This window comes from Lissotriton vulgaris, chromosome 2_1 (genome assembly GCF_964263255.1).
Source record: "Lissotriton vulgaris chromosome 2_1, aLisVul1.2, whole genome shotgun sequence".
Taxonomy (NCBI): domain Eukaryota; kingdom Metazoa; phylum Chordata; class Amphibia; order Caudata; family Salamandridae; genus Lissotriton; species Lissotriton vulgaris.
Genome location: NC_141687.1, coordinates 215,854,748 through 215,998,926, shown reverse-complemented (window position 1 = coordinate 215,998,926; position 144,179 = coordinate 215,854,748). Strand labels below are relative to the sequence as shown.

Sequence of the window (144,179 nt, the reverse complement as noted above, 5' to 3'; positions counted from 1 at the left end):
CGGACTTCAAGCGTCTTCAGGTAAAGCCGCTCTAAACTCTTCGGCCGCCCGTGCGGTCAGCTGATTACTGCCTGAACGGATTGTTAAGGGAGGTTCTGTCACTGTTTTCTAACAGAATTCTACCTTTGATGAATTCCTGTTTGGTTGAATTGTGTGTGGCGGAGCACAGTGGCGGTCTATACCACGTGTTAGCGTTCACATCGGGGATCGTTTTTGTACTATTAAAACGGAGCGCGGTAGTAAGGACAACTACGCGTCTCCGTTGTATAACTGTGTATTTCAAAGGAAATCCATAACTGGGCATGTAGTGAGGTAACTACAGGCTACCCCAGTTCTCTTTGTGTAGTGCACCGTGGGGTGTGTTGTTGGCAGAATTCAGTGGTGGTCGCAACTACGTTTTTCTGTTTGACCTTCACCAAAGATTCTCTACTGGGTCATTACTTAGAGAGCGCAGTGTTGTAGTTCTTGCTTCCTACACACTACCGTTTCCCTCTTCCTTTTTGTTGGACCATACATCTTTGCTTTGACTATTTGGAACCCCCTTTGTACATTGAGTCCTCTACCATGTTTGTGGTATGTTGTGAGTAGTGGGTTTGATGTCTTAGTATAACGCGAGTGTGTTTGGTGCGACAGGAGTGTGTTCGTTAACTATATGTTTATGTGTTTCTTAGGCCTTCCTCACAGATTGTGGCAGAAGGGCTATAGTATTTCCTATCCAAGGTCATGTTTTCTTGGTGCTCAGGTACTTGTCTACTTCCTTGGTTATTTAGTGAGACTATATGAGAGTACCCTTGTATGTTAGGACAGCACTTCACTGATGCCTGTCTTGTCTTCTGTTACAGGTATCCTTTCCCTGCTGACCCTACCTTTACCCATCCCACATTTTTTATTTTAGTTTGTTATTTTTCTCCCCCGCCTAATGGCTCGAACACCCTGTGTTTACACATCTGGGTGTTGGTGACATTTGGAGGTGGAACCATATTTGCATCGACTGGATCACGGGGAGTAAACCTGACACCTTCCAGACCAACCCCATTGAGTGTTGTTGTGAATGGATTTATAGTGACCAGCAAGGCTCTCGGGTATCTGGCTACAGAGACCTTATGTTGAATATCGTTATCAATAATTCCACACAGGCCCTGTACTGTCGCATTCTTTCTTTCCACAGTTGTCGAATGTACTACTTACTTTTCACTGACATGCATGCAGTAGTGCATGCACTTTCAAAGATTGATGGATAGGTTTGTACCCAAAGATTTGTTTATGTTCACAATAGTTTGTCTATGCTGTGCTATTTTTTCTTGTCTCCCAAAACCTTTCCCAAAAACCCCCGTACCCATCCATTTTTCAAACCCTAACCCTCTTCCCCCGGGCTGTGTGGTTTTGATTGATGTGTGACTAAATTATTATGACAGCAATAAATCCACACACTTGCTGGGGAGGATAAGGTGATAGCAACAGGCTGGTGAAGAAATCCGAGGGTAGTGCGGCGCAGGCGTGCCTTCACTGCCTTGCAGGTGCAATGCCTGTGAGAGGCAGCTGTTGGCCTTGCTGCTCGGCGGTGGCGTTTGCCTTTGGCAGCCCGGCTCAGTCTGGGTGGACCACTGTGCTGGGTGGCAGCCCGTGGGGCCACGGAGGCCGATGCAGACGACGTTGTTGTTGTTGTCGACTGCACACTTTCCTCGTCCTCCAGGGCCACCAGCCGCCGATATTCCGCAACAGTGGCCTCGATCCTCCGTTGCCGGGCCGCTCTAGCCAGCTCCTTCCTCCTTGTTCGTTTGGAAGGAGAACCTATATGAAGAAAGAAAGACATAGTCTGTAACCAATGCTCTTTAAGATTAACTCAATCATTCAGCAGAAATTTGTGTTGCACTACAACTAGCAACTTGCAAGCGCATTACATAACTATTGAGGCCAGTATCTATCTAACCTCACACTTCTTCATCCTTGCTCTAACATTAGTGGGAGTTTAAGGAACAAATTCTACGAGCACTGTGGACTTCCATTGGAGTCGACTATGAAAGTACACCAGTCTTATTCTTCTTCTTATCTCTTGTTTTGGAAAATTGGTACGTTATTTTCTGCAAGCCGGCATAATGCCAGCGCACTAAACTTGCACCCGAGAAAAAGAGACGCACGCCATGAGGAGTGACCTAGACTTGCGTTGCCGTTGCGTTACTGTACCCATCCAGTACATGCAGGTGGTGAAGCTCTTACTTTTCTATTACGGGTGGCACTGAGAATACTCTGTTACAACTCAAGGGCTACTGCTTAATTAATGTAACTTTCACCCTACAGTGGAAATGAGTACTAGAAATGGAAAATTGAAGAAGATAAATAATCTGATTATCTATCACTTCACATGGGATGTTTTTGCTTATATATGGGATGACTTTAGGTGCTTTGCTTTTTATTGAGTGACCAGTGATACATCCACACATGAATGACTGAGTACTACTAAACTTATTAAGAGAGGTAGGGAGTGGCCACCATAATAACCGGATCTATGCAGTGCTTGCAATACAAACTACTGCTACTATTTATGGTAGTATTTGGACAAAATTAAAAGTTCTTTTCCTTGCCTTTCCTACACTGGAACGGACGTGCGGGTGCAGCAGTGTTACATGCTCTTCAAAGTTACACTTAGTTCATCCACTGACCGTCTACTCTCTCTAGATCATGGGTACTCACAAACTTTCTCTCAGGGGCTACATTTACAGTGTAGTTTGGGGCCGAGGGCGGCACTGGTGGGGGCGGAGTCAGAGGGGGCGGGGCTAAAGCAAAACGATAACTTGTGACCATGAGGTTGCATACAGGTCCCTGCAGCAGATGCCCTCATCCACTGAGCCACCAGACCCAGCATTTACATACATCTCTCTCCCTCCTGCTCTCCCTCCTGCCCTCCCTCCATCTCTCTCTCCCTCCTGCCCTCCCTCTCCCTCCCCCTCTGTCATCTCACTGTGTGAGTGTCTATCTGTGTCAGCCTTCAGCCCGGGTTGAGACCGCTTCCTCAACACACACACACAGACAACAACACCAAAGTACTTAACAGGTCTTTAAAAGACCATTAACATATTATTGAGGCTTTGTTTGTTGTAGCGCCCCTGCTTCTCCACCCTGACAATTACTGCTTGCCCGGCCCCACAGAGCAGAGGCTTCGTTCTATTTCACCTCTTTGTGGCCTTGCATCTCCACTCTGCTCTGTGGGGGCTGGGGGAGCAGTGATTGTCAGAGTGGAGATGCAGGGGCGCTAACAGGTGAAATACAAAAAAGCCTCTGCTCTGTGGGGGCCGGGGGAGCAGTGATTGTCTGCAAGGTCTGCGCACCGCCAAGGAAGGCTTCCCGGGCCACCACCGGCCCGCGGGCCGTACTAGGAGTACCCCTGCTCTAGATACACATATGCTATCTAAGAGTCAGATAGTAGCATGATCCAGGTATATGGACACATACAGTTTCTGTGTCACCCACCCAGGCTGTTGTCCTTCCACCCATCATTGCTTCATCATTCACCCAGCCATGCATCTCATATTCTTGCCTTCCCAGCTAGTCTTCAATCTCAATAAGTAAGGAATATATAAGAGCTTACCTCTGGCCGCCACCACCACCGTCTCAACTCTCACAGCCGCCGCCGCCGCCTCCTCCCCTGAAGAATCGCCCTCCGCCTCCGTGTCGAGCACCACCACCTCCACACTGGCCCCGCCACCAGATGTTCCACCTACAAAGTACATTTAAGAATGTTAGAATAAAGCACTCACTAGTCACTAGTCTTTGGTCTAGGAATGAAGACATGTGAAAACAATGTAATTTGTGACTGTCTACGTGAAAGTTAAAAAAAATGTCCCTTTTTCCAGGGAAGGTTGTCTTGCTGCACTTTTTGGCACAACTGATGAAGGCTGTTTTTTTAACACGCACCATTTTTCTCCACACAGACAGAAAATGGACTTCTAACAACAAGATCAAGTTGAAACCAGGTGAGAGCTCGGCTCGACCACAAGAAATGTCTTCAATTAATCGTCAGCACTAACCACTTTTCCATTATCAGTTAAATGTTTAGTTTTATTATGACTTCATTTTAATAAATGTGTTTACTTTTAATAAAGCTTTTAAACTTAAATACAATCTGTGTTTTTTGGTCCAGACTAGAGTGACTGAGCGAAAGGTTTTGCAATTTTTGCAAGCATGAGTCCAGATAGAACACTTCAAAAGACATTATGGACAATCCCAGAGGACTGCACTAAGTTGATAGAGCTATTGCTGACTAGAATCATGGGAGTTTCGCCAACCGTGCAATCTTAGTTAGCTACACAGACAGACTAATAAGAATAATCTAGTAATACCACAGGGAGTCATAGTAGAGGCAGGATAAGAATTTAGATACAGTCTACAAGAAGAGCAAAGACAATTTTGAAAAAAGTCAAATGAGGAACGCTAGGAAAAATAGGTACTAGTCTAAAATGAAAACTTACTGGGGCCAGCAGAGGAGCCCTCGCCTGCCCGATCCTGGCCCTGTTGATGAACAGCATCCGCCGCCTGCTGCTCCTGTGTCCTCCTCTCGCCCCTGGGGGGAGCTGACGTACAACATGAAAGAAAGAACAGAAAACATGGATGATTGTTGCTTGTCAATGTCAACCAAATCAAACATTTCAAAAGAACAATAACAAAATATTTCTGCGAAATTATATTGATTATGGTTACTTTTCATTTATTTGCGGACCTGTGACTTCGAAAGTCACGTAACTCACTAAACAAAGTACTGAAACGTTCACCTAGGACTGGCAGGCAGCAGTCCGCAGGCAAGACGCAAAGTGACAGACAAACTCCATTGTGATTTCAGTCAGATCAGTGACAAAACTAACAGTTGCCTGCTACATTACCAGTCATTTAAATAGTCAAACTATCAATCCACCGCCACTATTTTTCTTATTGTCAGGGGTACAAAGGAAGGGGCAGATTTAAGCCCTTGCGGCTCTTTTGCGCCGTTCTTGCGTGACTTTTGTGACGCAGCAGCTAAACAAAAAAGGGCGCCATGGTGCGGCGTATAATATTATAACAACGTGACGCATTTGGGAGATGCATCCCGTTATAAAGCCCTGCGCCATCAGGGGGCGTTCCCGGCGCAAGGGAGGGCATTCCTGCGCTGGAACACATCCTAATAGTGGCTGAGGGAAATCTACAAAATATCAATCAGTCACCTTTAGGACAATGATGCGTCACACAAACCCTGCACCTGCTTGAAGCAGACGTACGGCTTGACCCAGCATTGGGGAGATAGGGTACCCCAGAGCATTGATGGAGCTGCGCCATCGTTGCGACGCAACTCCAGCAGTAAAGCTTCGGTGACGTTTTGGGCCCATGGTGCGCCGCATTGCAAATACGGCGCACCATGTTTGGTGGTGGTAGCGGGCCGCACAATTAATGGCGCATCCCTGCTACTTTGCAGGGATGCGACGGTAATTGCAATTCTGCCCCTTAGGGGCATACTTACTTACGCGTTCTGGCGCATCTCCAGAGATGCGCCAGATCAAATGCGTCACGCAAAACTACCCTTGCGACACGGCAGATGTGCCTCATTTACAATGCGGCGCGCCCTGGCGCAAGGGTAGGCACTTGCGTGAGGCATCTCGTCACGTAAGAGCGGCGCATCGCTGGAGTCACGTCGCCAACGCAATGCAACTCCAGTAATGCTCAGGGCCACCCAATACTTAACATGCTGTGTCAGTCCTTTCGCCTGCTTCGAGCAGACATAAGGAATTGAATTGACGTAGCAGCGTCGCAGAAGTGCCTGCGTTAAATCTTGTACATTTCACGCAGGCAATTTTGCGAGGCGCACAGCCGCTGGACCGCCCACCCTGCGTACTAGGAACGCACCCATTGTGGTGCAGGCCCATGGCTTCATAACGTGACGCATCTCCCTAGATGCGTCATGCTGTAAATGACTCGCAGGGATGCGGCACGTTTACGCCGCTGTTGCGTCACGCAAGGCAACGTAAACGTGGCGCAAGGGGCTTGTAAATGTAATCTGCCCCCTAGTGTCTAGCATTACGCAGTTCTGTAAAGTACACTTATACATAATAGTTACTCAGGCCAATGAGACCACGAAATAGAAAACAAATAAGCATAGTAGCAACGCCACTGAGAAGGAGAGCAGTGCACCTGAAATGCACAGAAGATTTTGAAATATAATTTAACTACAATGTAATCGTCATCAGCGGCATTATTGGCTTGCTCCATGTAAAAAACAAATATTTGCAATACAACAACACAGAGCAGGAGAAAACATCATAGTAGTGAGTGATTAAATGGCTACTACTACTCACCAAGCCCGGGGATCTCCAAGCCGAGCTGGTCCAGCAGGTCGCGCTCGCGGTCCAGGAGGTCCGTCCAGCGATGGGTGACCTGGCTGTAGGTACGCTGGACCCCGTAGAGGTGGGATATGGCCCAGCACACCTTCTCCCACCGCTTCCGGCGCTCCCGCATGTTGTAGCCGCCGGCCGCGATCCTGCCGCCTCCCGCGATGGTCCTGGGCAGGCGGCGCTGGACGAAGTAGACCAGCGCGCCCACTTCCTCCGGGCTGAATATCTCCCGTCGCGTCACCTGCTCCCCCCTCAATCTCCCGCATGCTGTCCTGCCACTGGGTCCAGCACTACTCCCCGCCGCCGCTGCGGCCCTCAAGTGCCTGGGCAGCTTCACGGCGCCTGGCTTGACCATGGTCTGGGCAGGTAAGGTAGGAAGAAGTACAAAATTAAGAAAGAATAGGATAGGGAAGAAGAAAAGAAAAGAGTTTAAAAAAGTAGTTTAAAAGTAAAGAAAAATAGCAGAAAAGACAAAAATATACAGCTAGGAAAAGAGAGGGATAGATAAGAAGCAAAATCGTAAAAAAAAAACTGAAAACAAGCAAAGGATGGCAAAGATACCAAGAGGATTAAACACCATGCCCAGACACAGGAAATGAATGAAAAACAAGATGGCCGGCGCCCGTTCACGAGCGCAAAAGTAAGTTCGCGCGAGATTTTCCTTGCGATCTCGTGCGAACCTCTAGATTTCCCGCGCGATCTCGTGCGAACCTCTACTCGCAATGCGCTTACTACGCGAGATTATACATAGCGGGCGGAAACGGAAATACGTCACGCAAACAAAATGGCCACGCCCGTACTCGACCTTGGGGTAAATTCGCGTGTTGCGCTGCAAGCGGCTCGCGAATACTGCAAAAAAACTCGCGAAACAACAAGCCGCAAAAAAATAAAATGCTCATTCGCACGAATTGGCGGCTTCCGCGGTCGGTTTCGCACGACGCCGCGCCCCGCGAATAGCGCGAAAAAAACCGAAAAACGATTTCAGCAAAAGCAAAAGCAATGAGCAGGTGCAAAAGGTCAACCTCATGATTTGTAACGATTCTTTGTAGTGCTTCCTGAGGGGGCCCTCCAGAATTCGGTTGCCTGCTTGCAACTATTGTGTGACCCTGCTCTGACCTTAACTGTATGCCACAAAGGTCCTGATTTACAGCTAAAGGAGCAGACAAGCAGGTGCCAGGCTGGAACTTTAAATTCTTTCAGTGACACATTAATTAGCCCCTAATTCATTATTGTCAGTTGGGGCAGGGCAGGTGTTGTTAATAAACTAACCCCAAATTAATTCATGTCAGTTCAAGCAGGGCAGGTGGGCTTGCTTTTCCCCCCCATCTTCTACAGTGATGATGAACCAGAGGGTGGCATTGATGTAACAGAGGGTGGCATGGGTCAAAGAGAGGGTGCCAGTGGTAAAACAGAGGGTGCTGGGAGGCTGTGATGATGAACCAGACGTAGAAACAACATAGTCGCGACCGTTGCGAGCCGTCAAGTAAGTTCGCAATTGCGAACTAGTACCAAATCCTCGCGAACTGGCAGAAACAATTGCGAACACAAAAAAAAAAAAATCCGCAAATTCGCGGGAATTCGCGGATTTTGCGGATTGCGAATCCGCAAATCCGCAAAATTCGCGAACGCGAGATCCGCAAAATTCGCCCATGCTTATGGTCATTGCAAAAGCGAGTCTCACCGGAAACTGTAAACGTTCAGTATTGGAAAGATTATGAGGGCCCTGGGGGTCAGGGGCTGATATTTAGCATATACTTATTTATTTATTTATTTATTTGCCAGAAACCTTCGCAGGAGTGTACTCAACAACTTCCCAAAGTTTCATGCCTATCGGATGAATGGTGTAGTAATGCATAAAGGACAAACAGACAGACAGACATACATTTGTTTTTTTTATATATAGAGATTATCGTCGCGCGGGTGCACAATCTCACAGCGCGAGGATGGCTATGGGAAAAGTGAAGACTGTACTAAGATCTGCAAGGCTATTTATACATGTTGAACGGGCTGTGGATGTGCAAAACATTTACTGATGAAGCGATCCCTGATTAGACTGCAAGGACATTGCTTGTTCCCTCCCATACATTGAATGACAATCGAACAAACAAGTACAAACATTACAATTGAATCATGGAAAAGCCTAGGATGGACAAGGAGCAGGTATGTCAACAGCAGGTGTGCAAAGACACCAGCAAAACAAGTCTCATTTATGCTCACCGGAAACAAACAGAAAGGCACCAAAGTTCATGATTCAACATGTCAGAAAAATAGAAAATGGAAGAACTGGTGCTCAAAATAATAAAGGGAAATTCGTTTTTCACATTACGACTAGAACTGTAAACTACAGAAACCCACCTGATACACATCTGTTCTGTATTTCTTGGCCAGTGACTGCTTTCCTCTCCTCCTAGTGCCACTTTTTTTCTATTAGACTGAAATGATTCAGAGGTATAACTTTGGAAAGTCAGACCTCTTGGTCAGCAAGATTTGGGGGGGGTGAGCTTTAGATTTTCTAACAATCGCGATGGCACATCTTGTTAAAATACAACATATGAGAAGCTGGGGCATCTTTGTACCTTGACATTTGAAATTCACAATAAAGAAATGTAAACAAAAAAAATGAGAAGCAGGGAATGGGGTGGGTGGATGATGCACAGTGGAAGGGAGAAGAGTGCAGTTTGTCAAGAGTACTTTAAACTCAATATTTTGTAAACAAAATCCAAGTGAAAACTGATAAACACCTCACCATACCCGACTTTAAGCACATGTACCCAACTATTTATTAGAGAATACATTTATTAAGGAAGTGTAATGCCCAAAACACCTCCCAAAGCTATTTCCCTGTCTATGGAGCTTTATAGGGTAGTAGTGTTGAAAGAACATAATATTGTCTGTAATCACAGGAGGAATGGGGAAGTGAAGGCTGTCCACATAAAAGCCTTTACCACAAAAAGAATAAAGGTACAACAAATATTTTTGGAAATATCCCAATATTCCCAATCCTGCAGATTAATGCAAGTGCATCATGAGTCAAAAGTAGACTTAGGTAGAGGCACTGCTTCCACCCAGATCTAATTACTGCCACCGTCTCACCACTGGTGGCTTAAGTACCACCATGCTTCTGTCCATGCACAAGCATCCTCCCAGAGAAAGGATGATTCCGAGCATCCATGTACTCGGGGAGCACACTCCATGGAAGGCAATCTTAGACATTATGAGAATGCCCTTTGCTATTGTCTCAAAAGGACCCCTGTCTCCGTCACCTGATTCCACTGAGCTCAAGGGAAGGGGACCCCTCGGCTTCGCACATATAAATCAGACCCGTAGAGAAAACAAGGAGACTACTTGAACTCCAGAGTGGGGAATACAGGGATCACCCCACACAGTCCCATCCTTTCTTGCTGCCAAGCAAAAGTTGGGACTGGACTAAGCATGGGCGGAAAATCCGTTTCGCTCGCGGATTTTGCAGATTTTCGGTAAATTCACAATCCACGAGATTCGCGAATCTCCCGCAAAATCCGCAAATCCGCGAGCAGCGGATTTCATGGCTTGCTCGCACTGTTCGCGTGAGTTCGCGGCTTCCCAGTACAACTTCGCGCCCCGCGAATAAGCGCAAAATTGCAGAAATACGATCTTAGCAAAACTGAAACTACTTACCAGGTTCAAAAGTTCAGGCTCATCATTAGTAGCCATTTCCTGTAGTGCTTCCTGAGGGGCCCCTCCAGAGTTCAGTTGCCAGTTGCAACTATTATGTGACCCTGCTCTGAACCTCAGAATAGTTACACATATGCCACAAAGGTCCTGAATTACAGCTAAGGGAGACAAGCAGGAGCCAGGCTGGAAGTTCAAATCCATTAATCAGCCCCTAATTCATTATTGTCAGTTGGGGCAGGGCAGGTGTTGTAACTAATTTTGCAACAATGAAAGCACTTAGCAAGTGCAAAAGATCACTAATCAGGAAGCACTAAGGAAGCAGGTGCCAGCTAAAAAAATATTCTGTGACACATTAATCAGCCCCAAATTAATTCAGGTCACTTGAGGCAGGGAAGGTGTGCTTGCGTTGCCACAATATTGTACACTGACTGGACAACCAGAGGGTGCTGTGATGAAACAGAGGGTGGCATGGGTGGGCCAGAGGGTGGCATGAGTAGTCAGAGAGTGGCAGTGGTGACAGAGAGTGGCAGTGATGAAGAAGAGTGTCCCAAACAGGCTGGACACGTAGAAACAACAAGTTCGCGAAACTTGCGACCCGACAGGTAAGTTCGCGTTTTGCGAAATTGTACAAAACCCTCGCGAACTGGCAGAAACCCGCGCGAACACACAAAAAAAAAATCCGCTAATTCGCGAGAATTCGCGGATTTTGCGGATTGCGAGTTCGCAAATCCGCAAAATTCACGAACGCGAGATTCGCAAAATTCGCCCATGCTTAGACTGGACGACGACGGCCATCACCCAATTCTAACATGGCATGCACACAGCGTACTGTTGATGGCGGTGGGGGTTCAGCGACCCAGTTGGTGGAATCTTTGTCTTCACCATACCTCTTAAATAGCGACTGAGTAGCTGATGACGGGTCCGTAGTGGAGAAAGCCTTCTGCCTTCTTCTCTCTAGGCCTACATAGAAACTTAGTGTGGGACAGTGTGCCAATGTTTGTTTTTATTGGAAAATGGCGGAAGGAAAGACCTACTATGGAAAAACATTGTCAAATCAATTCAAAATTATTTATTCGGATGAAATGAACATCCATAAAAGTTGCAAAGCAGGCCAAACAATTAAAAAGACATAAAATATGTAACAGTGCAGTTAAAAAACTGTTGGGGGTGTATTCTGATTCAACATAGGATTAGGGATTTAAGTGGGCTGGGTCTCACTGGTGCTGAGCACCTGCAGTTTTTTAAAGGGGACCTAAAAACACGGGTCTCTAGTTTGTGACCTGGCAGAAGCGGTCTGTTTTTTCGGGACTGCCATGAAAGCAGACCCATCAATGCGCATGTGCTCACACTGCTCACTGGTGGAGAAGTTACTTTTTGACGACATGCCAGGTGAGCATTGTTGAGGAAGGGAAATCCTTTAAAGAGAGTCATTTTCTGTCTGAATCTCCCTTCTCTTTTAAGAAACTCAGGGGCAGCAAAAATGTTGTGGTGTCACCAGGGCTTTAAGTGAAAGCTTTTACAATATTATATACAAGCCATAGTTGCTGCTTATTTATCTTATGCAACTAACGACCATCAACAAAGCCAATCGTACTGACTTGTAGGTATGATATTACTTGTTGTATCATATTTCTGGATGCAATGACTGAAAAAACAAAATACAAGTCGGGCGCACACTATGCTAAGCACGGATTTTTAGCTTACGTGTTTTTAAGCCACGCCCTTAATTACATTGACCACGCCCCTTTGACAGACCCCCCAGTTTTTTCATCCGACTAAAAGCCCTGCATGAAATAGCCATGGAATGTGCAGCCCATCATCACATGTAAGACAATCCGAAATGATATCTCAGGATGAGCTGGCCTCCTAATTTTTCCAGATAGCAAGCCCCAGAAGTGCAGGTCGGGATCTAATACAGTCTTCTACATATGGTGGGCCCAACTCTTCATGCCAGATTAAGGTAGGGGGGGATATAAGAACGAAAGAAGTCTCCTACAGAAATGATTTTCTACCCGTTGGATGGGCTCACATTTCGAAACGCGCCATACCTCAGCCCCATGCATTGCAATAGAGACACATTGGGACTTATAGATATGCAGTAAAGGGGTGAGCGAGCCTCCACCCTATGGTGGCAGGAGACTACATAAAGTGCCAGTTTATCCCTGCACTGCTTGGTGTTAGGTAACCAGGACCCTGTAGCAGCAAAGGTGATCCCCAAATTGAGGAAGGTGCTCGTGTTACTCAGGCAATTAGTGCCAAATGTAAGGTTTGCAGCTGTTGGGACTTTGGGCAGCAAGCCATCGTTTGCGCTTTGCAAAAATGTTTTCGTAAATATAAAGTGGCCATAAAATCCTAAAAGGCATTAATCGAGCGCCACAGGGCTTTAGGCATGTGTGCATGAGCACTGCGTCATCGGCATAGATGAGTGTGGGACCAGCATGCCTTTAATTTTAGGTACACCAGGAGTGTCAGTGGTTGAAACAAGATGAAGTTCATTAATATATAAAATAAATAAAAGTTGGGTTAGGACATCGTGTGGAAGGAAGTCTCCCTGAGTCTTTACTCAGTTTCTTCTCTACTTCAGTATGTCTGACAAAAAGGCTTTATTTAAACCTTGCAGAACATGTCAAAAGAATAGGGTCCATGTTGATGACCACCCTAAGGACTGCATTTATTGCCATTATCCAAAACATGAGGCAAAAAATTGTAAGATCTGCCACACCTTCCCTTCCAAGACCTTAAGGGATACCCCAAAACAGTTTTCAAATTTGAGGGACTTACCTGAGAGAGTGTAGTGTTTTTATCTAGGAACCTGAATCAATATTACCCTTTTATGCCCTTACACGGCTATAATCAATAAATATCCCTATAATGGCATAAGAAACAGATTCATATTTCAGTAAATCGCCCTTGCAGCCCAAGGCATGGCAAAAGCTACTTCCTTAGATTCCTAGAAAGCACAACGTGTTCTTTCTTTCAACACACCAAACCTCCAGCAACCTGGGAAATCCCCGCTTGCTTTGTTTTGATTTGTAATAGAACTCCTGCTAGCACTGTAAGAACGGCCAGTTCTTAGTGACATCTTTATTGACGTCTTATGTCCAAACCTTATGTCAAACTCGGCACCTTTCAGGTATAAATATACCAACGTTGCCTTAAGCAAACACACAGTGGTGGTTCTGGAGCAGAGCAGCTATCTACTTGCCGACGGCCCAGCAGATGCGGAGAGCCCACGGATGCTGCCCCTCCTCTTTGACGCGCTGAGAAAGACGCTGTCTTTTCTCCTGCCGAGAAAATCCAGCTCCGGCGTTTCCAGCCTACCCTTGCGGGTGACTGGGATATCGAGTACTGAGAGAGAGATACAAGACCTCCTACATTCTATTCCCAAGGTACAGTGCTGACTAAACCCTTAGAGAGAATTCTTGAGTCAGATTCTTAGAAAAAACCAACTTAACTCAAACTGCTACTCACTCCTTCCCACGTATTAGGCTTAGGTTAGGTACACTGGGGTAGGGGTATTTTGGAAGCACCAGTTGAGCACGTTACCCTATGTATATATGTATATATATTTTATCCATTTTAAAGTGTCTTATGGCTAAGAAACCATATCAATGCTTTTACAGTATTATTTCATAATACTACTTTTACTGTACGTACTTTACTTTACATTAAGTATTGCAATTGTGGCAATTCATTTCTCCTGCATGAGAAGGAAGACTGCTCAATAAATAATACCTTTTATTGAAAACGCCCGTCCCTCTATTCTCTGCACTCTGCTGAAACTAAGAATGCACATCTGACTGAGTGAAATAGCTGTCTATTGTTTTCACACGACTCTAGAGATTGACTCTTATTCTGGGGGAGCAAAGTTGTCATGTTTATGCGGTTGTCGGAAGCTGAATCCCTTCTTGTCTGAGCCAGGGAAGCTGATCCCTTCCTATTCAGTCAAGAAAGTTTCCAGTGACCTCTGAGCTAGCTGGCGCAAACCTAAATGAAGTCTAACATAGTCAGTAGAGACATAGAAGACCTCAGTCCTATGTCTACACTGCTGTTTATGTTATTCCACTGCGCATGGCCTATAGGGAAAATAGGAACTACACTACAAGAGTAGAAATGAGATACGATTCAAATACACCAGTGATAGGAACCAGACTTACTGGGACTCCTTTGCAAGGTAACGACATTCAAAAGGGTGTAGCACGAGTGAGAAGACAAATTGAAGAGCAACAAAGTACTTCTGAGTATATACGTTCCACAAATGAATTGACTGAAAAGATACAAGAACATAGAAGCTGTGACAGTTCCTGTAACTATAGGTCCTGTAATTCCAGTGTTCGAAAATCCACTAGGTAGACCAGGAGCAACGTGGCCGGTTCTAGCCAGCTACACACCACATCCTGACATTGACAAAATGTCAGACAAGGAACTTTTAGCCCAGCTAAAATTACTAATTAAAATTCACAGACAGTTAGTCCAATATGTAATGCGGAAAGCAACAGTCCAACCAGCTATTAACATTCCACAGCTGACCCCTCATCAGGGGAACGCAAATAAAATTGCACCACAGAACATACAATCATGTCTTGGTAAAACACCTGCAAAACGGGAACAAATTCCATTCTGGCTAGCACAGAAAATAACTCAAATAGAGGCAGTATTCCCAAACACTACCCCTATTGAAAAACACAGAATTCTGACTATCTACCTTCCAATGGGGGTCGCACCACATGTGGAGGACTGTGACACTTGGGGTACAGTCTTTGCTTTCATTTACACAAAAAAACATGGTGTTCCGTCTCTGGCGGTAATACCAGATGTGCTAAGACAGATTCAAAAAGAATACGGTCCAGAACCTGCTTTAACTCTTGGTATGAAATTACTGAAAGACTTCAAGCAGGTCTCGGCTATATTATTAGCCAACATAAAAGGAGAAGCAGCATCTGTGGCGATCCGCCAAAAATTGAAAGAAACAGGTATAACAGACCAACCAATTGAACTTGCCAGAATCATAAAAAAATCCTATGAAGAACTAGGTAGAGATAGTTTGGGTGGGAAACCGGTAAAACCCCAACTACTTCAAAATCCTGAAAAGATATTCATTAAGAATAATCTGGGGGGGCGTGGCTAGCAGCCGATCATGGCGGCAGCATAAGAGACGAGCTCCGCAGCTGAAGCGGCCTCTTCGAATATCCGACTAATAATCCGCCACAATTTTCAAGCCCTGCAGGAGGGTACCGGAGCCCAGGACCGGGCGGAACAAGTAGCGAGAAGCGACGTTCAAATCCGACGCCTAGGGATCGAGTTCCGTCGCGGCTGCGGCTTGGCCTACTTCAATCGCTTGAACCGGGACCTTCTCTGATCGAGTGGCCCGGCAGGAAGTGCAGTTGATCCGGGGGACCAGGACCGGAAGTGCCCGCAAGCCGCATAGGACGGCCGAACACCCGAAAGTTACGCAGCCAAACTGGGCGCCGCCTGCGGTCCAAGGAAGTGTGACTGCAATATTGCACTGTGACCGCTACCCCCACCCTGCTTGAAGACAGACCGGCGACCACATGAGAGGGGGAGCCTAGGAAGGTGAAGGGCAACCGTCATTTTCTAGGCCGAGGAAGTCATTGCGCACTTATTGACTGTTGGCATACTTCGCCCCGCGGAACACCCTACAAGTGCCCGACTGATGGGCCTGAGCATAGCGAAAGAATACACCCGGTTCAGAAGCCCAATACGGCCCCCCGGAGGCCCGGGGAGGGACAGCTAGTTGATATCGGCGGCCACTTGAGAGGCTCCCTGGCAGGGCTCACGCGTGGACGAGACCACTAACATTCTGTGGCCGAGGTGGGTGCGCCATTCCGGACAAACTGGAGCGGAGAGGCCCGAAAAGCACGAAACCTAAAGGCATGGCAGGGAAAGGACCTAAGGGCGGCGCCACACAGACCCGCATTGAACGATATACGTCCGACAAACCAGCTACCTCCCCAGTGACGGGGAAGGATACGGGGGGCAAGACTGCAGATACCCCGGGAGGAAAGAAGGCAACGTTGGAGGACATGATGCATGCATTGGCTCAGCTACAGACGACGGTGGGCTCGATCTCCACGGATGTCACTTTGCTTAGAGCCGACCTCCACAAGATGTCGGAGAAGGTCAAAGACATGGAGGTGGTCACAAAATCCCTAGTTGAGGATGTCTCCGAACTTCAACAGGCAATGGGGAAGATGGCGCAGGACAATAAACTGCTGCGTGAGAAGCTTGATGATCAAGAAGGACGTTCTAGGCGGAACAACATCTGTATTATTGGAGTGCCGGAGTCAGAAGGCACAAGAGCCATGGACTTGTTTGTGGAGAGCTTAATCACAGACGAACTTAAACCGAAGGGCCTGTCCACCTTCTTCTCCGTGGAAAGGGCCCACCGTGTGCGGGGAGGTCAACCAAAGCCGGGGGCGGCCCCGCGGCCCATAGTGGCCCGCCTGTTCAATTTCCGTGACCGAGACGCCATCTTACAGGCGGCCAGGACATCCCCTCCTATTAAACTTCAGAACTCCACCATTGCCTTCTTCCCCGACTATACGCCAGACGTCGCACGCAGGTGGAGAACCTTCTTTGAGGTCAAAAAAGAACTGAGGACACGGGAACTACCGTACTCCATGCTCTTCCCTGCGAGGCTTAGGGTAGTAGCAGAAAACAAAACTTGGTTCTTTGACAACCCAGAGGCGGTGCAGGACTGGCTGGAGGGGTGGAGACCGGGACACCACCCTCGACGAACCAACCGACCCCCAAAGGGCCGCAATGCAGGAAAACATCCGGACTCTCAGGCGTCGGGAGGGGGCCCAGAGAGCAGCGCATCCTTGGGAGCAGAAGGCGGACAGGAGGAAAATGAGGAACAGTAATCTCCAGTACTCTATATTTTATTAGACTTATTGTGCTGCACACGCGCTACCCGCCATTGGACACTGGGTGATGGACCTCCGAGGGTGTGAATGAGAGACCGCTAGCAGCGGAGAGTCCCTCACCCCAACGCGCAAGTACACTGTTTTGGGGTAGGGGTATGCACTCTGCTCAGTTGGGGGGGTGGGCAGTTTGGAGTCTGTATAGCAGGGGGGCAGGGAGGGGGGTGGCTAGGGGCAAAAGAATGGTTAAAGTTTGGGACCACTTGGTCCTGCGAGTTCTGGTTTTGCACACACACATGTTTATTGGTATGACTCAGCATTTGAGAAGCATCGTATGTCACTGGGACAGCCAGATGGCGGGAGGTGGGGAAGAGTCACACCTGCCTTACACTCGTCTCCGCACACCACCTCACTCATGGCGAGAAGGCCTCGCGGCCTATAGTGATCCCTCCGTTACAATGGAGAGGGACTGCATCCAACGGGCTCCTCCGGGCCCGCCCACCGACTATTCCTATGGCCAGGATAGATAATCACACCACACCAGCCCTGCTGCAAATCATGTCATGGAACGTTAGGGGCCTGGGCAACAAGATCAAGAGGGGCCTGGTACTGCAAGGCATCAAGAGACAGGGACCCACCCTAGTTCTTTTACAGGAAACACACTTATTGGGGGCGGCCACATGGGTTCTGGATAGGAGGGGATACCGTATGATAGCACACGCTGAATTCACCTCAGAGTCACGTGGCACAGGTATATTGCTAAGAAAATCCTCCCAATACATAGTGAAATCCACAAAAATAGATGATCAAGGCCGCTTTGCGGCAGTACATGGCCAGTGGGAGGGTAGACTGCTAAATGTGGTCTCCGTTTATATCCCGCCAGCGTTACAATCAGTAGCACTGCCGGACCTCGGCAAATTCCTGCTGGAACTCCTTGAAGGGGATTTGCTTGTAGGTGGGGACTTTAACATGACACTCACGGACACCCTCGATCGGTTCCCCACACGAACACAAACAGATGGCCCTAGCAAGCTCCAGAACTTCCTAGAAGCGCAGGGTTTGGTGGATGTGTGGCGTACACTGCACCCAGATCAGCAACAATACTCCTATTACTCAGCGACCCACAATAGTCTTTCAAGGATAGATTACTTTTTCACACTGGGTAACGGTCTCCTCAACATTAGCGAGGCAAAGATACAGCCGAGAGGCATCTCGGATCACTCGCCGGTCACTCTGACCGTAGCCAGCACAGGCACCAAACGTAGGAGGGTGTATCCGATCTTTCCAGGGTATCTGAAAGCCCCACAGATTAGTAAAGACCTGAAGAAAGCGACCCGGCTCTATTTTGAGGAGAACCAAGCATCGGTGGACTCCCCCTCAATACTGTGGGAAGCCTACAAAACGGTGTTCAGGGGTCAGGCTATTGCTGCGATAACGAATCACAAAAGGGCACACAGGAAGGAAGCATTGGAATTGGAGTTGGGCCTTGAGAGGGCCAACACTGCCCATATGGCAAACCCATCGGAAGACACACTTCATGACCTACAGATACACCAGCGTCGCCTCAAAGACCACTTGAGGCGTGTGACCATGGCGGACATTGCCGCGACTAAACACAGGGTTTATGACATAGGGGATAAAGCTAGTAAACTCCTGGCATGGCTAGACAAGAAACAAGGGGGGGGTAGGAACATACTACAAATTACGGACTCTTGTGGCACTGTACACACCCAACCGGAGGACATAGTAGAAGCCCTGGCTGATCACTTCCATGATGTATACACTCCGACGATAGTGGTGACAGAAGATGAGGCCCGGGACGCCCTCGAATGTGTGCCTCTGCCAACACTGACGGAAGAGGCGGCGAAGGATATCGACGCCCCCTTAACAATTGACGAAATTCAATCGGCCATTAACTCCCTCCACTCGGGTAAGGCTCTGGGCCCCAACGGGGTGCCCATTGAGTGGTTTAAAACCATGTCTGAATCCCTGAGTAAGCCCCTTCTTCAAATGTATGAGGAGAGTAGGTTGAAGGGAACATTGCCCCCAGATCAAAGGCTGGCAACTATAGACACTATCCCGAAACCGGGTAAACCGCCCAGCGACTGTAAATAATACAGGCCTATTTCCCTCCCGAACCCGATGCCAAAATAATAGCAAAAGTGCTGGCAAACAGACTTATGCCATGCTTAAGTCAGCTGATTCACCCAGACCAGTCCGGCTTCATGCTGCATAGAAGCACGGCCCTAAACCTTCGCAGAGTACACGGAGTTGTGGCAAGACTCTCAATGTTGAGAGAACCAGCAGCGATATTATCATTAGACGCCAAAATGGCATTCGATTTGGTGGAGTGGAACTACCTCTTCGCAGTGCTCACCCGCATGGGCTTTGGTCCAGTCTTTATTTCCTGGATAAGGATGCTTTATAAGGATCCCATGGCCAGGATAGTAGCGAATGGCCACATGTCTCGGGCCATACGTTTAGGACGTGGTACGCGACAGGGATGCCCACTCTCGCCCCTCCTTTTTGCTCTGGTCTTACAACCGCTGGCAGTCACTATCCGTACTACACAACTTCTGAAGGGGATACGATGGGATCCACAGTGGGAAGACAGAGTGTCCCTTTACGCCGACGACATGTTACTATACCTCACAGACCTAGAGAACAGCCTTCCCAACCTCCTAGCAATTTGCAACTCACATGGGCGAGTATCAGGCTATACCATCAATTGGGCGAAGTCAATACTTTTTGAGCTCAAGGGGCCAATCCCGCCCCTGCCAGACTCCTGTCCGCTGGAGATAGCTCCCTCTTCCTTTAAATATCTGGGAATCCACATCAGTCGAGATGTAACAGAGTTCTCACTGCTCAACTTGCAACCTCCCTTGCTCCGGCTCCGTAACGATGTGCAACACTGGAAAGAACTCCCACTGACATTGCTGGGCAGGGCAGCATTATTTAAAATGATGGCCCTGCCGCGCTTTCTGTACGTCCTTGAAAACGCCCCACGCTTGATACCTGCCAGTTTCCTACAGAGAGTAACAGCACAGATCTCGAGTCTGCTTTGGGGAAACCGGCCAGCTCGGATTTCGCACACAAAGCTAAATAGGAGCTGGTATGATGGAGGAATTGCACTGCCTAATATGCAATTATATTATTGGGCGGCCCAACTCAAGATCCTCAATCAGTGGGTGCACGCCCCGCAGGATGATCCAGCATTTAAAGCGGACAGGGTACAACTAGGTACGAATAGCTTACTGGCACCTCTGTACCATCGGGGCACTGCAGCGAAACTCATAGGACCCACTAAACACACCGTTCAACTGTGGTACAAGGCACAAGCGAAGTTGCAATGGGATGGGACCATCAGAAAGCTCACGCCTCTGTGGGACCCCAAGGCGCTGGGTCATTTACGGCGCACTAAGGGCTTCACTCAGTGGGACAACATTGGGATATCGACCGTGGGAGACATATGGACTAGGGAGGGAGTGATTTCATTCGCGACCCTTCAAGAACAGTACGAACTGGGAGATAGCGAGCTGTATAGATACATACAGATTAGACACGCCCTACAAGCGGCAATCCCACCTGACACGTCTCCACCAGAGTCCTCCCCGCTGGAGGACCGTCTGCTCACAGATTTCATGCAGGAAGGCGCAACCTCATTAACATATCGTAAGCTAATCAACAATTTACCTGACCCGCTGGAGAAGCTAAAAGACAAATGGGTGACCGACGTCGGAGACCTAGACGAGTCCGACTGGAACGCAGCCATGGCATCTCCACGTGAGGCGGGCATATCATCTAAATTCCGCTTGGTACAACTCAAAATTTTACATAGGATTTATTACACCCGAACAACACTACACAAACTGCAGAGAGCAGACCATCCGTATTGTCTCAGGGGCTACGGGGAAGAGGGCACGTTCATACGCACGCTTTGGGGGTGCCCACGTATTGTTAGTTATTGGCAGCGGATACTACGCACTATCGCTCAAACACTCCACACCTCACTCACATTGGACCCAAGGGTATGTTTGCTGAATGTGTGGGGGCCTACAGATCTTACTTTCTATGAAAGGGTGTGGACTACGATAGGGCTTGTCACAGCCAAACGAGATATCGCACAGAAATGGGGAACGGCGGATCTCCCCACACTGGCACAGTGGAGCAGGAACATGGATATGCTTATGTTGACAGAAAGGGCAGTTTACAAACTGAGAGATAACCCGCGCAAATGGAATGGGGTTTGGCAGCCGTGGAACTCCTACAGGGGGGATATTTGTGAGCCTTTGACGGAAGAGGATCTTGAAGGTTCTGAAGACGAGGAAGACACTGAATAGGGGTCGAGGCCAACGGTGGGCTATCTACATGCAGGGGACGGGGCTGGTCACATAGCAGTGGGATTTGACGAAGGGGGGGTGCGCGGGCGGGATGTGGTCTTGGGAGAATTGCACAACTGGTCCCTCACAGGGCAACTTCGATGCTAGATAACACGCCAAGAGTAACTTATTGTCGTACTGATTCATGTGTGCAGTTTTTTAATTTAAGTTTAAAATGAAAACAAAAAAACACAAAACGCAAATTGTATTTTCATTGTAAATTTCATTTGTTCCACATGATTGCTTATCTTGGTAATTGATACTATCTCTACAACTGGACAAGGCTACAAGATCTTTGCTCTGATCATCTTTACCCCATACTGCAAGCCGGCCTCAGGGTTGTAGGCGTATATTTGTACAGTGATGATAATGCTATATAACTTTGCAATAAAAATAAATTAAAAAAAAAAAGAAGAATCTGAACACTCCAAAAAAGAGCTCGGATGGAAATAAACAATCCACAACCAAAGAAAAAAGTTTCCAGTACAGAGGAAGGTCTCTTCAGCGGAGAGAAAAAGCTCCGAGCCGAGAACACCAGTCTCCCCAAAGGGAGCCCTCTGAAAAAAGATACAACCTTAGAAATAGGGATAATTTGAAAAAACCTGATAGATATCAAGATATTGATACACGTCCCTCTCGATCTTTTTCGCAGAAATCGGAAAGAAGAGGACGGTCAGAACACAGGGAAGAGCACGTCAAGTCCAAAGACAAGGAACCTGCTCAAAGTAAAAAATTACAATTTCCAAGAAAGAAGGTAGCCAGTATTAAAATAATCGAACATGCCGAAAATACTGCTGAAAAACGGAGAGTGGGCACAGACAATGCTAGACAGCGCAGCAGAAATCCCCATAGCTCGCAAGATCCTGATGAATCATCTGGAGACAGTGGACACGAATGAATACATTCAGGTGGAAACTGCAGATACCAGAGTTAGCGAACCTCATAAAATATACGAAATAACATTGCGTATAGAGGGAGATAAGACTAGGAAGGTAAGGGGTCTGTTTTGGGATAACCTCTCAAAAGGCTATGACATCCTATTAGCTGAGAAAGACTGGCCACCAGAGTTTGTCAGGGAGTGCCCTCATGGCAAAGAAATGATTATGCCTGCCTTCTCAAATCATATTCCAATACATAGAAAATATATATATGCCAGAAAATGGGCAGTAGCTCAAGCTCCTGCATTATATAAGAATCATGTAGGATGGGATGAGGACTCTCCTCCTCACAAAATCCAGTTAAAATGTCAACCAACTGCACAAAGGCAGTACCCAATTAAGCAAGATGCTAAAAAACAGGTCAGGGAGATCTTAGATCAACTTGAATACCAAGGGGTGATTGAAACATGCACCTCTCAAATGAGCAACCCTTTGTTTCCTGTCTCCAAACCAGACGACTCATATCGTCTAGTCTTGGACTGCAGACACCTTAACTCGTGTTGCAAAACATTTGCGGTACAGAATTCGCACAGTGCGGCACTAATTAATAACATAGTTCTCAAAAAATACAAAACAACATTAGACATCTCTAATGGATTCTTTTGTCAGAATATTGCACCAGAAAGCAGGTATTTAACCACTTTCTCAATAATGAGGTCACAGAAAAATTTCTGCTGACTCCCACAGGGATTCAAGAATAGGCCAGGATTATTCTCTGCCAGAATAACAGAGTTACTACAAATGTATGATGATGAGGCATTATCTTATGTCAATGACATCTATCTCACAGACGAAGGCTTGGATACTCACTTGAAAAGAGTGAACACCATAATACTTGGGTTTGCAGCAGAGGGTTACAAATTCAACTTTAAAAATTCACAAATTGCCCAGCTAACGGTCCTGTTTCTAGGATACGAATTATCAAGTGAAGGCAAAAGCCTAGCAGACAACTTCTTAGAGAAGTGTGTTGTACTCCAAGCACCAAAAACGCTGAAGAACTTACAATCGATACTAGGCTTCCTGAATTTCGGAAGAACTTACATTCTAAATTATGCAGAGAGTTTTAAACCTCTCTACGAATTATTAAAACCTGATTTCAAATCAATAAATTGGACTCAAAACACACAGAAATTTTGAGATCACTGCAAACAGACATGTAAGCTAAAACAAAATTGGAAACACGCGACAATACACGCAATCTTGTAATTCGAGTCATCCCAGGAAGATCCAGATTCACGTACTTGACCTCTAATGAGGGAGAAACGGTACCAATAGCTTACAAATCACATTTGTACACACAAGCAGAAAAAACATTCAGTCTTACAGGAAATACTGTAAAGGCGGTTCAGACGGCTATTGCAAAAGAAAGAGCCCTAGCCCAAGGCAAAAGAATAACTGCTTTTACAGCAGAATCAGCCTTTGAGGCGTTATTCAGCCCGGTTAATCTAAAAACGGTGGCACTGGAGCGTTATTCAGCCCGGTTAATCTAAAAACGGTGGCACTGGATCCAAAATGGATACAGTGGGAAAATTCTCTTGCTGCAGAAGACGTGACATACTATTTTGTCCTGAACGTGAAAAAACTGAATGATTTGAACTATGAAGAAGAATATCCTCTGCCAATCGAAATTCTGCCTCTCCAACAATACTCTTGTATAATCTATATGGACAGATTTGTACAGCATTACAATGTGGATAAGAAATCCTACAATGAAGCATGCGCGATTGTTAAAGGTCGCTGGTTCTGTGGTAAATTCAGACCAAAAATAACAAAAACTGAATCACTGAGAAACTGTTCGGCTCAGCGAGCTGAAATTAGATCTTTAAACATGGCGCTTGAAAATGCCGATCGTGAATTCCCGACACTAATAATGTGCGATTCGCATTTCTGCGTCAAATCGTACAATAATGACTTGCAGAACTGTGTTCAAAACGATTACAAAGATGACACAGGTGCCACAATCAAGCATAAAATGCTTTGGAAACAGGTAGTTCTTTTACAGAAAGAACTACAAAAGACTCACGTGATACACACTCTGAGTCATCAACGCGATGGCGTTCACGTTGCAGGGAATTCATTGGCTACTACAGCCACAGCGGAAGCAATTAAACCGGCTTCCGTAGCCACAAAAAAGCGTTCAGAAAAATACATAGACGGGGAAACCATGCTCGCGGTAAAAACGTCTTCAATAGGTAACTGTGCAGCACTACCCGTGAACTATCCACTAAATTATACATACGTAATTGACGCAAACTCTGTTCCTTTTGCTCAAATCCCTGGAGTGGGGGATAAGGTAATTCCAAACATGAACAGGAGAGTCCTATTAATAGCACACGCACACATGGGTGAAGGTCCGAGGCACAAACAGGTGAAGGAATCTCTGACAGAATTACAATCTGAATACTGGTGGCCGGGGATGAGCCTGCAACATTATAAATTTGCAAAAAGCTGCCCAGACTGCAACAGAGATCGCAGTAACGAGCCAACCGGAGTATTGCCATGGCCATTTCTGTAATTAGCAAGAGGCTATCTATACTTAAAATCCAGCGTCCTATTAATTTCTTTTAAGACTAAATTCACTTAAAAATGGGGCCCCAGCGCTCGGCTGATGCCAGAACTGTTATAAAAGATTTGCGAGTCTTTATCGGCACATACGCAATAGCCATGCTTCATTCTGACCAGGGTCCTGCTTTAAGCTCTCGAGCCTATAAGGAGGCCATGACCAGCATGGGCATTGGGTTGCGGTACTCTTGTCCCTTCCATCCTGAGGAAAACGGGATTGTGGAAAGAAAAAACCGAGACATAAAGCAATCTATAACGGCAAAGGTACTAGGTTCCGGTGATGGGTGGGTCCAGCATTTAATAAGTGTCCAACGTAGTCTTAACAATCTGCCAAGAAATTCTCTAAAAGGTTTCAGCCCGTACGAACTATTGTTCGGAACTAGAATGTATGTTCAGGATTTAGGTAGTCTAACTTCAGTGGTAGAAGATAAGAAAAAATGCTTTGACATCAAAGATCGTTTGGCTGTTTTACAGGACTTAAATGAAACAAGAAAAGCCCTGAGCAACATAAAGTTAAAACAGCAGTCAACAACCACTGAAGACACACCACCTGTCCCAGCAAGACCTGTCTGGATTCCAAAGATTGGGGATCTGGTCAGAGAGAAAATAGCGGTGAAGAAGGAATTTGGGCCTTCTTACAGAAAAGCAGTACCTGTTCTAGCTGTCAACGGAACGAGATCAGTTGTACTACCACCCCTTGCTTGTAAAAAGGAGAACCGAGTTGTATCCATCGACCTGGTAAAACCACAATCATGTGGCCAATAATAAGTAGAAGGCCCAGTGGACTCCCAAGAAATAGCAGAATACCAAAATTTGCTACAATCCAAGAGGTTCAAACTGAGAGACTAATCACATTTGACAAACCTGCAGTGAATACAAAAGGACTATGCAAAAATGCCATGGAACTTGTGCCTCTTGAAACCCAAATTGAAACAGTTTGTCAAGAAACAACAGTCTACAACGATGCAGGCTCAGACTGTGCTAATGAAAGACAAATTGAAAAAGCAATTCCAACAATTGACAGAACTGCATCTGGCTACTTCATCAATTTCGATAACTTTTCTGAAGATCAAAGTGACCCTCAAGTAAAGCCAGCAACAAAAAGTTTTAAAGACAAAGCAACAGAACTCTTTCATCAATTGAAAGAAACCTATCTTATTTCTCCATGGATAGAATTTTGGATTGTGTTAGGTGTACTTTTCCTCCTGCTTTGGCTCATAATGGTACTTTGTTTGGGAAAATTCATTGAAGGAAAATACAGTACAATGGACACAGCAAGTCAGAACATCAACTTGGTCCTAAAGCCACACAAGTCATCTCACATCGAGAAAAGAGAACTATCATGAGTGAATGTCACAGCCATTTCAATACCCGGCGGGGTAGTTTGGGACAAAGCGGATTACGAAATCTATGGCCCGGTCGAACTTCTGAAATATCCACATCAGTTCAAGGTTTCATTAAGTGACTTTGCAAAACCAAGTACATTCTCTGATGGTTGGGACTTTGAAAGCATAAATAATATGATGTCAGATTTAGTAATGTCAGCAAAATTTACAGAACATGATTATTTACAAGGTTCATCGAACTATGAACAGATGTATTGCTATAACCACTATGCACATCACTAATTGCATAAATCTTCTCAACCTAGAAATGTTTTTAAATATAATCAATGGGAACATTGTGCAACTCCACTTAAAAGCAGTTCAAAAACATTCTATGAGAAATTCCCATACTTCTCAGGGTTTAACACAAGTGATGCAGAAACATTTTATTACAAACTGTTAGCTAAAACAGGGACAAAAACCATGCTGACAAATACTAAATTGATTTATTCGGAAACATTTTATGAAAAAATGATTACATTTGGTTTTGATTTCTGTAAAAATAACATTGAAACAAAAACCATCTGGGGTACAAAAGAATGGCAAGTACAAGGCCTAGAAGCATTATTTCGAGCATGAATGATCCCAGAACAAATAATGTTCTTGAATGACACCAATCAACAAACTACCTGTCTTGGCCTGGCCAAGATCAAAGACTTAAACAAACCGTCTAATCCAAAGCCAATACCTGATAACACAACCACAGATATTGAGATAGACGTATCCCAAATTTTACATCAAAACAGAACAAATCCTGATTGGAAAAAATGGTTAATCTGGCCAACAGACACAAATAAATGTCAAGATAGATTCCTGAACAAAATACAGGGGTTAAAAATGACCAGACCAGACCCTAGATACTCCCAGAGACAACATCCAGGGATAGTAACAACATACGGTGTAGGGAAACTCTAGCCTTGAATGGCTACAAACATCCACACTGGCAGAAATTAAGCAACACTTGACTTTACTTAAAGACGGTGCTGACTTGCGCGATTTCATAATGGGACCACGCTAACAGCGTCAAAAACGTTTCATAGCGGCCAGTATATACGCTGCATACAACGAGGCATGGAAAGTGACTCAAATTGAGACAGCAGAGAAAATACGAGAAATTGATCGCATTAATTTGGAAAAATCACTTTCTGTTGTGGACAATGGGTTAATGACTCTGTCCTCCAGAATATATTCACTGGACAGTATTGTATCATCTGCTATAGATATAATAGATCAGGACTTACTAATGTTACAACATGGTTAGTCCCAATTACGTTCTATTGTACAGCTAGGCTGGACGTTGCAAATTCTGCATTCAGGCTATGTGCCTTGGCGTTTAATCAACACAACGTCATTGTTCTCTATCTTTAACCTTACTGATAAACAAATCAGTTTGGCACAGAAAGGAGCAGACTATACGATTCTGAGCATTGAAAAACTTGAGAGATTACCATTGACAATGTCAGAAAGACCTGTCATTGAATGGATAATACATGGAATAATCACAATTCCGATAACAACTTTCCAATTTAAAAAATGCCAAGAGTATATACCAGCAGGCCAGTATGAAAGGTTGGGTAAAGGGTACATTAAGTCATCATGGAAATTACCTTATACACATACATGTTATAGTGACAAAAACCAGAATGTATTTCTTAGTGGTAATAATTGTAAACGATCACTAAGCAGTATACTTCTGTGCCAAGGTATTAATTTACATGGGGCCTGTGAGGGGACTTCAAATAACCTTTCATGCCACCACCACGGCACACCTGCAACACAAATAGAGCCATTCTTTAGACAACTTTCTAACGGGAGTTACGTTCTAATAACGGATCACAGCTGTTGTGGCACGGTGCCAGGGAAAGCTTATCTCGTAAGCGTTAGTTTCATGGTCACTTGCTGTATGCAAGCATTGTATCCAACCGTCCCTACTGATACAGAGGTGACGATTTGGTCTCCGTTGAATATCTCTTCTATACGAATTGATACTTTAAGCAGAATGAAGTCTGTGCTTTTACAGACAACAGTGCCTATTTCGTCATCAAAAGAAACGTATGATCTTCAAGTTGCAAGGACAACGCCAGAGATACATACACTTTTATCAACAAATTGCCCCGTGCATTTCGTAGAAATGCTAAGCCAAATTCTAAATATGTCAGATGCCAGTGGTATCGCACATGTATTTAAGACAATTTTTTCGGGACTGTTAACACCCTTTGAAGCAGTCCTGGGCATCTTTCCCAATTTTGTCCATTCGGTCTTTGGCGGCATACCACTATTTTTGGGACTCGTAGCTGGAATTTTATTTTTGACCCTTCTGCTCCGATATGGCAAGCCAAAACGCAGACATGACTCCAGCAACAATGGAAGAAACGATCCTAGCAATACTCTACCGGAACCGCATAACTAAAGTCCTTGGATTAGCCCGTCTAAGAGATCTGAATATGACCTGGTTTCTTTCATTTAGACCTATATGGCAGAACTGCATCTTACCTGTGCTTCGATGTATGCTATGCAGAGAAAAATGCGTGTTGGACACCTATCTTACACTACAAACAGCAGTACCAATGGATATCAATACTTTGCTAAGTCCAGTAACGGATCATGCATCGTGTTGTCCCCAGCGGTTACCAATCCTGATGATGGCATTCGTTGAGACTTCTCCACTACGATTAGGTGGTGGCAGTGAAGCAAGAAATGAAAGCAACATCACCCAGGTACGACCTTCTGTGAGCATTGCTGATCCAGACACCGATGATAGCAATCATTCTCACGACTGCCCAGTTACAGCATTTTCAACCATGGTCGAACTTTCATCTGAAGCTGTAGACTGTTTTTTTGCGCATCTATCTAAAGTCATGTTCTCCCCTGAACCGAAAGAATAACTTTTAAGCAAACCGGCACACAGCATTCCCCTGAACTCTGAATTCGGCCTTCAGCTTTGAAAAACAAAAGCTACTGAAAACATTTTTCCCCTGAAAACGAAATTATTTTTTTCCAAATTCCAAAATATTTACCTTTTTTTGGCACATGAACTCTGCTTACAGTGGAACTATTCATAAAGAACAGAGCTTCTATTTTTAGTCATTCTAGAGACAATATATTACCTCAGCCTCTAGCACACTCACAAGCAATTTCATTTACATGTGATGAAATAGTCTCGACCTTCTTTTCTGTAATTAAGAGACATTTCATGTGTAATTTTCGCAAATCGTTCAGCTAAAGATATATGCAATTTTTTTAATGATTACACTGCTTAATAACGTACAGTATCTATATCCTTCCGTGTATTTCGCATACACCATTTCAAATGCAAAATGTATTTTGGGGTGGGTTGGAATACACATGCATCTTTATTGATTAGTTTTTAGTAATTGGTGGACTTAAAATTGTGGAGTGGGTGTAGGGTTTTTATCTAGGAACCTGAATCAATATTACACTTTTATGCCCTTACACGGCTATAATCAATAAATATCCCTATAATGGCATAAGAAACAGATCCATATTTCAGTAAATCGCCCTTCCAGCCCAAGGCATGGCAAAAGCTACTTCCTTAGATTCCTAGAAAGCACAACAAGTTCTTTCAACACACCAAACCTCCAGCAACCTGGGAAATCCCCGCTTGCTTTGTTTTGATTTGTAATAGAAGTCCTGCGAGAACTGTAAGAACGGACAGTTCTTAGTGACATCTTTATTGACGTCTTATGTCCAAACCTTACGTCAAACTCAGAACCTTTCAGGTATAAATATACCAACGTTGCCTTAAGCAAACACACGGTGGTGGTTCTGGAGCAGATCAGCTATCTACTTGCCGAGAGCCCAGCAGACGTGGAGAGCCCACGGACGCTGCCCCTCCTCTTTGTCTTTTCTTCTGCCGAGAAAATCCAGCTCTGGCGTTTCCAGCCTACCCTTACGGATGACTGGGATATCGAGTCCTGAGAGAGAGATACCAGACCTCCTACATTCTATTCCCAAGGTACAGTGCTGACTTAACCCTTAGAGAGAATTCTTGAGTCAGATTCTTGGAAAAAACCTACTTAACTCAAACTGCTACTTACTTACTCCTTAGGCTTAGGTCAGGTACACCGGGGTAGGCATACTTTAGAAGAACCTGTTGAGCATGTTAGCCTATGTATATATGTATATATATTTTATCCATTTTAAAGTGTCTTATGGCTAAGAAACCATATCAATGCTTTTACAGTATTATTTCATAATACTCCTTTTACTGTACGTACTTTACTTTACATTAAGTATTGCAATTGTGGCAATTCATTTCTCTTGCATGAGAAGGAAGACTGCTCAATAAATAATACCTTTTATTGAAAACCCCCGTCTCTCTATTCTCTGCACTCTGGTGAAACTAAGAATGCACATCTGACTGAGTGAAATAGCTGTCTATTGTTTTCACACGACTCTAGAGATTGACTCTCATTCTGGGGGAGCTAAGTTGTCATGTTTATGCGGTTGTCGGAAGCTGAATCCCTTCTTGTCTGAGCCAGGGAAGCTGATCCCTTCCTATTCAGTCAAGAAAGTTTCCAGTGACCTCTGAGCTAGCTGGCGCAAACCTAACTTAAGTCTAACATAGTCAGTAGAGACCTAGAAGACCTCAGTCCTACGTCTACACTGCTGTTTATGTTATTCCAATGCGCAGGGCCTATAGGGAAAATAAGAACTACACTACAAGAGTAGAAATGAGATACGATTCAAATACACCAGTGATAGGAACCAGACTTACTGGGACTTCTTTGCAAGGTAACGACATTCAAAAGGGTGTAGCACGACTGGAGAGACAAATTCAAGAGCAACAAAGTACTTCTGAGTATATATGTTCCACAAATGAATTGACTGAAAAGATACAAGAACTTAGAAGCTGTGACAGTTCCTGTAACTATAGGTCCTGCAATTCCAGTGTTCGAAAATCAGAAAATAAAAGAACCAACTTTGACTATACCTTTAAATCAGAGTTTGCAAAAAGTAAAAGAAAAGATTTATCCAGATTTATCTGAAATTAAGAGAATGAGTAACTTAATACCGCCAGATTTAACTTTCAATCAAAGTTTACCATATAAAATTCCAATTGGAGCAGAATCTGACTCTGCGACACCGGAGAGAAGTGTAGATAAAATAGACTTGACACAAACCCCAATTGGTCTGTCAGAAAAAGAGTTAAGTGATTGGCTTAAAACCTTAAAAGTAGAAGATAATGAACCCAAATTATTAGATGTCGCCAGACTAAAAGGAATTAATTATTGGGACCATTGGAACTGACAGACTGAAAGCATATCAGGATTATGAATTAATGTTCATGTGCAAAAGCATTACCTGGTATCTATACATGACCAGCTAGAAGGATTAGCTAGTGAATTAGAAGTGGATTTTTCAAAACAGAAAACATTGCAGAAATCGTACATAGTAGATTTTATAGGGAAAACATCGAAAACATGAATTTAGATGGATTATCAATCAATCAATCAAAGCATTTATAAAGTGCACTACTCACCCGTGAGGGTCTCAAGGTGCTGGGGGGTGGGGGGGGGGGGGGGGGTGGGGGTGCTGCTACTGCTCGAAGAGTCAGGTCTTGAGGTGCTTCCTGAAACTGAGATTGTCACGGGTCAGTCGTAGGTGAGTGGGCAGGGAGTTCCAGGTCTTCGCTGCCAGGTAGGATCTTCCTCCAGAGGCGGTTCTGCGTATTCGTGGGACGATGGCGAGGGCGAGGCTGGTGGAGCTGAGCTGGCGGGTGGGGCTGTAGAACAAGAGTCGGCTGTTGAGGTAGTCGGGGCCCATGTTGTGGAGCGCTTTGTGTGCGTGGGTTAGCATTCTGAACGTGATCCTTTTGTTGACGAGGAGCCAGTGGAGGTTTCTCAGGTGGGTGGTTATGTGGTTGTGGCAAGGGATGTTGAGGATGAGTCGTGCTGCGGCGTTTTGTATGCGCTGGAGCCTCGTCTAAAGTTTGGCGGTGGTTCCTGCGTATAGGGCGTTCCCGTAGTCCAGTCAGCTGATGACTAGGGCCTGGGTGACTGTTCTTCTGGTTTCTGTGGGGATCCACCGGAAGATCTTTTGGAGCATTCTCAGGGTGTTGAAGCATGAGGATGAGACAGCGTTGACTTGTTTGGTCATCGTGAGGGAGGAGTCCAGGATAAAGCCCAGGTTGCGTGCGTGGCCCGTGGGTGTCGGTGCGGTTCCCAGCGCTAATGGCCACCAGGAGTTGTCCCAGGCAGATGGGGACTGTCCGAGGATGAGGACTTCCGTCTAGTCCGAGTTGAGCTTGAGACGGCTGTGCTTCATCCAGTCTGCTATTTCTTTCATCCCTTCCTGGAAGTTGGTTCTGGCGGTGGCTGGGTCCTGGGGAGGGATAGTATCAGCTGGGAGTCGTCGGCGTAGGAGATGATGTTGATGTTGTGTTTTCGTGCGATGGTGGCGAGGGGGCTCATGTAGATATTGAAGAGTGTTGGGCTGAGTGAGGATCCTTGAGGGACGCCGCAGATGATCTCGGTGGCCGCGGAAGGGGGGGGGGCGAACTCTCTGGGTTCTTCCGGAGAGGAACGAGATGATCCACTCCAGGGCCTTTCCTTGGATTCCGGTGTTGCTGAGGCAGTGTATTAGAGTGTGGTGGCATACGGTGTCAAAGGCTGCTGAGAGGTCCAGGAGGATGAGGGCAGCTGTTTCCCCGTTGTCTATTAGGGTTCTGATGTCGTCTGTGGCTGCGATGAGGGCGGTCTCGGTGCTGTGGTTGGCTCAGAATCCAGACTGAGAGGGGTCGAGTGAGTTGCTGGCCTCGAGGAATGCAGTCAGCTGTTTGTTGACGGTCTTCTCGATGACTTTAGCCGGGAAGGGGAGGAGCGATATGGGTCTGAAATTCTTGAGGTCCTTGTGGTCAGCTGAGGGTTTCTTCAGGAGGGCGTTGATCTCTGCGTGTTTCCAGCTTTCAGGGAAGGTCGCTGATGTGAAGGAGCTGTTTAAGACATTCCGCAGGTGGGGTGGGATGGTGGTGCCGGCTTTGTTGAAGATGTGGTGGGGGTATTTGACATAGTTGTACCTGCAGATTTGTGGACTGAGTGCAAGAAAACTGTAAGTTGGCCAAGAGAGGAATACCCTTGTGATAAAATGACGGGTGCCCCATCACCTGAAGTGATATGAGCAAGTAATAGTGTTTTTGAAGAATAAAATTCCACCAAAAGAATCGGATTGGGTTAAACTAGACAGAACTACACAGGAATCAAAAGAATCAGTTCATGCATTTTATGAAAGACTGTTACTAGTGTTTAAACAATACAGTGGGTACGAAGAACTGAGCGAAAAGGACATGAGTCATTTTGTGTATCAATTTATGTATGACATGAGTCATTTTGTGTATCAATTTATGTATGGATTAAGACCAGAAATTGGAGACATGATTAGACATAGTTTAATAGGATGGCAGTCAAGTACCGCAGATGGAGTGTTGAGGAAAGCCAAATACTGTAGTGAGGAAATTGAGGCTAAACAAAAGAAGCTAAAAGAAAAAGCTATGTGGGCACAAGTAAAAGTAGCAGAACAACAGATAGCACAATTGGAGAATAAAAATGCTGATACAAGTCCAGTAAAATCAAAAGGAAATTTTAATAAGACAAAAATGGTAGGCAATACAGAAAAACTCAAGAAAAAGTTCCCATGTCATAATTGCGGCAGGATAGGGCATTGGAGGAAAGAGTGTAAGTATCCACCAAGAGTTAATCCCGAAAATACATAATTGAATTCACAGATGCAGAATGAGATAATTCAGCAACCACTGCTACAGCAACAGGTAGTTACGCAGCAAAGTCAGGTGCCACAACCGCCACTTCCACACAGTGTAAATCTACAGAGATACAGTGCAGAAACAGGATTCAGCGGAGGCGAACAGGTAAACCAATCGCCCAGAATGAATGTGAGCTCTCAGTATTGGTTGCAAGAGGAAAATGGGAGTGAGTCGGATGATAATTTCTGATGGTGCCTGAGGGAGGAAGAAGATTGTGTGCTTGGAGCCACGCTTGAGGTAGATCAATCTGGTCCGTTTGTGAGTGGAAAGGTAAATGATGTAGAAATAACTTTCCTAGTGGAAACGGGTGCTACCCGTTCTTCCGTTAGGTCAGTAGAAGTCAAAAATCTTCCTCTCTCAGGAGATCACATCCAAGTTGTAGGTGTAGCGAATAAACAAATTAAAACCTCCTTAACAAAGCCAGTTGAAGTAGAAATTGGAAATTTTAAAGACATGCACCGATTTGTGGTGTGTGACAGCAGTCCTGTAAACTTGTTAGGCCGAGACATTTTGTGTAAGATGAACTGCGCCATATACTGCTCACCTGATGGTATAGAACTTCAAACTCCAGATGAAGACAGCCTGTATAAAATGACCATGTCAATGGTAGAAGCTGAGAGAAGTGCATTATTTCCAGTATTTGATAAAGAAAAGATACCGGCAGAATTAAAGAGACAGTGAAAGAGCAAGTGTGGGATTTTACAGGAGAAGATATTGGCTTGATGAAAGGTGTAGATCCTGTAAAAGTTTCTGCAAAAAAAGGAGTTAGTTACCCAAACATCTCACAATACAAAATGACAGCAGAAATAATTGAAGGAGTAACGCCAATAATTAACAAAATGATTGAACAAGGTATCTTGAGAGAAATAGAAAGCAGCCCTTGTAATTCACCGATAATGGGATTGAAAAAGCCAAACCGAACATTTAGAATTGTACAGGATCTTAGAAAGGTAAATAAATAAAATTGTTGTCCCATGCTGTCCAGTCGTGCCAAACCCAGGAGTGATTCTATACCAGATTCCACATGTTGCAGAATGGTATACTGTTATTGACCTGTGCAATGCATTCTTTACGGTTCCATTACACCCAGAAAGCCATCCAATATTTGCGTTCCGGTACGGGGATCGTATTTTGACATGGTGTCGAATTCCACAAGGGTATACTGAGAGTCCATCGATTTTCAATCAGTTGTTAAAAAAATCATTAGAAGGTCTGAGCATGCCTGGAGAATCGGTATTGGTCCAATATATCGATGATCTGTTAGTAGCATCAAAAACAAAAGATGAATGCATTATAGATACTGTAGCTTTATTGAATCATTTGGCCGAAGAGGGACATAAAGTGTCTCCATCAAAATTACAGTTCTGTCAGAAAGAAGTGCAATTCCTAGGTCAGGAGATTGCAAAGGGAACTAGACAGGTCACTGCAGAAAGAATAAAAATGATACAAGGAATGCAACCACCAAAAACACAGAGGCAAGTCAGAATGTTTCTGGGAATGGTATGGTATTGCAGACAATGGATAAGTGGATTTTTATTGATTGCAAAGCCTTTACAGAGACTGACAAAAGCAGACATAAGAGACCCTATTGTGTTGAACAAAACTAAGATGGAAGCGTTTGAACAGTTAAGGACAAGTCTTTGCGAAGCTCCAGCATTAGGGATGCCTGACTATGAAAAAGAGTTTGAACTGTATTGAAATGAACGAGAAGGATGTGAATTGTCACTTACTAATTCACAGACATGGAAAACTGAGAAAGCCAATTGCATACTTCTCAGCTGTCTTAGACCCAGTTGCAAAAGCCTTACCAGGTTGTTTGAAAGCAGTAGCAGTGTAAACTTAGAACAGAGCGAAGGAATAGTGATGGGATTTCCTGTGAGGGTATATGTGCCTCACTCTGTGGAAATTCTCCTCACTAGAACCAAGACACAGTACCTTGCATGTGTTTGTATTTATATAGCGCCTTCTACCCAGAGGTCTCGTAGCGCTGTATTCATACCGGTGTGGAACCCTTCCTGGCTTTCCTGTGAGATGTCCACTCCTGGGCACCCCCAAGGTGAAGCCAGGCATCCAAGCGCTGCTGGGGCCGTTGTGGAGATTAAGTAAGCTATTGCCCAGAGTCACAGAGTGGGACCCATGATTAGACTAGGCACGGAGGCGAGAATCATCAGGTCTGGGGAGATTGAGTCCAAGAGCTGCCGAGGCGGGATTTGAACCCTGGTCCCAGGCCAGACCTCTGCATCAGGGTCTGCCGCTCTAACCATTGAGCCACGGTCCCTCACTAACCTTACCAATAACAGAATGACGAAATACGAGAAAGTCATTCTGGGAGCAGACAATGTGACAATTTCCCAGTGTGTAAATGTAAATCCTTTCACATTACTACCTGATACTCTGGAAGCTGAAGTAAGAAATTAAGTGGATCACAAGTGTTTGGATGTTCTTGAATATTGCACCAAACCAAGGCCTGACAAAAGAGATGAACCATTGCCTGAATCTGACTATGTGAAGTTTGTTGACGGTTCATGTCTAAGAACGGAAGAAGGCATTTTGAGTGCTGCCTATGCAGTGTACACAGTTGCAGATGTTTTGGAAGCATCTTGTCGGAAAGGAATTCATTCTGCTCAAATAGCAGAATTGATTGCTTTGATTCGAGCATGTGAATTGGGAAGGGAAATCAGAGTTACCATAGTGACTGATAGTCAGTATGGATTTGGGGTTGTTCATGATTCTGGGCAACTGGTCGCAAAGAGGTTATTTAACTTCAGCAGGATCCCCCATCAGTAATGCAGAGTTTGTGAGAATGTTGATTTATGCTATTCAGCTGCCTGAAAAGATTGCTGTGGTTAAGTGTGCAGCACACAAAAGAGGAGATGACTATATAACTAATGGAAATAAATATGTTGATTCAATTGCAAAATACAGTGCTAGAAATGTTGCATCCATAAATCTTGACAGGGAAAAAGAACATGTTTCAAGTCCTTTGATGCTAACCACAGTAGTTGAAACTTGGCAGGAGGTGAGGCAAATGCAGGAAGAAGCTAGTGAAGAGGAGAAAAACACTTGGTTAAAAGCAGTATGAAGACAAAGAGAGGAAGATGAAATCTGGGTTTACAAAGATGAAAGACCAGTAATGCCAGACAGCATGATCTCTAATATGGCTCGAATGTACCATGGTCAAGCCCATTTTGGGAGGGATGAATGATTAGGTTGTTCAGACAAACTTGGTACAATCCTACGTTTAGAATGATTGCTGAGAGTTTGTGCCAGAGATGTTTGATCTGCCAACAGTTTAATCCAAACAGAAAAACTGTTGTAAGTTTGGGAACCATAGGATGGGAGGGAGGTCCATTCACAAGAATGCAATTGGATTTCATTGAGTTGCCACCTTGCAATAGACTCAGATATGTACTAGTAATCATCTGTTTGTTCTCTCGGTGGGTTGAGGCCTACCCTACCAGGAGAAATGATGGAGTAACTGTTGCAAAATTGCTTTTACAAGAGATTATTCCACAATACGGGTTTCCAGTAACAATTGAAACAGATCGTGGACCCCATTTTCAGAATGAGTTGCTATAGATGATATGTGAAGCACTGGACATTCGTCAGAAATTATATTGTGCTTACAGACCAGAAGCTTCCGGGGTAGTTGAGTAGGTGAATGGAACAATCAAAAACAGGATTGCGAAAATGTGTTTGGCCACAGGACTGAAATGGCCGGACGCTTACCCCTTGTTTTAATGACCCTAAGAAGCAAACCAAACAAAAAGACTGGATTGAGTCCACATGAGATTTTGATAGGCAGGGTCATGAGACAGGTATTTGTACCAGTTGATAAACTGTTAACTATTAGTGATGACATCATACTGGAGTACTGCAAAAAATCTGTCTGACGTAGTAACTTCTGTGTTCCATCAGGTGGGAACTGAATCAAACACGAAAGAAACACAACATAACATAACATAACATGTGTATTTGTAAAGTGCACGTTCACCCATAGGTCTCTTGGCGCTGAATAACAGAAGTTCATTGTTACCCAACTCAATGGTACTCATGATCTAGTTCCAGGTGACTGGGTAAGGATTAAAGTACACCGAAGAAGAAACTGTTTGGTACCTCGTTGGCAGAGGCCAAGACAAGTTATTCTGGTCAGCACAACTGCAGTCAAATGTGCTGTAGTCAAAAGATGGGTGCACTCAAGCCACACCATCCCTGTGCCTGAACCTGAATATCCACACGAAGGTGAAAGCACAACTGACTCTGATTCAGAAGGAGAACCAGAGAAGAATCCAGATACTGAAGCTCGACAAGAACGTCGACATCTGGAAGTATCAGATGCTAGTTCTGCATCAGAAGGAGAAGGTGAAGTTGTTGAAGTACCAAATTCTGAAGATTGACCTGAATGTCGAGATTTGGTAAGAACTGAGACCAGTGAATGTATTGAACAAAGTACAGATAAAACTGATAATCAAGAAAGTATTGAAAAGCAGTCAGAAAACAGGGACCAAAGTCCTGATACTGGAAAAGCGGAAATAACTCACGACAAGGATGAGATTCCAAGTACCAGTTATGGAGATGTTCCTAACAGAGTAAAACTGCAGAGTAAAGAAAAACTTGATTTTGAAAAAGATACAGATATTGTAAAGGTCATCATAAATGAAACTGCTGAAAATACAGAAAGTGAAACTGATGACAGCGATGATGAAGTACAATTGAGGAGAAGTTCTAGGAAAAGAGCTTGGAGAGTGGAACATAATACTACAGAACCAAAGACAAAGAAAGTTCCAAAAGGAGACAATTAGCCTAAAGAAAATGATGGATTAAGATTCAAACTGGTTAACAAAGCAAGAAAACCAGAAGATCAACTGAATGAGATAACAAGTCAGAAAGAATCATTTGGAAGGAAAATCAAAGTAGTTCAAAGGCCAAAGAGAGTAAAAAGACCAAATCAGAAATACAAATCACCTGAATGGACATATATAATTTTGCCTCTTATAGAAGAAGTAGGAAGCAGCCAAGAGAAATTAAATGTTATAGATCTGGAAAAAGAAAGTGAGTAAAAGAACTGGGACTAAAGAGTAATGAAATACTGATTGCAAAGGCTGGAAAAACGAGTTAGACTCGTAAAAAGTGATACTGAAGAAGCATTGTAAAAACATACTGAAATATTAGCGGAAAGAAAAGAAGAGTAAAGAAAAATTGTTAGAAAAAAATGGCTACTAATGAACAAGTTACTAAGTGTTCAATTTTTAGAAAATAATGCAAAATGTCAATGATATGCACTGTATTGATAATTTTAGTGTGGTTGATTTTAGCAGTTATTATTCCTTTTAGACATGATTTTAAGAAGCTACAAACTAATGTGACTAAGAATGAATTCAAAACTGATAAACCACCTGTATATAGACCAGAAATTCACCAGGGTAAATCGATCATTGAATTCTCTAGAAATACTTTTTCAAGATTGCTATCTGAATAAGTTAGAACTATGGATGCTAGCGATTGCTATGTGTGCGTGAAATTACCAGCATCAGTTTTAGAGGGTGTCCCTTACCATCATCTTCCACTTACATATGGTGTAACGTTTAGTGTAATAGCAAGTTTGTTTTATAACACAGGGAAATTAGAGTACTATTATTCCAATTCTGATGATATTTTTGCAAAGCTGAAAATTGATAATGCATTAAATAAGGTCATGCCAGCTAAAGTAATGGGAGAATTTTTCTTAGTTACGCAGGAATTGACACACGAATATGCCTTCAGACATAATTTGACTTGTAAGATGAGGAATTAAGAAAAAGTATTTTTGAATATGGTTGAACAAAGGAGGGCCATGTATAAAAGAAATGAAAGGAGGAAACATACTAAATCAATTTTCTGGCAAGCTGAGGATGAAAAATTGAATGGACAAGATATGAATGGTACTATAAATATAGATACTCCATCCTTAGGGAAATTTTCTATTCGCAGGGATAATACTTTGTATGATAATTACTTTGTGGGAGCAAATCAATGTGAAGATATATATTGTATAATAGGGGGATGGGGGTTTAAAGGTGGTAAAGATCCAATTTTTCCTGGGTTATACTTTATTTGTGGAAATAAGGCTTATTACAAATTGCCAGATCATTGGTACGGGACATGTTATGTTGGTTTGGTCTGTCCAAAAATCTTTCATGTAGATAGAAGCACTAGAGGAACACATGAGATAGGCAAACATTTAAGTCGTAGAAAAAGAGAGAGTGTAGCTGAAATAATTGGTGACATATTTGGAGCACTGATACCAATGGTGGGGATATCTTTTAATGCAAACAAAATATGAAAATTATCAACGATAGTAGATCGATTGTCAACAGATACTGCAAGGAGGATTTTTAATGGTAGATACTGAATTAGTTGCTATGAGAGCTATGGTGATGCAGAATCGTCTTGCTCTTGACATAATATTAGCAAAAGAAGAAGGAATGTACAGCACTGTTGCACGTACATACCTGATAAAAGTTAAAACATTGAGAAGTATAGTAGAAATATTACAGAGGGGGGCATGGCTTGGCGCTGTAGCGAGATGGCGGACCCTTTGTGAGCTCCGCGTATCGGCGGAACTCATTCTTCTTCTGGAGCCGCTTCCAGGCTATATTTCATGCCTTAAGACACTGCCTTTGCCGTCGGAAGATGTACGGCACACTTTGAAGGCGGTTGAAGTGCATTCCTTCAAAGGACGCCGACGCTGGTGCTCCTGTGCTGGTCTCCTCAGATAAATCGCGGGCGGCCGCCATCGTTTTTTCTACTCTGTTGAACTGTTTTGTCACTCCTGGCTCAATTTGGCCTGCTGCTCATTACTTTTTCTGATAATGCATCGTTTTTGCATCCAATTTGTGGTTTTTGACACTTTTTTAACACAACAGAAGCCATGTATGGAAGATAGTTCACATGTTGCTCCTGTTTTACTTTGATGCTGTACTACTTTCCTGCTATAATTTTTTTATGACTTTCTCTAGCACCAATCCCTAGACTACTTTCCATCTGAAGAGCGAATTGGGATATTTGTTTTGCTTGACTATCCTTGCTATTTTTACAGTTGAGAGGTATTATTATTACTTGTGGATTAAATACTTTATCCTAATGGTCCTTTGCAACAAGTTAGGTTTGCATGGACTTACATTTTTTATCAGAAGCTAACCCTGCTTTTTGTGGTACCTTTTGCAGATGTGAGCGGCCGCTATTTTATAGCCGCAGAGCTCATGTTCTTCATATTTTCCTTAGTGCCACACAAAAACAAAAGGAAAAACTTTACTTTTCTTTGACTTCTCCTTGAGGAATATTTGATGTGCACTCTTTGAGCCAATCTTTTTACGCTTGCACTCCTCTCAAATTCCAATCTAACTGGGTCTGCCACTTGTGTTATCCATAGAGCTCTCCTGCTACTCTGGCTAACATGTCTAATGAATCTCATGCTGCAAGATCCTCTATCACGGGCACAAAGCCTAAGTGTCATAAAAATGATCCACCGTCTCCTATTCACTCCTCTCAAAACCCTATTCTGCACTCTATCCTAGATGAAGTTCGCGGCCTTCAGCCTTTCATGACTGAAACTAACGAAAAATTGCAACAAATTGAAGAGAGGTAGATTATCATGGAAAGTAAGGTATTGGACTTGGAACAGCGGATTAGTGGCCTACATGATATCTCCACGAAGATTCCAATGCTGGAGCAGGAAATTCATAAATTGAAAATACATACAGAGGATTTGGAAAATCGCAATCGTCGCAATAACCTACGCCTTTATGGTTTGCCGGAGAATGTTGAAGGTCTAGATATGGTGCTTTTTCTTCAAAAATTTCTTCCTAAACTTTTGAGACTTCCATCTACAAATACACCCCTTAACATCCAAAGAGTGCATCGCCTTGGCCGACCTACTTCCAATCCTGCGAAGCCTGGTGGAATCATTATGCTCTTCCTGGAATTTACTGAATTGATGACTGTCCTGAAGGCTGTTAGACTTAAGCATCGTCTTAATTGGTCTGGTCATAACATCTTTATTTCACAGGACATTTCTAATGCAACCAACTCACGTCAGAAAGAATTTCTAGCTTTACGCCCTCAGAAGAGATATCATAATATTCAATATGGAATTCTTCATCCTTGTTTCTGCAAAATTACTCATAAAGGGCGCTCACAATCCTTTGATGATCCTGAAAAGTTGAAAATCTTCCTTTGCTCCCTTTCTTCTGCTGGAATGGATATTAATACCTGATCTTCTTTGCTCTGCTCCTTTCCTCCTCTCTTTATCTAATTAGCATATCACATTCATTCTTTCTGACTTATATGGTTTTGCTATTTACTAGCGCTTTTCTTACACATTTTTATTTCTTTTCATTCTCCTTTCCTATCCTATTCTGTTTTTCTCTTTATCTATTTTTCTTGTTTTCCTACTTATTGAGGCTCTCGTCTTTCTCTATTTTTCCTTATGAGATACGCTCTGCTCTGTGTCAACATGCTCTCCCTTTATTGTTCTTTCTTCTTCTCACAGGTCGGGATGTTTTACCCTGATCTGTTTGTTCATTTCCTCCTTTTTCCTTTCTTTCCTTTCTTTCCTTTTTTCTCTCTTCTCTTTTTCTTTGCTCTTCCCTTTTTTTCATGCTCTGCTTCTCATTTTATTTTTTGCTTTATTATGTCCGTTCGTCTTTTTCTCTTTGCTTTTATATTTACTTTCTGTTGTTTTTTCTTATTGCCTTTGAGTTAATGTATTCTAGTTTTGTGGGTTTATTTGTTGGATTGTCTTTATGTTATTTTGTTGTATGGTGTTTTTTTTCTTGTAGCCACATCCCTGCAGTGTATCTACTCCACGTGTCTTCCTCCCTCCGAACCCTCCATCATGTGTAATTTTGTTACGTGGAATGTCTGGGGTCTTGGTAATCCAGTCAAAAGACAAAAGGTACTATCCCATTTATCTAAACTCAATTCTCAATTTGCTTTTCTTCAAGAGACTAGTTGTTCAGATGTGGAATCGCTAAAGTTGAAAAGACATTGGGTGGGATTGGTTGCTTTTTCTCCTGCACCTAACAAAAAAGGGGGTGTTACTATATTGTTTCATAAAGCTTTATCAGTTCAAATTTTATGTCCTCAAAATGATGATGATGGACGTTGGGTAATGGCTAAGATTGTGGTAAAAAACAAGACATTAGTCTTGTTGAATATCTATGGCCCGGTCAAACCAGATCCCACATTTTGGAATGATATTAAAATTCTTCTCTCCCCAATATCATTGTTGCTGGTGACTTTAACCAATGGTTAGACCCTTTTTCTGATAGATTGTCCAAATGCAAATTTCCACCTGATAAATCTCACAAATCCTTTCAATCGGCTATTGCCTCTCGTCCATTATATGATGTTTGGAAAACCTGTAATCCTGATTTACTTGAATACACTTTCTTTTTAAATATGCATCATACTCGTTCTAGAATTGATTACATTTTGGTTAGTAAGTCCCTTCTTCCCTTTATTCAAAAATCTGACATTGGATCCATTTTTATCTCGGATCATGCACCTGTTTATGCAGTTTTAGACCTTACACTTACCTCCTCCAAATGTAGTCGCTGGAAATGTAACACTTTTTCATTATCTGATTCAGCCTTTATTAAAGAAGTCACTACTTTTTTGGATGAGATTGTTTTTTTTATGACCCATTAGATACTTCTGTTCCTAATAACTGGGATGCTTTCAAAGCTGCTTTCCGTGCCTTCACTATTTCCTATGTTTCAAAAAAGAAGAAGGCCACGAGAACCAAATATGAGGATCAATTACATAAAATTAAAGGATTAGAGCATGATTATTTTACCTCTAATAACAGCAAAGACTGAACTTAATAAATTAGCAACAACTGAAGCTTGTAACATTCTGCTTAAAATTAAATCTAAATATCATGGAGGTCAAAATAAGGCGGGTAAGATGTTAGCAAACTACTTAAAAGTTAAGTCTGAACGTAAAACTGTTGGCTCTATTCTTAATGAATAAACTAAGCAACTTGTCTCATCGGATGAAGAGATTGCTGAGGTCTTCTATGAATACTATCGGCCTCTTTATTCTGAGGACACATTCCCCTCCGTTCAAAATTTAAACACTTTTTTCACTGGTCTCCCCCCCTCCTCCTCTTCCTGATGAATTTGACGCACCAGAGAAAGCTATTACTCTTCAGGAAGTTATTAATGCTATCCACTCTTTGAAAAAATCGAAAGCACCAGGTCCTGATGTTTTACCTGTGGAGTTTTATTCTACCTTTAATTCTATTTTTGCCCCTAAACTTTTACAACTCTTTAACTCCTTTATTGCTGATGCCAAAGCTTCTGGGTCATTTATGGATGCCTTAATTGTTATAATTCCCAAACCTGATAAAGACCATTCTTTATGTAAAAACTATCGTCCTATATCATTAATTAATTATGACTGTAACATTTTTGCTAAGATTCTTGCGACCCGCCTTGACAACATCATTCCTCTTTTGATCAAAACTGATCAAGTTGGTTTTGTGAAGGGTCGTTTAGCATCTGATAACGCTCGAATGTTCACTAATATTATTTCCCATAGCAAAAAATGTAAGGTTTCCCTTGCAGCCATGTCCTTAGATGCTGAAAAAGCATTTGATTGTATTATTTGGCAATTCATTTTCCTAACTCTCCAATGGTTTGGTTTTGGACCCTCTTTTATCTCCTATATTAAACTTTTGTATTCAAGTCCTCGTGCCAGTATTTTTGTTAATAACCATTTCTCCCAAAAATGTTCTTTGTCTAGAGGTACTAGGCAAGGTTACCCTCTTTCCCCATTATTATTTATCCTGTGCCTTGAACCATTCTTGGAGCGTATCCGGGCTAACTCTCTGATTACTGGCTTTAACTTTGCCTCTGTTGAAACTAAAATATCTGCTGATGCAGACGATATTTTGATTTATATGTCTAACCCTGTTGACTCTCTTCCGCATTTTATGAATGAAGTCCAGCTCTATTCCTCTATTTCTGGTTATGAACTCAATTAATCCAAAACAGAGGTTTTACCATTAAACTCTATTTGCTACCAATTTATGTTCAATTATACTAATTTTGCTTGGTGTCCCTCCAAAATTAAATATCCTGGCATTTGGTTCACGCCCACCCTAAAAGACACTATTAAACACACATTTAATGCATTAATGAAGAAACTCCAATCACTCCTCCTCTTATGGTCCCCCCTATTTCTTTCATGGTGGGGTAGATTAGACACTATTAAAATGATGATTGCTCCTCATGTATTGTACACAGTGTTTATGCTTCCTATTAAACTCCATAATGTATAATTCTCCCGAATAAAATCTATTTGTATAAAATTTTTGTGGAATAACAAACACCCACGTATTGCTCTAAACAAACTTATTCGTCTTAAAAATGAAGGTGGAGTCCGCTTTCCTAACTTTAAAGCACATCACTCAGCTTTTTTAATCAAACTATCTTTTTCATTAGCTTATGATTTTTTGGATACCCCTGTCCCCAGATGGATCCTTTTTGAACGTTCATTGTTAAAAGATTTTTCTTTTCAACATATTATTTTTATGTCAAACTGTACCTTTCTGTCCAAGAACCCCGGTTTGAAATACTCCCAAACTTTACTATATAATACTTTTTCTAAAGATTTGACTCCTCTTCAATGTTTTTTTATCATCTATTGTATGGTATAATAAATTCCTTAAATATAAAGGCATTTTTTTTACTACAAATACTGGAAGGAAAAGGATATCACATTTGTTTATCAATTTCTCCATCATTTTTCTATTATCCTCTTTCATGAATTGGAACTAAGTTATCAGTTGCCTGACTCATTTTTAAATGAATACAATATCATTGCTACTGCCATATAATCTCATCTAGCTACCTTTTCACTCCCACCTGACTTACCATCTTTAACCCCTTCTACTCCTCTATATCCTTTATTTTCAACCCACAGACCTAAAGCCGCTTATATATATGTTATTATTATCTAACGTTACCGATCGTTCTAAGTCAACTGTTGAAATTGCATGGGAAAATGATCTGTCCGTTTCTTTCACTGTTGCAACCTGGGAAAAAGTGGTCCAAGTTGTTCAAAGTTTCTGCTGCTGTGCGTATAACTCAATCTTTGTATTTTATTTATCATAGAGCTATTATTACTCCTGTTAGAATATGTAAGTTTTCTCCAACCTCTTCCCCACTTTGTTGGTCCTGTTCTGGTGAAAAGGGTACGTTAAAGCATCAACTATATGAGTGTTCTCATGTTTTATCTCTCTGGAATTCAGTTTGGAATGTTTGCATGTCAATATTTAACTTTAAGGCTCCTTTATCAATATTGCATGTTTTTCTAGGATCTTTATCACCTGAAATAGATGTTGTATCCTCTTTTTCAAAACTGTTTGACCTTTTTATTGCTTTAGCTTTCAAGGTAATTTTATCATCCTGGAAAGACAATTCCAAAATATCGCTGCTTACTGGGTGGACCGTTATTTGTGATGAACATAGAATTGCTACTGTTTCCTCTTCTTCTGTTTCTCAAAAAATTAAATCTGATCTCCTGTGGCTTCCCTTTACTACTCACCTTTCTTCTAACCCTCCTATACGTTAACTCTTTTTCTTTCTTTTACTTTTTATAATACTATTCTCTATCATTATCACTCTTCCTTGCTTTTCTTCCTTTCTTCCTCTTTCCTTTTCTCCCTTCTTTTTCTTTCTTTTTCTTATTATCCTTTCTTTTTCATCTCTTTCTATTATAAATGTATCCTATGTTATATGCCGGATTGTTTATCTTACTTATGTTCAATATGTACTATTACGGCCTTTGTTTTGCTTTAATACATTTTAATAAAAATTTCTTAAACAAAAAAAAGAAATATTACAGAGTTGCATAAGGAAATTGAACCACTGGAAGTTGATAGTGTTCTTGGAAAAATAGGTAACGGTTTTACAGCAGTTAAACATTGGTTACATGAGCTAGGTAGTTCAATTGTAGGTAAAATAATTTTTCCAGTGATAGTAATAGCAATAGTAATACTAACATTAAGAATATGTTGCATGATTAGAAAAAGGAGAAATATCAAGAGATCAATAAAGAAAAAGAATAAATTAAGACAAGATAGAGAACGAGAAAATGAAGACATTGAGATGGAAGAATTTCAATCAATAGCGCATAAAAAAAATAGAGAGATAGATGAACCAAAAATATAGACTAATACTAACTGAAGAATTTGAAACATGTTTTATTAAATTTTTCTAAAATTTGGGGGAGATTTGGAGATAAGATCACCAAAGGGGGAGTTGATGGAGCGAGGGTTGACACAAAATTTTGTATACCCCTCGTGAAATCCCTTCTTACATAACAGTAACATGAACTAATTGAGCGGTTTGAAATGCTAATCAACCTAGAGTAAATTTGCACCTACACAAGTACACATGGGAAATCAATTTTGCTTATGTTGCAACCATAATTAACTGATAAAGTGATTTTGGCATGTCGTAAACTAATAAGCAGCTTTAAACTAATCCAAAGCGGCATGAATGTGCTGTCTGTTTGTCTATTTGTGGCAGAAACTGGAAGATGGGTAAGAAAATCACGCATAATTGTGGCTTTAATTGCTAGGTAACAACTAACAGGGATACCTTAGTAAAAGGGGAGGTAAACAGAATGGGTTTTAATTCAATAATAATAGCTATCTGTGTTTGTTTCTATAATAGTTCCTTTATGGGCCTTTGCGGCCTGTAGAAAAATGGACGTTTGCATGAAATCGAGCTTGAGGTGTACCACGCATGTGCAGAGCTGTTAACGAAAATGGCAGACGAAGCTTGCAAAGCCTCTAGCTGAATGAGATGGGTCAAGGACAATATGCCCTGAAACCCTGAATGACCCCTGGTAGTTGCAGCAATTTTAGTCATATCTTTACAGCCCTACATTCAGCCACGGCCCGTGCAGGTAAGAGTGGTGGGGTGGTGGGACCGGGTGTGGGGGGGGGGATTTCGACAGACATCAACAAGGGATAATTTATTATTTATCTAATTTGGCCTCGTGGTCGTCTGTTGAATCCAACCAACCCGGCACACCACCTCATCGCTCTTACCTGCACGGGCCGCCGCTGCCTACATACCCAAATTACTAGAGAAGGCAGTCATCAAACGGATACAGGAACAAATGGAATGACAAAATCTTCTTCAACCTACTCAGGCAGGGTTCCGCCCAGGCTACAGTACCGAAGAAGTCATCCTCTCATTAATCTATGATCTTAGAATGCTCACGGATAGTGGTGCTTCTGGAATAATAATACCTTTTGGCTCTATCAGTCGCATCCAATACAAGAGCCCCTAAAATCCCCCTTAAATGGCCTACATTTTCTGAGCTAAGCATAAAAACCCTGAATTGAGTAGTATCCTTTTATACCAACCAACAGAATCCAACAAATCCAAATGGGCTGCATCTCATCTATTCCTACCCCTCTGCTATGTGTTGTTCCAATGGGCTCTGATGTGTATATTCAGCCTCTTGCTAAACTCCTAAGCCAATTTAATTGAACAGAATATTTAAACGCCTTAATACAAGCCAAGAAAATCAGGCACTGGAAACGATACCTCCAAAACACAAATATGAATGAACTGATATCCCTCAGCAAGAATACCTTGCTGCCACCTATTGACATGTCTGAGGTACAGGATCTCACAGAGCATTCCAACAACTCTATATTAAGTATTTTAGATTCATGTGCCCCCTTACAACTGAAAAGAAACTCCTCCAAAGACTCAAAACATTGGTTCAATGATAGTTTAAATTCAGAGAGACGCTATCTAAGACTAGCTGAACAATCCTGGAGATGCTCTCCGTCCTTAGAACACCTCATGCTCCAGAGATCTAGAAGAAGCTCGTACAATGAATATATCAGGAGGGCGAAATTGAACTTCTTCAGAAGCCAACTAGATAATGCCAGTCCAGCACACAGCCAACATGTGAAGAGCTTGCCTCCTTCTTCCTTGAAAAGACAATTAATATTGAAACTGATCTCCGAACAATGCAATGCAACTAATTGAGTGCACCAGTCCCTATTAACTCTACAGTCCCTCCACTGCCTCAGCCTCTGTCTGCTACAGGGTTCTCACTCATTTCACTCAATTCACTCATTTTAAGGAAATCTCTATTCTCAACCTGCTTACTACTTTGAAACCCTCAAACCACTTCAATGACCCCTTACCCTCAAGTTTTTTCAATGAGATGAACTCGTCCTTAGTCCCTCTGTGGACTAAAATAGTAATTGCCCCCTTACATCAAGATATGACCCCTGAGTGTCTAAAGTCAGGGCAGGTTATGCCCATTCTCAAAAACCTAATGCTGACCAAGAGGACCTTAATAACCTCCGCCTAATTACTAGCCTTCCGACTCTATCGTAGCTCCCGGAGAAATGTGGACATATCCAACTATGTAACCACATTAATTGTGAGTTTATAATGCACTAGAATCGACTCCCGAAGGAGTATCTCTGCGCAGTAGACCACTGGGGAACCCGTCCTGGCTTTCCCTGTGAGATGGTCCCTACTGGGTATCTCCAAGTTGAAACCAGGCATCCCCGGAGTATGTGGGGGACCGTTGTGGAGATGAGGCAAGCTAATGCCCAGAGTTGCCGAGTGTGATCCCTGGTTAGAGTAGGCACCGAGATGAGAATTATCAAGTCCGCTGACCTTGGTCCACGACCCTGCCGCGTCGGGAATTGAACCCTGGTCCCGGGTCGTCCTCTGCTCTCGGGTCTGCCGCCTCTAACCAGTGAGCCACACCACTCCACATTGATCAATTCCAACTTTTAGACCAATTCCAATCGGGTTTTCGTCAGAGCCATAGTGCTGAAACAGCTCTTACTCACATAGTAAATGACGCCCTAAGAATTCTAGATTGTAACGAAGCCTGCCTTCTTATCCTCTTTGACCTCTCTTTAACCTCGATACAGTCAAACATGACAACCTCCTGGACTTACTGGAATGAAGGATGGGTCTGTCAGGCTCAGTGAAAAACTGGTTTGCCTCCTTTATTAATAATAGAACACAAAGCTTTAAAGTCAATTAAACCCTCTCCAACTCTATGCCATCCACACTGGGGGTCTCCCAGGAATCTGCACTCTCACCCACGCTCTTCAACATGTTCATGGAACCTCTAGCGGAAATGCTCAATTCATCCACCATTCAATATCACATGTATGCAGATGACACCAAACTTTACCTGAAAATCTCCTCCCTGGAAGACATCAGATCACTAAATTCAACCCTACTCAAAACACAACACGGGCTGACCTCGAAAACACCTCAAGATCAACTCATCCAAAACGGAATTCCTCCTTATCCTGCCATCCAAACAGGCTTCCATCACTGTTGACTACATGAAACACCTAACAGCTCTCAACTGTACTCCTCATATTATTTATTCCGCAAGGTCTCTTGGAATAATACTTGATAAGACCTTGTGTATGCAGGAGTACAGTAGATCAGCCACCAAAGGAGCTAACTTCCACATGAGAATCCTAAGAAAGATAAAACCTTTCCTCCCTCATATGACTACAAGTCTGCTGTTCAAGCACTAGTAATTTCCAGGTTTGAGTATGGTAGTGCAACACTCTGTGGGCTACCCAGCTACAAGTTGGCACCACTCAGATCATCCTCTCTCAGATCACTCAGAAAATCTTTCGCTATAGCAGTCACCAATTACGCTGACGACACCCAGCTCGTCTTCTCGTTTTAGGGTATGGAGGCTGTGTCACAGGAGACCTTCCACCGCTGTATGTCCACCATGGCGGAATGGTTGAGCCTCAACTCCTTACAATTCAACAGTTCCAAAACATAGGTGCTACATTGTTCAACGGATCGCACCCCTAGGCCTCTTCCATTAAATTTTTGGCCTCCGTCCTTTCAGGGTACCAGCCTGCCGGCCGAATCAGTTCATATCCTGGGGGTGATGTTCGACCCCAGCCTGCAGTTAGACGTGTCGGTAAACAAAACGGTGGCCATTTGTATGACACTGCTGCGGATGCTGCGGAAGATATTACACATGCTCCCTGTACAGACCAGGCCAGAGGTAGCGCGGAGAATCATCTTAAGTAGGCTTGCCTACTGTAATTCACTACTTCTGGGGGTACCTACGACCCTGGTGGGAAAACTGCAACGAGTACAGAACTTTGCCGCCAAATTGGCTCTTTTGTGCCGACGTTCTGATTCTTCTACCAAAGCACTCAGGGATCTTCACTGGTTGCCAATCCCTCAGCGGATTGACTTCAAAGCCGTTTGTCTGGTACATAGGGCACTTCATGGACAGGGCCCTTCTTCTTTGCAGGACTTGTTCTCCTGGTATGTACCGTCCAGATCTCTCCGCTCGGCCTCAGCTTGTCTGGTGGTAGTTCCCAGGATTCTGAGGACCCGGATGGGAGGTCGATCTTTTAGGTTCACCGCAGTGAGACTGTGGAACTCCTTACCACTATGCTTACGAAGCATGGGAGATCTTACTTCCTTCAAGAAAGCCCTGAAAACGTATCTTTTTCCAAAAACCATGTAAGCTGTGCCGCTGCTTAAACACTGTGTATGTATCATCTAAGTCTAAGCGCCAGGATACCCGTTGGGTGACAGTCATTGCGCTATATAAATATACCAATACATACATACATACATACATCCCTAAATTCAGCTGCTAAGCTCATCACAGAATCCAGAAAAAATACCCACGTCACATCGCACCTGAAATTCCTATATTGGCTGCCTTTTGAGGCGAGGATTGATCTTAAAATTGCTTGTATGACACAAAAAGCCCTTCACCATAACACCCCCTTGTACCTAGCTCAAAAATTGGAACTTTCTGGAATTTGCAAATCTTCTAGGAGTTCCAACACCCTGTTGCTAAAACCGCAAAATTCCAAAGAAAGAAAACCTATAATCAAGCGTTCTCGGGTATTGTCCCGATAATCTGGAACTCCTTGCCTTCGGATATCAGACTGATTCCCTCTACAGCATCTTTCAAAAGAGAAGTGAAGCTGTAATGATGAACACCCTCTGATTGAATGTACCTACTCCCACTTGGTACCTACGGTTGTGGGTTTCTTTCCCCGCTACAAGCTGGTCACACGCCTCCTCTACGGACTGCCTCGCCCTGAGTAGTGTGGCTACAATGGACTTCGCACTTGATCCTATGACCTTGACCTCGTCTATGACCTATTGCTGCTCTCAACATCAATATTTGTTTGTTGTGCATATATGCTCATATAAATATTCTTTTGTGATGTTATGATAGTTTGTTCCTCTTTTTACTCCAATATCTTGCCTATCACTGTAGTTTATATAGACCTACTGGCCTAACTCTTTGGTCCAGGAACATCTGTAAAGCGCTCTGAGACCCACCTGGGAATTGTCTGCGTTATATAGAACTTTATAAATAAATAAATAAATACCCACATTATTATCAAATTAGACGATGAATCATAAAATCCCAGTCTAGAATTGCTTTACATACTGAATGAAATCTCTGATTGGATGAATCAATGCTACCTGAAAGTAACCCTTCTAAATCCACGATCTTGGCTATCACTAGCAAGCTTAATTTCTGAGAAAACTCCGTTTGCCAAAGCCAACTTTGTGTTTGTCCAAATCTGGTCTCTTCAGTCGGTACTTTGGGCTTCTTTCTAGACTCTGATTTTAATCTGGTGTGGCAGTCAGGCAGTCAACATGTTTCTTTCCAATACTTATATTTTATAGAATTTTTCACATTACAATGTCTTTCAAAGAATAAAATACATTCATATTCATTCATTTTATAAACAAGGAAAGAAAGTATGCGCATCATCATGACCTCTCAAGCTGCTACATTACAATTTCATTATTTTAACAAACAGAAATCAACTGTTTAATAATTAAATCAGATTAAAAGATTAAGAAACCACATAAAATTTAACATGTATGCTCTAATACCACAATTCGCCCTTAACATATAAGCCACCTCAATATAAACAGTCCTTTGAAATGTTTGTTTTTGTAGGAGTTGAATGTATCAAGCAATTGACACCACAAAATCAAACTAATTCATTGCAAATAAAGTACAAAGTACTTCGCTACGTGATCTAACTCCATGCCTTAAAAATAGAGGACATAAGATATTTTTACTTTAGCCATTATTACCCAAAACTTATTTTTAAAACCAGCTATTCTCCAGCCAGGGTCAATACCTTACTTGAAGTCGAAGTACAATACATCTCAGCCGCCTTTCTGGAACCTGAGAGAAATACAGGAATCCGGTCTCTGTTCTTAGGACCTCCAAAAAGGGGTCCCCTGGGCTTTTGTAGACTAGATTGTGTCTAGCAGCAATTTCAGAAGCTAGTTTGGCTTCTTCCTTGAGGAGCTTCTTCAGGGATTTTGGCCTGGGAGTATTTGCAAATTAGACTATTTCGAGGTTCTCTCCCATTTTGCCCCCTGACACTAAAAATATTCTCGAAAACTGTCCCGTGGACTACCTAATGTCTAGCTACACTGCATAGGAAAGTTTGGCATTGGTACGTTCATGCATTAGGCCATTCACAAATTTAACTGTACATAATCTGGCCACAAAGCCCTGGAGGTAAAAGACCTCCAGCCTGAGCGCCTGTATCATCATACTCGCTGTGAGGCCCAGGAGGACCCTTAAACTAGAGCTCAGTAGTGAGCCCCAGCACATAAGACAATCCAAAGGCAACAACTCTGCTCCATTAAGAGCCTACTATATTCATTTTCTTGCCACCGCCTTCTTTAAACATCCTACTGATAGACCACTGTACCTCAGATCAAACCTTCTCAGTGCATTTACCGTACTTAGGAGCACAACTTTTGTCCTCTTCGTATCACCTCAGGTTCCAAGAAAAGGAATCCCCAGATATTTATAATCTTCAACCAAAAACCAAGAGAACTCAAACTTCTGCTTTGTGAAAATCAAGGTTTTAGTTTTCTCCTCATTTACTGTGAGAGATTTGATAAGAGTGTAAAGTTTTTAACTTTCACTTCAATTCAATCTGGGTTTAGTCCATCAGTATCAAGTCGTCTGCATATATCAAACAATGGGTATGCAACTGGCCTATTTTGGGGAGAAGGAATTTGAACTGCCTTGCATCTCAGGAAGACTCGGGATGAAAAGACAAAAGATCAAGAGGCCTAGCATGCAATCTTGCCTCAGTCCATTATTCATTCCGATGATTTCTCTTCCGCTCCCGGCCCATCTGGACACCAGAGCACTATCTGCCTTCTCCACACATATGCGTGCTTAAGGCATGCGTGGTAACGCTTGCGGGCAAATGGCACGCGTGGCTCAGCCCGCGTTTCCCGCTGGATGGATATTCGTGCTCCGAGTAGAGTCCCTGCTCTGGTGTGATCAGCGAGACACCTGTGAACACCAAAGGCCCCCCTGTTGCCTTATGTTACCCAGCTGGAGCTTCCAGGGCACCAAATGGGGTGCCCCCAGAGCGTTGTCTGAGCAAAGGTGGCCCTGACTGCTACTGTCCTGGAGGAACGTGCTCTGCTTGTGCTGCACATCCAGTGTGCCTCTGCCTGCGCCGCTGCTGCCTGTGCTCTACCTGATACATGTCTGAGGGAAGCTTGCGCTGGTGGGTAGCTGATGGTTTATGTAAAGCCAGTTCTGTTTGTGTGTGTCGTGCACTGCAGGGGTTCACCCTGATGCTGCCGGCTGTGCACGTGAAGGGGGGGCACGAGTGTGTGTTGGAAGGGGGTGCCTGTGTGGAGTTGGGTCTATAATTGAAATAGCATTGCACTTCTGCTGCGGTTAGCCCTACCCTATCAGAAGTCCAGTCCAGTGGCAGACGAGTGACAAGGAGGTATCACAAGAGGCGGGGGTAGGGGACGCTTCGCTATTTTTACCGTGAGATGGTGGAACGAGGGGCGGCTGGCGGCCTGACAGATCCAGAGCAGGGAGACGGATGGCAGGAGCCCAGCCACACCGCGCCGGGAAGCGGATGGAGAGATTAATTACAAAGCGTGAAAAGGGCGCTACACGGTTAAAACGAAGACGTAACCTTCCTTGAAGAATCCGTCGGCGGGGGGCGTCGTGTCTGCTCTGTACATTGCCTCACTGACTCCCGGCCCAAGATCGCCACCCATTATGGTTAGAGGGACCAGGCCTTGCAAACCCAAAAACCGACATGTTTTACAAACACAAAAGAAGGACTGAAATTTGGCATCGACTGCAGAGCACAGAATGAGTTAAAAGCCAGCGCATATCACGATAGAACAAAGGCAACGAGGTAATATCAAGAAATTAAACGCAATGTTTACACAGTATCATCTGAGTTAACGAAACTGCTTTCTGCTAGGAGCAGCAGCATAGGAGGGCAGGACACGGAAAGCGGGGCAAAAGGCAGCGGGAGGGGGCGGGAAAAATACACGGACAGCGGGAGGAGGGCGGACACAAGCGTGTTAATACATTTACCTGGCCCTGGAAACGGCTATCAGTGGAGAGGGAGGGGGGTGGGGAGGGAGCCAGTATAGGAGGGCAGGACACGGAAAGCGGGGCAAAAGGACGGAAAGGAGACCTCGTGAGACGTCCGATGTCGAGAAGCGAGCTTCAAAATGGCCGAAAAAAGCTCCAAGATTTTTTCGGATTTGGGGGCGTGGTTTTGTGGTTCTGTCTAAAGAACGCAAAAAATCACGCCCCCAAATCCGAAAAGGACGGGGCTACATCGGAGTGACTGATCTCTCCTCCAATGGCTGGCCTCCGTTTAGGAAGCCAGCCAATGAAGGAGAGACAGGGCAGGGAGGCGGGACCTGCTGCGCTACTGAGAGTCATTAAATCTCAGACCTAAGTCTGCGCAAGCGCAGCCTTTTAGGCCTTCGACCTAAAAACTGCAAGTATCTTTGAATGATTGAAAGAGATGATTTTCTTATTTCATCTTTTCTCTTTATTTGTTACTTTGAATTAGAGTCTTTTTGTTTGTGTATCTGAGCTGGTTCTTTTTATCTATGTTTTTCCTTCCTAAATATTTTTTTCCTTTTTCTATGTCTACTCTCTTACTGCGAGTAGCTGGGAGGGGCTCCATTTGCTCCGGGTTAGAGAATGAGCCCAGTTTACCAACGGCAGATTATCTTATGTATCATATTTTTCGGGGCAGATTTCCCAGCTAACTTGCAAGTTAAGTTTAACGCAATGAAATGGCTAGGTGCCCTGCCATTGAAATGCATGGAAGACGCAGAGCTTTTCAGTCAATGAGGCTAGAGAGGATTGTACCAATTTGGAAATAATGTTTAACTTAATATATTACAATACAGAAGAAATCCCTCCTACCTGAAATGAAGCCACCATAACTTTGATTCAAAAACCAAACATGATCCTAAACAGGATGGGTACATTTGAAGATTGTCGGCGTATTTGTTAGAAATCATTTTATAAATATTTCTTTTTTTCTTCTCTGCATTACATTTTTGATGCACATCTTTACCTAGTAGCTTAAAACAGATATTCAGTTAATGAATTGAATACCTCTGAGTGGCTATTCTGAAATGTTTACTTTGTAAAGGAAATATGTGTTTTAAAACAGTACATAGATATCTACAATGGAAATAAGGAGATTAGAAGACACCGACATCTGTATAGAAGTTCTGGAGTTACAGCTGCAAATGGGAACATCCAAAATCTTCAGCTTTACCCTACCTCAGAGGTTTCACATTTTTTTGCTCTAAGTATCCCCTAAGCAAAATATTTTGAAGTTGGACACCTCGCAAAAAATGTACGGCAAGCAGAGGGAGAGTGGGAAGGGCAGGGGTGAGCTCTGGGACGGTACTTGGGAGATCATTTCAGGGATATTGTTTTGTAGCTCTTAATCCACGCTGTATGTGAGACTTATGAAAGTACATATATATGAAACCAAAACAGAAATTGAACAAAAACACTAGGCCCCAAAATTGGGGTGTTGTGAGCCTGGGTCCCAATGCAACTGCACCCACTACAGTAAAACGCCCTTAAAAAACGAAAACTCCCCACCTTTCTCAGGGCTTCTCTCTGAGGAACATATCTCTATAATTTGTAATCTAAAATGACCTTCCCACCCATATAGCATCAATTCCTCTGGGATACCTCTTTGTTGCTATCCAAGGATCTCAATGCTTTCATCTTTGTCCTGGACCGTTACTTTGTGGCTAAAGGCGTCCGGACCATAATAGTGGTCCATCTGAACGTGATCCTGTTGGCCTCCTCCCTGTTACCCACTCAAATCACCTTGAACAACATGTGCATGTAAACAGAGGTCGAAGTGGATGGAATCTATGGGAACCCACATGCCTCATGCTTTTTAATTTTATAAAAGCAGTTTTCAGACTTTTTGTTAAAAACAACCATCCATGAACAGTTATTGTGGCCCTTGAAGTGCCTCTGCATGAAAGTGAGTAGGACTTTTCCTGTGCTGTGAATCTCAGGGAGGGACAAGGAGCTAAGGAAAAAACAGGTCTTCCCACCATGGTGCCTGCTACCTGAACGAATGTAAAGGTTAGCAATTGGTTAATCACCGAATGTAAAGGCTGCTTGGAACAAGTTTAGGCTTTAATTGAAGGAGCCAACTGAGGCTTCAAGGGGACAATGAGTTATTCTTTTTGATACTTAGGGCCCGATATAGAGTTGGGAGACCGGGTTTCACCGTCAAAACCGTGACGGAATTCCCATCTGCCATATTACAAGTCCATTATATCCTATGGCACTTATAATATGGCGGACGGGATATCGGTCATGTTTGTGACAGAGTAACCCATCCACCAAATTCTAAATCAAGCCCTCCATGTCAGGGTGAGTGTAAGAAAGCGTACTAGACAAATGTTTTCACTTGGTGTAGTTTATCTATTTCTAAAACATATATGTTGGCAGCACTTGTTTTATTTTAAAACACCAAATCCTTCTGAAGCAGTCTACCATATACTGTGTATAGTACATGTTTGAAATAATGGCTTGCATATTCACAGGGTTTTAGCACTGTAAATACACAAGTCACTATTCCTCAAACTGAAGTGGTCACATTATCCAAATGAAATTCCATAACATAAAAGAAAGTATTTCTATCCAATTAGCTTAGCATGCATTTCTTTTTTGTTTGAGGTTTCTGCATTGTTTTTTATGCAAACAACTGAAAGTAAAAAAACTAAACATTCGAAGGATATTTTTTTTTTTAGCCACGTGTTTGGCCCTGCCACCACATGGCTAAAAGGAGCAAATTATTCTGTAAGTGTCTTGTTCTCCACTTTCAGTTACCTGCATATGAAATAATGGAGAAACTTTAAACGAAAAATAAATGCAAGTGAAGCTAATAGGAATGGAAAAACATTAATTTACATTATGATATTTCCCATGCATGTTTTAACCACTTCAAGGACTGCATGTAAATGAAGACATCCTGGAAACATGGCAAGTTGAGCTTCCAGGACATCTTCATTTACAAGTACTTGTTGAGCCATATGCCCCCACACCCGGCAATGCATCCACACCCCTCCCCCCCCAGGAGTGCTCACGCCACAGTTAGAAGATCTACTGCGGCACTCCTTACTGCTTTGACGCTTTTGCATCCTAGAAGTAACGTAGTGAAATCTTGTAGATTTCACTGCGTCCCTTCTACAAGGCTTTCCTGCGTGGGAACGCCCACACTGCATACATTATACCTGACACAGGTATAATGTGATACAGGGCTTTACAACGTGACGCATCTCCCTAGATCACGGGTACTCATAGTACGGCCCGCGGGCCAACAGCGGCCCGGCAAGCCTTCCCTGGCGGCCCGCGGACCTTGCACATATCGTACCGGTGTTTTAATTACTTTTTTTAAAGAGTGTCTGGCAACACAAGTTGCAGCAGCGCGACTTGGAGACTGCTGCTCTGTGGGGGCTGGCCTGGCGATTCCTGCCATACTTAGAGTGGAGCTGCAGGGGCCTAAGAGGTGAACAACACAGCCTCATTAACATATTAATGGTCTTTTAAAGACATGTTAATGCGCTCGGTGCGGCTGTGTGTGTGTGCTCCGAAGCTGTCTCCACCCGGGCGATGGAACTTCACCACAACCTAATTTGCACCTCATCTTTTTTTGTAAATCTTATACGGTGTATCACAAAAAGTACATCCTCCCGCTTATGGAGAAATATAAATTCACACCATGTCGCACTGCCCTATACTTCCTTCAAATGTTGTCTGAATATTATGTGTGCTATTGCCTTGCGTCCTACCTTTGTTTGCCATTAATGAGCAGGAGATCTCTTAATGATATTAATCATCAGTTGTATAGATTGCCCCAAGACACCTAATGCTACCATGCGCCCGACAAACATTTAAACATATCACCTGCAGGAGCGTTGTGAACCCCCGCTTTTGCAGTTACACTGGGAGTGGGATTTTTGGGGGTTTCTTCTGCCTGAAACTCAGCAGACAAATGCTCATAAATAACGCAAGCAGGAGTAAGGAAACAAGAAAGATGAGTAAATGCAAGAAGGAAGGAATGTTGAAAGGTGGATGAATAAATGTATGAATGACTGGGTAGATGTATGGGTGAAAGGTTGAGTGAATTGATAGGTGGATGGATATGTGAAAGAATGGCAGATGGATGGATGAATGAGTGACTAGATAGGTAAATGGATAGGTGGACGGACAGGTGAAAGGAGGGGAGAGTAAAGGGTTGGATGGGAGAATGTATAGGTGAGTTAATGGATAAGTGAATGAACAGGTGGAAGGATGGCAGAGTAAAGGGGTGGATGAATAGATGGATGTACAGGTGAAAGATGAGAGAATGAAGGGATTAATATATGGATGGACATGAGATGGGATGGCATAGCAAGGTGGTGGGTGAGTTGGTGAAAGGATGAGTGACTAGATGGCAGAGTGGAGGGATGGGTGGATAGAAAAGTAGATGGGTGGATGGAAGAGTGGATAGATGAATGAATGAAAGATGGATGGCAGAGTGGATGGATGGATAGATGGACAGATAGAAGGATGGATGAGTAGGTAGATGGATTAGTGGCAGAGTGGATGAATGAATGGAATGGCTAAAGATGGAATGATGGATTATGAGTAACTGGGTTGTTGGTTAAATGTGGGTGGCCCCTGTTCGAGTAGGCGGATAAAGTTATCATGGAGCATTACGAATTTTAAAATGCTTATCTTTACTCATATTTAACCATGTGAAGTTTAGGAGGGTGCCATGTGCTTTACTGCAGAGTCCCTTGCACTTGAGTCTACTGCATTCAAGACCCTATTAGCTTTGATTCAAGAATAGTTTCTGCCTAATACTAATACACTGGTAATAAATGTGAATTCTTCTTACTGCAGGCAAATTATGGAACAATTCAAGGAGTGCGGAATCCCTGAAGTTGAGACAAAGTGAGGGAGGGAAAGGGAGACTGGGTGAGGGAGTGAGAGGGAAGGAGGGAAAGGGAAAGGGAAAGGGAGGAAGGGAAAGGGAGGGTGAGGGAGGGAAAGAGAGTGACAGTGAGGGAGTGAGGGAGGGAAGGAAAGGGAGTGACAGAGTGAGGGAGTGAGAGAGGGAAAGGGAGACAGAGTGAGGGAGTGAGAGAGGGAAAGGGAGGGAGGGAAAGGGGGTGAGAGAGTGAAAGAGGGAAAGGGAGACAGAGTGAGAGAGGGAAAGGGAGACAGAGTGAGGGAGTGAGAGAGGGAGAGGGAGGGAAAGGGAGTGACAGAGTGAGGGTGTGAGAGAGGGAAAGGGAGACAGAGTGAGGGAGTGAGAGAGGGAAAGGGAGACAGAGTGAGGGAGTGAGAGAGGGAAAGGGAGGGAGGGAAAGGAAGGGAGGGAAAGGGGGTGAGGGAGTGAGAGAGGGAAAGGGAGACAGAGTGAGGGAGTGAGAGAGGAAAGGGAGGGAGGGAAAGGGAGTGACAGAGTGAGAGAGGGAAGTGAGACAGAGTGAGGGAGTGAGAGAGGGAAAGGGAGACAGAGTGAGGGAGTGAGAGAGGGTAAGGGAGACAGAGGGAGGGAGACAGAGGGAGGGGGACAGAGTAAGAGGGAGTGAGAGAGGGAGGGAGAGGGAGGGAGGGAGAGAGAGAAAGGGAGCTAGAGAGAGAGGTGGGTATGCCGGGTCTGGTGGCTCAGTGGACGAAGGTGTCTGCTGCAGGGACCAGTGATCAACCTCATGGTCAGTTTTTTTTGGTTGGTCTAGCCCCGCCCCCTCCCCAACTGGCCCCACCCCCACTGGTGCGGCCCTCAGACACAAACCACACTGTAAATGTGGCCCCCGAGAGAAAGTTTGTGAGTACCCATGCCCTAGATGCTTCACGTTTTAAATTGGCCGCATTGCTTATGCCTCCGCTGCATCACAAAAGTGACGCAACCGCAGCGCAAAAGTGTCGCAAGGGACTTGTAAATGTGCCCCCCGGTTTTTTTTTGTGTCATATTTCAATTTTGCGTCATTTAAGGGGGGGATTTAAAAAGATCAACATCAAATATCAAGGTGCAAAACATAGACTTGTAACAATATCGACTCTAGAATATCAACTACCACTATATCTTCACGGCATGTAAACAGAAGTGCAGATTTACCATTATTAACTTTATTATACTATTTACTATAATTGATGATGTGTATATTGTCATAGGGAGTTAAGAACAGTAAATCGACACGAACCTGCTTATGTTGATAAAATATTGGTAATTTGCTGTTAACGTAAATGTACATTATGATTTTAAAGGAAGGAGTTTAAATCTGTTTCTCCTTGAAGCAAAAGGACAGCAGAACGTGTCATCTGTTAGCATTCCAACCTCCGAAATATCAGATCACCTAACCCCATCTCCAGTGTACTATAGCGACGAGCTGCGGTTTACATTATTAATAGAAGTGATGCCTAAAAGCACAACCCCTGAGTCATACCCCGCAATCATTCCATGATACTACTCAAACCCAACATCTGTGAATGGTGACTAATAAATAGCCCTGACATGTAGTTTTGGACATTTCATTTAGTGACTAGCTATCCCAAGAAACTCTCAACCTTGTTATAGTGGAATAATTGTAAAATACAATATAAAAATCAACTACACAATGGTAATCCTAGATTTTAGAAAATAGAAAATCAAGTAATTTTTTTTTTCCACTTTATTTTAGAAAGATTGTGTACACACATGCAATAAAAACATTACTACGAGACATTACTACAACAGCAAGCGGGCCTTGGTGCTACTTCTTGGCAGCTTCCTCTGGTTTCTTGGCCTCTGATGTCGGGATCTTGGCGTGGCTCTCGAAGGTGACTGGGATGGTGACCTCCGCGGACTCCACGGCGGGCTTCGGCAGTGGGGCCTCCACCGTGAGGGTTCCGTCTGGTGAGAGGGAAGATACCACCCCTGTGGCATCTACACCAGGGGGCAGGCTGTGAGAAAGAAAAGGGAGAGTAGAGGTGAGCAGGCGGTTCAAGTGTAGAAACCACTTGCCTCGTGGGGACATGTCCCAGACCTTACATGACAAAGTTCAGACTTATGGGGACCTATACCCAGGGAAGGATTGGCACAGCGGGCAGTCGGGCATTGGCCGAAGGTGTGTCAGTGCTGTCTGTGGGCCGGGCTTTTAGGTCTCTGACCGTAGGCTGCGCTTGCGCAGTCTTGCTCCGAGATTGAATGTTTTTTAGTATGGGGGCTTGAACCCGCCCTTCTTCTCCGTTGGCTGGCTTCCTGAACAGAGGCCAGCCAATGGATGAGAGGGGCGTCACTCCATTCAAGCCCCATCTTTTTCCGATTCGGGGGCGTCTTTTTTTGCTTCTTTCTTGTTTTCTTTCTCTCCTCTTCCCATTGGCTGGAATTTTACCTTCCAGCCAATGGGAAGAGGAGAGAAAGAAAACCACGCCCGAATCAGAAAATGACGGTGCTTTGTCTGAGGCATTTCTGCTTCGCCTGGGAGAAAGATGGTGGGGTCATGGCGTTGTCTGGCCGCGCAACAGACAGACACTCCCCCCACCCCTGAGCAGGTACGTTTTTTGGCGTTTGTTCCCTCGTGCTTTCTGCCCCCCCTCTTTGTGCATCTGTTCCCTCATGCTGTGATCTGGTTTTCGTGCCTCTGTGCCCTGCTTGTGATCCGGTTTTTGTGCCTCTGTGTCCCCCTGCCCCCTTGTTGCTTTTGCTTGCTGCCCCCTCGTTGCTTGTGCTTGCTCTCCTGCCCCTGCCCCCTCGTTGCTTGTTGTGCCTCTGTGCCCTGCTTGTGATCCGGTTTTTGTGCCTCTGTGCCCCCCTGCCCCCTCGTTGCTTGTGCTTGCTCTCCTGCCCCTGCCCCCTCGTTGCTTGTTGTGCCTCTGTGCCCTGCTTGTGATCTGGTTTTTGTGCCTCTGTGCCCCCCTGCCCCTCGTTGCTTGTGCTTGCTGCCCCCTCGTTGCTTGTGCTTGCTCTCCTGCCCTTGCCTCCTCGTTGCTTGTTGTGCCTCTGTCCCCTGCCCTGCTTGTGATCCAGTTTTTGTGCCTCTGTGCCCCCCTGTCCCCTTGTTGCTTGTTCTTGCTGCCCCCTCATTGCCTGTGCTTGATCTCTTGCCCCTGCCCCCTCGTTGCTAGTTGTGCCTCTGTGCCCTGCTTGTGTTTCGGTTTTTGTGCCTCTGGTTTTTGTGCCTCTGTGCCTCTGTGCCCCCCTGCCCCTTCGTTGCTTTTGCTTGCTGCCCCCTTGTTGCTTGTGCCTGCTCTCCTGCCCCTGCCCCCTCGTTGCTTGTTGTGCCTCTGTGCCCTGCTTGTGATCCAGTTTTTGTGCCTCTGTGCCCCCTGCCCCTCGTTGCTTGTGCTTGCTGCCCCCTCGTTGCTTGTGCTTGCTCTCCTGCACCGGCCCCCTCGTTGCTTGTTGTGCCTCTGTCCCCTGCCCTGCTTGTGATCCGGTTTTTGTGCCTCTGTACCCCCCTGACCCCTCATTGCTTGTGCTTGCTGCCCCCTCATTGCTTGTGCTTGCTCTCCTGCCCCTGCCCCCTCGTTGCTTGTTGTGCCTCTGTGCCCTGCTTGTGATCCGGTTTTTGAGCCTCTGGTGTTTGTGCCTCTGTGCCCCCCTGGCCCCTTGTTGCTTATGCTTGCTGCCCTCTTGTTGCTTGTGCTTGCTCTCCTGCCCCCTCGTTGCTTGTTGTGCCGCTGTGCCCTGCTTGTGATCCGGGTTTGTGCCTCTGTGCCCTGCTTCTGCCTCTGGTGTTTGTGCCTCTGTGCCCCCCTGCCCCTTCGTTGCTTGTGCTTGCTGCCCCCTTGTTGCTTGTGCCTGCTCTCCTGCCCCTGCCCCCTCGTTGCTTGTTGTGCCTTTGTGCCCTGCTTGTGATCCAGTTTTTGTGCCTCTTTGCCCTGCTTGTGATCCGGTTTTTGTGCCTCTGTGCCCCCCTGCCCCCTCGTTGCTTGTGCTTACTGCCCCCTCGTTGCTTGTGCTTGCTCTCCTGCCCCTGCCCCCTTGTTGCTTGTTGTGCCTCTGTGCCCTGCTTGTGATCCAGTTTTCGTGCCTCTTTGCCCTGCCCTGCTTGTGACCCGGTTTTTGTGCCTCTGTATACCCCTGCCCCCTCGTTGCTTGTGCTTGCTGCCCCCTCATTGCTTGTGCTTGCTCTCCTGCCCCTGCCCCCTCGTTGCTTGTTGTGCCTCTGTGCCCTGCTTGTGATCCGGTGTTTTGTGCTTCTGTGCCCTGAATGTGATCCGGTTTTTGTGCCTCTGTGCTGCCCTGCTTGTGATCTGGGTTTTGTGCCTCTGTGCCCCCCTGCCCCCTCGTTGTTTGTGCTTGCTTTCCCCTCGTTGCTTGTGCTTGCTCTCCTGCCCCTGCCCCCTCGTTGATTGTTGTGCATCTGTGCCCTGCTTGTGATCCGGTTTTTGTGCCTCTGTGCCCTGCTTGTGATGCGGTTTTTGTGCCTCTGTGCCCCCCTGCCCCCTCGTTGCTTGTGCTTGCTGCCCTCTCCTTGCTTGTGCTTGCTCTCCTGCCCCTGCCGCCTCGTTGCTTGTTGTGCCTCTGTGCCCTGCTTGTGATCCGGTTTTCGTGCCTCTTTGCCCTGCCCTGCTTGTGATCCGGTTTTTGTGCCTCTGTACCCCCCTGCCCCCTTGTTACTCCCCTGCCCCCTCGTTGTTTGTTGTGCCTCTGTGCCCTGCTTGTGATCCGGTTGTTGTGCCTCTGTGCCCTGCTTGTGATCCGTTTTTGTGCCTCTGTGCCCTGCTTGTGCCTCTGTTCCTTGCTTGTGCCTCTGTACCCTGCTTGTGATCCGGTTTTTCGTACCTCTGTTCCCTAGGGCGTTACTGGGCAGAGAGCTCTGTCTGTGTGTGTGTGGCTCTGTATGTGTGTTTGTGGCTCCGTCTGTCTGTGTGTGGCTCTGTCTGTGTGTGTGTGGCTCTGTCTGTGTGTGTGTGTGGCTTTGTCTGTGTGTGTGTGGGGCTTTGTCTGTGAGTGTGGGGGCTTTGTCTGTGTGTGTGGCCTTGCCTGTGTGTGTGTGTGTGGCTTTGTGTGTGTGGCTCTGTCTGTGTGTGTGTGGCTCAGTCTGTGTGTGTGGCTGTGTGTGTGTGTGTGTGTGGCTCTGTGTGTGTGTGGGTGGCTCTGTGTGTGTGTGTGGCTCTGTGTGTGTGTGGCTCTGTGTCCGCTAATACTCTCTACTACTCTCTAATGCTCACCTATTGCCATTGTAAATGACAATATCATTTATTATGTTTTTAAAAAAACAAAAAATGAAAACAATTCCATTTGCAATGCCAATACCTCTAACAAGCCGAGACCATTGCATTGTAAATGCTTGTTTTCTTTCTCAGACCGCAGAGGGCACTGGACTGGGAGAGTAAAGCAGCCTCGCTGGGGGGGCCATGTGATATGACCATTGGGCGAGGATCAGCGGTGGCCTCTCCTTGACCCCCTGCCTTGCCAAGCAATCACCCTGAAGGGGTCTGAGAAGCGGGTGATTGTGCGCGGACATCAGCCTCCCTGGGGGCCTGGTGTTGCCAAGGCCATTGAGCCATTCTCACCTCTGCCCCCCTGTAGCCCACACAGCCCAGAAACAGTGTTCTATTTGACACATTGGTGGCGCCTGGTACCACAATGTTTCTTGGCGCCACTACCCCCTATGACCTCCTTTTGCACAGATTGTCTCACTAATAGGCATTGGTTGTTACAAGTGCCTAGTGTGGAAAAACAAAAACTCAGGGTTTCAAATGTAACACAGTGGTTGGGGTTGTATATGCTAATAAGAGTGTATCACTACCTAAATAAACAGTTTTTAGAAACCTTAGAAAGAGGAAAGATTGAGAAAAAAAATACTTTCTAGAACTCATGCCCGACAGTTTGCTTGTAGCTCTTTGATTCCGGTTCATAAGTCACTATGTTATTTTTGAAGGATTGCACATTATGACCTGCAAGCACCAAAAAACATCTGTGTCAAAACCCACTGACCTATCCACAAATAAATACAATGCTTTGACAGGCATGTTCCAAGTTGCGCTTTGCAGAAGGCACACTAAACCTCTGTGTTACGATGAATGAAAAGTACATTAATCCCCAGAGGTATCTTACCAATTTCAATATGCTCTGAAAACTGCTGGGGCACAAAAATATTTGCACCATGTGCCTTAACACTGCAAGATATCTTAAAATGCAGCATCCTTGTGACCCACTTAATTAAAGTCAGCAAATATATTGCATGAGAAAGTGTTCTTCCTCAACTTCCATTCTACTAATGTTAATAAAACAAAGTTTGCCGGTTAATAACTGGCCCTATTCCAAAATCAATGACACATAGCTTTTGAGTTAATTTTAAAAACATATAGAGTTGGCCGAACAGCTAAGGCGGTCGACCTCGAACCTGGGGAACTGGGTTCGAGTCTTGACAATGACGCTAAACATGCTGTGATTCAGGGCAAATCACTTACAGCCTAATTCATCAAGCCGAAAATTCTGAGAATCTGGCACTTTGCGAGCGCTATTTTTGCATTTGGGATTCATCATCCCAAATGCAAAAATCGGTAATAGCGATTTCGTTATTTTGCGAGGAATTACATTTAAGGAATCTCTATTTGAGATTCCTTAAATGCAATTCATCATCCTTTTAAAAATTGCAAATTGGCAATTTCGGCCCGCTATTTACCGCGAGGTCAAACCTCGTGGTAAATAGCGAAAACTTAGAAAAATGCTTTTAAAAGCATTTTTCTAAGTTGCATGTTGCACACACAGATGACCTTTGGACATGTGTGTGCGCAACACCTGTTTCAATTTGCATTTAAGGGGTGCTACAGGGTGTCCTTTGGACACCCCTGGCACCCTTAAAATCGCTATCTTATTTGCGATTAGCTAATTGCTAATCACAAATAAGGAATACTCCCCATTCATTCCTATGGGCCTTTTGGCCCATTGGAATGAATGGGGAGCTATTCCTTATTTGCGATTAGCAATTTGCTAATCGCAAATAAGGAATGTGTAGGAATCGCAATTCTTTTTCCGACTCCTACATGAATCCCGTTTTGCGAGTCTGTAATAGCGATTCCTTATGATTCGCTATTATAGACTCGCAAAACGGGTCTTTGATGAATCAGGCTGTTTATCTCCCCGTGCCTAACAAAAATAAATGTGTCCTAATATAACGCAACAAGTGCTATGTAAAGTGCTCTGATACCCGATACCTTCAGGTCAAGTTTGCACTATATAAAACTCTGTTAAAAAAAATTGTGTTACCATGCCGCAGAGGGTGGGCCTGTTACTTTGTACCGGGCATGCGTGGTCTCGATGCAAGTTGTTCCTGATGCAAGATTTAGTGGTGCTACAATGCTTATCTAGTCGAGAGGTATGGGTTGTTGTTTAGTGAGGGTCCAGAATAACGTGAAATGGGACTTTGTATTTTACATGAGAGAAGCACCGGCTCAAAAGCTGAAAAGGATCCGGACAAAATATAATCGCATCAAGGAATCTGTTTGAAAATGTTGAGAAATTGCCTCTGAAGTCTGTGATTTTTTTCTCCAAACAGCAACTGATAAAATTGCAACCTTGCATGCAGTTCTTCCTCCCTGCTCTGCGGGCACTACCTTTCTGCTGCACCTGTTATGTTATGTTAGATCAATTTCTATAGCGCACAGCTGCCCCAGCAAAGGGGCGTCCCGGCACCTGAATGATACACCAGCTTCACAGCCCTCTGACTTGAATATAAATTGTGTTTTGGAAGTATAGCCATTGTTTACCAATAGAAGTGCATTCCTTTTGTCCAGATATGAAGACTTAAACCTGAGAAAGCCCTGTGCGATGTGCACCATCAGAGCGTGAGCAGCATTGTTTGTCTTTTATTGCAGCAGCTAACCTCAGGCCCCTTGTAGTGCTTGCCAACATGCTGTGTGCTCAGGGGGCTCCCGCTCATGGGCTGGCATCAGTAGCTGATAGGGAAATGGGTGTTAAGGCTTGGTGGGGGGGTCATTCAGGCCTCTCCTGCCCCCACACACCGGGTGACAGGCATGGACAGAGGCGCATGATAACAGGAAAAGGGGTGATCACGGGAGCGTAGTTCCTGGCTCCTCTATCAATCTGCTGACACACAGAGGGCGGGAGTAAAGCAGGACTCAAAGTCACATCTAGTTCTCTTGTGCCCAGAAATGCAGTGATTTGCTAGCAGATCCCTTCCTCTGTAGCAAGAAGGAACAGATGAACCATATTTATTGATTTATTTTACCAACTTTTGGCACAATTAAACTGATTCATTTGTGTGCCAGTCAACCTTCTAGCTCTATTTTAAAGGCCTCATCCAAAATGCAGAAAAGGGACTTATTTCTCCATATGCCAGGAATATTAGTTAGTAACCTTTGGTTAGTTTTTGGCTGTAGTTTTGAGGTCATTCTGACTCGACTCTGTTTTAGATCCTAGGCCAGAAGATGGCAACACGTGTGTGTTAATTTCAGGATATGTTTAAGACTGTGTAATGTGCTTCCTCTAAAGTTAACTGTTTGAGCCTCATTCCAAGCTAGGCCAAGCTCAAGGGCTAAGCAACATTTACAAACTTGACACTTCTTTCTCTAAGCAGCAGGATTGCCTTTTCTAACATGTTGAGGTTATATGTCCTTTTTTGCTGATTTCCTATGTTTTTCATGGTTATTGCCAACCATAGACGAGCTTTTCTACAAGATAATTGCCTCGGGTCTGTTTAAGGGCTTAGGCCCTGTTATGCCCAAACACATGGCTTTATTCTGCCTACAAGAGGAGGGCCATTTGGAATTGCTCAACTTTTTCTGGTTGGCTGTCTTTTGTTATCATGCATATGGCCCACAGAACATGCTTCAGATTTGATACTTTAGCTTGCGTCTTACACATGGAGGTGCATGTGAAGAATTGTGAGGGATTGATACACAGATGGAATATTTAAACCAGTATCACTAGTTGTCCGTAGGTCACTTGAACCATGATTCTGAGAACAGAGGGTGTTTATTGCTTCTTCTGAGTTCTGTGTGGCATTTGATATATATTCTCTTGGAAAAGTGAAGAAGGTTCACTTTGCAGGCTACATGTGTTTTGCTATGACTATAAAGTATTACCTAGATCTCTTATACTCATTATCTACCTACCTCTTCCTCTTTCTATAGCTATGTACCTTTTCTTCTGGCTACCCGATCATTCTGTATTTACCTTATGTCTCTCCCCATCACACCTCTCACTACCTGAATTCTGGTTCTACTTCACCTCTCATTATACTGTCTCTTTATCTCTCTGTTCACCTCCTCCTTCCCCCAGCACTCCAGTTGGTACCAACCAGCAGAACTGGGGATCACTGTCTAACTAGAGTAGTGCACACAAAGACAGAAGGGTGGTAGGACAAGGTGGCAAAAGGTAGTTAGGTTCAGGGAAAAGTGCAACATTTATGAGGGAGCTAGATTTCATTTCTTTTGAGTGTTTTTCAAAATATTTTTATGGTTGGTATGCAAAATGTATTTCTTTACTGTTTGTCATTAGAGGTTTTTTTTTACCTCTTTGAGAACCAGAGGGGAGGGAGGGGTGGTCAGGAGATTGGTGGTTGGGAACCTGGCTTATATACTATGTAGTTGCTAGACTGTTTCTGATACGAATACTATGCTGTAAACATTATAGAGCCCACCTCTATATGTCCAAAATGTCTGTTCTATTGGTTACTGATTTGTCTGGGATAACATCAATAACATGTTTTATTTAGAAAAAGTAAAAAGTGTAGGGTCAACTCAACAGACTGTACTGTCCGATTCGGATTTTGGAATGGTTCAAGGGCGGACAAGTCTCTGAAGATGAATGCTGGAGCTGAGAAGGCCTGAGAGGCAAAAACTACAAACCAGCATGACTCTTCACTAGGCCTCTCTGGAGGTCAATAGCCAACCTTTGTGACTATTGGTCTTTCCTTTTGGAGAGTTCTGGTGCGTGATGTGGCTGAACCTCTGCATACAGACTCCATACTTCAAATCAGGGAAGATGGAGCAGAAGTGGGAGACAGGAGAGAAGGGGGAGGGGCAAACACAGTGAGAAAGGATGGAACGAAGAGAGCAGGAGAAATGAAAACGTTGTTTGGTAAGGAAATAGGGAGTCGATTTGAGGTATGGGGAAAGGCAGAGGCTGAGGAAGTTGTAATGTGGGACCTTCTAACTGTGTAATACTCTATAAACTTCAAATACTAACATGTAAGCACTAAGCCTATGATGAAAGCAGTTTATATCATTGCTCTACAAACCAATTGGTTAATCTATATAGGAGCAGTGGTGGGCTGGACAGAGAACATGTCCTGGCTTACAAAGTGGGCAGGCTGGCCTCATATCCTAACATATTGTCATACACATGCTTTGAAAATATGCTTTACAATTCAATATGTAGCCCCTGTGAAAGAGTGGATCAATTGTTTCTCTAACTTGCTGACTGAATTTAGGCTGAGATTGGCCCTGCTGAAGCCTGGCCAAAGTCTAAAGCAGTGAGTTGACACACTTTTGAGGAAGGGACATTCTGTTAAATAGACAGCTCTGGCCCTGTGTTTCTGCACAATTGAGAAGCAGGTAGTTGCTGTTCAAAGCCAGCCAGGGCACTGGGGCCTAATGCAATGTGTCTGGAAAGCTCTGAAGCAGGGGGCCTGCCATTATGAATAAGCTGTGCATTGCCAGAGCCCAATGCAGTGTATTTGCAGATCTTGGTAACAGAGAATTTCTCTCTTACGTCTCACCCCAAGCACCAAAGCTGGATTCAGTGAGCCTGCGTGCATCAGTGCCCGGTGGCATCTCTTACTATCATCACATCTTGAGTGACAAAGTCTAATTCACTGAGACTCTGCTCCTTGAAGCCAGGACGTTTCTCTCACTAACATAGCATTCCGCGCACCAGAGCTCAATGCAGTAAGTCTGCATTCCTTAAACCTCCGGAGCTTCTCTCGCTAGTACACCATCCCTTGCACCAGATCTCAATGCAGTGAGTCTGCATTCCTCAAACCTCTGCAGCTTCTCTCGCTAGTATACCATCCCTTGCACCAGAGCTCAATGCAGTGAGTCAGCATTCCTCAAACCTTGGAAGCTTCTCTCACTAGCATACCATCCCTTGCACCAGAGCTCAATGCAGTGAGTCTGAATTATTCAAAGCTAGGGAGGTTCCCTTGCACCAAATCCCAATGCACTGAGTCTGCATCACTCGGTGCCATGAAGCTTCTTTCGCTAACAAGCCATACATTGCACCAGAGTTCAGTGCAGTGAGTCTGTACCTCTCAGAGCTCAGAAGTTTCTAATGTTAACATACCATCCGGGCACTAGAGCTCATTGCAGTGAGTCTGCATCCCTCAGAGCTCATGAGCTTCCATCGCTAACATACCATCTCAAGCATCAGGGCTCAATGCAGTGAGTCTGCATCCCTTAGAGCTCGGGAGCTTCTATTGCTAACATACCATCCGGGCACTAGAGCTCATTGCAGTGAGTCTGCATCCCTCAGAGCTCATGAGCTTCCATCGCTAACATACCATCTCAAGCATCAGGGCTCAATGCAGTGAGTCTGCATCCCTTAGAGCTCGGGAGCTTCTATTGCTAACATACTATCCGGGCACCAAAGCTCAATGAAGTGAGTCTGCATCCCTTAGAGCTCGGGAGCTTCTATTGCTAACATACTATCCGGGCACCAAAGCTCAATGAAGTGAGTCTGCATCCCTCAGAGCTCGGGAGCTTCTATTGCTAACATACTATCCGGGCACCAAAGCTCAATGAAGTGAGTCTGCATCCCTCAGAGCTCGGGAGCTTCTATTGCTAACATACCATCCGGGCACTAGAGCTCATTGCAGTGAGTCTGCATCCCTCAGAGCTCATGAGCTTCCATCGCTAACATACCATCTCAAGCATCAGGGCTCAATGCAGTGAGTCTGCATCCCTTAGAGCTCGGGAGCTTCTATTGCTAACATACTATCCGGGCACCAAAGCTCAATGCAGTGAGTCTGCATCCCTCAGAGCTCGGGAGCTTCTATTGCTAACATCCTATCCGGGCATTAGAATTCAATGCAGTGAGTCTGCATCCCTCAGAGCTCAGGCACTTCTATTGCTAACGTACCGTCTCAAGCACCAGAGCTCAATGCAGTGCGTCTGCATCCCTCAGAGCTCAGGCACTTCTATTGCTAACGTACCATCTAAAGCCCCAGAGCTCAGTGCAGTGTGTCTGTATGTGTCAGCTCGGGAGCTTCTCTTGCTAATACCATCTCAAGCAGCAGAGCTCAGTGCAGTGCATCTGTATCTGTCAGAGCTCTGGAGCTTCTCTCGCTCATACCATCCTAGGCACCAGAGCTCAAAGCAGTGCGTCTGTATCCCTCAAAGTTCAGGAGCTCCTATTCTTGGCGAACTGTTTCCTGCATTCGAGACTGAGAGGCTGCTTTAATACATCTTAGCCACAAACAGTGGCCCAGACACACATCTCCTCCATTGCTGCCTCCGTAGGGTACTGGGCACCGCAGCTTGTAAAATCCTCCAGTCTATTCATGCAGGGATACATTTTCTGAACTTACGTGTATTTCCGCGTGAAGCACCGGGAGATAAATCCATGTTCGTCCTGCTTCTCCTCGTGCTTGCCTGAAAGACAAAGAGAGAGAGGGTAGGTCACCCATCCACCCTTTAAAGTAGCACTCCGCTTGTGTGAGCCTCAAAACTAGAATCTGGGCCTCTCCTGAGGCGCATGCAGTGAGACACCCTGGCATCCTAAGTAATGCATTATTTATCATCATTTTCCAATCTTAACCCTGCTTCCCCAAGAAAAGAGTTATGTACAAATGTGCCAAGATGGCGGATGCAGTTTCCTTTAAATGCCATGGTTTTGTTTTGTTAAAGATAGGGTGTAACAAGAAAACTGCCAATAAATAGTCACATTTAAAACAAAATTGTAAAGGACCGCTTACTAGGTCTCGCCTACGCAGCGCACAAGCGGTGCTTTGGAGGGACCTTTTGGAATCACTCCGTACTTTTTTGGAAACTCGTGCATGTACTGCACTGTTTCCAATGAGCCCTCGTGCATGTACGGCGTTTACCTTACGGGAGCGTGCAGCGGCCCCATCTGTTATCGTGCCCGCCGCTGCTCGCTCCCGTAAGGTAAACGCTGTAGATGGACTTAAACTTTCACAACTGCGGGGCCGTGCTTGTCTTTCAGCGCTGGTTTCTTAAGGTCGTGTTACCTCTTGATTCGGACAATCTTCCTTTCTTCCTGTCTTTGCTGCCGACCGCCCGCTCCCTTGGGTGCGGCACTGCATGTGTACATACTGGGAGTCTATGCTGAGTGGGCAGTGCATAGGCTCGGCTTAAAGCTCGCACTGCAATTAAAAACACGCACTCACACATGCTATTGTTGGTAATTAATGGATATTTCCACGTGACACGGTGTGTGTTACACACACGCACAGACCTTCAAATTAATACTTATTCATTTGTAGCTGTGCTCCCGGTTCGGACCAAGCACTTTTTTATTAACATTTGCAGTAGTTAAAAAAAATGGGGGCAAATCGAGTTGGCGTTGCGAGAAACATAAGATAAAATTGTTCTTTTAAAGACGGCCCGAAACAGGATTTTGCACGACGTCAAAACGCAGTAAACTGAAGTTGTCATCATCTATGACATACTTGAATGCCACAAAGAGGAGCAAATTTGTTTCACCCGTCTTCAAATATGAAATTGTACAGTTTACGCAAATCCAGTCGGTTGCATTTACTGTTCTTTAAGTGTCCATCGAGGCGCAAAACAAATTTGCTCAATTTCCTATTTTCCCAAATGTTATTTAAGAAACAATACGTTTTCTTTGTTTAAACCGTTTTTGACAAGTATAAAGATGCATTAATATCAAAGGCCATAATGTACATTTTAGGTATGGTCTAAAATATGTTGCCTGCACTGTTGCAAAAACAACCTCTGGGTAATATATATGACCACTCAACACAAATAATGCAAACGCATTTGTCCCGTTTTTTTCATCTAGACTAGTGTTAGTGTCTCTAAATTCGGAGCCAGGATAATGCCACTGCTTTCCTCACACAAACAAATTGTGCATTCCTGAGCAGACCCCTTTTGCCATAGCTGACCAAAGGGCGAGCGCCCAGACTTGAAGGCAGCAACAAGCGCTGCGCGTTTTGGAACATGCACTCTTTCTTTTTAACCTAGACGTGCCACTAGGAGGTTTACTCCACATAGGAGCATCCTAAAACACACCCTCGTCACTTGCTCTGTTATCAAAATGTGAGTTCCGAAAATTCGTCTAGGCGCTAAATGGTATTAAGCGCTGCTATCAATACAACTTGCGTGGCTCAAGGATGCCTCATGGACGGTTCTTGGTGCACCTCACTGAAAGCCCCACATCTCCTCCCCCACCCCATTACATACTGCCGCCTACCCAGCAGTGCGATACATACTGCTGTTGGCTTGCACTTGAGATCTCCTGGGATGCGGGGGTACGGGTGCGCGTGTGCCAGCTGTATGGCTACCCTCACCACTCTACATACACCAGGGTCACGAGTAACTAAGTTAGAATCAAGGGCGGAGGGGCTTAACTGTGCGAACCGCACTAGAGCAGTTAATACAACTTTAGAACTGGAGAACCAGGTTTGAATCCTGGCGTGATTCTGGGCACATCACTTATTTTCCCTGTGTTTAACAAATAAATGAATCCGAACTTGTGTAATGTGACTAGTGCTCATTTAAAGCGCTACAATGCCTTTAGGCCGTGTTCGCGCTATATAATAATGCCAATAAAGTTACCCCCTCACCTCCGAACCCCCGCAATAAAATCATTCTACCCGTCTGTACCGCGCCCACCAGACGCACAACACACAAGATAGATACGCAATAAATAACCAGTCCTGCGATACAACTGGAAGTTTACCCGGGTCAGTTTAGTAGAGTTCCAAAAACCAGTGGATATTGAAATTAGATAAAACCGCATGTAACTTATCCACTGAACCCGGCAGTGGTTCTTTAATGAGACTGGGTCTTGGCTAGCATGATGCCTTGAGTCTCTATAGTTTGGGGTGCAGAGCACAACGTGGATTGAGGTTGTGAATTTAGTTGTGTTAGGTTATTGGCCAAAGAGTCCCCTATTGAGGCTGTTGCCTGCCATCAGACCCCAGAAGTTCATCAGAGCCCACCTGCCTGCTATTGCTTTATTTAGTATTTGAAGCTGAAGGACCTCCTATAAGACACCTACCACACACTTCAACTTGTGACAAACATCTGTGAATTTGGGTAACTTAATCCCCGATGATTACATTTCCATCAGGGGTGGTAGGGAGTGTTTTTGCTTGGCTACTAAAATAATTTCAAATGTTTAAATAGAAACAAATTGCTCCCGACGAAGTACATTGGGGAAGAAAAAGCACTAAACTAATCACAATGGATTCTGCGGATCTGAATACAAGCAATGTTTAAGGAAAGACAAAGTGCATTTCTGTCGGTGCTTGCAATCTTATATATCTATTTCTGTCTAATGTTTGTCGCAGCACATGTATTTTGTACTAGAATGACGCTGTTTCAATAAATGCTTATTGAAAACTTTCCCATTGTTTATTCTGTATATCTCTCTGAGAGGAAGTGAACACAAGTAAATGATCAAAAAGTACTGTAATATTTCAATGATCCCTGGAATATCAAGGGTTGTGATGTTCGATAGTTGCCAGAAACCATTCGTTCCTTGGTAAGGTGTGGGGGCTTATAGTGGCACTGTGAGCTAGCAGGTCTAAAGGCTAACGTATCCTTGGGGGGTGTCTGGAATCAGTCTGTACCCCAATCCATTAATTCTTGGTTGTCTCAACGTGCAGATCCTATGTATTATTAGGAACTACACAACACTTTCTTTTCTTCAACTCAATAACAAAGCTGCACCAGTGTCTCAGTAAGGTAGAACTGAGCCGCCAAGATAAGCTAGAACCATGAACACAAACTTGACTGCTGTCAAGAAAGAAAGCTGCCCAATAGACTGTGTCCATACAAAGAGCTCTTAGCTATGGTGACCAGGCGTCCCTGATTTGCTGGGATAGTCACAGATTTTCACCATCTTTCCAACAGATATTTATTTCCCTGTTATCTGAGGTCAACAAAAAACAGATGGAGGCATGTTGTTGTGTGTTCCAAGGCATGACTAGTTAGCAGCTTTCATCAGAGAGCAATTTAATTAACAAGTATAACACTGAGTCTTAAAGTTTAATTTAATTTATAGTGCCTCCACGTACATGCTTCTATGTTGATGAGTACTGTCATTCGATACCCTTAGGTTGATGTAAAATTGTAGTCCTTTTATTTTTGCCAAATTTCTCAATTTTTGTGTCTCGAAATCCTATCACTCTACACGAAGCGCAAGTCAGATGCGGGGAGCAATGATTTTAGCAAATATAGTGAGATAAAATGGAAAATGACAAGCTCACGGATATTCGTTATTCGGCGATCCCTACAGAGATGAAACATAAATTAAGAATAAACTTAGCAGATTTTGCGAAACTGGGTCCATCAATTGCCAATTAGTTTATCGATAACCAGTTTTGAAATTGCATAGCTAAACATATTTCACCCAACTATCAGTATGTCTTTCCTTAATTCTCCCAGATATTCCTACAATGTTACCGTTTATTAGCAAAATGGGAGCCTCATGAGAGGACAAGTATGTTTCACTGGTGTGCGCATGCCGTTTGACTGATACAAGTTTGCAAAAGCTATGTGATTAATATGGAAGTATTGAATGGAGTAAAATCTGTGTCCTTGGGGACGTACAGTTTCTTGACTGAATAATTGCTGTACTTCTCCTATAATGTCCTTAGCTCTTAAGTATACACCGTATTTTGCATCCTGTATTTTCCTTGTGTTGCTTAGAATGGGAATGATGTGTTGAAGTAATTGCCCTTCCGTCTATTGGTGGTGCATTACAGCCTATGAGGCCAGTGGCACGTCTTGAAGCCGTAGCTATGCACTCAAGGGCCAACCCATGACCAGAAGCGGCCAGTGCAGGTAAGAGCATTGGGGCGGTGGGACGGGAAGTTGACAAATGACAACGGGGGAAAAAAAATATAAAGAAAAAAAAAAGTACATTGTGCTCGGCGCATTGCCAAGTTGGCGATGTGGCGAGTGCAAGGTGAGTGGTTTTCTTTTTCTTTTTCTTTAATTTTCCCTCATTGTCGCCTGTCGACTCCACTTCCCACCCAGCCTCACAGTTCTTACCTGCACGGGCCACTCCAGCCCATGATCCCAGAATATCAGTGGGACACAATTGTGAGAACAAAGTATGGAAACACAAATATCGATAGGTAAGTTTAGATTTTCTATAACTAACTCCACTTATATGTACCTATGCGGTACATATATCTTCAAGATACAAAGATGTGGAGTTAGAAATAGTAAATCTATTCCTCCCTATATGCATTTACCTTTTGATATTTTGTCCCTCCATATTCTGCCCTTGATATTCTTGTATCACAATATTCTCCGGGTTGATATTCCGCAGTACAATCTCAAGATGTGGTGGCAGCTGCTGAGGGTACGAAGAATGTGCCTTTGTGTTCTGTTGAGCTGTTGTATGACAGGGGGCTATTGAGTGTTGGAAAGGAAAGTGAAGCATGATACCTCTCTGCTTCGGGTTTTGATCCCTCGGTGTTTGCCATCTGCAGTAATTATTTCTGGACCGGGACATCAGTCCTGATCTCCAGCTAGAAAATGTACCTAGCTGAGTGCTGCTTGTCCTATTAGTCCCATCCAGGTACAAGCACTAAGTATCTGTGAATTTTGTGAATCAGCGGTACGCGAAATCGCAAACAAATCAGCGAATTTGCGGATTTCCCTGTGAAATCGTGGATTTTTTTGCGATTTGCACCATACTTAACTGGAGTACTTTCTACTGGCTAATCAGTAAGTGCTACCTCATTGGGTAAATGTATAGTGCTTTTCCTGCACTACAGCTGCGTAGGGCCAGAAGAGTTGCCTTCAGTGACCATGTGTGTGTAACTTTGCCATCGCACCAAAGGGCGCTGGGGTCCCTCGAGTGAGCTGTCCATCATAGTGTGTAAAGGGCGGGAAGACGTGCACACTGCTAGAGTGTGGGGGGCAAACGGGGGGGTCTTCTTTGTGAGTTCACATGCCTCTCGTGTGTATAAAAGGTCAGGCACAGATCAGAGCAGCAGATGAGGAGAAAGAAGCTACTGGTTACAGGAACTGCATGGGGATTGCACTCGTGAAAGTCAAGGATGCAAAGGCTTCCATCAAGCATTATAGCTAATTTTCAACGTTAGATATGGGGAGAAAGCACACCTGCCCAGCCTCAACAAAAAGCACATTTGTTTTGGGCTGATTAACTTTGCCATCGCGCCGAAGGGCGCTGGGGTCCCTCAGTGAGCTGTCCATCATAGTGGGTAAAGGGCGGGAAGACGGTACACACCGCTAGTGTGTGTGGGGGGGTCAAACAGGGGGGGGGTTCTTTGCGAGTTCACATGCCTCTTGTGTGTATAAAAGGTCAGGCACCGATCAGAGCAGCAGATGGGGAGAAAGAAGCTCCTGGTCACAGGAACTGCACAGGGATTGCGCCCGTGAAAGTCAAGGATGCAAAGGCCTCCATCAAGCATCATAGCTAATTTTCGACTGTAGATATGGGGAGAAAGCACACCTGCCCAGCCTCGACAAAGCGCATGATTTTTTGGGGCTGATTAAGGAGTTACTGAATTTGACCTTCAACTCGGGCACCTGCTTTATCTATATATGTAAGTGCTTCCTGTTCACATTTAATATTTGTGACAGGAGCCTCTTTTTCTACTTGTAACTATTCTATGACCCTGCTTCGAGGGTCAGAGCAGGGTCAGAGAATAGTTGCAAGTAGGCAATGAGGCGCCGCTCAAGAAGCACTTACAAGGTTACAGCAGGTGCCCAAGTTGAAGTTAATTTCTTTGTAACCATTTTGTATATGGTTACAAAGAAATTAGCTTCAACTTGTGCACCTGCTGTAACCCTGTAAGTGCTTCCTGATCAAAATTCGTCCCGCTCGCAGATTCGCAGATTTTGCCACGATTTTGCGAGATTTGCGGATCGCAAAATTGCGGAAAATCCGCATATTCCGTGAGCGGAACAAATTTTTGGCCCATACTTAACAAGCACCAGTAACTATCAGCTTTTCCAGTATTAAAATAGAATTCCATACAGGTTCCTTCAATCAGGGATCTGACCAACAGCTACAGTCGTTATCGGTAGCACCGGAAGCTGCCACTGTGCGGCTGAATGCCGATTCTGCCTGCACTAGTAACCCTCATTCATTGAGCACTTGGACACCACGCTGCTGGTAATGCAGTGCAACCGCATTCCCTAACTGCTTTACCATGGCTCAGCGTGTAGGTGGTCAAGGTGCTACAAATGTGTTATTAGAGCATTTTAATGCTGTGATGCGGACCACCACATTAAAATGTGTTAGTCTAACGCCTGATGCATGGTACTTGGCAGGGCCGACTGTGGCTTCTGCTCCACCGAGGCAGGATTGGCCGCCATCCCGATCACGCACATTAGGGCTGCACCAGTTCAGGCTGTTAATTGATTGCAGAGACATCAGGGCCGGCTTTAGGGCAGTACGACTGGTGCGGCCGCACTGGGCGCTGAACTGTGGAGAGGCGCAGACCTCAGGAGGGGCGTTGTACTTAGCAATATCTCATGTTTAGAAAGATGAGGGACACTTTTGCCCGGTGGTAATGAGAGAATCCGAGGATGCGGTCATGGGGCTTGGGGTTCGCCAAAAGTGATTGTCGCACCGGGCGCCACCAGCGCTAAGGCCGGCCTGTGGAGACTTGACAGTGTGCTTTCTGCTACAGTGAGGCGTCGATCGCTGTGGATAAAATGATGTGATGGCCCCTAACGAGGCAGCTGAAGTTGCCCTCTGTACTCCAGCTAAGGCAAACAATAGTACAACCGCATGCTTTAGTCAATGCTTTAAATCGGCAGGTACTGGGTGTATTTCTTTAATGTGAATGGGAGAGTAGAAGCATTTCTCACTGGAAACATGCACTGTGGTACAGTGCTTCATTTGTAAAAAAAAAACATAAGTGCTATTACTCTCGTCAGGAGGGCACTGAAGATTGCACCACACGTTGCCTCTGCTATGCTGCTTATGATAGAACAACACAAATATTAACCATCACACTAATACAACTGTGACAATTCGGACTATTTCAGGCCCCTAAGCTTTAAGAATGGCTTGGATGGCAGGTAATAGTCATTTTTATGTATATTGAATTATTAAATAACTGTTATTATGGTCATCTCTAAATTAGCCAGGCAGCACCACCTTGTGGCAGACTGTCACAATCGCCAGTGCTGACAAGTGCCGGTGCCGACCACCGGCTCAAATTAAGCACTGCTCTGGTAGCGAGTACCAGTGCTTAGGTATTTTCATTTGCAACATTGATCCTAGTATGTACTGAGCAGCACTGCAGCATGTAAGGTACCCCCTGAGTTGCAGCTGTTGCAGTTTACTAAGAAAAATGTTGGGCACTGGCACATTTAGTTCTTCTTTTACAATTTACGGTATTGGTCCCATTGAAATAGAGAACTGAAGCCCACCACATACTTAGTAAGTATCCTGCATTGTTCACCTCTCTAGAATATCCCAAATTATTTTCCCCCTTGACAGATTTTATTTTCACCCAGTAGCATAGGGGCCTGGCAACAGGTCAGTGGATGGATTTACCCTATAGCCAAAGGTCTAATAAGACAACCGGAATTGGCAGCTCAGACCTGCACCACAGATGCACATACGGCCAGGCAGACTGCAGACACTTCACCCCCTGCTGGTCTCCAGGTGGATGCACCAGGCTGGCTGCTCCGAGGCATGTGCAGAGAGCCAGATTAATGGCATTAAAGAGCTGTTGCCTTTATGCTAATCTGCAAAAACACCCCTCGTTCCCTCATTCTCCAGACCCTACCGTGGGAAGCTTAAGGGACACACAGGTCCATTTATACTACGATTCGCTCAAAGCAATGCTGCAGGGAAGTCTGTGCTTGTTGCAATGCACAAATGCCAAAGAAATACAGGGGTAGAACACAAAAGTGATGCAAACCTGAGCAAAATGTTTTTTTGTAATCTAATTTCAACACAAACTAGTGCTAAGTGTTGCTGTGCATTGATCTGCGTCAAGGGGGCACCCATGTGTGGTACATGGGCGTTCCCGTGCAGCCACCCGTATGTATTTTTTGCGAAACCCTAACTAATAATAACAGTAGATAGGGTTTTGCACCAAAAAATAACGCCACTTGAAAGCAGGCTTTAAAAAGAAGAAATGCTTATATTTCTCATAACTTTACCCACTATGTATGTGTGCTGCACACATCCAAAGTGTGAAAAGTTTTAGAATTAGACTAAGCATAGTGTTTTGTACAGGAAGCGTGCCCTTCCAGTATAAATTCTACACTAGACTCACACACTATCGTGCAAAGTTGTATGTGGTGAACGGCAGCCAAGCTGTGCACCAGCGCTAGGGAGAGAGCAGGATACCGCTATATCTTCGTAAATATGCCGCTTTCCTGCTCTCTTTCTTTGTCGTACAGCTCAGCAACTTCTTGTGCTGTGATGCATTGGGTAACAGTGTTATAGTTACCACACGTCTGTGAGTCACGCTTGTGCTAAAAATGTCTGGGCTTATTTATGAAGACTGTTGCATTGCTGCATGACAACAGCAATGCAACATTTTTCACTGCGCCCTCCTTAGGACACGATGGATGCGTCATAGTTACTGTATGACGCATCATATCGCAAGGAATAACCGATATGTCAGTATTACTGACGTATCTGTCGACGCAAAACTGACTCGTTGCTGGGGTGTCTGGAAACAGACGCAACTGCAGCAATGTGTCCTTTCACACGGGACAAACCTCATGTGAAAGGGCCTGCGTCAGTCTTACGTCTGCTGTGTGGCAAGCGTAAGAAATTGACGCAATGGCATTCTAGAAGTGGTATACTGAAATCTTATATATTTCAATGCGCCACGTCTACAAGGCTTTTTGCAGGGGAACACCCACCCTGCATACATTATACCTGGTGCAGGTATAATGTGGCACAGGGATTTGCAAAGTGACGCATCTGCCTTGATGCTTCACTTTGTAAATAGGGAGCAACATGGCCTATTTTTTACACCGCTGGTGCTTCACAAAAAGTGACGCACCGGCGGCGTAAAAGTGAAGCAAGGGCTCATAAATGAGCCCTGTCGTGTGTTGCAGTGTTAAACACGAGCCATGCCACGTGCAAAGGGTAGCAAGTGGTGGGTTACTTTCAGTGCAAATTTCTAAACACATACAGCCCATCAAGGGTAAAATGCATGATGTGTATGTACATTTATGCCGAAACTACATTTATTTCACATGGAAAATCACGCGACGTCCCTTTTGCCATTGTTTGGCCTGTTACCTTTTGGCGCTAGAATTCTACACAAAGCTCGTGCTGCTTTGTATGACTTCAGTCGAAGGGACAGTGCCCAATCCTAGTGTTTTTTGCTCTGTGCTCGCCCTATTCCACCCACTTCCCTCATTACAAAGGTTTTGTGCTAGTCGATACAATGCTCTTTCAGCCGAAAAAAATCCTTTTGTGTGCAAAAGTTAATCAATTCTATGGAATGCTCCAGTTTGCGCTTGCACAAGCAGCATTTTAATAATTTTGGGTCCCGTTATCTGTAGCAGGTCGATGGCCTGCAGCTTCCATGGAAAATGTTGGAGTCTCAGCGGCCGGCGCCCTGAAAGGGCTCTAGGCTGGGGCAAGTGAGTCACGTCCCATCCCCCGCCCCCTAGAGACCCCTCTCCACCTAGCCAGGATACTATGAACTGCTGACCAGGGTCTGCGTTAAAGGCTCTGTTTGTCAGCTGACTCGATCCCTTCAGCATCTCCTCTCAGTGGGCACAGCCACTTTCCTCGAGAGGGAACACTGGCTTGTCGACGCCATATGCCCCCAAGGCTGGGCTATATTTATACTACTAACACATACGGCCCTGTGCAATGTTCCTGCCGCACATTCCTTCCAATGAAGCTATCTTTCCAAAGTGGCCCTCACCCACTCTCCACCAGGGCGCACCAACATGTGTCTACAGTCCGCCCCTTCAGGAAGCGCTGTCAGTCTCGACTGGTCCCAGGATGCTTCTGTGTAGATTATGTGATTTTTCACATTGCCTCAGTGCACCAGAGGTTAAAACAACACCTGTGTCACCCCTTGAGCTATGTCTGCCTCTTTACATGTTTCTCTGCTTCTCCTGTCTTTCTTTTTCCTTTCCTTTTTTCACTACTTCTCTCTCACTGTCTCCATCTCTCGCCTGCGTTCTCTCATTTTCCTTGGCACTAGGCTTCTCTCCCTTCCTCACTGCCATTCTTTGTCAATGTATTTTTTCTCACTCTTGACCTTGCTTTCTCTCTTTCATCCTGCTTTTCTTCTTAACTTGTATCTCTCTTTCCCTCACTGTATCTACTTCTTTCTTCCTTTCTCTCCCTCACCAGTCCCTAGGCCACTCCATTGTTCCTCATACATTTGCGCTCTAATTATCTCACCTCTTTCTGTTTTTATCTTCCTTGTTCTTCGTCTCTCCCTTTCCTCAGATATTTTCTCCTGTGATTCTTTCTTCCAGCTTTCCTCCCAGTGCTTAATTTGAATGGGTGGTTTCTGGTGCTGGCACCAGCACTAATTGTCAACACTGTGCTAATGACAGTCTGCCACAAGGTGGCGCTGCCTTGCTAATTTAGAGCTGACCACACAACACTTAATTAATGATTCAATATACATTAATAATTACTATTACCTGCCACACAAACCAATCTTATAGCTTTGGGGATCTGGAATAGGTTGAATTGTCACACTTGTAGGAGTGTGATGGTTAGTAGTGTGTTGTTACTATTGTTGACAGCATGGCAGGTGCAATATGGTGCAAGGTGCAGTGGCCTTCTGACGAAAGCCCTAGCACTTATGTTTTTACAAATTAGGCACTGTAATTCCTCCCCTTTCCCTCTACCTATACCCCTCTGTCCCCCTTTTCCTCATTCCCACTATTTCTCCTCCTTTACTACCTCTTCCCTTCCCCTTTTCTGTATTCAACTCTACCCTGTGGCCTGCTTTTCCCTCTCTTTTTCTCCTCTGCCTTCCTCTCTGTCTATGTGTCTGTTTCTCTTGTAGTCTGTTTTTCTAACTTACTCTCTTTAGGACTTTTGCAAGATATGTTGCATACAACAGGAGGCTTGCAGCTCGCCCATTGCTTATCATTCATTGTCATTCTTATGTGTTGCCTTCTAATTGTCCTGTGTGTGCTGGCTTCACTTCCTCTTCTTGTGACTGGAGCCTGGACCAAGTACTGATTACTTCAGCTTGTTTGCTGTCCTTCCGCTGATCACGCTGTGATTTAGGTACAACTTTTATATTTTCTTCTTCCCTGTCATCCTTGTTGAACCTCTTGTCATTTAAAGGTACGTTTTACTATACGACACACACTTCAAAGAAGCCTTTCTCTCCTTTGAAAAGGAGGTTTATTGTGACAACAGAGGTTATCTGTTTCAAAATGTACTTTCAGTAGGACTTGGACCTGGGCATCATTGCTTTCTATACGTGATAGGATTTTTTGTCAGTTGTCATATTTTATTTCTTTTTTCACACATAGGAAAATTACCTGATTTGCTCAGAATCACAGGTGTGTTGTGCCGAAATCTAACAAGCATTGGCATAAACAAATAGGTTCCGCCTTTGAGACTGTTGCCGCTGCCATTGCCTTTTGTTCCCGCTGTACAGCATGGACGACTTTGGCAAAGATTTGTAGCCATACTGTATAGCGGCATGGCTGCAATATAGCTAAAAATAATAATAAAAAAGGACCATGATGCATCAATTGCTGATACTTTTTTTTTTAAGTGCCGTAGCCTTGGCAGAATCCTAGCGCTTTTTCAAATTAGTGTTAGACACACAGCAAAGCACCCACACTGCTTTAGAGCATGGCCAAGGCCACTGGAATTTTTCTGCAGGGGAGGGCTGAATTATGCGGCAGCGTTGAGTAAATGATACAGCAGGAAAAGGCAAATTATGAGGTGTAATATGGCCCATTTTGGGATAGTAATACTTCATTGTTTTGTCATTTTTAAACTTGTTCACACTGGGCATTGGCTGCACTTCATTAGTACCAGTCTAACACCCAGATATAGTAATAAGCAATAGAAATGTGACCACTTAGCCTTTGTAAAGGGCCTGCTGCTGCTTAGCATCACGTGTTGCTGCATTTTTAGTAACTTGTGAACCATTTGAGCTAGCAAAAAAAATTTAAACTGCAGATCACCGATCACCCGTTAGTTGTGGCAAATGTATAATTATGTGAAAACTGTCGCTGTCGCACAATCGCATAATTCCAGTGGCCCTGATTATGACTACAACACATTGCCAAAGACAATCACACTCATAGGCGAGATCTATTGGCTTTGCCAATGCTTGTTTTGCTTTTTCTCCAACTCTCCCAGGACTGGTAAAGTCTCAGGTATGGAGGCCCCTATGGCTGCGCAGCCCTTTCTGTAATGCCCAGCCCTTCACTCTGCTTCCTCCGTCTCTATTTCTCTCTCCGCCTTCCATGCTCTCTCTAGTCTGCGGCTTCGCTCCGTTCTTCCCTCGTTCCTTCTCCCACCCACCCTGATGCCTCAGTTTCTTCTTTCTCATCTTCTCTGTACTCCTCTCCCTCCAGATTCCCTTCGGCTAACCCCATTGGCTGCCACCCCCTCCTTTAATAGCTTTAAAGCCCTCTTTTTCAGCGGGACAGCTGTCGCCCCTCCTGCTTCGCCACCCTGCCGTCACCCCCAGTGCCAGCTGACGGCCACAGCCTTTCTATTTTAGAGTCTTACCGAATGCCCCGGTACAACTCAGTGGCTGCACCCCTCTCCCCCCTCCCGCGGAATGGGACAAGGGGCTCCCGAGTCCCCCATTTCTTGCAAATGTGAACCTGCCTTGGGCTGAATGGGATCCCTTCAAGGTTTGTGGGGCCCCCGACCGCAGGAGTCTGCGTCACGCCTTCGCTCCCAGTGTCCCTCCGCCACGAGTCTGCGTCAAGGTCCAGGAAGGGGCTCGAGGCCGAGTCACCGACTGACACTGAGGGATATTTGCACCAGTATTGCGTCAGACGATGCGCGCGCGTACCGCCGGAAGGTTTGCTGCACACGGAAGCGTCGTGTATTGCCTCACGGTCACCCCTGGGCCTGGGCAGGGAACAAGGACAGCGAGGCTGACACTGAACCACAGGGAGGCTGACAGTGCCACGCTGGGGAGGGTGCTGGGACTGGAGCTGCCCAGGGAGGACTGGCCGATAGGGGACTCTGAAAATGTGTTTGTCAGGACAGAGCCTCTCACAGGATGGCGGGGCTGTAGCAGAGTCAGTTATGTTTCAGAAGAGGCCGAACAAGTGGCTGGCTGCGCAGCATCGTTGCTAGTATTTTAGAGCGACTAGCCTGTTCGGAAATCTTATGAGCCATTACCTCACTGCACTTTAATAACCATCACTCCCACTTTCAAACACATAAAGGAAGTGAAGCAGCGGTAGACGAATTGAGTTGCTCAAGATCAAACAATGTCGTGAATGAGGTGGGCCAGAACTTGGGCCTCCAGCTTGCGCAGTCTCAGACTTACAGGACCTAACATTGAGTCTAAGGACCTCCTTTAGAGGTGGCCAGTGATGGGACAGCTCCAGAAACACACTAGATGCTCCAGGCACCCACCCCCATGATTCCCGCCTCACTTAAAATTGGAGGGAGCGCTGTTCTCCTGACGGCTGAGCTGCCACTGGTTCTACCAGTGACTGGATACCATTGGATATGCCAGTGAAAGGCGCATCCCCTGTAGGGTTGCCCTTCCTGCACCATGTCCGCAGTGCCCTCATTGCCCAGGACTGCTAGGTGCACCGTGATCGCTTCAAACAGTGGGTCAGTGTGGACTCACGCAACATTCACGGAAACATTAGTGGTCAGGGACACATTAGATGTAACTAATGAAGAAATATGCAGGTGAACAGACCGGATATTTACTCTCTCTGGTTACACATATGTTTAAACTCAAGGTAGTAGTGCTCAGTGCCCGAGTGAACGCCCAGCGACAGTGCCCTACACAAAGAAGGGCTGCATTGGCAGAATGTGCAGCGAGCCAGGGGTTAACAATGGAAAATATGGACCTAGAAGTGTGTGTTTTCAGCAGGTAGCGTAGTCTGAGTGTGAATTTCAGTGTGTCAATGCAGAGGAGCAACAGCGTTTCAACCTTGAGGCGGTTCAAAAGGTCTTGCGGATCTGTTACCAAGAATACGGCTCTTGGTCCACATTGTTCATCGTCATGTGTAGATGTACTGTGAAGTGTTCTTTTGTGAGCTTGCTACAGGAATTGACTTCTTGAATATCCGATCTACCCAAGAATGCTCTCCGTGCTTTTCATGCAGCCACTTGCCTCCAGTTATCAGCTTGCACTCTGTGATCTTGGTCAAATCATATTAACTGCTCGAGTCTGTACTGCAGCTCGAGAAAACGCTGCCACTGAGGACTCTGAACTTTTCACTGAATTATAACATCACTAAACATTTAGTAGGTTGTGCACACAAGCAGGCACCGTGGAGAATCATTCTAGTCTAGAAGCTGTGCTGTTGACCGTGGATCTACTCGTCCTCTGTTCTCAGCTTGCCTTTTCTGCTGGCCCTCCGTGTGTAGCTCTGGGGATGTCTGTTCATCTCCCTCAGCCTCGGTTCTAATGTTTGACAACATTGGCAACACTTATCAGTCGCCTAAATGTTGCTTTTAGGCACTTGCCTCTTTTCTGCATACCAATGTGAACTTTGTTTGCCACTCACGAATGTCCTCGGTCACTGTGCAAAGGGTTAAAACTACACTATACAAAACAAGTATAATTCAAATAAAACATTCATAAAGTGTATTCTTATGGTGTTTTATTCGCCTTTGATATCTATGCAACCTCATTCACTACAGACCCCTTTAAGGCCACGGCCACACCAGTGCACCCAGTTGGAAGTTCCAATAGACCAGACATCATTTCTGCTGGATGCAGTTGGCAGCATATGTTTTTTTTTACATATCCTTAATAGGTTGGAATAGAATTTCAATTAAATTCTGTTGGATGTTTTCAGCTTGTAATTTCAGTAACTAGGACCAGCCTGATTGTTTTTTTGTCTTTTGGACACATATAGCCCAATGTTCACAAACCCATATGCTGCAACAAGATTCAGCGGAAACCAGTTTCATCTGGTCAAATGGAATATGTTGAGGAACACACGTTTGGAACCACCTGGCCTTCCTCAAAGGTAGACCAAGGCCTGCCCTTCCGTACCTGTGATCTCCACGATGCCATCCTTGGTCTTCACCATCAGTTCCTCCGGGGCGAAGTGGTTGACGTCCAGGCTGATCTTCCATCGGTCTGAGGTTTGGCGGATCTCCGAGATGCCACTGCTCAGTTGGCGGCTCAGCGCGCGACTGTAGGTGGGGATGGCGGCTGGTGGGGCCGCGATGGGGCTGACTGCGGCCACGGGCATCGTCTCAGTGGCGTTGGGCAGCATCCGGACATAGCCGGGCCAGCTGGTGCTGGGCCAGCGGTACCAGTCTTCTGGGATTTGGGGGAGACCGAAGGACTGGTCGAAGAGGCGGCTGCCCTGGTACCAGTCCCGGAAGGGCTCCCAGCTGGGGGTGCGCAGGAAGGTGAAGGGGATCCGGCGCTCTGACATGACTGGGCTGTGGTGGGGTGGCGGGTGTGCTCAGCTCTCCCTGCCGTCCCGAGTGACTGACTGCCCCGGGCTCTGGAAAGAGCAGCTCTTTATCAGGGGGCAGAGGGTTATTTTTAGGCGGCCGCCTCACCTCCTATTATTGGAGCTGGCACTGGGACGCAGAGGGCCTGCCAAGCGTCCCTACAAAGATAGGACAATGCTCGGCTCCAGCAGAGTCATGCCGCCAGATTTATGCCTCTGATGCTTTCTTTGTCTGCCTCCCATCACCCACACACTTCTGCAGACTGAAGTGTGCAGAGATGGGTGAGCCATCACCGAGAGCCGGGGGTTTCACCAGAGGCCACATATTAGCTCGTAAATTGTCTGACAGGGCTGAGGCAGGCCCGGCCCGCCATGTGTCGGTATGCCTGGCACGCGGCCTGGAAGGATCTCGAGGCTTCGATCAGGGATGGGGCCTCTGACGTGCTGGCGTTCGGGGGCTGACAGCAAGGTGTCAGGTGCTGCCTGGCGTGCCTGACTCTGCTAGGGAGGTCTGCCTCTGATGCGGGAGCTTCCTGCCTATTATCCACCCCCCAAAACCGGACCCTTATTTAGAAAAACACATTCCTTTTTGGCTATTTAGAAATGCAAAAACCAGGACTTTATTTAATTCGCCCCCATCTTCGTCTTCTCCGGTTTAAAAAATTAAAACTAGCCGCGGGAAAGTCTTGATTCCGCAAGCAGAAGTTTGTTTTATGAACTTTTTGGCGTTGTGAGCCTCCTTTCTAAATATGCTTCTGGCAAACGCTTTCCAACAGAAACGCTTTTCGTTAGAAAATGTTCTGGCAAATGCTCATCTTCTAAAGATGCTTCATTTTATTGACAAAAAAGTCAAGAAAATATCTTTCTCACGACCTTTGCGAAGAGACTGGAAACGTCTGCTAACTGCGTGTGTGGGAAGTTTTGTACCTTTGCACAGCTCAGACCGAAACATCTCCAGATGATTCTGCTGTAAAATTAAGGACAGCACAGATGAGATGACCGCTGTAACCCCAGCACTTGAATATATGGGAAAAGCCATTGTGGCGGCTTCTTTTCAATTTTTGGGAGTTTTGTGGATCCACGCCACCGACAATTGATGTGAGATACTGTCAAGGGTTGGGTGGGCTCTACGTGCAGATCAATTGTGTAAGGGAGTCCTGACTGACTTCTCCTGCCTCCTCTCTTCCACCAGGCCCTAGAGAGAGAGGCTCCTTCAATACAGCCAGGCTCTCCTCAACTCGACTAGCATGTAGGACAGGCTGCCCCCCTTCCCCTCCCCACTTTTAGATTCGTTTAAAGAGTAAAAGGGTCTTTGGTCTCTTTGCAGTGCTCTGTTCTCAGACTGCAGTTCTCTCGAACAATCCCACACCTCCCTTGCTTGCGAGATTCATCTTAAAGTGCTAGTTGACATGGAGTCGGTGGAGTTTCCGAGGGGCCCACAAACGAGGCAGATATCTTACTGGTCTCTTTCAATTCCAAACATCCTCCACATCAAGACACAGGGTGGAAAATCACATTTTGCAAAGACATGCACCTTAATCAGAAGGCCGATGTCTCGTGTTCCATATTACAAGTGCATTATAGTTTATGGCACTTAAAGCTTTGGGATGGGATGTGCGCCATGTTTTAAAGGATTAACCGATCTGTCAAACCTTAAATAATGTCCTTAGTCCCCAAAATACAGACTGCCTAAACCTCAACCTTACTCAAAAATATCTTCACACAAATTAAAGCAACATTTACTTCTTAAATCCAGCCAGAGTCACCTGCCACATCTTTTAGGAGTCTTTGGGGACCATTTTTCCCCAGTAGGATTAAGGGCAGGTCGAAATTTTTGTATGGGGATATTCACAAATGGTCTATTTTTTGATAATCTGTGTTTTGCTAAACATGTTTATACAGCCGATGTTTCACATGCTGCTCTCTTTCTCATCTGTCCAGTTTATCATCTTTTGCATATTTTTAAAATCCATGATCACCTCTCCATGCATGAAGCCTGTGAGGACCTGCCCCTGTGAATGCCTCAGACTGCCAAACAGTGGATATCTTCAACTTTTTAGTGCGTTCAATATGGGGAATCATAGTCACTGCTGAACCGGAGGCCTAAAGTGGCCCTGAGGCCTGAAGAGCTCTCCCTTCGGCTTGGATTGTCTTCCTTGTTGGAGCCAACGCCGGATGTGTTCCTTGAAAACACACTTACTCCTTGCCAAGGATAACACAGGTCTGATATGGCAGTTGTTCCCTCCAAAGCAAAGTGAGACCACTTCAAGCACTGACTGTTGATGTAAAACCCAACAGGCGGCCACCCTACGACTCCAGTGCTTCAAAGCGGCTCGTGAGAACGAAACACTTCAAAAGTACTCGTCATTTTCTCCTCAGCACCATCCGGGCTCCACCTGGGCAGAAGGTACCACTCAGTATCGACGGGGGGGATTGACAGGTTAGTGGGAGAGGCTCCTGCCGGTAAAAGACACTGTAGGGGCTGACAGTCCCCATGCAAATGTGGTCCCTTCCACCACCTGCCCCAACATCAGACTAACTTTTCAAACCCTAGAGTAGAATGTACGTTTGACTCAGAAATAGAACTGGGTTGTGGGGCTCCAAAAATGGGTAATATAAACTAAACAGAAAGCAACAGAAGGTCCCCCGGAGACAAGTTTCAAGCTGCTCAAGGCACAGTCCCTCCTGTACTAAACAAAGGACACCCAATGAGTCACAGTGACCCGCAGCGAGTCACAGTGACCCGCCGTGAGTCACAGTGACCCGCAGTGAGATTCAGTGACCTGCCGTGAGCCACAGTGACCCACAGTGAGCCAGAGTAACCCAAAGTGAGTCACAGTGACCCGTAGTGAGTCACATTGACCCACAGTGAGCCACAGTAACCCGCAGTGAGTCACAGTTACCCCTAGTGAGCGACAGTGACCTGCAGTGAGTCACAGTGAGCCACAGTGAGCCACAGTAACCCGCAGTGAGTCACAGTGACCCGTAGTGAGCAACAGTGACCTGCAGTGAGTGATAGTGACCCTCAGTGAGTCACAGTGACCCACAGTGACCCTCATTGAGTCTCAGTGAATTGCAGTGAGCCACAGTGACCCACAGTGAGCCACAGTAACCCGCAGTGAGTCACAGTGACCAGTAGTGAGCGACAGTGACCTGCAGTGAGTGATAGTGACCCGAAGTGAGTCACAGTGACCCACAGTGACCCTCAGTGAGTCTCAGTGAATTGCAGTGAGCCACAGTGACCCGCAGTGAGCGCCATTTTATTTATTCTTCTAATTAGGTTTTGTCTGAAAGCATTCTCTATTGACATAGTTCCTGTGAAATAAAGTAGGCTTTTTATGACACTTCGTAGGTAATAAAAAATAGAATCCCTAATTGCTTATGAATTGCACATAAAGTGAACCATTATAATGTGAGTGTTTCGTGCACAGTCACTTACAGGTGAACCTCTACCCCTCTTAGGGACAAATTTACCAACATATCATGGAACGCAGCACAGCAGCGAAAAATGATGCACTGCGCGGTGTGACAGGAGGGGATCAGGAGAGGCCATATCTGCAGAAATGTCTCAGATTTGTGGAAGATAGGATTTTGTGTCAAAAAGCATGTGCGGATGCATGGGAACGACCATGTAAAGCCCCCTTAATGCTAAGTAACGCAAAGCAGCCCTTCCGGCTGCTTTGCATTACTTTTAGGTAATTTCCAGCCAATAATAATATTAAAAAAACATTTTGTGCCTGTGCGCATCACTAAATCAGCCCCATGGTGCTCCCTCCTTGCTGATACATTAATACATGTTTTTTTGTTACCTCAAAAGCTGTTCCTGGGGGTAAATAGCTTCCATGAAATAGCTCATTGCCCTTTCCTTGCTGCTGAATCAGCCTTCACAGACAGTTCCAGAGGGGACCTTGGATGCAGAGCACCTTGGCGGTTGCCTGAGGAATCTAGCACAGAGGAACCACATTCCTACACATTGCAATCTATAATGCCTACTTAGGGAGTCCACGGCTGTTTAGAACATTCAATAACATTAGCACGTTTATAAATAATAGAAACATAAAAAGAAAAAATTTAAAAATAAAATTAGTTAAAATCCATATTACCAGGCCAAGACCTTGGAGGTTGAGGAACAGGACCATCTGGTAGAAAACGAAACCGCCTCCTAGGAATACCCTGCATCCAGCAGTGGGCGTAGAAAGAAATGACCAATATTATAGATTTACAGAAATTGTAATTGTAATGGTATTTATATATGCAGACATACACAACATATTTTTTTAAACTTTATTTATTGTTTTATATTCAGACATAAAACAAGTACTGTCGCATTGACACAGTTCACATAATTCTTTTGCGTTTCCGTGTCACATGATATATCCCTCAAGGAATATCACATAGGCATACTTGCCAACATTTTGGAAGAGGAAAGTGGGAGATTTAAAGAAAATAATCAGTAGAATATATTTCTCTCATTGACTTCTATGGTGGCCTGCATAGGGTCGATTGCCATGTAGGAGACTTGCAAGTTTGATGCTACAGGGTCGTATATGAACATTGTAAATATATGTTTTTCCTTACCTGTCGGGACCACAGAGAAAGCGCTATGGCAGACAGAAAGAACATGACACAAATGTGATGCACTGGCTTGGAGGAGCGGGTTACTGGCTGTGCATAATCTGAGTTACACAAGACCAGGGCCTGCCGTCAGAAGCCTCCTGAGGAATCAGGTTTTTGCAAGCAGGAATAGGGATATGGGAGACTAGCCTTGAAATCAGTAGTCTTCCGCCCTGAGTCAGGAAGGTTGGCATGTGTGCATAGGTTTACCTCCCCACAGTTCTCCCAATCATCTCTCACCACTCCAAGGATCATAGCCCTATGCAGAGGTTGACGTGCATTAAAAAAGTCATGGGAACTATTATGAGTGCAATGGGGTGGGGTCAGGGAATTTGGGGGAGAGACAACAAGAAGTATGGGAACTGTTAGTGTAAAATTAAAATAAGAATGGGAACGTCATGCCCAATATGTCCCACCTACTTCAACCACTGGTCATATAATTGCATTAAGTAACACCTTGCCCTGTGCCAGCCGTCTGTTGTCCCTGTGTGCCAGGGAGACACTTGGTGGTGGCTGACTGTCCCGCGCCAGGCCAAAGTCCATTCGTCCTCCGCCCCACAATTCATCAAACTTCCCTGGGCAACCCCCACCCTCTGTAAACCATTCTCTCTTCCTACATACACATGCACACAATTGTACTTTACTTGGGGATATGTGAGATTTCATTTCCGCTGGTGGAAGGGGGAGAAGTTCATAACTTGCTGAAGATTTAGGATTTTACACAACTTCACTGTTCGGCAAAGCTTCCAGCAAAAAAGGTATTTTTACAGGGAATATTTTCGCACTAAAGCATGTTTCGGTTCCAGGCATCTCCTCCAACCCTAGATTGTGTAGGACTGATTAGTTGCATTTTTTTATTTTAAAAAAACAACTTTTTTGCAGTGGCGTAGCAAGGTTAGGTGGTACCCGGTGCGGAAAATTTCTTCTCACCCCTGGCTTGACAAAATGGCAAAAATATGTGTTTGAAACACATATTTTTTGCCATTTTGTCACCCCCCTCAGTGATGACACTCGGGGCGCCCGCACCCACCGCAGTCCCCTTCCTACGCCACTGCTTTTTTGTGAATTGCATGTAATTGCAAAACCTTGAAAAAATATCACAAAACTAGTGGAGGCAAACGTTGACTCATTTGTTACACCCCAAATTTTTCTACGATCATATTAATCTTTAGATCCACCAAGCCTCATTCTCCTTGATATAAGGCATTAAACACAGGGAGCCTTTTTGCTGTAAATAATTGCAGGGAATGGTAGAGTCTGTTGCTTACATGGTAAATACCACAGAAATGAAGTCTTGCACCATCTATAGAGCACTTTTAAAGCTACAGTGGAGGGTCCTGTGGGAGGAGGAGGACAGACGGGGCAGCACTTTTCTCACTAAGGCACAGATTCACTGACAGGCACATCCAACAGAGTACAATTATCTAATCAACGTGCACAGTGCATATAATTATTTAAACAGTAACCACATAGCGCTGTTGATCGAAGTTACATGGTTCATTGAGTTCAACTATGTGCTGATAGCCAGAATGCGCGACTGCTTGTTCAAGGAAAGAGGAACAAAGGTCTGATAAAGAGTTTGGCGGAGAAGGTACTCCATCGAAAAGGCTACAAGCGAACCCTCTCCACCATACTGAGTGGTTGCCCGGGTCATTAAGAGTCAGGCAGACTTTCAGTATGTCGACGACGGAGTCTACTCCTCCGACGAAATACACTGAGATACATTACCCCCAGGTCCCTCCGTCCTCGACACCTTCCATACAATTTGAGATGTTTACTATCTCTGACAGAAAAAAGAAAAAGAAGGAATGCTGGACCTACCCTCCCCCCTCCCGCCGGGAGTACATAAGGGTACATGTCCCAGCATTCCCTCTGTTTCTTTTTTCTGTCATCCTGACAGGGATTGCTGTGGCGCGTGGAGCTTGGAATCGGCTCCTGCGCCGAACTTACCTCCGCTGGGGCTTCGTTGTCCTCGGCGGCGTGGATGGCCTCTCCCTCCCTGCCGGGCTTGGGGGGAGTGGCGCGGGCTTCTTCTGATGCTCCTCGGGGCCGCGCTAAGATGTTGGACCGCGTGGGCCTCGCGTCTGCCCGATGGCCGCCCCTCCTACCTGCCGGGCTTGTTAGGGGGCACGGCCGCCTTCGCGTCTTGGGTTGCTGGTTGGGAGATGCCTTCCTGTGATGACGCTGCCTGACTTCCGGTTTGGGACATGGTCAGGCGCTTCTGCCCGGTCGTTTTTTTCCCGATTATAAAACGAGGGCAGCTGGTGAGTACCGCGTAGCGGTGTTTCTTTCCTGTGCTTTTTGCTGGTTGCTACTGCCTCCTGTGTTGTTCCTTGCTGTACAGGATGGGGAAGAGTTCGAGGAAGAGGCGTCACAGGGAGAGGTCCTCCTCTTCTTCTTCTTCCAGTGTCTCACGTTCTCCTTCTCCTGCCCGGTCCAGACGCCGTGGAGGGGGTGGGGATGCGCGCTTGAAGCGCTTGATCAGGGAGACCCTTTCTGAAATGGGTTCTGGTGGTGCCGGGCGCAAGGTGCCTGCTGCGGCTTCGGGTGCTTCTGCTTCTTCTGGTGACGAGTCGGCTGGGGCTGGGGACTCTGAGCTGAAGGGGAAGTATATTGAACAGGACGCTCTTCCGGGTATCCTGATGCACGTGAAGCAGAATATGGGCTTTGCTGATGACGCTGTTCCCAGTACTTCGGGGGGTTCTTTGCTCCGCCAATTCCAGAGTTCTGCAGCGGTGGATGTTCCTGTTCATCCCTTTATTAGGGATGTCCTGAAGAGGGAGTGGGCGGATCCGGATCGCAATATGGTTCCACGATTTATGGCCCGTCTTTACCCCCTCCGGGATATGGCTACGGATCTTCCTGATTCGATCCCCATTGACTCGTTTGTTGCGAGTTTGGTGGGTCGCACTTCCTTATCTGAGGACGCTGTGCTGAAGGACCCTGTGGATAAGAAGGCTCTGAGGAAGGTTTATTCTGGCTCTCATCTGGCCTTGAGGGCCGGTGTTTATGGTACTTATTTGTCGCAGTCTCTGCTATCGGACATTAAGTCTCTGTACCAGTCAATGGACGATGCCACGGACTGTTCAGGTCTTCTTGAACACATTGAGCGGCAGGTTGAACTTCTGTCCGATGTGTCTTTTGATGTGGTACGAGCTGCTGCGCTTTCTGGTGGGGCCTGTGTGGCGGCTCGTCGCAGTCTTGATCTTAAGGACTGGAAGACAGACTCTGCGCAGAAGGCTTGTGCCTTGCGTTTGCCTTTTCAGGGTTCTATGCTGTTTGGGGGGGAGTTGGAGACCAAACTGCACAAACTTTTTAAGGAAAAGAAACATTCTTCTTCTTTTAAGGGTTCTGCTTCTGTTCCTGCTTCTTCTGCCCCCTCTAAGTCTAAATCTTTCTTTCGGCCTTCCTTTCGTGGGAAGTTTGGGAAGGGCCGTGGGAGGTTTTCTTCTGGCGGGGGTCGGACCGTAAGGCTAGGTCTCCTCCTCCCCCGAAACCTCGCTCCTGACTCTTTGGCTGTGGTTCCCGGGTTGTTGGTAGGAGGGCGGCTGCGCTTCTTCCTAGATGCCTGGGTTCAGTCATGTTCAGACGCTTGGGTGTTGGATGTTCTGCGGGACGGTTACGAGGTGGAGTTTTCTGTTCCCCCTCCAGATTCCGGCCTCCGCCCGACTCCCTGGCCTGCTTGCCGGTCCAGGAGGGCCCACCTGGTTCAAGGGGTGGAGGATCTTCTTCGGAAGGGCGCCATTCAGGCGGTTCCTCCTTCGCAGGTGGGGTCGGGCTTTTATTCCCTGATTTTTCTGGTGCCCAAGGATACCGGGGGTTTCCGCCTGGTCCTGGATTTGAGGGTCATGAACCGGTGGGTGTTGTGGATTCCCTTCCGCATGGAGACCTTGCAGCGGATCATTCCTTTGGTTCTGCCGGGTCACTTCATGTGTACCCTGGATCTGCAGGACGCCTATTACCATGTTTCGGTGCATCCCAGGTCCCGTCGGTTCCTGAGATTTTGTGTTCAGGGGTGCCACTTTCAGTTCCAGGTTCTGCCCTTCGGCCTTCGCTCTGCCCCGAGGGTTTTTACGAAGGTTGTCGCCCCCTTGGTTGCCTGGCTTCATCTCCGGGGGGTGATGGTGTATCCCTATTTAGACGATTGGTTAATCATGCTCCCTCTCGGGACCTGTTGTTGGAGGCGAGAGAGTTGGTGTGCTCAGAGTTGAGGCGGCACGGGTTTCTGATCAATCTGCCGAAGTGCCGCCTGACTCCCTCGCAGGATCTGGTGTTCATTGGGGCTCGGTTTTGCACGGACCTCAACCGTGTGTTCCTGCCGGATCCTCGGGTTGTGACCCTGTTGTCCCTTGCTCGAAGATTCCAGGCGGGGGGTTCCTTTCGAGTGCGCCTCTGGTTGCGTCTTATGGGTCTGATGTCGGCGTCTGTCTTTACGGTGGCTTGGGCTCGGTTTCACCTCCGCCCCATGTGGTGTTACCTTCTGTCTCTCTGGGATCCGTTGTCCCGCGATTGGGAGTGTCTGGTGCCAGTGTATCCTGTAGTTCTGCCTGCACTGCTTTGGTGGTCGGATCCGGTCCATCTGTCTCAGGGGCTCCCCTTGCAGCCATCTCCGTCGCTGGTTTTAACGACGGATGCCAGCGCTTTGGGGTGGGGGGCGACCTTGGGTTCTCAGTCCCTTCAGGGTCGCTGGTCCCGGCTGGAGAGTCGCAGGTCTTCCAACTGGCGGGAGTTGACTGCTGTGTCCCGTGCCGTGATGGGTTTTCGGGTGTGTTTGCTGGGCAGGAACGTCCTGGTGAGGTCGGACAATATGGTGTCGGTGGCCTATCTCAACCATCAAGGGGGGATTCGTTCGGCTTCCTTGAACGCAGTGGTGGTTCCTTTGTTTTGTTGGGCGGAGGGTCATCTGCTGTCTCTGACTGCGATTCATATCAAGGAAGTGGACAACTGTGCGGCGGATGTCCTGAGTCGCTGCTTTCCGGCTCCTCTGGAGTTGTCTCTCACCCAGGTTGCGTTTCGGCTTGTGTGCGGGAAGTTTGGGCGTCCCTTTCTGGACCTCTTTGCCTCCCGGCTGAATGCGCAGCTTCCACGCTTCTGCTCCAGGTTTCGGCAGGAGGGTTGTTGGGGGGTAGATGCCCTGTCGGTTCCCTGGCCGTCCCGCCTGCTCTATGCCTTTCCCCCCTGGCGCTGATCCCCAGGTTTCTGTCCCGTCTGTGTCTGGAGGATCGGGAGGTGGTTGTGGTTCTGCCTTTTTGACCTCGGTGGTCTTGGTTTCCGACGGTTCGTCTTCTGGCGGTGCGGGGCCCTTGGTTCCTCCCTCTGTCCCCGTCTCCCCTGCGGTCCTCCCAGCCACTGTCTCTTCTCCGCTTGCGGCTGTCGGTGTGGAGGTTGAGAGGCAGGGGTGGCGGCGGCGCGGGTTCCCGGAACATTTAGCTGCTGCCATCCAGGGTTCCCGTAGGCCTTCCACTCTCCTGTCCTATGATCGCCACTGGGGTAACTTCAGTCGTTGGTGTTCGGCCTTGGACCTTTCCCCTTTGCACTGTTCTTTGCAGGCGGTGCTTCAGTTTTTGTGGGAAGGTTTTGAGAAGGGTTGGGCTGTGTCCACCTTGCGTGCCCAGTGGGCGGCTGTCCAGGCTTTTCATTCCCCGTGGGGTAATCTGTCTGATGATGAGGACTTGGTCTCCAGGCTGCTCCGCGGTTTTTCTCTTTCTCGTCCGGTTTCCCGGCCTTCCTTTCCCCTGTGGGATTTACCCTTGGTCCTTCGGGCCTTGATTGGTCCTCCGTTTGAACCTTTGTCAGAGGTGGATTTGAAGTTTGTGACCTTGAAGGTTGTATTCTTGGTGGCCATCACGTCTGCCAGGCGCCTTGGCGAGTTGGGGGCCTTGATGTCTCGGGAGCCTTTCCTGTCCTTTTCGGAGGGCGGGGTGGTACTCCGCCTTGATTCCTCCTTCGTGCCTAAGGTCGCTTCTCAATTTCACCGGTCCCAGGAGTTGGTCTTGCCTGAGTTGGGTTCTGTTCTGGATTCCCCGGGTGGTCCCTGTTGGTCCTTGTTGGATGTGTGCCGGGCTTTGCGTGTTTATCTTGGGCGCACAGCGGCTATCAGGTTGACTGACTCCCTGTTTGTCTCTTTTGGGGCTGTTTGCCGTGGGCGTAAGGCTTCGTCTGTGTCCATTGGTCGCTGGCTGAAGCAGGTCCTTTTCTTGGCCTATTCTCTTTCTGGGTCCCCTCCTCCTGTGGGTGTTCAAGGTCGATCTACGAGGGGGGTGGCGGCCTCCTGGGCTGAGATCCGGGGTGTCCCTCTTTCCGAGATTTGTAGGGCGGCCACTTGGGCGTCTTCCGATACTTTCATCAGGCATTACCGTCTCCTCAATTTGCTGGGTGATGAGGGCGGTTTTGCTTTGGGGGTGTTGGGTTGTGTTCGCCCGTGATTTCTGTTCTGTGCTCAATTAATGCCTGGTTTTTGCTGTACAGGTTGTTTGTTGTGTTTTGTGGGATGAATGCCGGGGTTTGCTTTGGTATGTCTCAAATTGTATGGAAGGTGTCGAGGACGGAGGGACCTGGGGGTAATGTCCTAATACTTACGGTAATCTTCATTACTCCGGGTCCCGTAGTCCTCGACACCTTCAGGACTTCCCTCCCTCCCGCCCTGTTTGCCGGCCTTCTTCCTTTGGCTTGGTATTTCAGAGGGAATGCTGGGACATGTACCCTTATGTACTCCCGGTGGGAGGGGGGAGGGTAGGTCCAGCATTTCTTCTTTTTCTTTTTTCTGTCAGAGATAGTAAACATCTCAAATTGTATGGAAGGTGTCGAGGACTACGGGACCCGGAGTAATGAAGATTACCGTAAGTAATAGGACATCTCCAAGTGTATACAAGCTGGCGTTAAAGGTGTTGACGGAGGCTGTGAAGATCTCATTCATGTAGATCCTATTCTGCCATGTAGAGGTTCCAACTAAAATAAAAAAAGTCCTGGGAAAGTGACTGACACTACCCTCTCTCAATCTTTTAAAAACTGCAGGGCTGGGTGACTCACAATATTTCTCTGCAAAATGTCTGTAATAGACTGTCACCCATCACCCACATTAAAAATTGGAAAACGGTATTTAAAACAATCAGTGAGGATGCGTGGCCTCTAAAAGGAAAGGGGCCATTAGTTGTGTGGCCTGCACAAGTAATAGGCCCACATTTGCCCTCTACTGGGATCCAAACATCCCACTGCAGTGATTGACTCTCTCAGAGTAATGGAGCAGAGTTGAACAAGAAAACACACAAGATCATGGACGGAATGTTGCACAATGGCAAAACATTCACCCCCAGTCACAGATCTGGGTTTAATCCATCGTTACTTTGCTCACCAAGCCACCCCAGTTCAGACATGGCCATATGCAAATCCGTCTTGACCCTGTGCCTCATGGGAACAGTCCAACCCGAACTGCCAAGCCATGTCTTCCCTGGACCGGAATCAAGCATCCTAGGACCGGTTTCTGGCTATCAGCTGTCTTCAGCCAGAATACGGGTGCACAGAGGTAAGTACTCAAAGAAATAAATACAACATATGTCTTTGCACGCACTGCATCGCACTACGAAGCGCCCGGCAGCACTCCCACCACGGGCTGCTACTGCCAGTCCGGGAGGTCGTAGCCGACCCTAGAGGGACAGCACCCAACATGGCGGCAACAAAGGGGCCAGGTAGTCCGAAGGCAGGAAAGAAAGCGCGCCAAACTGCGCTGTACATTTAAAAGCCCCAATGAGGTGAAGGGGGACGTAGCCACAACTGCGGTCCTAAAGGCGACCGGGACGAGCGGTCACAGCATTGTAGTGCAGCTCTGCTTCTCCTTGTTCTAAGCCTGTCCAGTGTAAGGAACGCTTGCACTTGGGTTTTCTTTTATGGCCTCTAAAACCTGGAACTCTCTCCCCTACGAACTTCGAGCAACCACCTGTTACATACCCTTCAGGAAACTATTAAAAACCCACCTCTTCCGGCAAGCATTTGAGGACTGATCACCTGCTCCTTCTCCCTGTCCCTCACCCTGAGTTTATCTGTCCTACAGCGCCATGAAACCAGTGGTGTCCGAGCGCTTTATAAATAATTTTTACAATTACAATTACAATTACTACTGGTGCGGATTCTGTGTTTGAGGTAAGCCTGCACTCCTGCTGCCTGGCCTGTAGCTGTCCTATCTCCCTCTGCCACACTCTCTCTCTGTGTCTCCCTCTGTCTCTCCGTCTCACTCTCTTACACTCACTCTTAGTCTATCTGTTTTAGAAGTTAAATGGCAGCCCTGGTTTGATCTTTTCAAAACATACTGTTCTAGGTTTTAGGAATTCGTTTTGGCAACTAGTTTTTCTAAATTATACCTGTGAGATCTGTGCCAAAAGCCAGCTGCCGGAAGCCTGAAATATCTTTATATGGCTCGGTTGTCTGAAGCCTGCAAGGTCCCTGTAATGCGAGGGAGGGGTATGCTGGCAGACACCTGAGTCTGTAACCTGAGGGCTCTTGAAAAAGTAAGACTGCTCTTACTGTAAAGGATTGTTTTGTTTTCCGAAGCCTGAGCCTGTGTAATACGGGTACCCAGGTAAGTAGTTATTTAGCATTCTGAGACCTGCTTAGAGTGTAAGGACTGTGTACTCAGAGACATAAGTTTGCTCTTCATTACCTGAAAGTTGATTGATCTCTGTAACACGAGTGATGGCTCTCCCTGAAGCCCAAGTGTGGACTATAGCGCCAGGATACCCTCCCGGGTGATAGTGCGCTTTACAAATGCACATCACATAACTGTAAGGATACCTCTCCGGAACTTTTAAGATCTATGCCTTCTGTGGGATGGTTTTAGTGGTATACAGTCAAAATATCGAATCTTTAATTTCGACTTACACTTATATCGAGTTGCTAATATCGAAGGGACAGAATATCGATGTCCAGAATATCGATGGCCAGAATATCGACCCTAAGGTAAGTAATATCGAAATTACTTATATCGATAGCATATATATCGATGTAAGTAATATCGACATTACTTATATCGATAGCATATATATCGATGTAAGTAATTTCGATTTACTAATATGTGTTAGAAATTTTAGTTAAGTATTTAAATTAATTGTTATAATATGTGTTTAATATGTTTTTATAAATAAAAAATATATAAAAGTAAATAATATGTTTTACTACCAGAGCGGGTTGTGGGTTTTTAGGGGAATAGGGTGGGAAGTAATTTATTTGTAATTAAATAATTATTTTTTAATGATTAATTTACTACTGGAGCGTGTTGTGGGTTTATAGGGGAATAGGGTGGGAAGTAATTTATTTGTAATTAAATAATTATTTTTTAATGATTAATTTATTTTGCAATTAAATATTAATTGGCAATGAATTATTTTAATTGATTAATTGATTAATTAATTGATAATTTATGTATATTTTTAAGTAAATTATATGTTTTACTACTGGAGCGGGTTGTAGGTTTATAGGGGAATAGGGTGGGAAGTAATTTATTTGTAATTAAATAATTATTTTTAATGATTAATTTATTTTGCAATTAAATATTAATTGGCAATGAATTATTTTAATTGATTAATTGATTAATTAATTGATAATTTATGTATATTTTTAAGTAAATTATATGTTTTACTACTGGAGCGGGTTGTGGGTTTATAGGGGAATAGGGTGGGAAGTAATTTATTTGTAATTAAATAATTATTTTTTAATGATTAATTTATTTTGCAATTAAATATTAATTGGCAATGAATTATTTTTATTGATTAATTGAATAATTAATTGATCATTTATGTATATTTTTAACTAAATTATATGTTTTACTACAGGAGCGGGTTGTGGGTTTATAGGGGAATAGGGTGGGAAGTAATTTAATTGTAATATTAATTAATTTTGGGTAAAGGAGTATTTTTATGGTTCAGGGTCAGTTTTGGGTTTTTGGGTAAAGGGGTGTTTTTAGGGTTCAGGATCAGTTTTGGTTTTTTGGGTAAAGGGGTATTTTTAGGGTTCAGGGTCAGTTTTCAGTTTTTGGGTAAAGGGGTATTTTTAGGGTTCAGGGTCAGTTTTCAGTTTTTGGGTAAAGGGGTATTTTTAGGGTTCAGGGTCAGTTTTCAGTTCTTGGGTAAAGGGGTATTTTTTGGGTTCAGGGTCAGTTTTCAGTTTTTGGGTAAAGGGGTATTTTTAGGGTTCAGGGTCAGTTTTCAGTTTTTGGGTAAAGGGGTATTTTTTGGGTTCAGGGTCAGTTTTCAGTTTTTGGGTAAAGGGGTATTTTTAGGGTTCAGGGTCAGTTTGGGGTTTTTGGGTAAAGGGGTATTTTTAGGGTTCAGGGTCAGTTTTCAGTTCTTGGGTAAAGGGATATTTTGTGGGTTCAGGGTCAGTTTTCCCTACTGTTGCACCCACTGGAGTGGGAATAGTAATTATTGTTAAGTAAGTATATATTATATATGATTTGTAAATATTATTTTTTTGATTAAATATGTGTTTTTATGTTTTTTTTACCATTATTAAATATATTTAAATATGTTTAAGTAATTTATAAGTATTATTTACAGTATTTTTTATGTTATTTTAAACCCAAAAAAAACGATATATTTGACAACGATATTTTTAACATCGATATTATTTTTTCGATATTTTGGTACTTACCATGCTGTACATAGGGCGTCGATATTTTTGCAATCGATATAATTACGCCGATTTTTGTGTAGGTCGAAATTCTGTCTGTCGAAATTCTGTCATAGATCCGGTTTTAGTGCCAGACTTGGGAGCTGTAAGATGTCCATAACCTGCTCTTCTAGGTCTGCGTCTGTAAGTTTGATCCATGTGAGGAATAGCTCTGCTGTCTGAAACCTAAGCATCTAATGCTGGTGTAACCTAAGGAGTAGCCATGCGAGTGTACGTTGAACCTGAATTATATGTGTGTGCTAAGGGTCGCTTCCAAAGTCAGAGAATGAAATAATAGTGTATGTGTGTTGGATTGCTCTACAATATTAGGCCTGAGCTTGGAAGATCTGTGTAACCTATGGGATCACTCTTGGGGTGTAAACCAAAATGTAAGGGATCCCCCTGAGGGTGTGAAGAGGGACCTCTGAGCCTCCTATATCTCACAGATATCCATTGATCTTGGGCTGAGTGTTTCCCCCCAACATTGTGCTGGCAACCTCTCCTTCTCGTCTTGGCCAGTTTTGACCACCCTGGGTAAGTAATGGTGCTCAAACAAGATTAAACACCCGGACATTTAATCTGTCTGTCAACCTGATCCTGTTCAGGTGGCCTTAGGACAGTCTGTGGACAATGGCAGCCATGTTCACAAGGCACACTGCACAGCCTCGTAGACCCACAGCCCTCTTTTCTCCGTCTTTGCTCCCATTCATAGGGTTATAAAACCTACTGATGTCACAATGGTTCAACATGTCTAAAAGCCCAACAGGACTGTCTGCAATCTTTATTGCTGGGGTTTGTCGATGATGCATAGTTTAGTGAGAGCTCTGCATGTTTATGCTTTGCCGGGTCGCCCTTTTAAAAAACTAGAGCACACTGTGGCAAGCGGTGGCTTCCAGAGATAGGTCAGCCCTTCAATGATATTCTATTGGCCTAGCGGATGCTTTCTATTAAATCTGGCTTTTATTTAGCACTTTAACGCAGGTGTTTATCCTGCTTATAAATGCTTCAAGTGGTGGTAGATAGGAAAGCACAGTGAGAGATGATATTCCAGCCACTCACACTGTGGACAAGGAGTGAATTCCATATTCAATCCCTGTTATTTAGTTACTACACCACACCCTTTATAAATTCCCTTTGCACCCATTCCTCCAGCAAGAAATCGTCTCTAAGGGTTAATTTGCCCTCTACAAACTGGACTAGTCCTCCCTATGCCGCAGTTCACCTGAGTTATTTTAAGAAACCTTATTTCATTATTTCCATATCTGTATTATTTTATACTAGCAGTCCATCCAACCTTTGCTAGGAACGCTCCAATGACAAAACAAACACCAAAGGTGATAAAGTATACCCTTGTCTAGTCCATCGTGTAAAGTATGAAGAAATCACAAAATCAGAAGTCCTAGAGGATTTGCATAATAATTAAATCATATTCATTCATTTAGGACCAAACCTATGCTATTTTAAAAGTCTCGACATAAAGCCCTTTCATACATCTATGAATCAGGAGCGGCCCGTGCAGGTAGGAGCAGTGTGGTGGTGAGGCCGGGTTGGAAGGGATTCGACGGGTGACCACGAGGGAAAATTAAATAAATAAATACACATACATGCAACAGCGCCATAAATTATTTAGAGAGGGAGACAAGTCTGGCTGACTTTTAGCTTGACTGTTAAGATGTGAGAAACCACATACTGTAGCTGCAGTGAGGAGACGGAAGAGTAGTCATGGCACAAAATCTCATTAAAGATCAATATAAGGAATGTCTAGTGTGGGATACACAAGGTTAGATTCTGATAGAAGCACAGAAAGAACTCTTGGATGCCCCAGTGGTGATTCATGAGCTACGTGAGACATTGGAGGGGATGACAAAGAGTAAATCACCGAGCTAAGATTGCATCCCCGCTGATTTTTATCAGGATCTCCAGACATTTCTCCTAAAGAGGTTGCTGGGTGTATTTGAGAAGGCATGGAAGGTGGGCCGCCATCCCGCCATTCTGAAAGAGATGGTGATAGTCTTGGTGCCCAAAGAGAGAAAAGACCATACCCAGGATTCGGTGTACAGGCCCATATTTTTGCTCAATACATAGCCATAGTGCTAAGTAAAGCGTTAGCCAATAGGCTGCTTACAGTTGTGAGAGTCCTTGTGCATGATGATAGCTCGTATTTGGGCCTGAATATCCTGAGGGTCCCCATCTTTGTCAGCCCTGCGCAAGCGCATTACGTCTCCAAAAATGCTGAAGCTTTGTCATTGAATCACCGCCAAGAAGCATCTTACCCACGATGTCAATGAGAAAAGGCCCTTCTGACCTCTGGAGGAACTGAAATCATATAAATTGTATCAAACTTGTTGAACAGTATTGTTGGGCGGAATAAAATCATGGGAAAGTAAATTGAGGGTGGAGATTCAATCAATATGAATCAAACTGAAATTACATCATTTTAGTATGGTGTGATGACCTCTCCTCGTCTCTCCAACCAATCACTGAAGGGGAACACATAGATTTGCAACATTTAAGGGTGGTACATTGCCCGCAAAATAGTATAACTAAGGTAGGTTTAGATAGAGAAATTGTCCGACTTGTCCGAATAGCTGACCTGTCACTGACTCAACGCACTCAATAGGGATTAAGAGCAGAGGTGCTGGCGGAGCACTCTGTCAGAAGAATCGATTACCCAGTCGGGGTACTAATTGGCTTTCCTAGAGAGGGGTGTGACGCTGGCGTTGCACTTAGCTGAGGTCACCTGTCCTGATCTACACCGGTCTTGTCCCGTGGGCACCTGATTAGTCAGGAGCCTGGTCCTAATCTCTTTGCCCCAGCCCATGACCAGGATTGGTCATTGCACCATTCTAGGTAAATATAATCCGTGTGGTATGTCCTTGTGCTATTTCCCTTTCTCACCCTTCCCAGGTACCAATGTTTAAAGATGTTACTATGATTTCTTCAAACTTTATGTCCTGCTGGTTATATTCTTGTTCATAAAATTTGTGGTCACAAGATTGTGGCCTTTATTCATTTGACTCAGAAAATCTTACATAGATAAAGGGTTTAAAACTCTCCCCGAATCTGTGGTTATTATAGAAAACGTAAATGTGTTTAAATACTGATTATTCTAACTCTCTGATCCACAGGATTTATAGTAAGGTGACAAGGATTGGTAATTCTTGGTACACAACTATAGGTCCTAAATCGAACCTCTGGGTAAACTGATAGGATGACTATATTAGTAACTGATTAGGCAGGACTAACTAGTTCAATGTGTGAATGTTGTATGGGCCAAAGGTGAGTATGGTAAACTAATCTAGTAAGTCCCTGCGCACTCTATCATTGGGAATTGGGATTACCATGGCTAAGGGGCGAATAGTAATTCATTTAGCGTCCTCCGGGCACCCAGACTTACTAGCTGGAAAAAAGACCTACAAGGTTGGGCACCAGCAGATGAAGAACACATTATAAATACGTAGAGTGACGTGAAACTGACAGAAGATTTGGCTGAAGCAGTGGGAATGCTGACCAGGCTGTCAGTCCCCAACAGACCGCAGTTAGGTGGGGGGCTGGGATGATGTGAAAAGTGGTTATGGATGTCTCTACGGAGCCAAAAGAGAAACATGGGGTACACGGGTGAGCATGATTGAGGGGAATTGAAATGCGGGTCTAATGTAATAACTGCTGCATCAGAATCCAGAGGCAGGAAGAATATTGCTCTATGTATGTTGTGCTAGTGTTGACACTAGTGTTGGTTAAAACAACATCGTTTTGGAAAACAAAATGGTAAATTTGTAACAATATCAATTGAAGTGATATTCGTCATACATATTTTGTAGGAAATTTTGTGTTTTTGCACAAGTTTATTCGTTTTTTGATTGCTGTTAGCTTTTCCAGTTTTGGTAGCTGTTTGTAATTTACAGATTTTAAGATATATGAGATGAATGGTTTTAACTCCATTGCCGAATTCGGTAGCATCTCTTGTACAGAGAGTTTGTGCAATTACATCATCAATTGCCAAACTTTTTTTAAAATGGAGTATTTGATTGAGCAGATATGAGTACACTGCATTGATTGAAAACAACGGTAAGTCCCTAAATGAGTAGATAGCCTGAATGTGTCAGAAAAGCACTAACCCTGCACTCACTGTCTCCACTAAAAACCTAGGGCCAGATGTAGGTAAATTAGATTTACTGATTCATAAATACCGAATTTTACCAATTCGGTGTTCATGAATCGGTAAATCTAATGTAGGGAATTATTCGGTAAGAAATACCGAATCGGTAGGATTCGGTATTTACCGATTCGGTAATTACCGAATCTGTATTTGCCATTGATTTCTATGGGCCTTGAAGCCCATAGGAATCAACGGCAAATACCAATTCGGTAATTACCGAATCGGTAAAAATACCGAATTGCCAAGGGGGACAGGGTGTCACTTTGACACCCTATTGCACCCCTGATTCTGGCTTCTGTGCCATGTGACACACATACATGCCCTTAGGGCATGTATGCATGCCACATGGCACGGGTGTACATGCACTGATGTGCATGTACACAGGAATTCATTATTTACCATGGAATAGTATTACATGGTAAATAACAAATTCTTAGGGGCCTGTGGCACTGTTTGCAATGCCACCTACATCTGGATTTACAGAATCGGTAAATTTACCGATTCTGTATTTTACCGAATTGGTAAATTGACCGATTCTGTAAAATAAAGGCCCCCTATATTTCAATACCCAAATACCGGTCGGTAACGGCCGAAATCGTCCATTACCGACCGGTATTTGGTCTCCTACATCTGGCCCCTAGAGTTTTTGAAAATGACACAGAATCATAGAAATAAAATGCAGTGCATTAGCACAGGCGAATAAAGAAAGTTGCAAACTAAAAATATATCTAACGTTTTATAAAGGGCTAACTGGACCCTGCTTTGTGTTCTCTGCCTGTTTGTACAAATGTACCCACATTTCTGCACACATTTTCTCATGCTCTCTAGAATGAGCTCAGCGAGGCGCAAAATACTTTTTAATTGTTGAGCAAATGTGTATCATTTATATAGCAGTTTCTAACCCTGGGGAGGTCAAAGAATGTTCCAATTTTCTTCTGGTTCTTGAGCATACCTTGAGTTCATGACTGAAAGTGTGTTTATTGTTACTAAGCCTACATGGGAAAAATAAGGTGCCATGCATGAGGTTTGGAAGCAGAGTAGAATTGGGATAGAGCATAAGAGTGATGCTTCAAAGAGCATAAAGATAGACATAGTTGTGCAAATTGGTTCCAATCATGTTTGTTATTGACTGATGTCAAAATACGTAACCGCTGATGGCGTCTGTATGACCTACAGCTTAGTATCCTGTCTGGTGGCGTGTACGGTTCAAGGGACAAGCAGGGATCTTCCTGATAATTTTGGGTTCATCCAGAGGCACTGTGTTCCTAACCAAAGTTACATGGAGGTCCATCTGGTAGAATCTTGATGTATGTGACAGAGTAGTTGCAGTGCCCAACTCCAATATCTGCATTGCCGGTTCTTTGGAGTGCACCCATCATTTGCACCAAATATTGCGAACCAGACTTGAACTCATATATGATCATCAAGAAGTTGAAGCATGCATGAGGAAACAGGTTTTATAGCTTTTTTTTAATTTACTTGGTTGCTGGTTGTCCATATTTTCTGGATTAAGGTGATCCCTAGTTTGTGGGTTTGGATGAGGAAGGATCAACCACCTATTACTTTCTTATGGAAGGAGGCGTGAATAGCAACACTGTCATTCTTCATCTACTGTTCATCCTCATGTGTAAAGTTTGAAATTGGATTGTAGAAAAAGTAGCTCAGTCTTATGGATAGATCTATGGTGGTTGCAGAAAACATTAAAAGAAATTCTTCAAGCAACAGGTGGGCAGTGCAGTGGTTGAGGGCTTGGGTGTTATGGTCATGTTGGTTCAGGCTAAGAACATGTTTGATGGTGACAATTTAGATTTGTTAGAGTATGTTGATTAGGCACTTTTAGAGCTCAGTTTAGAGCCTTTTACATAGACTCTGTGTTACAACACCGGGGTGCTTGAGGCATGTACCCAATGGGAAGAGCTCAAATAGAAAAGAGTTGGTTGTAGGTTTCTCATAGTGTTTAAGATGACTCTTGTCACTATGATCTGAGGTATGATTGGAAGTTTGGAGTCTCTAAGAACATCCTGGTTCTTTACGTCTGTTAATATGTTGGGGGAGATTTGATCTCTGTAGGTCAGTTTGAAGTTGGATCATGGATATTCATCATTCTACAAGCTAGAAACTATGTTGCTCAGGGATTACTGGTTGTCTACTGCCAAAAGTCATTTGGTGAAACTAGATGTTTTCAAAGTTAAGAATAATCTAGGTATCGACGCATAGCTGTCGTTAAATGAATTGATAAAAGTAAGGAGTTGTTAGATGGACCGGGAGGGTCGGCCGAGGATAAGGGGAGAGGTCTCCGGGGAGAGCCGTCTCCAGCGATCGTACAGACAAGTAACTTCCCCCCCCACAGACGGACACCACACAAGGATAAAGTTCAACGATGCTTTTATAGGCAATTCTTTAAGTACGATAGAATGGTACAAGGAGGTCTGGACTCAGGGGTCCCCTCGATTCTGGTCTCTGGTTTGGGAAAAGGGTAGCGGGACAGTCTTGTTACCAAAAGATGGAAATAGCTCTCAATCCTCGAGCTCGGCGTTCTAGATGATCGGGTTGCGGTGGAGCCAGCAGGTCCCGAGATGGACGAAGGAAGCGACGGTCCGCGGCGGAGCCAGCAGGTCCCGATGAAGATGGTGGTTACAAACGGTCCGCGGCCACGCCAGCAGGTCCCGACGACGATGAAGGATTATGAAGGTTACGAAGGTTGCGGCAGCGCCAGCAGGCAGGACGATGATGCGCAAGGCAGAGCTACGGCAGCGCCAGTAGTCCGTCAAGGATGAGTTCTTCTCTGCGTCTCTCGACTCCAAGATACAACTGCCTTCCTGCTCTGGAGCTGCCCCAGTTATAGGGCTGGTGCCCTTTGATGTCCGGACCCTCGCACTTGGAGGTCGGGAGGTCCGGGATGAGGGCGTCCAGACACCCAGCAGGGGGGTGGAGCCAGCGGCCGGGGAGGCGACGGGCGAGCGGCACTTGGCGGGGGAGAGCCATCGACACCTCTTTCTCCCATTGACTTGCCAAGTAGCCCGCTCACCTCCTGGGTGGATGGTGGTGCCGGGATGTCTGAGGTCTGGCTAGGCCCAGGGTTGAGGTCGATTGGGGGCCAGGTGGCCTCGTGGTGGAGTGTCCAAGATGGCGCCCGGGCTGGGCGCGTGGGCCAGTAGTGGATCGAGGCCCACGAGGTCGATATGTTCATGGGCCGGGGTCCCGGAGGGGACGGAAGACGTGCAGTGGTGGTGTTGTGACCGGGCTCGGGCCTGGCCGGGCCGGGGGGAGAGCGGCCCTTCATGTGGCCTGTCCAACATGCGTCCCCCCCAGCTGAAGGCGGGGAGAGTCACCCATCCTCTTGGGGACTCTCCTCGTCGAGGCGGAAAAACCGGGACAGGCCATCCGCGTTGGCGTGGTCTGGCCCAGGCCGGTGCTCAACAGTGAAGTCCATCCCCTGTAGGGAGATGGACCAACGTAGTAGTTTCGGGTTTTCCCCCCGCATCTGCATCAGCCACTGCAGGGGTCGATGGTCGGTCTGCACCCGGAAGTGTGTGCCAAAGAGGTAGGGCCGGAGCTTTTTGAGGGCCCATACCACAGCGAAGGCCTCCCTCTCTATGGTGCTCCAGCGTTGCTCTCGGGGTAGGAGTCGCCTGCTGATGAAGGCCACTGGCTGATCAAGGCCCTCGGTGTTCACTTGAGACAGGACTGCCCCAATGCCATGGTCGGAGGCATCCGTCTGGACGACGAACTCCCGGCTGTAGTCGGGGGCCTGGAGCACAGGGGCGGAGCACATGGCGGCTTTCAATTGTTCGAAGGCTGTTTGACAATCTGGGGTCCAGTTGACTTTCTTGGGTTGATTTTTGGACGTGAGTTCTGTGAGGGGCCCCACTATGGTACCATAGTCTTTCACGAACCTTCGGTAATAGCCCGTGAGGCCCAGGAAGGCGCGTACCTCGGTCTGGGTGATGGGGGGCTGCCAGGACTGGATGGCGGCAATTTTGAGCTGCAGAGGGGCCACCAGGCCGCTTCCCACCTGGTGTCCGAGGTAGGTTACGGACCCCTGACCAATTTGGCATTTGCTGGCCTTGATCGTGAGGCCAGCCCGCTGAAGAGCCTGTAGCACCGCTCGGAGGTGGTGGAGGTGCTCGGGCCACTGGTGGCTGTATACAGCGATGTCGTCTAGGTAGGCGGCGCTGAATCCTTCGAGCCCTGCCAGGACCTGATTGACGAGCCGCTGAAATGTTGCTGGAGCATTCTTCATGCCGAAGGGCATGACCTTGAAATGGTAATGGCCATCAGGGGTGGAAAAGGCAGAACGTTCTTGGGCCCGGGGTGTGAGGCCGATCTGCCAGTAGCCCGCCGTTAGGTCGAAAATGCTGAGGTAGCGGGCAGCTCCCATGCGGTCGATTAGTTCGTCTGCCCGGGGGATGGGATGGGCGTCTGTTCTGGTGACCGCATTCAAGCCCCGGTAGTCGACGCAGAACCGGAGTTCTGGTGTGGCGCCGGGGGCGGCTGCTTTGGGGACCAGCACTACAGGGCTGGCCCAGGGGCTGTCTGAGGGCTCAATGACCCCGAGCGTGAGCATTTTGGTGACTTCTTCCAGGATGCAGGCCCGTACCCGATCTGGCACGCGGTAGGCCCGGTGGCGGATAGGGGGGCTGTCCCCTGTGTCCACATCGTGCACACACCAGGAAGTGACACCTGGGGTGAGGGAAAACAGGCTGGTGAACTGCAACAGAAGGTCTCGACATTCCTGGCGTTGTTCCCGGGTGAGGGCCTCCGAGAGTCGGACCCCATCCACGGAGCCGTCTTTCTCCCGAGTCCGTAGGAGGTCAGGGAGGGGCTCGGAGTCTTCTTCGGCCCCATTGTCTGTGGCCATCAGGAGGCTGAGTTCTGAACGCACAAAGTGGGGTTTCAGTCTGTTAGCGTGGAGGACCCGGAGGGGGTTCCGGGAAGATTCCATGTCGATGAGATAGGTGGCAGGACCCTTGCGCTCGACTACTTTGAAGGGCCCCGTCCACTTGTCTTGCAGGGCGCAGGGTTCGGTGGGGGACATCACCCATACCTGTTGCCCAGGTTCAAATTCGATGGAGGAGGCATTCCGGTCATACCACTTTTTCATGTCCTCTTGACTGGCCTCTAGGTTGGCTTTTGCCAGCTCTCTGAACCACCGGGTCTGGTTGCGGAGGGTTAGGAGGTACCTGAAGACATCTGGTGGGTTCTTTAGAGGGGGCATCTCCCAGCCTTCCTTGACTAGGCTGAGCGGCCCCCGTACTGGATGTCCATACAGCAGTTCAAACGGGCTGAAGCCGAGGGACTTCTGGGGGACCTCTCGATATGCGAAGAGGAGGCACGGCAGCAGCACATCCCACTGGCGACGGAGGGGTTCTTCCAACCCCCCGATCATCCCTTTGAGCGTGCGGTTGAACCGTTCAACGAGTCCGTTTCCTTGAGGGTGATAGGGGGTTGTGAATCGGTAGGTGACCCCACACTGTTGCCAGAGGGACTTCATATATTTAGAAATAAAGTTCGTGCCTCTGTCGCTGACGACTTCTCGGGGGAAGCCCACACGGGAGAAGATCCCCATCAGAGCCCGGCCGACTACCGGGGCTGTCACAGTTCGCAGGGGAACAGCCTCGGGGTAGCGGGTGGCGTGGTCCACTAGCACCAGGATGAACCGATGGCCTTGTCTTGTACGTGGGTCCAGGGGCCCCACAATGTCTATCCCGACCCTCTCGAACGGGGTGGTGACCACGGGAAAAGGTTGCAGGGGGGCTTTTAGTTTGCGGCCGCTCTTCCCACTGGCTTGGCACGTGGGGCAAGATCGGCAATGCTGATGTACATCGTTCCTCATTTTGGGCCAGAAGAAGTGGGTCACCAGGCGACTGTAGGTTTTATCTTGACCCAGGTGTCCAGCCAGGGGGACATCGTGGGCCAGGTTTAGCAGAAAGTCTCTAAAACGGAGGGGCACCACTAGCACTCGGCTGGCCCCCAACTCCGCAATTCTTTGTTCACTGTACAGCAGATCATTGTCCCAGTAGATCCAATGTGTTCCGGAGGTATCCCCTGCGCTTTGGGCGAGGGCTTGCTGGCGGAGTCCCTCGAGGGAGGGACAGGTCTTCTGTTCTTGGCGAAATTGTTCTTGCGTGGGTCCCCCCTCTTGAGGCCACTGGTCGAGGTTAGCAAGGTCTGGGGGTTGAGCTGGTTCTGGGGGGACGTCACGGTCGGTGGTTTCGACTGGGGCGACCGGAGGCGGAGGTGCCGGCCATTCGGGCTCCTCTGGTCGGGGGTTGGCACGAGCGGCCATGGACCGGGTGGTGACGCACGCCCAGTCCGGGATGCCTAACATCCCCAGGTGTTCTCTTCGTTCTACGGTTGCCCACGGAGAGCTTTCAAGGTCATTCCCCAGGAGGCAGTCTACGGGGGCATCGTCTCGGACCGTTACTTTCAACATGCCGGAGACCCCTCCCCATTCGAAAGGGACGCAGGCCATCCGACACAGACTTTCCGAGTTATCGGCTGAACGCACAGGGCAGAGAATGTTTGGTAGGTACTGTTCTGGGGTCACCAGGTGACAGCGGACGGCTGTTACACTGGCCCCGGTGTCACGAAGGGCTTCGGCCCGGCGTCCATTGATGCTCACCCATTGGCTGTACTTCTGGGTGTTAGCGGGTAGGGGGACCCGCGGGACCATGTCTTTCCCCCCTAAGCATGCTAGAGCCATGGCGGCTGGCTCCCATTCTTGATGCTCTTGCTCATATTCTTCTTGTTCCTCTGAGATCTGTTCCTCCCCCAGGGCAGCAGCGGCTACTTGGCGGGGTCTTGGGCTCTGGTACTGGGGGCAGTTTGGGTCGTTTGCATAGTGGCCGACTCGTTGGCATCGATGGCACGTAACATTGGCTCGGTATCCCGGTCGCGCCGGGGTGCTGCCCCGGTTGGCCGGGGGGGTGGTGTTGGTAGCGGGGGCGACCGGAGCGTTGTCTCTTCCGCGTCCTTGGCCTCCTCCTCCTCCTCGGGGACGGTGCTGACCGTTGTTGTTCCGGCTCTGTTCATAGGACCCATTTCGGCCCACTCTGGTGATTTCCCACCGGTCAGCCTCGGCTGCGAGCTGCCGGGGATCAGTCAATTTGCTGTCGAGGAGGTGCTGGCGGAGCTCAATGAAGCAGTTGTTCGATAGATGCTCCCATACCATGAGATTGAAGAGTTGTTCGTAAGTTGTGACCTTGCTTCCTTTGATCCAGCCCTCGAAGGCTCGGCTAAAGTAGTTTACATAGTCCACCCAAGTTGTACCCGGGATGCGGGTGCAGTCTCGGAACCTCTGACGGTACATCTCGGGTGTGAGGCCATAGCGGGTGAGGAGTGCAGCTTTCATATGGTCATAGGAGGTCATCTGGTGGTCCGGGAGCTGTAGCAGGGCGTCGCGGCCCTCATTGAGGAATCTCCCCCATAGACCGGCTCCCCAGTCGCTTCTATCGATCCGGTGGGCAGTCATAGCGATCTCGTAGGCCTTAAACCATTGCTGGATGTCGTCCTCTCGGAAGTATTCTCGAACGACATCCTTGGGGATGTGTACCTTTTTCTCTGTTGCCCCTGGGGTGTGGGGTTGCTCGGACGCCCCTACTTCTTTATTCTGTTTGCGTAAGTCGATCTCAGCTAATTTTCGCTCGTGTTCATACGCCAGTTTCTTTTCCTCGAGCTCCCTTTGTCTCTGTTTCTCCTCTCTTTCTTCCCGGAGACGCAGGTGCTCTAAGTTTATTTTTTGTTCGGCCAACTTAAGTTCAATATCCATTTTGAGCCGGGCCATTTCTAGCTCGTGTAGTCGGGTTTTTTCTCGTTCCTGGATCTCGTCTTGCGAGAGACCCGTTCTTCGCTCTTCAGGGGCCGTGGTGGTTTTTTCTATTGCTGCGATGCTTTGATCGGGGGTTCCGGCAGCCCCGGTTTCTGCCCAAGATTCTAGGGCATGCTTGAAATCGTCTTTGGTACTTAGTCCGGTGGTAGCGATACCTAGTTCGATGCAGAATTGTTTTAGTTCACGATGGCTGTACTCGTCCAACTTCTCCATCTGGAATTTCTCGGTGGATCTGCTTTCTTTAGTTGTCATCGTGATTTCGTCGTGGGGTGAGCTACTCTCTGTACGATTATGCGGTGATTCGGATCGCGCCGCTGCCACCAATGTTAGATGGACCGGGAGGGTCGGCCGAGGATAAGGGGAGAGGTCTCCGGGGAGAGCCGTCTCCAGCGATCGTACAGACAAGTAACTTCCCCCCCACAGACGGACACCACACAAGGATAAAGTTCAACGATGCTTTTATAGGCAATTCTTTAAGTACGATAGAATGGTACAAGGAGGTCTGGACTCAGGGGTCCCCTCGATTCTGGTCTCTGGTTTGGGAAAAGGGTAGCGGGACAGTCTTGTTACCAAAAGATGGAAATAGCTCTCAATCCTCGAGCTCGGCGTTCTAGATGATCGGGTTGCGGTGGAGCCAGCAGGTCCCGAGATGGACGAAGGAAGCGACGGTCCGCGGCGGAGCCAGCAGGTCCCGATGAAGATGGTGGTTACAAACGGTCCGCGGCCACGCCAGCAGGTCCCGACGACGATGAAGGATTATGAAGGTTACGAAGGTTGCGGCAGCGCCAGCAGGCAGGACGATGATGCGCAAGGCAGAGCTACGGCAGCGCCAGTAGTCCGTCAAGGATGAGTTCTTCTCTGCGTCTCTCGACTCCAAGATACAACTGCCTTCCTGCTCTGGAGCTGCCCCAGTTATAGGGCTGGTGCCCTTTGATGTCCGGACCCTCGCACTTGGAGGTCGGGAGGTCCGGGATGAGGGCGTCCAGACACCCAGCAGGGGGGTGGAGCCAGCGGCCGGGGAGGCGACGGGCGAGCGGCACTTGGCGGGGGAGAGCCATCGACACCTCTTTCTCCCATTGACTTGCCAAGTAGCCCGCTCACCTCCTGGGTGGATGGTGGTGCCGGGATGTCTGAGGTCTGGCTAGGCCCAGGGTTGAGGTCGATCGGGGGCCAGGTGGCCTCGTGGTGGAGTGTCCAAGATGGCGCCCGGGCTGGGCGCGTGGGCCAGTAGTGGATCGAGGCCCACGAGGTCGATATGTTCATGGGCCGGGGTCCCGGAGGGGACGGAAGACGTGCAGTGGTGGTGTTGTGACCGGGCTCGGGCCTGGCCGGGCCGGGGGGAGAGCGGCCCTTCATGTGGCCTGTCCAACAGGAGTGTGGTTAAGCATATGTTGAAGAGAGTGGGGCAATAGTGGAGCCTTTATGAACTCCTACCAATTGCGAGAATTATGCTGACATGAATTGAGGGATTAATACAATTTCTGTTCTGTATGCAAGGTAAGACTGAATCCATTTCAAGGTTGTGTCCTTTATTTCAGTGTAATTTGGTATATGCAGTAAAAGTTCATAGCCCACTGTATCAAAGGCTGTGGGGGGGTTAGGTAGGATGGGTGCAGCCAGCCACTCTCTTATAGTCTACCATGTTCCTAATGTCATTCTAGATTGCATTTAATGATGTTTCAGTGCCTCTTCCTGACCGGAAACCTCTATTAGCCAGAGAGGACATTTTCCTCAATCAAGTATGAAATATGAATGGATGTTGCTTTTTCAGCCAGTTTACCCATTTATGGTTGTTCAAAAAAAGAAGTCTGCCTTTTGTTTGGTATACTTGGGTTCAGTCACACTTCTTCAGGATTGGTTTGACCTAATATGTTTTGTACTCACTTGGAAATTCTCTGATAGTGATTTGTTTATGGTCATCTTGGCCAGTGTCTCTGCAAAGGTATCTTTGAGATTGTGATTGAATTTATTTGCCAGTCACATGTCAGCAAGTAACCCTGCAGTGCTGGTAGGCATCCTTAGATTGAATGTTTCTCTTCCAGCTAGTATATCAGAGGAAAACACGCAAAAGGTGACAAGAGGAAGGCCTGCAATTTGTCTAACCACTGGCGATCCCTCAGGTAGCATTCCAACCCATCGTTCTTTTGCCCTCCATGCAGAATGAGACCGGTCTTGGGTTGCTTAGGTTCTGGTTCAAGGAGGATTTGGCATGGCAGTTCAGACCGGACAGGCTCCAGACTGATTTTCATATGGCTGGAACCTAAGTGACAATGGGTTGAAATACTGCCTGAGCAATTGCCAGTGGTTACACGTATTCCAAGGATTACTTCCATCACCTCTTGTGCATTTGTAGTAAGCTAGAAGAATCTAATGTGGTCATAACCCAGAAATAAAAGTACTGAATTCTTGAGAGTAGTTGGAGTGGTCTAGGATGTGGTATGGTTACAAAATTTGTTGATGAGTTTGAATAGTTCTTTTGTCAACTTGGTGCCATCTGAATTACTTTGAGAGTAAATGAGATTTTGAAACTTTTTTAACTGTTGCCTTGTAGATTCCGTATGGCTTCGGTGCTGGTTTTTGGGATGTGTGTTTTCCTTCACTATCATTTTAGGATAATAATTCTTTTTTTGTAGGCTCAAGTTTTGTTTGAGCTAGTCCACTTTCTGTTGTAGTTATCATTGTCGGCAAGTAAGGTGACACTACAGGCAGGTTTTTTTGGGAGGTAACTACATTATTCTTTTAAACAGAAGCAAGAGTATTTGAACAATGGAGAGGCACACACCTAAGATTTACGGTTGAAAATTGAATGACAGTGATGCGCACAGGAGAAGTCTTTTTGAATCATGTTTGTGTCATTGACTGTTGAAGGTGTACAGCAACTGATGAAGACATACAGTGATGCACCCAACAGACACACACCATGAATAAAATGTGAGTCACACTAAAGTCATAAGGTGTTAAAACCTAACATGTCTAGGGACAGGAACGTAAGTAAGCATACCATGCATAGGTAATGTTAATATAACCATGCTGAACACTAACATTGGTGGTATGCACACAGAAAAAACAAACATGGGTTCACTTTTTGCTGTTTTATTGAGGTTTGGAGCTTGACTGGATCAGTAGATATCAAGAAGGGAATGTACTATGTAACATGCATATTGTGAATCCACCACCACTGTTCTTGGAAACACTAGGAAACCCGCCCATCATGTGGCGGCCATGGTTTGACCCATTTACTGGTATTTGGGATGAAAGAAAGTAATTTTTGTTTCACAGGTTGGGTTTGAGGGGTGAGCAATTTATAAACACATACCATCCGTAGGTGTTAAAGTGGAACGGGGGGTTGGACAAATATGAGATAACAGTGAAGAGGTTGGAAAAATATTTTCACATTCTGCTCAGTGTGGTGGTGTTACCCATTGTTTAAGATGATTTTGATAGCAGGAGACAAGGTACAGGAAGTTGTATTACTTAAAGAGTATGCCAGCATGTTTGAGGCACAGTTGTGTAGACTCTGTGGTATCCAGCAGGGTCAAAGTATGAGAAGATTAGACGCGGGTAGAAATATAATTCCGCTCGTGTAATTGGTGGAATTTGGTAACTCAACATTATGTTTATAACGCGGAGTTCCTATCAAATTACGGTAATTGGCATGTGGCGAAAATTATTCTTCCATTCATGCCTCCCTATGTTCACATGAACAACATGAAGCTCCGCAATCCACGCTTATGAGTGCAATTTGCAATACCCTGGTACAATTTCCGGTCACTACGGAGCCTTCAGGGTCCATTTTGTAAGGCTGGCGGGCGCAAGTGGTTGAAACTGCTTCTTGAGTAGATTTTCTACTCGAGAAGCAGCTAAATCAACTCAGAAATACTTTTTGGAGTAAATATTCTACTCAAACGGACGGTTCAGAGTTTTTTTTAGAGCAAAAAGCATTTTAATTTTTTTTATTATCCTTTTTTTTCAACAAGAAGGTAGTGCCACAGAGGCTCCAAATTACTCTTCCAGTCCAGTAGGCTCAACCCAGTGGTTTGTCTATCTCCTGGTCACTTTTACTTTGGATTTCAAGGTGAAAGGATCAATCTCTTTGTCTGCAATTCCTGCTGCATATATACCATTGGAATTTAAGGACTTTGTTTTTGTGACATCACAAGTAAGTTAAAAAAAACTTGGATAAAGGTGTTGTTTAATAGCGGGCATGCCCCTGTATATATTTGTAGCTTTTAATCAATTTTTACATTTGATTGGGGTTGTGGTGGGTGGCCTAGAACTACAGTAGGGGCCTATTTTTTGCATTTAATTTTTTAGCTTTTATAATGGAAAAAGGTTGTAAAGTTAAGTACATTTTATCCATGTTTTTGAAAGTTGCACTATTTGTTAATTTTAACATGTGACCGAGTCTACCCACAGGCCCCTCAGCCAGTACAGTGCTTTGGGTACATGAAACAACTGTTTCTGTAGTGTATGTTGATTTAAAACACCTATGATTTAGGTCAGGGATGGCATTGGATTAACTGCAAAATGTGTTTATTTGACATTTCATGTTTTGCGTTTCTGCAGAAAGTGAATTTGGGTGGGGTAAAAATGCTATGGTGCCTTGAGAGGATGTGTGTTGTTGGAAAATGTTTATAACTGACTTAATTTTTATTTTTGGCATGGCTGAATTAATGGTAGTGCTTTCTTCATTTTCTACCATGCCTCCTCTATCTGCCCATTGTGTGCGTGTGTGTGTTTGCCATAAGCCACCATTTTGTCTTTTTTCTCCATGCCATGGATCTGATGGCCATTTTGTGTAGTCAGTGTCCATAGGCCTACATGTGCTCTTTGTTGTGTATCCCTCCTTGCTGGTTGTTGTTTGAACATATGGCCAAGGGCCATTTTGTGGTGTAGCCAGTCATTGTGCTTTTTCCATATGCCTGCATGTGTTCTTTCTTGTCTATGCCTTCTTGCTTCTTGTTGTTTGACCATGTGGCAGGTGGCCATTTTGTGTAGTCAGCCAGTGTGCTTCTGCCATAGGCCTGCTTGTGTTCTTTGTTGTCAATGCCTCCCTACTTCTTGTTATTTAAGCATGTAGCCGATGGCTATTTTGTTTAGCCAGCCAGTGTGCTTTTGCCAAAGATCCGCATGTGTCCTTTGTTGTCCATGTCTCCTTGGTTGTTGTTGTTTGAACATGTGGTAAGAGGCCATTTTGTGTGGCCAGCCAGTGTGTTAAATCATTTTTTCCAGTTTTCAAAGCCATTTTCTATGGACATTGATAGAAGTGGGCAATGTCTTTTTGTTTTTTGTTAATCTTTTTTCTTGTTTCCCTGATATCAGTTTAACATGCTTGAGGATCATTGTAGTATGTATGTAAAGTATCTATATAATAATATATGCATTTTTTCCATTTTCTCCCACACCTCCTTGCCTTCCAAATGATTTCTTATAGCCCCTAGTAAGACACCAGCAATTTCTTTTCTTTTTTCTATATTATTAGATTGTCCCCTGCACCCTCTACCTGCCATAGGTCTCTTAGACCATAGGCGTGTACCAGTATTCACATTTTTAAGGATTATTACATTTTTCCCTTGCCCCGTGTCTGCTATAGGTCTCTTAGGGCACAGCCGCACATAAGCATTCACTTTTATAAGAATGATTATATTTTTTACTAGACCCCCAGCCACCCAGAGGCGCACACCAGAATTAACTTTTTTACGGATTATGTAATTTTCTTCTACTTGCCAAAGACACACACCAGCATTAATTTTGTTGGTCTAAGCCTATGCTAAAGACATTTGGGGAAATCTGAGTTAGGAATGCATTCCGCCTGTTGCTTAGCACTGGTTTTGTGGTTTGTAACTCACATTTTCTGGCTTTCTTTTTGCTGGGTTTTGTTTGCTTCAGAATGTCTAGCTTTAGTTCATCCCTACCATTGCCCAGACTTTGTTTACTGTATTTTTCTGTTATCATGCTTTCTATCCTAAAACCTTTAAATCTTGTTCTTATCTTAGCACATATGCTGTGCATTAAAAGAAAAAGGTCAAAGTTAAAGCTCTCTTTTCCGAGGGAGCTTGGTGTTTACGTTTCTTTCTCTGACTTCAAAGTGGAAGCAGGGCTGGACTGGGAGCTCAAAGCAGCCCTGGCAATTTTGTCGAACCAGGCCATGGGAGATGGGGGAGGGGCACAAATGTGAAGCACTACTGCTTTTGTTACTGGGAGCCAATATTGCAGCACTGCTGCAAAATCGACCCCTGCCACTGCAAAACCGGCCTCCACCACTACAAAACAGCCCCCCACCCTTCCAGCCACCCGGGGAAAGGCCAGCTGCCTGGCCAGTGTGACTCTGAGTGGGCAAATTTATGTCATAATCCTGCTGAGTATCCATATAAGAGGAGGGGATGTAGGATTTTATTTTCTAGCACACAACAAAAAATTACTGTGCTGATGTTTCAGAATATGTCAGAATTAGTACAAATGAAGCCCTTTTTTGTAACTCTGAAGTGTGGTGAAAACAAATGTTTGACTACAATCAAAACACATCAATACACTAGGTGATGATGTTTTCACATAGAATCATTCATGTGCAGTAAAAACATATTTCACTGCAAATGTATTTCAGTGCAAATGTAATGGTCATTTCAATTGGAAATGTGTTGTCCTACCCTATCTATCCCACTCTACTCCACTGCAATGAACCCCACCCCACTCAGTCTACCCCACTCCACTCTAATCTACTCCACCCCAATTTACCCCACCACAATATACCCCACCCCACTCCACTCTACCCCACTTCAATCTAACCTAGTCTACCCCACTCCACTCCAGTCTACCGTACTCCACTCAATCTACCCCATTCCATCCCAATGTACTCCACTTCATCCCAGTCTACCCCAATTTCATGTACTGAATTCCAAACCGCCCACTTAAATTTAACCCAATCTACTCTACTCCAATCTACTCCACTTCAATCTACCCCACTCTACTCCAATCTACCACACTCGTCCCTACTCACCCAACTCTAATCTACCCTATCCCAACCTAATCTACCCCACACCACCTCAATCTACCCCACTCAACTCCACCCCAATTGACCCCACTCTAAACTACTACCCCCACTCCATTATGTTCTACCCTACTATAATCCACCCAAGGCAGGCTCATGTACGCAGGCACATGGTCTGGGGAAGGAGTGGTGTTGAACCCCGTCTGCTATATAGTTGCTGATTATTATGTGACACCTCTAACACCCGCCGACTGGTATAAGGTTTATACACTGTGCTGCGTAGGGTAGGAAACCCATGGGATTTGCACAGGCATTAGACCACGTATTGGCGACTTCCAGGGAGATGAGATTGAGAGTGCAGGAGATGTTTCTGACTAGGGACTGTATGTGAGATCTACCGGCCTTTTCTGGGTCCCTGATGAGGTAGTACCTGGATATCGAGATCATATTGTTTTTTTATTTTTAATTATTTTTTATTGCAGATACATACAGTACATAATCATTTGAATCCACTTTCCTGCTTTGACATGAACAGGGCATAGGTCGTTATATAAGACATCACACAGCCGTCAAACCCGTATCCCGGAGGCTGGGCGGCGTTATTTGTAAAAAGCGATGTAAGTATAGTAGTAGAGAACAAACGCAACTGTGCAGCAGGAAGTCCTTGCATCTGCTTTTCTATTTTTACCCCCCCTCTACCTAATCCCCAACTCAGAAACCGTTATAACCCCTGGGGGCCACAGCACAATATCAACACAGTTTTTCTAGAATGGTTGTATCCCTTTCCCCACAAGGCAGTATCCCACCCACGCGCGCCATCCTCAGTTAGTGACCGTATGTTCCAGACCCCTTCTCCCGCCCTCTTCCGTCTAAGTGTACATCATCATTTTACAGTCGAAGTGTTCATCTAGTACAGTTCTTTCTGCTCTACCCATCCACCATACCGGGTCCCTCCACTTTCCTCATGGCCACTGGCCCGCTCACAATTGCTTAGGTCCATTCAGAGCCCCCCGTCTAGGCCATGATATCGTCTCCATTTACCCCATACTCTAGGTCATATTGTTGATCCCTTAAAATCGATATTGACTACCGGGGACAAGCATGGGCCATGTGGTGCTAGGAGAGGGATGCCTTGCTCCTATATTGTCTTCAGGATTCCCACAGATGGGTGGGGGGAGTGATTGGCCTGAACTGAGGAAGGAGGAGGGTGGGAGAGTGCTCTTTTGTTTACTGTTTATGTATTATTTGTTATTTTCAGACAGAGCTATCTGTAATTTTTATTGTTGGCACTCACTACGAACCGATGCTACAGTAAACAATAGTCTCGGTTGTTACAGAGATATGTTGCTTTGTCCATTTTTGCTTTTCTGAAGTGTCTAGGAACCTATTTTCAAATGTGATGCTGTGAATACTATGCATTGTATGCTTGTTTACTTGCTCTATGGCATGCAACAATTGTATAATGTTATGTCTAAACCAATAAAAATCTGTTTCCAAAGAAAATACTATAATCCACCCATTCAACCTCACTCCACTTCAGTTTACCCAACTCCACTCCAGGCTACCCTGCTCAGCTCCAATCTACCCCAATCCACCTCACTCCACTCTTCTCCATTCTACCCACTCCACTCCAATATACCCTGATATATCCTACTGCACTTTACTCCAATCTACCTCAATCTACCTCAGCCCCATCTACTCAATCTGCTCGGCTCCTAATCTATCCCAATCTACTCCACTCCAATTTACCCCATTCCACCTCAATCTATCCCACTCAACCCCAATTCAATCTACCCCACTCCAATGAACCTCACTCCAATCTACCCCACTCCACCCCACTCCATTATACCCCACTATACCCCCACTCCACTCTACACAAATCTACCCCACTCCACTTTACCCCAATCTACCCTATTGCACTGTACCCCAGTCTACCCAAACCAATCTACCCCACCCGCTCTACACCACTAACTTTCAGCCATGATGAACAGCAGCCAACTGCAGCCAGACTGGTGTGCATAATGGCTAGAACACATTGCCAAAGCCAATAGCTCTTACATAGGCGAGACATATTGGCTTTGCCAATGCTTGTTTAAGGATTATTCAATTTCCCCCTGCACCCTCAGCCGGCCATAGGTTTCTTAGGCCTTAGGCACACCACAGAATTCACTTTTTTTTTAAAGATTATTCAATTTTCCTCCGCATCCTCTACCTCCCATAGGTCTCTTCGGCAATAGGAGAACACCAGCATGGACTTTTTTAAGGATATTTCCCCTGCACCCTCTGCCTGCCATAGATCTTTTAGGCCATAGGTGCACACCAGCATGCACTTTTTGTATAAGGATTAAGTAATTTTCCCCTGCACCACCTGCCTGTCATAGGTCTCTTAGGCTGTAGGCTCACACCAGCTTTCTAAAGAATTATCCAATGTTTCCCTGCACCCCCAGCCTGCCATATAGGTCTCTCAGACCATCGGCGCACACCAGCATTCACTTTTTTAAGGATTTTTAAATTTTCCCTGCACCCCCTGGTTGTTATAGGCATTGTAGACCTACGGCACACACCAGCATTACTGTTTAAAGAATTATTTAATCATTCCCTGCACTCACCTGCCTGCCACAGGTGTCTCACCTTAGAGGCACATAAAGCAAACTTTGAAATCTGTATGTTGCTGTTATCCTAACTAAATTATTATTATATGGTTTGGATTGGAATGGATACAGTATTGTTAATTATTTGGGATAACCTCACTATTGTCTGTATGAATAATTCAAACTGCAAAAATGCCATATTTCAATTAATGTTTTTTTCATTTGCCTGATTTTAGGTGCACAAGAGTTATCACCCGCAGTACTGCCAGACAGAAGGCCAGCACAAAGTGACACAACACCACCTGAGACCTCCTCTGCCTGCTTCCGCTTGAAGATGGACCCAAAGAAAGATGTTCTGGCCAAGAAAGTGGACAGTGGGAAGGAGAAGAAGAAGCAGATTGCTACCACTGGTGTCCCGCCAAGGCCAGACTGGGAACAGAAACCGGCCCTGGCAAACTGCTTAGCTGCCCCCCACCCCCGGGGTGAGGGGGAGTGCAGCTGAGCAGTTTGCGAGGGCCGGGTTCGGCTGATTTTGATACCGGAAGCAATATTGCCGACCCCTGGTAACAAAAATGGCCTCCAGAGGCCCAAAACTGGTCCCCACCCTAGCAGCCTACCGTGGAAACAACCGGTGCTCGCTATGCCCAGTTCAGACATGTGTCTTGCTCTCAGGAAATGTGGTGTGCTTCCGCACCATCCCCCTGGGGAGCAGGCTGGGAGCACTCCACATTAATGACAGCACCTCAATCTAGCCCAGAGCCATGTTTCTCAGTGAGACAGCCACTGCAATCATGGTGACGAGCAGTGAGTCGGAAGTTAATTTGTCTCAGCCACAAAGTAACCACTGCCGAGTCCCTCCGGCGCTTCCGACGTCTCACCTCCGAAAGCGCCGGAGGGACTCGGCAGTGGTTACTCACCTCACGGAGTATCCATGACGGACACGTGATCTTTGACACGCCGTCCTTTGATGCTTGATGGTACGATTACCATAGTCAAGCATAAGGTCCTCACAAAAACACGGAGGATTGAGAATTGAGACCCAACTACGTACCCTGACGAAGTTGCCAATGACAAGGCAATGAAACATCTCGGTCCAGTTACAATGAATCAATGGTATTAACTTAACCATTTTTTAATAGTGAAGTTTGGCAGCGTCAGAATAAAATCGACTCAGCCAGCCAAACCTCACTTGTTTTATATTTGTTGGTTGTTGGGTGTAGGCACTTGGTATTCCTTTCTAAGCACCTTTTCTTTCCTACTAGATTGTGTATTTGTACACTCCTTATCTGTCGCTATCTATTCTCTCCTGTGCACATTGTCTTTGCACACGTTTTATCCTCTCAGCAAGGAAAGTAACCGATGATGAGAAGTGGGTATACCGGTGATTAACAAACCGGGAACCCCCTCGGATGTTACGTCCGTGAGGTACTTTCCTTGCTTTCTCACATATTTTCTTTGTGGGTGTAGCTGTACACAGTTATTATTATTTTTTACGTTTTAAGGTATGGTCGGACCTGTAACACCACAGTGACTAATTTTACCTTGGTGAGCCAATAAGAGGTATGGCCCCAGTAGTTACAGGGCTTTGTGACTTTAACCATGCAGGCTGATTAGGGCTTCTTGTTTCATATTTGTTGAGTGGGGGGCTGCCCTATATTGCCTTTTTCCCCCTGTCATCCCTGTTTGATTGAGAGAGTGATGAGGACAAGCCAGTGATTGTCAGTATGGAAGGTGGCTCAGAGGATTCTAAGATTACCCCTCTTATTCAACGTACTTAGAGGGATTTGCCACTGGTTTCACCACCACCACTGCTAGCTTCCATATTTGTAATGTGCCTGCTGAAAGCTGGATCCACCATTGCCTCAGTCAAAATACGTCCTGCAGAGAAGCAAACTACACACCCATCTACCTCCAGTTTTTCAGGTATTAACGGAGGCACACTGACAAAGTTTACCTCCCCAGTTTGTGACTTCTTCACAATTAGCAAGCAGGAGGATAGCATTGCTCTATGCTCCATTTGTCATGCAAGTGTTGGTTGAGGTACGCCTGGCTCAGACTATGATAATGGAGGTCAAACGCCTCATATAAAAAAACATTACGCAATCCTGTGGGAGGAGCACCTTAAAAAGGACCTAAGCACCTAAATATCAGCTGCTTCCACTGACTCATCACCAGCACTTGGTGGTGATGAGACAGGGGAAGCAGCTCTGCTCACTGTGCTAGAAGGAGGTGATGATAAAAAAGTGGATGATAGCTTTACCGAAAGCAGCCCTATCCCCTGCAGTGTGCCAGCATCACCTGCATCAACAACCTCAAAATGGAGCAAGACACATAGCCAGACACCCCCGCATACAGTGATTACCCCAAAATGTACATTGAGTCTGCCACCTCATGATTCTCTCCGGACGGCGCCTATGTCAGTGACACTACAAAAGAAACAAGCACTTGCAATGCAATAGGTCTCGCATTAGGAAAGTTTGAGCTATTGATATTGTAAATGACACATTTTTTATTTATGTTTTGTTTTTGAAAATAGCTAAATTAATAGCTTTGTCATTTACAATGCCAATAGTTATAACTTTCGCAAATGTGACACCTATAGCATTTGCAATGCAATATGTGTTGTATTTACGTGACTTACATGTATTGATATTACAAATAACAATGGCTTTTAATTTTTTTTAATAAGTAATACTTAAATAAAAGTTTAGCTTAAACTTTTGTAAATAACTTTTGTGAAGATTATGTTCAGTGTATTTTATTGTGACGAAAATCCAAGAACATAAATGAAATATTAACATCTTTTTGTTACGTTTCTAATAAAGCTTGAAACATTGAGAGAACATATTTGAACCAGTTGTTGTTGAATGGTTGCATAGATTGATGCTGTGGTGGCGCTGAGTGATGTTGTGATGGCGAATGAGTGGTGCTGTGGCGTTCAGTGATGCTGTGGTAGCTTATAGTGATGTTGTGGTGCTCCTGAGTGATGCTGTGGGAGTAATGCTGTATGCTATGCTATGTTTTGTTTTGCTATCCTATAATTTGTTTTGTTATGCTATGCTATGTTTTGCTATCTTATGCTTTGATTTGTTATGCTATGCTTTGTTTTGTTATGCTATGCTATGTTTTGTTATGCTATGTTGTGTTTTGCTATGCTATGCTTTGTTACGCTATGCTATGTTTGTTATGATATGGTATGTTTTGTTGTGTTTTATTATGCTATGCTTTGTTTTGCTATGCTATTATATGTTATTTTTTGCTACAATATGTTTTACTGTGTTTTGTTAAGCTATGTTATGTTTTGTTGTGTTTTGCTATGTTTTGTTATGCTATGTGTTGTTGTGTTTTGTTATGCTATGTTTTGTTATGTTATGCTATGTTTTCTCCTACCTCGCCGCCAAGACCTGGAACACCCTCCCTACCCACATACGGCAGACCCAAGACGTACTCGCCTTCAGAAGACTCCTAAAGACCTTGCTCTTCGAGCAGTAGCAGCACCCCCCTCCCTTCAGAGCCTTGGGACACTCACGGGTAAGTAGCGCACTTTACAAGAACTTTGATTTATTGATTGATTTTGTTATGCTATGCTATGTTTGTTGTGCTATGATATGCATTGTTTTGTTATGCTATGCTATGTTTAGTTTTGCTATCCTATGCTTTGTTTTGTTATGCTATGCTGTGTTTTGTTGTGTTTTGTTATGCTATGCTATGTTTTGTTGTGTTTTGCTATGCTATGTTTTGTTATGCTATGCTATGTTTTGTTGTGTTTTTTTATGCTATGCTTTGTTTTGCTATGCTATGTTTTGTTATGCTATGTTTTGTTATGCTATGCTATGCTCTGTTATGGTATGTTTTGTTATGCTATGCTGAGCTTTGTTTTGTTATGCTATGCTGTGTTTTGTTATGCTATGCTATGTTTTGTTGTGTTTTGTTATGCTCTGCTATGTTTTGCTATGCTATGTTTTGTTATGTATGATATGTTTTGTTGTGTTTTGTTATGCTATGCTATGTTTTGTTGTGTTTTGCTATGTTTTGTTATGCTATGTTTTGTTATGGGTATAGAGTCAAAATATCGAGTTTTTATTATCGACTAGACATAATATCGAGTAAAAAATGTAGAATAGACATAATATCGACTATATAGAATATAGACTACCAAAATATCGACTAGAAAATTTTAATATCGAATAGAATGGACATAATATTGAATCAAAAATATAGAATGGACATAATATCGACTAGACAGAATATAGACAACAAAAATATCGAATTTAAGGTAAGTTAATATTAATTTTAAATTTTTGTGTAATATAATTCTGTAGCGGGTTGTGGGTTTATAGGGGAATACGGTGGGAAGTAATGTAATTTAAATATAATTAATTAAATATATTATTGAATTTATTGGTATTTATTTAAAATTAATTGTCAATTAATTATTAATTGGTAATTAATTAAAATGTAATTGGCAATTCATTTTAATTGATTAATTGATAAATATGTTCATTTTAGTAATTTATTTTCTGTAGCGGGTTATGGTTTTATAAGGGAATAGGGTGGGAAGTAATTTTATTATAATTAATTAAATATGTTATTTTATTTATTGGTATATTGTTTGGAAATAATTGTGAATTAATTATTATTTTGTAAATAATTAAAATATAATTGGTAATTAATTTTAATTGATTAATTGGTAAATATGTTCATTTTAGTAAAAGAAATCGGTAGTGGGTTGTGGGTTTATAGGGGAATAGGGTGGGAAGTAATTTAATTATAATTAATTAAATATGTTATTTTATTTATTGTTATTTATTTAGAATTAATTGTTAATTAATTATTAAATGGTAATTAATTAAAATATAATTTGTAATTTATTGTAATTGATTAATTGATAAATATGTTACTTTTATTACATTATTTTCTGCAGTGGGTTGTGTGTTTATAGGGGAATAGCTTGGGAAGTAATTTAATTGTAAATAATTAAATTTCTAAAATTTTTTGTTGTGTCTAATTTTTATTTATTTTTATATTGTAAATTAATTTATTGGTAATTGGTAAATAATTAGTATTAGTAGGTAATTTTTCTTATTAGTTAATTTTTATTTGTAATTTTAATTGATTAATTAAAATATTTAAAAAAATTGTAAAATATTTTAATTATTTTGTAATTGGAATTAATATTTATGTTATTTATATTTATATATGAAGTATTTACTTTCCCTACTATTGCACTCACTGGAGTGGGAATAGTAATTTTTAACCCTACGCTATCCAACGCTTTTCCTACTTTGCACTCTCTGGAGTAGGAATAGTAATTTTTACCCAAACGCTATCCAACGCTTTCCCTACTGTTGCACTCACTGGAGTGGGAATAGCAATTTTTACCCCTACGCTATCCAACGCTTTCCCTACTGTTGCACTCTCTGGAGTTGGAATAGTAATTTTTACCCCAACGCTATCAAACCCTTTCCCTACTGTTGCACTCACTAGAGTGGGAGTAGTAATTTTTATCCCTACTCTATCGAACACTTTCCCTACTGTTGTACTCTCTGGAGTAGGAATAGTAATTTTTATCTCTACGCTATCCAACGCTTTCCCTACTGTTGCACTCACTGGAGTGGGAATAGTAATTTTTACCCCTACGCTATCCAACACTTTCCCTACTGTTGCACTCACTGGAGTGGGAATAGTAATTTTTACCCCTACTCTATCCAACGCTTTCCCTACTGATGCACTCTCTGGAGTTGGAATAGTAATTTTTACCCCTAAGCTATCCAACGCTTTCCCTACTGTTGCACTCACTGGAGTGGGAATAGTAATTGTAATCCCTACGCTATCCAACGCTTTCCCTACTGTTGCACTTTCTGGAGTAGGAATAGTAATTTTTACCCCTACGCTATCCAACGCTTTCCCTACTGTTGCACTCACTTGAGTGGGAATAGTAATTTTTACCCCTACGCTATCCAACACTTTCCCTACTGTTGCACTCTCTGGAGTGGGAATAGTTATTTTTACCCCTATGCTATCCAATGCTTTCCCTACTGTTGCGCTCTCTGGAGTGGGAATAGTAATTTTTACCCCTACACTATCCAACGCTTTCCCTACTGTTGCTCTCTCTGGAGTGGTAATAGTAATTTTCCCCCTCTCACTATCCAACGCTTGGCCTACTGTTGCACTCTCTGGAGTTGGAATAGTAATTTTTACCCCTACGCTAATCAACGCTTTCCCTACTGTTGCACTCACTGGAGTGGGAATAGTAATTTTTACCCCTACGCTATCCAACGCTTTCCCAACTGTTGCGCTCACTGGAGTGGGAATAGTAATTTTTACCCCTACGCTATCCAACGTTTTCCCTACTGTTGCGCTCTCTGGATTGGGAATAGTAATTTTTACCCCTACGTTATCCAACGCTTTCCCTACTGTTGCACTCTCTGGAGTGGGAATAGTAAATTTAACCCTCCTGCTATCCTATGGAAAAAATATTGTATATGTTTTGTTAATAATATGCATATATATATATATATATATATATATATATATATATATATATATATATATTACCAAACTCCCACCAACGCAGGAAACGGAGTCGCACACCAACGGATTGCCAAACAGGTAATTTTATTCACTTTGCGGGGCAATTTCCTATATATATAGGTTTTAAAATACATTTTTCTTTAAGTTACATTAATTATTTATTAATTTTAAGTTTATTTAAGTATTTTAAGTATGTTTAAATTAATTATATTTATTATTATATTAGTTTTAAATTACTTTTAAGATATTTAAAAAATTCGATATTTTGACTGTCTATATTTTTTCCTATCGATATTTTGGAGTCGATATTTTTGTACTTACCTGTTTGTAGATAGGAAGTCGCTATTCTGGCATTCGATATTTTTACCTCGATATTTTGGCAAGTCGATATTTATATATATTCTGTCAGTGATCCTTTGTTATGTTATGCTTTGTTTTGTTATGTTATGCTATGTTGTGTTATGTTTTGCTATGTTTTGTTATCTTATGCTATGTTTAGTTGTGTTTTGTTATGCTATGCTATGTTTTGTTTTGCTATGCTTTGTTATGTTATGCTATGCTTTGTTTTGTTATGATATGTTTTGTCATGCTATGCTATGTTTTGTTGTGTTTTGTTATGCCATGCTTTGTTGTGTTGTGCTATGCTATGTTGCTTTTTTATGCTATGTTTTGTTTTGCTATCCTATGCTTTGTTTTGTTATGCTATGCAATGTTTTGCTATCCTATGCTTTTTTTTGTTATGCTATGCTATGGTGTTTTGTTATGCTATGCTATGTTTTGTTATGCTATGCTGGTGAGGGTGCGTGAGGGTGAGTGAAGGTGAGTGAGAGTGTATGAGGGTGTGTGAGGGTGAGGGTGTGTGAGGGTGAGGGTGTGAGGGTGAGGGGTGTGAGGATGAGGGTGTGAGGGTGTGTGAGGGTGAGAGGGTTGTGAGGGGGTGTAAGGGTGAGTGAGGTGGAGGTGAGGGGGTGTGAGGGTGAAGGAGTGAGAGGGTGTGTGAGGGTGAGGGGGTGTAAGGGTGTGTGAGGGTGAGGTGGGGTGAGGGGAGGTGAGGGTGAGGGGGGTGAGGGGGTGTGAGGGTGAGTGAGGGGGTGTGAGGGTGAGTGAGGGTGTGTGAGGGTGTGTGAGGGTAAGGGGGTGTGAGGGTGAGGGGGTGTGAGGGTGAGGGGTGTGAGGAGGTGTGTGAGAGGTAGAGGGGGTGTGAGGGAGTGTGAGGGTAAGAGGGTTGTGAGGGTGAGGGGATGTGAGGCTGAGGGTGTGAGGTTGAGGGGGTGTGAGGGTGAGGGGGTGTGAGGGTGAGGGTATGAGGGTGTGTGAGGGTGAGGCTGTGTAAGGGTGTGAGGGTGAGGGGGTGTGAGAGGGTGATAGTGTGTGAGGGTGAGGAGGTGTAAGGGTGAGGGGGAGTGAGGGTGAGGGGGAGTGAGGGTGAGTGAGGGTGAGGGGGTGTGAGGGTGAGGGGTGTGAGGGGGAGTGAGGGTGAGGGGGTGTGAGGGTGAGGGGGTGAGTGAGGGGTTGTGAGGGTGAAGGTATGTGAGGGTGTGTGAGGGTGAGGGTGTGTGAGAGGGTGTGTGAGGGGGTATGTGAGGGTGAGAGGGTGTGAGGGTGAGGGTGTGTGAGGGTGAGAGGGTGTGTGAGGGTGAGGGGTGTGAGGGGGTGTGAGGGTAAGGGTGAGAGAGTATGAGGGTGAAGGGGTGTGAGAGTGAGGGTATGTCTGAGGGTGAGGGTTTGAGGGTGAGGGTGTTAAATATTGGACGGATTTGTTAGGATGAGCTGAAAGCCATTTTGTATTTCTGGCAGCCATTTTAGTTTGCCATGTGCTGCCACGTGCTCACCATGTGCTCTGTCCTCCCCCAGTGTTGACTGCTCTTGTAATCTGCCTAGAAACAAACTATATTCAGCATCTTCCACCTTCACACATGCTCAGTTGAGCTTGTAGCTGTCCTTGCAACTGTTCCTAGTATGTAAATGTCAGGATGTGTTTGCCAAAAACAGCCACTGTTAGCTCCTCCCACTTTGTTGAGCAAGCAGATCTTGTATGTCCATATTAGTCATTTTGCATGCTTACATGAGCCAGGACTGCCAATTGGTCTTATACTGACTATGTAACCCTAAGCATATGACTCATGTGAGGTTAATAAAGATGTAACTTTTATATTTCAGCTTCTGTGCCAATTTCTTCTTTGTTGGTTTAAAAGGACCAAGTATCAGTGGGACCCCTAGGAAGGTTTATTGATTTCTTCAGGGACTGTGGGGGTGTGAGGGGGTGTGGGGGTGTGAGGGAGTGTGAGGGTGAGGGGGTGTGAGGGTGAGGGTGGGTGAGGGTGTGTGAGGGTGAGGGGGTGTGAGGGTGAGGGGGTGTGAGAGTGAGGGTGTGTGAGGATGAGGGGGTGTGAGGGTGAGGGGGTGTGAGAGTGAGGGTGTGTGAGGGTGAGGAGGTGTGTGAGGGTGAGGGGTGTGTGAGGGTGAGGGGTGTGTGAGGGTGAGGGGGTGTGGGGTTGTGAGGGGTGAGGGCGAGTGATGGTGAAAGCATGAGTGAGGGTGTGAGGGTGAGGGGGGTGAGGGTGAGTGAGGGTGTGTGAGGGTGAGGGTGTGAAGGTGAGTGAGGGTGTGTGAGGGTGTGTGAGGGTGTGAGGATGTGAGGGTGAGGGTGTGTGAGGGTGAGGGGGTGTGAGGGTGTGAGGGTTAGGGAGGGTGAGGGTGTGTGAGGGTGAGGGGGTGTGAGGATGTGAGGGTGTGTGAGGGTGAGGGTGTGTGAGGGTGAGGGGTTCGTGGGTGTGTAGCTGTGAGGGTGAGAGTTTGAAGGTGAGGGTGTGATGGGGAGAGAGTTTGAGGGGGTGTGGGTGAGGGTGATGGGGGTGAGGGTGCTGGAGGTGAGGGGGTGTGAGGTGAGGGGGTGTGAGGGTGAGAGTGTGTGAGGGTGAGGGGGTGTGTGAGGGGGAGGGTGTGAGGGTGAGGGAGTGGGGTTGTGAGGGTGAGGTGGTGTGTGGGTGAGGGTGAGGGTGTGAGGGGGTATGAGGGTGAGGGTGAGGGGGTGTGAGGCTGAGAGTGTGTGTGTGAGGGGGTGTGAGGGTGAGGGGGTGTGAGGGTGAGTGTGTGAGGGTGAGAGTGTGTGAGGGTGAGGGTGTGTGAGGGGGTGTGAGGGTGAGGGGGTGTGAGGGTGAGAGTGTGTGAGGGTGAGGGGGTGTGTGAGAGGGAGGGTGGGGGGTGTGAGGGTGAGTGAGGGTGAGAGGGTGTGTGAGGGTGAGGATGTGGGGGTGTGAGGGTGAGGGGGTGTGAGGGTGAGTGAGGGTCAGAGGGTGTGTGAGGATGAGGATGTGGGGGTGTGAGGGTGAGGGGGTGTGAGGGTGGGAGGGTATGTGAGGGTGAGAGGGTGTGTGAGGGTGAGGGGGTGTGAGGGTGAGGGGAGGTGAGAGTGAGGGGGGTTAGGGTGTGTGTGAGGGTGAGGGTGTGAGGGGTGAGAGGGTGTGTGGGGGTGAGGGTGTGTGAGTGTGAGGGTTGGTGAGGGTGAGGGAGGGTGTGAGGGTGAGGGTGTGAAGGGTGTGTGAGGGTGAGGGGGTGTGAGGGTGAGGGTGGGTGAGAGGGTGGGTGAGAGGGTGGGTGAGATGGTGTATGAGGGTAAGAGGGTGTGTGAGGGTGAAAGGGTGTGTGAGGGTGAAAAGGTGTGTGAGGGTGAGAGGGTGGGTGAGGGTGAGAGGGTGGGTGAGAGGGTGAGTGAGAGGGTGTGTGAGGGAGGGTGAGGGGGTGTGAGGGTGAGGGTGTGAGGGAGGGTGCGGGGTTGTGAGGGTGAGGGTATGTGAGGGGGTGTGAGGTTGAGGGGGTGTGAGGGTGAGAGGGTGTGTGAGGGTGAGGGGTGTGAGGGGGTGTGAGGGTAAGGGTGAGGGAGTATGAGGGTGAAGGGGTGTGAGAGTGAGGGGGTGTGTGAGGGTGAGGGTTTGAGGGTGAGGGTGTTAAATATTGGACAGATTTGTTAGCATGAGCTGAAAGCCATTTTGTATTTCTGGCAGCCATTTTAGTTTGCCATGTGCTGCCACATGCTCACCATGTGCTCTGTCCTTCCTCAGTGTTGACTGCTCTTGTAATCTGCCTAGAAACAAACTATATTCTGCATCTTCCACCTTCACACATGCTCAGTTGAGCTTGTAGCTGTCCTTGCAACTTTTCCTAGTATGTAAATATCAGGATGTGTTTGCCAAAAACAGCCACTGTTAGCTCCTCCCACTTTGTTGAGCAAGCAGATCTTGCATGTCCATATTAGTCATTTTGCATGCTTACATGAGCCAGGACTGCCAATTGGTCTTATACTGACTATGTAACCCTAAGCATATGACTCATGTAAGGTGAATAAAGATGTAACTTTTATATTTCAGCTTCTGTGCCCCCTAGGAAGGTTTATTGACTTCTTCAGGGACTGTGGGGGTGTGAGGGGGTGTGGGGGTGTGAGGGGGTGTGAGGGTGAGGGGGTGAGGGTGTGTGAGGGTGAGGGGGTGTGTGAGGGTGAGGGGGTGTGAGGGAGAGGTGTGTGAGGGTGAGGGTGGGTGAGAGGGTGTGTGAGGGTGAGAGGATGAGCGGGTGTGTGAGGGTGAAAGGGTGTGTGAGGGTGAGAGGGTGGGTGAGGGTGAGAGGGTGGGTGAGAGGGTGAGTGAGGGGTGTGTGAGGATGAGGGGGTGTGAGGGTGAGGGTTGTGAGGGTGAGGGAGTGAGGGAGGGTAAGGGGATGTGAGGGTGAGGGGATGTGAGGGTGAGGGGGTGTGTGGGTGACAGAGTGTGTGAGGGTGAGAGGATGTGTGAGGGTGAGAGGGTGTGTGATGGTGAGAGGGTGTGTGAGGGTGAGAGGGTGAGGGTGTGAGAGGGTGAGGGGGTGTGAGGGTGAGGGTGTGTGAGGGTGAGGGGGTGTGAGAGTGAGGGTGTGTGAGGGTGATGAGGTGTGTGAGGGTGAGGGGTGTGTGAGGGTGAGGGGGTGTGAGGGTGAGGGTGTGTGGTGTTGTGAGGGGTGAGGGCGAGTGATGGTGAGAGCATGAGTGAGGGTGTGAGGGTGAGGGGGTGAGGGTTTGAGGGTGAGTGAGGGTGTGTGAGGGTGTGAATGTGAGTGAGGGTGTGTGAGGGTGTGAGAGGGTGTGAGGATGTGAGGGTGAGGGTGTGTGAGGGTGTGAGGGTTAGGGAGGGTGAGGGTGTGTGAGGGTGAGGGGTGTGAGGGTGAGGGGGTGTGAGGATGTGAGGGTGTGTGAGGATGTGAGGGTGTGTGAGGGTGAGGGTGTGTGAGGGTGAGGGGTTCGAGGGTGTGAGGGTGTGCAGGGGTGAGGGTGAGGGTTTGAGGGTGAGGGTGTGATGGGGAGAGGGTGTGAGGGGGTGTGAGGGAGGGTGAGGGTGATGGGGGTGAGGGTGCTGGGGGTGAAGGGGTATGAGGTGAGGGGGTGAGAGGGTGTGAGGGTGAGAGGGTGTGTGAGGGGTGTGTGAGGGTGTGAGGGGTGTGAGGGTGAGGGGGTGTGAGGGTGAGGGTGAGAGTGTGTGAGGGTGAAGGGGTGTGTGAGGGGGCAGGTGTGAGGGTGAGGGTGTGGGGTTGTGAGGGTGAGGTGGTGTGTGGGTGATGGGGTGAGGGTGTGAGGGGGTGTGAGGGTGTGAGGGTGAGGGGGTGTGAGGGTGAGAGTGTGTGAGGGTGAGGGGGTGTGTGAGGGGGTGTTAGGGTGAGGGGGTGAGGGTGAGGGGTTTTGAGGGTGAGGTAGTGTGTGGGTGAGGGGTGAGGGTGAGGGTGGGTGAGGGTGAGAGGGTGTGTGAGGGAGTGTGTGAGGGTGTGAGGGTGAGTGAGGGTGAGAGGGTGTGTGAGGGTGAGGATGTGAGGGTGAGGGGGTGTGAGGGTGAGAGGGTATGTGAGGGTGAGAGGGTGTATGAGGGTGAGGGGGTGTGAGGGGGTATGAGGGTGAGGGGGATGAGAGTGAGGCTGTGTGTGAGGGTGAAGGGGTGAGAGGGTGTGTGGGGGTGAGGGGGTGTGAGTGTGAGGGTGTGTGAGGGTGAGGGGGGTGTGAGGGTGAGGGTGTGTGAGGGTGAGGGGGTGTGAGGGTGAGGGTGGGTGAGAGGGTGTATGAGGGTGAGAGGGTGTGTGAGGGTGAAAGGGTGTGTGAGGGTGAAAGGGTGTGTGAGGGTGAGAGGGTGGGTGAGGGTGAGAGGGTGGGTGAGGGTCGGTGAGAGGGTGAGTGAGAGGGTGTGTGAGGGAGGGTGAGGGGGTGTGAGGGTGAGGGTGTGAGGGAGGGTGAGGGGTTGTGAGGGTGAGGGTATGTGAGGGGGTGTGAGGTTGAGGGGGTGTGAGGGTGAGAGGGTGTGTGAGGGTGAGAGGGTGAGTGAGGGTGAGGATGTGTGAGGGTGAGGGTATGTGAGGGTGAGGGTGTGTGAGAGTGAGTGGGTGTGAGGGTGAGGAGGTGTGTGAGGGTGAGGAGGTGTGAGGGTGAGTGGGTTTGAGGGTGAGGGTGTGAGGGGGTGTGAGGGTGAATGAGGGTGTGTTAGGGTGTTGGAGGGTGAGAGGGTGTATGAGGGTGAGGAGGTGAGGGTGAGGGTCCAAAGTAGGGTGAGTGGGTATGTAAGGGTGAGAGGGTGAGTGAGGGTGAGGATGTGTGAGGGTGAGGGTGTTTGAGGGTGAGAGGGTGTGTGAAGGTGAAAGGGTGTGAGAGGGTGAGAGGGTTGGTGAGGGTGAGAGTGTGGGTGAGGGTGGGTGAGAGGGTGGGTGAGGGGTGTGTGAGGGTGTGTGTGTGAGGGTGAGGGGTTGAGGGGGTGCGAGGGTGTGAGGGAGCATGAGGGGATATGAGGGTGAGGGGATGTGTCAGTGAAGGGATGTGAGGGTGAGGGGGTGTGAGGGTGAGGGGGTTTGTGAAGGTGAGAGGCTGTGTGAGGGTGAGAGGGTGTCTGAGGGTGAGAGAGTGAGTGAGGGTGAGGGTGTGTGAGGGTGAGGGTGTGTGAGGGTGAGGGTGTGTGAGGTTGAGGATAAGGAGGTGTGAGGGTGAGGGTGTGTGAGAGTGAGGGGTTGTGAGGGTGAGGAGGTGTGTGAGGTTGAGGAGGTGTGAGGGTGTGTGAGGGTGATGGTGTGTGGGGGTGTGAGGGTGGGTGAGGGTGTGAGGGTGAGTGAGGGTGTGTGAGGGTGTGTGAGGGTGAGAGGGTGTGTGTTGGACAGGCCTCGTGGCAGGTCCGACCCCTCCCCGCATGGCGGGTCACGGACTACTGCTACCCCTGTTCCCCGGACAAGAACAACACCTGCAACCCGCCGGGTCAACCCCCAGCTCTTCCCCGACGGATCCCCGGCTCATAACCATAACATTCTCGGCTGGCCCGGGTCCCTTCCCGAACCACCGTCCCCGGCCCAGCCGCCATCTTGGACCCACCACGACCAGGCCTCGTGGCCACGGGTCGACCTCAGCCTCAGGCCCAGCCAGGCCCCGACATCGAGGCACCACCATCCACGCAGGGGGTAACGAGACCACTTGGCGAGTCAATGGAAGAAGGAGTGTTGATGGCTCCCCTCCGCCAGGTTTCGATCGCCCCCCCAGCCTCCCTGGGCGCTGGCTCCCCCCCCCTGCTGGGTGTCTGGACTCCTTCATCCCGGACCGCCCGACCTCCAAGTGCGAGGGTCCGGACATCAAAGGGCGCCAGACCTATAACTGGGGTAGCGCCAGAGCAGGAAACCAGTTGTATCCTGGAGTCGAGAGACACCGAGACAAACTCATCCTGGGAGGCCTGCTGGCGCTGCCGCGGCTCCTCTTCGTGAACCATCTTTGAAGGCCTGCTGGCGCTGCCGCGGCTCATCCTCTTCGTGAACCACCTTTGAAGGCCTGCTGGCGCTGCCGCGGCGCATCCTCTTCGTGAACCATCGTGAAGGCCTGCTGGCGCTGCCGCGGCTCATCCTCATCGTGAACTATCTTTGAAGGCCTGCTGGCGCTGCCGCGGCTCATCCTCATCGTGAACTATCTTTGAAGGCCTGCTGGCGCTGCCGCGGCTCATCCTCTTCGTGAACCATCGAGAAGGCCTGCTGGCGCTGCCGCGGCTCATCCTCATCGTGAACTATCTTTGAAGGCCTGCTTGCGCTGCCGCGGCTCATCCTCTTCGTGAACCATCTTGAAGGCCTGCTGGCGCTGCCGCGGCCCCTACTTGCGAACCCTCCAGCTCGAGGATTGTGAGCTATACACCCGCTACCCCTGTACCGGACCGGTACTGAGACTGTCCCGCTACCCCCTTTCCCAAGAGACTAGAAGTGACGGGATCATCGTATCCTGGTCCTGCTGTATCGTCAAGTTAACCTGCCTACGATTACCGATAAAAGTGTACAGAACCTATCTTGGTGTGGCGTCCATCTGTGGGGGGAGTGGTTGCTCGTCCGTACGATTGAAGGAGAGGGCCCTCGCCAGGAGGCCTCTCCCCCTTGCTCGGCCGACCTCCGGGTCCCCCTTCTAACAGTGTGTGAGGGTGAGGAGGTGTGAGGGTGAAAGTCTGAAGTAGGGTGAGATAGTGTGGGAGGGTGAGTGAGGGTGTGGGTGTGTGAGGGTGAGGTTGTGTGAGGGTGAGGGTGTGTGAGGGTGAAAGGGTGTGTGAGGGTGGGTGAGGGTGAGAGTGTGGGTGAGAGGGTGAGTGAGGGTGAGGGGTGTGTGATGGTGAGGGTGTGTGTGAGGGTGAGGGGGTGTGAGGGTGTGGGAGTGTGAGGGCGAGTGAGGGTGAGAAGGTTGTGAGGGTCAGGGTGTGAGGGTATGAAGGTGAATGACGGTGTGTGAGGGTGGGTAAGGGTGTGAGAGTGAGTGAGGGTGTGTGATGGTGAGAGGGTGTGAGGGTGTGTAACAGTGAAAAGGTGTGAGGGTGAGGGCCCGAAGTAAATGGTGGCAGGGCAGACATCATAAGACAGAGAGAAGAGACTGTGTGGTAACTGTATTGGTTAGTTTCAGAATCAGGAAGGGCAGAGTCAGCACAGTCTGTGAGGGATCAACGTGTCTAGAGGCAAAGCATAGAGGATGTAGCATTGCAGCTAGCAAGTCAACTTTTTTCAAGCTGAGTGCCCCTAGAGAGATGGCAACACAGCAACAGCATTTGAGGTGTAAGGCTACTATAAACAAGTAGGGTAAGCTTTCACTTTTGTCTAGAAAAAAACCCGAGAAAGGTGTAGAGAACGCCGAACAAACCACGGCTTCCCCGCAAAATGGATGCAAAAAAAACCCCAAGCTCTCGGCATTGCTGTGGCGGGGGGCGGGGGATCGGGAGCACATTCCTTTGAAGTCTGATGGGGGCGGGGGAGCGGCTTGGGAGCGGATTCCTTTGAAGTCTGATGCCGAGGCTCAGACAAATGGTGGTGTGCGAGCGGCTTCATTTGAAATCTGATGCCGAGGCCGATGGTGTTAGATGTGCAGGCGCCTGCCTCACATGAACTTTACGTGATCCACAGGCTAGGTAGACTTTTCGGACTGCTTACTATAATCTCGCCTATTCAATCCCTAACGGGATAGAATAGTCGAGACCTAGAAACTGCAAGCTGATATTACGGGCATATTTAGGCAGGACACAACCACCCAATGGCACATTTGTACACCAAGAAGCTGGCTAAAGTGTTAGCATTGGACCTCCTCCTTTTAACTTTTGTGGGAGGAGTGGGATTTTTAAAATTTGTGGCGGCCATCTGCCCGAAATGGAAGTTTTTCAGCCAGACATATTTTGCCATAGTTGCTGTTCCAGCACTTCACTATGATGTGCTGCAATTGGTTGGATACGCTTTTAAGCAGAGTGCTGTTCACACTATCCATCTGACGACAGGAATGTGTACCAGTTGTCACGCAACTGATTACATGTGTATCACTGCACACTGGATCTCTTTTTTGGGGGGGGGGTAGTAAGCAACAACTCTCTGCAGGTCTCAGCACCAAAGAAAGTTTTAAGTGCCTTCGCCAACATGCAACAGTAGCGATGTTCGCAATAGAGAAATCTGATTCGGCTGCAAACATCTTTGAAGACTTTAACAGCAAGGTTTTGAATGGCTGCAACCCAAAGGTCTCATAATTGGATTTGTTGCCACAGACAATGGCAGTAATATTGTCCTGGCCATGGCAGATGTTGGATATCTCAGGGTCCTGTGTTTGACGCATTTCATCAACCTGATTGTCCAGGACTATCTCACAAAGGAAGACAGAGTCAGTCACATATTGGCCAGCTGCAGAAGAATCTGCACTCATTTAAGCCTGGAAGCAGTTGAGGATCATTCAGCATGCTAACACAGTACCAGTTAAATCCCTCATACAGGAGGTGCCAATATGTTGAAACTGGACTTACTGCATGCTGCAACGGCTGTTTGAGCATTACAGACCGATCACTGACTATGACTCTGAGATTATCCACGTCCATACCCCTGACCCCTCGTCTAGATTTGTGTGGCGGTTGTTCTGCCACTACCTTTACCATCTTCCCTGCACAGTTAGCTTGCTGCCCTTACCCACCTCCTCCCTGCTCTCTGTTTTCTGTGTCCATGCATCTACTCCGCCGTTCCTGTCCTGCATGGACTGATGTGCTATCACTTCCCTCCAGTTAGCTTGATATCCCTGCTCACTCCACCTGCCCTCCATTGCCCTCCGTTGCCCAAGACTATGCCCCTATCATTGCCCTTCTACTTAGCCTCCGTGCTTAGCTTGCTGCCCCTACCATTTTTCACCCTGCCCGCTGATGTCTCTGTGCATGCTCCTGTTCCCTTCTTTTGCCCACCATGTTCCATGGAACTGCATCTGCCCTTCCAGTCTATTCTGAGTCTCCTGTTGAGCTGCCAGTTCCCCTCCTGCCTGTCCAGCATGGTCAGATGGCTGCCACATGCCCCTGTCACTTCAACCCTGCCTTCTATTGTCTGATTTCCATTCCCCTATCCCTACCCTCCTGTCCTCCATGGTCCATTTTGCTGCACCTCCCGTCTGCCCTCCATGTTTTGTTGTGCTTCAACTGCTCCACCCGCTTGCCCTGTGTGATCTGTTGTGAAACCCCTGCCTCCTTCCCTTGCCCTTTCTTGTCTGTTTCCAGCCCCCCCCTTCTGCCCTTCATGGTCCTTTGTGCATGCCCATGTGCCCTCCCTATTGCCTACCATGGCGGTTATGCCGCCACTAACCCTCCCACTCGCCATGAATGATCTTTTGTGCTGCCACTGCTCCTCCCAACTCCTCAGTTAGGTCAGTTTACTGTCTCAACCCACTTCCACTTCCCCTCTGCTGCACTTACCTATTTTTCTCCTCTCAATGTTGTCTATGTGCATGGCCCTGTTACCTCCCTATTGCTTTTCATGATCAACTGTGCAGCACTGCGCTCCTGCTTGCAGTGTGTTGTATTGTGCTGCTGCAACCTCAGCGCCTGCCCTATAAGGTCAGTTTGGTGCATCTGCCCACCTCCAACCTGCCCTCTATTGTCCAAATCCATGCCCCTAACTCATTCTTCCTTCCCTCTGTGGACCAATGTACTATACATGCCAGCATTTTGAACTTGGTAAGAGGGAGATTTTGAAAAAATAGAAATCTGGGGATGGGATTTTTCCCCATTGACTTACATTGAAAAAGAGGAGAATTAGGTGGGCGATGGCTAAAATAAAACCATTTTGGACTTAAAAACACCAGAGTCTCCTACATGAATAAGCATATGGTTGTACTGCCACTGCCTCTCCCTTCTGCCCTCAGTATCTGTTGTATTGCCACATCCTCTCCTGTCTGTACAAAAGCTTGACTTGCCTGAAGTCACCCGGATGTATTTAAAACTGTAATACCTAA

At 45.9% G+C, this 144,179-nt stretch overlaps 1 protein-coding gene across 1 annotated transcript; it reads right to left on the bottom strand.

Moving 5' to 3' along the window:
* Positions 1-62,017: 62,017 nt before the first annotated feature.
* HSPB1 (heat shock protein family B (small) member 1) lies at positions 62,018-89,114 on the bottom strand. Its single transcript, XM_086954782.1, has 3 exons — positions 88,646-89,114; positions 72,848-72,911; positions 62,018-62,306 (listed from the first exon to the last, which is right to left on the bottom strand). The coding sequence occupies exons 1-3, from the start codon at positions 89,034-89,036 to the stop codon at positions 62,117-62,119; spliced, it is 645 nt and encodes a 214-aa protein (XP_086810908.1). The 5' UTR covers positions 89,037-89,114; the 3' UTR covers positions 62,018-62,116.
* Between the last annotated feature and the right edge of the window lie 55,065 nt (positions 89,115-144,179).

What these genes read in the sequence shown, in the direction of transcription:
- HSPB1 (XM_086954782.1), bottom strand. Translation starts at nt 89,036, where the DNA reads ATGTCAGAGCGCCGGATCCCCTTCACCTTCCTGCGCACCCCCAGCTGG. An exon ending in TGGCATCGTGGAGATCACAG is followed by an intron (nt 72,912 to 88,645) that starts GTACGGAAGGGC and finishes TTTGTCTTTCAG; the next exon opens with GCAAGCACGAGGAGAAGCAG. An exon ending in TGCTTCACGCGGAAATACAC is followed by an intron (nt 62,307 to 72,847) that starts GTAAGTTCAGAA and finishes TCTTTCTCACAG; the next exon opens with CCTGCCCCCTGGTGTAGATG.